Source organism: Ranitomeya imitator, chromosome 4 (assembly GCF_032444005.1).
Source record: "Ranitomeya imitator isolate aRanImi1 chromosome 4, aRanImi1.pri, whole genome shotgun sequence".
Classification (NCBI taxonomy): domain Eukaryota; kingdom Metazoa; phylum Chordata; class Amphibia; order Anura; family Dendrobatidae; genus Ranitomeya; species Ranitomeya imitator.
The window spans coordinates 192084787-192192158 of NC_091285.1; the positions used below are offsets into that span (position 1 = coordinate 192084787).

Here is a 107372-nt window from a genome sequence, read left to right on the forward strand (position 1 = left end):
GGAAAAGTTAATAAAGTTGTGTACTTATTGTACATAATTCCCACAAAATTATCGTTCAGTATAAAGATTATTTTGACTGGTGGTCTTTTTCATTGAAGTCCTCCACATTCTGGTCCTGACCAACCAAAGTCATTAGTAACATGGGGCTTGCAAGGGCATAGCGTCCCCTTTGCACAAGTCAACACACCCAGCCAGGACCTTCAAGTAACGTGCCAGGGCATAAGAGACAAGTACCTCACCCAAGGATACCTCCCCGTACCACTTCACAATATCATCTTTTTCAGCAGCACCCAGTGATTCAATTTTTTCTTATAACAGTGTCTGTCTGGGTTTTGGCATGGTTTCCATTACATTTTGATAGCTAGTTTGATAAAACTATTGAGACATTTTTGTTGCTGGTAGCTCTAATTCTATGTTACAGTGTTGCCATTTTATTTTTAGTTTAATATCGCAGAACTTATTAAAGGAAAATCCCTCATGTCTGGAGTTACGAAGTGTGAACTCTTGTCCATATGATAGCACTATGACAGGTTCACTTACAACATCCAACGCCTATCACTTCCCACTTTATTATATTATGACCGAGAATCAAGTATGATGACCTCAAACGAATCAAACTAACATGAAGAAAGAAGGATAATAAGAAAGTGGCAATACACAGGAAAGAAAGCCATGTAATTTTAGTTGGCAAGTTACCAGCTTAGAACCAAATTCTGATTATATTTTTGACTCCTGGTGCTAGTGTTTCCCAAAAATGTGGAATGTTCCTGATGGCTGCTATGAACATGTTGAAGGTAATCTTCCTTTAACTGTTCTTTACCTATGGAGTATGAATAGGGTGTAATTCAGTGCCTTAATGCTCTGTCTGTAGAGCAGATTAAGCAAACACAGCTAGACACAAAAGTTGGATTATTGGGAATCTCCACCAGAAACATAAGGATGAAAAATTTGTATGCCTAAACGAACTGGCGAAAAGCTTGAAGCTTTTCATTTAGAGTTTGTTAGAAATATATTTCTGCTCAATAAATACTTACCACCCTTAGTTTATAGATTGTGTTACAGAAACCATTATAGCCAAGAGCTGCATTCATAGTTTTGCAAACTGAAAACAACCACTATAACTTTTATGGCTCAGTAGCCGCTCTGTTTTGTATTCTGGAAAATGTAGCTTTTCTACCAGGCATAGTATAAATGTACAATAAACTGATGTATTATTTACTATTACCGTATTATAGGAACTTAAGTGTTTTGACATGGCTGCCAAATGTTTCCATTAGTAACAAACGTAATCTTGCCTTGCGCAGGCGTGTACTACGGAGGACAGAGAATGAACTTCAATCCAATATTGCGGCCAGCATGCAGCCAGCGGGTAAGGAAAGGGTGAATCAAACACCTGAAAACTCCACCCATATGACTAAAAACCGTTCCCGCCAAATTCAGGTGACATGTTCCCTTTAATTTTGTTTTTCTTAAGCCATTCACAGGTGGAATTGCTGGAGTGTTTTCGATCATTGTCCTGCAGCATAACCCAAGTTCGCTTCAGCTTGAGGTCACGAGCAGATTGCCGGACAATCTCCTTCAGGATTTTTTGGTAGACAGAATTCATGGTTCCATTTACTAAGTCTTCCAGGTCCTGAAGGAAGCAGAAAAACCCTAGACCATCACCGCCATATTTTACGGTTGGTATGATGTTCCTTTAGTGAAATGCTGTTACTTCTAAACCAGATGTAATAGGACATACAACTTCAAAAAAAGTTCAAATTTTCTCTCATCAGTCCACAGAATATTCTTTCAAAAGTTTTGGGGATTATCAAGATGTTTTGGAGATTATCAAGATGTTTTCTGGCAAAACTGAGATGAGCCTTTATGTTCTTATTGCTCAGCAGTGGTTTTCATCTTAGAACTCTGCCATGCAGGCCATTTTTGCCCAGTCTCTTTCTTTTAATGGAGACGTGAACACTGACCTTAACTGTAGCAAGTGAGGCCTGCAGTTCTTTGTATATTATTGTGGGCTCTTTTATGATCTGTTGGATGAGATGTCGCTGTGCTCTTGGGGCAATTTTGGTTGGGCGGCCACTCCGGGGAAGGTTCACCACTGTTCCATGTTTTTGCCATTTGTGGATAATGACAACTGTGGTTTGCTGGATTCCCAAAGCTTTAGAAATGGCTTTTTCACCTTTTCAAGCCTGATAGATCTCAATTACTTTCTCATTTTTTCCAAAATTTCTTTGGATCGTGGCAAGATAGCTTTTGAAGAGTTTTTGGTCTACTTTACTATGTGAGACAGGTCCTATTTAAGTGATTTCTAAATGGAGAACAGGTGTGGCAGTAATCAGGTTCTGAGTGGCTATGGAATTTGAACTCAGCTTCCCAAAGATGTTATAAACCACAGTTGATTTATGTTTTAAGGGGGGAGGAGGGGGGGAATCACTTTCACACAGCGCCCAGTAGGTTTGGATTTCTTTTTCCCTTAATAATAAAGACCATCAATTAAAAACTGCATTTTGCGTTATCTTTGTCTAATTACATTTGTTTGATCTGAAACATTTAAGTGAGACTAACATGCAAAAGAAAAGGAAATCAAAGGGGGCAAAGACTTTTTCACACAACTGCATGGATGTAGTTATCTAAATCTTTTTAGAAGGCGTACTTAGACTGGACTTCGGTGATTCACTTCTTGCCTTACTTTCCAAATACATATACGTGTCTATTTTTCTTCTGACTTTACTTATCATATATACTTGAGTATAAGCCGAGTTTTATAGCACATTCAGCTTATACTTGAGTAAAGGCTCAGAAGATGGAGGGGGAATGGCAGCGAGGAAACAAGCCCATCACAGGAGGCAGGAGCCTTCTGCTAAAGAGAAATGAATATTCACTGCGCTGGCATTTTTCCATAATAGTGCACTGTGTCAGAAGCAGTCGCTGGCTTTCTGCAGCTGCCGGGTGGTCACGTGTGCCTGCTCCTTAAGAAAAATGAATTTTCACTTCTCTCCACTCATGGGAGTGAGGTGAATATTCATTTCTCTTAAGTAGCGGGCACACGCAACAGCCTGGCAGCTGACGCTGTGTGCGTGCTACTTAATAGCAATACTCACTGCCCCCCACGCACATAGTTCCAGCGTGGAGTGCAGCGAGTATTCCCGCAGTTGTGCTCTGCTTGTCAGCAGCACATGACGCCCCTGCCATGCTCTGTTACAAGTATAAAGCAGCTGCTGGCACAAGACACAGCGAGGGAGCGCAGGGAAGGTATGTATAATGGTTTATTGTTTTTGTTTTTCAATGGGGGCCATGCATACCAGGACAGGGATGAAGAGCCCGTGCATATCAGGACAGAGATGAAGAGCCCATGCACATACAAGGATAGGGATGAGGAGCCCATGCACATACAAAGGTAGGGATGAGGAGCTCATGCATACCAGGTCGGGGATGAGGAGGCCGTGCATACCAGGATAGGGATGAGGGGACAATGTATACCAGCTTATAATCTAGTCAATAAGTTTTCCCAGTTTTTTGTGGTAAAATTAGGTGCATTGGCTTATACTCGAGTATATACAGTACCTAAATTGCTAATAGCAAGGCAAGTTCCCAGGTGTCCCCGTTTCTTTTTACTTACCTGTGATGTTTTAAACATCAATAAAACGTATTTTATATTTTGGCTTGCATTTGATGTTGGGTTTTTTTTGTCAATAGTACATGGTGTATACGAGCCTTTACACATATGGATTGTGGCCATAGATGAGTGTTGTAGGGGATTTAGCCCCTATAACAACCATACTAGCTCTATACGTGTTACTATTTCATTGCCTGGGCAAACAACTTTTAATTCATATACAAATGAGGAGGCTTCGGTGCACCCTAGGTGTGGCCAAGAGTTTAGTGAATATTTAAGCCTCCACATTTTCATATTGAGGCTATTCCTCCGCTTCTGCCCTTTTGGGTGTATTCGGGTAGAGAGTGTCATCAGAAGGCAACATCAGGAGAAAAATGCATGGCCACACACATGCCAGCCTCGTTCTGACAGCACTCATTCTGTGAAGCGAGCAGTGTCAATCAGAAGCAGAGGAATATGCAAAAGAGGAAGTGTGCACTAAAGTCTTGGGGTTGAGTCCCCTATAAACACTGTATAGCGCACTTGGGGGTTGCACACTCCATTTAAGGTTAAGTATTTTGGATATTTACTGCAATACAAGTAATTCTCTCTAATATGTTGCTAATAAAAGACCTGCTTTTATGCAAGCTTAGAATAAAGAAAACCAAAAAGAACAAACTAAAATTCCTAATCTTTCAGTAAACTACAACCAGTCATCAAAAATTATAATGGCATAACAGACTTCACCCAATCAAATAATTAACAAGTATTGTCTGCTCCTGCTGTAGAGAAGAAAACATTACATTTCAGAGTGTTTTCAGTTAGCATGTCCCTTATTTTAATCATTTGTGTATAGTTTTATTTTTTTTTTAATTTTCTAATTTTCAGCTGCTTTTTACAGTACCAGCAAAATCTAGGAGATTTCAAAATGCACAGTCATTGGTTTTTTTTTCTTCTTACTTTTGTCAAAGAGCTGCATCTTTGCAAACTGCAGCTGTCAATTTCAGTGTTTTTGCAGCATTTTTCAACCCATTGAAAGTAATGGGTGGTGCAAAAATACAGGCGTCAATTTTGCGTAGTTTTTGGTGACAAAACCTGATGAAGTTGAAGGAGATTATTTTTTATGCACTAAACTTTAAAATCAGCACAAAAGACAAATGTACCCTGTAAAAACGCAGTCATAAAAAAAAGCAGCAAAACCTGCATTTTGCAACCAGATTAATCTTTGCATAAAAAAAAAAATGCAGAAAAACACGCAACTTGTGAACAGTCTTAGGGCATGTGCACAAAAGTGAGTTTAATACAGAAATGTCAGCACTATTTCTTGGCAGGAAAAACACTCCATAAAACAGGTGCGTTTTTGGTACAGATTTTTCCCCACTCAGACTGGATGAAATCTGCAGCCAAAATGCTGAAAGAACTGTAGATCTAAATCTGCAAGTCAAAAATATGCTGAACGCAAATGTGTACTTAGCCTTAGACTAGAGGACAGCCTACACTTTTTGATAAAAATAAACCAAGTCCCTTATATGTTTGTATTTTGGCAGACATGTACCCTGTACATAGATTTCACACTATAGGAGTGCTGCTTAAGTCAGTATATTTTTTGCAATATGTATAACTGTATGGTGCATGCCATGAGGACGCTGGATAAAATAAACCATACAGAAGATTCTCAAACTACTCGTAGGCACACAGAGGGTACTGCATGATTGCATTTATAGAAATCTGTAGTTCATTTTTTCATCACCACAGCAGATCAGGTTTCCTTCCATTTGATAATAAAAAGGGTGAAAAGAACGTAATTAAAATTGTAGTTAAATATTCTGCAAATCGGAAAAGAAAATACCTGCAGACGCGAAGGGTCAGTGAATATTTGAATGCAAGGTGCTACCGCCCTCTAGTGGCAGCAGCAGGTTCTCGATCCATATTGAGACCAGAAGACAAGTTTTGTAAACTTTATTTTCATAAACAATTTGTACAGTAACATTGCACCGCGAATTCCTGACGCCGCTGCAGCAGTGTGACGTGTGGACGGTAGGGGACGTGACTTCTGCTCATTTCACAACTGTAACCTCTCGGATCACACATTCTGAAAATATTCACAATTTTTAGGGACACAAGACAAAAAAAAAAAACAAAAAAAAAAAAACAGCGTTTAACCAGACGACTGCTGCTAGAGAACTAGAAGGCTCCACCGAGCTAACGTTTTAGCAATCTGGGGCAATAGAATAAAACATTCACCATTCACATGTGAAGACTCTAGCGTGGCATATCAGCAGACAGTTCTTGCTAGAAAGCCCATAGAAATTTCCAGTATTATACCCCCATGTAATTTATGCGTGAATTCACTCCAAATGGCGCTCTTAACTCTTCAGTGTCCATACTCTTCAGTAGACAGGCTGCGCAGTAGAGGTAGGTGACACGGACCTTTCCATCCGTTTAATTACAGACTATGCATAGATATCAGGAAAAGCACAGGGCAGGAATGTAGATAGTCCTAGAAATCAGGTTGGTTGTAGTACACACTGATAACGCTTTAGGCAGCGTACTGGGCTGTGGAATCAAATGCCTATGATCTAATGAAATATCACATTTAAAGAGGATCCTATCTAACTAACTAGATCTATAAAACTTTCTCCATCGTTGAAGCCTGGCTAAAAATAAAGCAAATCGATGGAGATTCGAGACCACAATCTCCACTTTATTAGTGCTCAGATTCGGTCCAGTTCCAGTGAACACTAGCAAAATAAAGGTTTCCTCCCTGGAATGACGTTGTCTCCGTGTAGCTTAGAAGGAGGGAACCATACACGCGTGCAGAACATTTATCGAATGTCCAATAAACCTGGTCAGAAGTGCACATCGGTGGCAAGGAGTTACTGGATGTATGTGCTTTATGCCCAGACAGGGAAAAAAAAAAAAAACAGAATCTTGTCTCAGAACACACAGACTTAAAATAAGACATTAAGAGCATTACCAATGGCATGGGCAAGACCTGGGCATTCTAATCACCCTAGATATAAAAAATGGACGGCCACCAATTGAGCCAGCAGGCAGGCAGATCTGTTCTTGTGCGGTCCTCCAGTTTGGATCCTCCGTAGTGGGAATGCAGCAGGATGTAGGCCTCCTAATAAAACAATGGTCCATTAAGACTTTAGTGACAAACCCATACATTGGCATATACACTTAGTAGGATAACCTTCGTGTTCGTGGCTGTCAGGTGGGTGTATTGATCAAGGAGAGCGCACATTCAAATGTCATGGATTACAGGGGATAGGAATATTCACTGCAGTAGGGACTGTGGCTTTAAAGGTCATCTTAGAAAAAGGGTGGCAGCACGCTCGGCACAGCAGGCTTATAAGTCAGCCTATATCTCAGGAGACCTATTCCACGGCTCTCTTCAATGTGCTGGCATTTCCAATACTCTTATATTACACACAGCAAATACCTGCCTGGAACAAAATGATAAAACTAAGCAAAAATACCTTTAGTCAAATCTCCATGGACAGCCTTGGGTGCTGAATGATTCAGTAATGCAAACCATTAGGCTGCAACGGCTCCAGTGTTTTGACAATACAGGGAAAAGGTTGCCGGCACCACACACCATGAAGCAATCGTGTGCCAGGAAAGGTCCCCTGTGCTCCGCCACGTTGAGGCCTTCATCAGAAGTAGGTTGAAATGGTCAGCCAAGTCTTTTCTCTTGCTATATAGATATATATATACTATATTTATAAATATAAATCACTGTCACGCTGCCCTTTATCGTACATGCACTTATTTACACCATGGCTTCCAATGCCAGCCCCTCCGTACCCAGGGAGGGAAGGAAGCCCAGGCAGGAAGTGGGAAAGTAAGTCACAGAATATGGCATCGCTCCCCACACAGCAGAAGGGAAAATAAAAGAGGTATGACCACCTTTGTCCCAATAACTTGCCACAAAATACTATTGAGGGACGGGGCATTCCTGTGAACGTCCATTGCTGAGTCTCTGTGATGTTACAGTGCAGTCCCATAAGGCAGGCTCCAGTGTCCATAGTGGCCAGGCGGAGGGGCACACAGGGCAGTATGTCACCAGTTTGCCTTCACAGCTCTAATATCGCTAATTAGATTCTGAGCCAAGCAGATGCCAAAAATCTAGAAGGGAAAAACAAACAAGACATTAAAAATACAACATATGCGATATGTAAAGGGAATTGGTCAGCAGAATCAACCCTCCTCTAAGACATTTATATGGACATGTAGGTCATAGGAAGCTGAATAAAATGATACCTTGATACCTGCGATATCTGAGGTCTTATTCCAAAGAAATCCACATGTTTCTTATATGTAAATGAGCTGTTGAGGACTATGGGCCGGACACTGATCTGCATGAAAATCTGCCTCCAGAGATTATTGTGCATGAAAGAGGGAGTTACCGTGTGAGATGCAACTAACAGTACAGGAGAACTGAACTAGGTCTCAAAAATTAGCAACTGCAGGTCTCACAGCTCTGATGGAACCCTGTCTGCCTGTGAGATTAAAGCTGAGAGGAACCTGCAGCTGTGTCAGTTATAGTCACACACAGCTCTGCAGTGAGAGCAGGGGAGCAGAGCGGCCATTACACATCACACTGGTAACTCCCCCTTCTATTTATAATAATCTCTGGAGGCAGATTCTCTCTAGATCAGTGTGCTGCAATAGCTCATTTACATATATGAGAAAAGTGGGCGTCTCTGAACCAAGACATAACAAATGTAAAAGTATCATGCTATTCAGTTACATATGACCTAGATGCCCATATACACAGATTTAGAGGGTTGATCCTACTGACAGATTCCCTTTAATGCATCTTGTAAACAGGTACCATATATGATGACATCCTACATTGCCACATGTTTCCATCTGTGCATTTATCTTTTATCATTTTTGTCATTTTCATCTGGTGTACTTCTAAAGGACTTACTATAATGTTCTGCATACTGAGTGGTCGTAAATCTACTTTACCTAGGTCATTGTATGGGAAAAAGCTTTGATTAACAACATTTGATGAAAGCTTTCTAAAAAGGACTTTATTCATGGGCATGAATACTTAACCACAAAACACTTTGTTAAAATACATAAAAGTGTCCACTTTACAGCCATTAACTTGCATGAATTTATTTGCAGAATGCCATTCAGAGACGACAATGCTGGGTTTTAACAGTACATTGCCTCTTTTTCTTACTTTTCATGTAATGTTGTTTCCTCTGTGGTCTAGGGACGGAGTGCTGAGCTACTAACAGGAATAAAACAAAAGAACTAAATTCTGAGCACAAGGCTGGTGTCTGCACAATGAAGCTCCTGATCATAGTGGTAAAGGTATATTAGGGGTCATTAACCCTTAAGACTATACGACGTACCCATCAGTCCATAACATGTCACTTTATGCTCCGTGATGGATATGCAAGTAATGCTGATCGCATAGCACAGCTTCTGTACCGGTATGATCAGATTCAGGGGCCCCGACTGATCTACACAGCCCGGCTCCAGCTTTAGCTGCTCTGTTCTCTTCCATCTCCGCAGTTTAACCACCGATATGCCGCTGTCAATAGCAGCAATGGCGTGCAGCGTTTAACAGATGAAGAGCGTTCACGTGGTGCAGATGGGTTGCTATGGCAACCATTGGTCTCACAATCACCTTCAGGTCTGCCATAAGCTACAGCTCATCAGATATTTCCTGGAGCCGGCTGTGACAGGATGATGTAATGCACAAATAACGTTACGTTCATATATATATATATATCTATCTAATATATAATTGCCTAGAATATTACTTCCTGCAATTTGTGCCAACTTCCGTGGCTTTGTCCGGAGCTAATGTCCGGAGATTAATTGCCTAGAATACTACTTCCTGCAATTTGTGCCAACTTCCGTGGCAATGTCCGGAGCCAATGTCCGGAGCCAATGTCCGGAGCTAATGTCCGGAGCCAATGTCCGGAGCCAATGTCCGGAGCCAATGTCCGGAGCCAATGTCCGGAGCTAATGTCCGGAGCTAATGTCCGGAGCTAATGTCCGGAGCTAATGTCCGGAGCTAATGTCCGGAGCTAATGTCCGGAGCTAATGTCCGGAGCTAATGTCCGGAGCTAATGTCCGGAGCTAATGTCCGGAGCTAAGTGACGTCAACAGTGTCCAGTGTCTGATTGGTTGCCGCCTGCTGCGAGCAACCAATCAGAAACGTGCCGTACTGTGACACACTCCGCCCGCCATTTTGGTGTGATTTTTGAATTTTTACCTCACAGCAAGTTTCTACTGCGTGGAGGCGGGCCCAGTGACGTTGCTCTTCAAGCTCCTGCCGAATTTCGTCAAAAAAATGATAATACCATTTACCAAAACTATATATATTTAGTTGTGAACTTTTGTTTGGTGTTTTCTCCATATACTGCCTATTATTTTTGTTCTTTCTTACTATTATTTATTAATTGTATTATTCTTACATTTGAATAAATAAAGTATATATGGATTCTAGACTTCCGATATAGATAGATATATATAGATATAGATATATATATATATATATATATATATATATATATACATACATATATATATGTGTGTGTGTGTATGGATAGGTAGATATCACACACACAAGTTTGGACACACCTTCTCATTTAAAGATTTTTCTGTATTTTCATGACTATGAAAATTGTACATTCACACTGGAGGCATCAAAACTATGAATTAACACATGTGGAATTATATACAAAAAAAATTATAACAAAAAAAGTGCGAAACAACTGAGATTATGTCTTATATTCTAGATTCTTCAAAGTAGCCACCTTTTGCCTTGATGACTGCTTTGCACACTCTTGACATTCTCTTGATGAGCTTCAAGAGGTAGTCACCGGGAATGGTTTTCACTTCACAGGTATGCCCTGTCAGGTTTAATAAGTGGGATTTCTTGCTTTATAAATGGGTTTGGGACCATCAGTTGTGCTGAGCAGAAGTCTGGTGGATACACAGCTGATAGTCCTACTGAATAGACTGTTAGAATTTGTATTATGGCAAGAAAAAGCAGCTAAGTGAAGAAAAACGAGGGCCATCATTACTGTAAGAAATCAAAGTCAGTCAGTCCGAAAAATTGGGAAAACTTTGAAAGTGTCCACAAGTGCAATGGCAAAAACCATCAAGCGCTACAAAGAAACTGGCTCACATAAGGACTGCCCCAGGAAAGGAAAACCAAGAGTCACCTCTGCTTCTGAGGATAAGTTTATCCGAGTCACCAGCCTCTATCTATCTATACACCATTTTACCATTTTTTATTGCGGTTTTTTGTAACACATTATCCAGTATGGGGAAAATAAATACATTATCTATTACCTTATTTTTGTAGCTAGCAGAAATATAGTATAAATATAATTAAACCTTCCCCGGTGGTGTAAGGAAGTGAGGGGAGTGAATACTCATTTTAATGGGCTGGGGTAGAATGGGACAGTAATAACTCGGTTAGCTTTTCTGTGCGGCATGTGTATTATACATACAGTCCTGCTCATCGTTATTTGCAACCATGAAGTGTAAGGGTATGTGCACACGTTGTGGATTCTCTGCGGATCCGCAGCATTTTTTGCAGTGCAGAAACACTGTAGATCCGCAATTGATTTACAGTACAATGTAAATCAATGAGAAAAAAAAAATGTTGTGCACACTTTGCGGAAAATCCGCTGCGGAAACGCTGCGGTTTAAAAGAAGCAGCATGTCACTTTTTTGTGAATCTGCAGCGTTTTTGTACCCATTCCATTATAGAAAACCGCAGGGGTAAAAACCGCAGCAAATCCGCAAGAAAACCGCAGTAGAAATGCACAAAAAACGCTGCGGAACCGCAGGTGCGTTTTCTGCCAGGAGAGGCAGAATCCGCACCAGAAATTCCTAAGCCTAATCCGCAACGTTTGCACATAGCCTAAGTAATAATAATGGGGAATATCTCCTGAAAAAAATGAATCTAGTGAAACAGTTCTCTTGTATAGAGCAGTCGTGTTAAATACAAAACAGCAAATGATAAACAATAATTTAAAACTAAAAAACAATGGGAGGGAAAATACAAAAACCTAAAGCTTGCTGTGACACTGGTATTGGCACCCTTTACAATAAATTAGTATGGAAAAACATTTTTACCCTCCTGTGGTAAATCACAAATGAGAATCACTTGTGACATTAGCCAATGAATGATAACTTCAGTGTTTTAAAAAAAGCCACATGGAAGGGCCTGTTCTTTTGTCACAATGGTGAAGACAAAGGAGCTGTGTATCATGTAATCCCTTTAAAATTCTCTTTACTGAAAAACTATTATTATAAACTCCCCCCCCCCCCCAAGGCAAATAACTCCAAAGGGTACAAGGCCGTCTCCAAAGACCTTGGTTTCCTAGTTTCAACAGTGCACAATGTTAAGAAGTTTGCCAAGCATAGAACAGTGAAGAACCTCCCTAGGTATGGGGGGAAAGAGGAAAATTGGCAAGAGATATCTTGGAAGGTTGGTGTAAATGGTGTAAAAAAAGCACCTTGTCAAACATCCAAAGACATAACGTGGAACAGTCTGGGCTCCTGGTTTCCCAAGTACCATATGCTGCCCACTAAACCAAGCAAAACTTTATGGGCAAAAACCAACGAAGAAACCATTGCTGAAGAAGAGAAGGACTGATCTTAGCCAAAGAGTACCTTGAGTAACCACAATCCTTCTGAGAAAACGTCATGTGGACAGATGAAACAAAAATAGAGCCATTTGGCAATGGAAAGCAAGTTTGTTTACAAATGGCGCAGTGTAGCTTATAAGGAAAAATACACCCTACCAAAAGTTAACCATGGTGGAGGATCCATAATGCTTTTCTGCATCTGGTACTGGAGGCTTTGACTATCACAGGAATAGATTTTAGAACAAAATGTCCTACCCAGTGTAAGAAAACTTGGTGTGAGTCAAAAATCATGGGTCCTCCTGCAAGACAAGGACCCAAAGCACACATCCAAAAGTACAAAAGGAATGGTTTAAAAAGAAAAATGGACCGTTTTAAAACGGCCAGCAATGAGTCCTGACCTCAATTCCATTTAAAATCTTTGGGGTGAGCTGAAATCTGCCATTGGGAAAAAGAACCCTGTAAAAACTCAAGAGCTTGAATAAATGGCAAAGAAAGAGTGGGAGAAAATACCAGCTGAGAAATGCAAGAACCTTATAGATGGCTACAAAAAAATTTGAAGGCTGTCATTAATGCCAAAGGGTGTGCAACCAAGTATTAATTAGGGGTGTCTTTATTCGGTTTCTTCTTTGAAACTGGAACATGTTGTATTATTTTGGACCACTAATTAAAAAATCCTGAGAATACATCTGATACATTATCTATTTCTGAAGATACTGCACAGTCTATGAAAAAAAAATTAAATGGTAATAATAATTGTGAGCAGCACTGCATATAGCTTTACAACACAAACACATCTGCTACATCAAAACACTTAGACACTACCAGATAGGATCAGATGCCAAAAAAGTCCTTCTGCTAGTCAGCATCTAGATAATCTGTGCAGCTGTAAAGATGTGCAGGTCCTGGTAGCTTCCTTTCCTGCAGCGATCACACAGATCAGCGTCAGGCAGGAGGAGAGCAGTTTTCTCGGTGATCAGGAAAGGCTTTGGGTCCATTGTGACAGTTACTGGCTTTGTGGAGAAAGGGAGATACCTGTCACTGCGCATGTAGCAATCAGTGATGTGAAGCAGGAATGTTTTTGTGTTTCCAGCACACTCGGTGCTCAGAGGCTATGTACAGAGTTTAATGGGGCGGTTTTATGTGAGCAGTGCAGGTGGGAGGGTGCTCACCATACCCCTTTTTCCTGCAGGAGTATGAGGACCTGCAGTGATGTCATGATCACATGACTAATACATGTGATATATACCTGGACCTGTGGTTCAGTTTGTGTTGTGTCTTGGGAGAGGAAACACTCCCATGTAGCTCTAAGGAGGAGCTGAGGACAGTGTGTGGTGTCTGCAGGTTGAAACCTGCAGATAAAGGATTCCGCTGAATTTACTTTATTTTGTTTTTCCATTAAGCCAGGAAGGCTCTGTTTTTTTTGTTTTATGAAGCCTGCCTTTGTCTATGTGGACTTTAATAAACCAGCAGGTGTTTTACCTCCCAGTGTTCCTGCGTCTACCGGAGGAAGCAGCAGAGCGAGGCAACCCATCACACCAGGTTCTCCTCAATTTGAAGAAGCTGTCTCTAAACCACAAGCCATACATACTTAGTAAGACGAGTAAACCTTAAGGTACCTTCACACATAACGATATCGTTAACGATATCGTTACTTTTTGTGACGTAGCAACGATATCGTTAAGGATATCGTTATGTGTGACAGCGACCAACGATCAGGCCCCTGCTGGGAGATCGTTGGTCGCTGAACAAAGTCCAGAACTTTATTTCGTCGCTGGATCTCCCGTGGACATCGCTGGATCGGCGTGTGTGACACCGATCCAGCGATGTCTTCACTGGTAACCAGGGTAAACATCGGGTAACTAAGCGCAGGGCCGCGCTTAGTAACCCGATGTTTACCCTGGTTACCAGCGTAAAAGTAAAAAACAAAAACAGTACATACTTACCTACCGCTGTCAGTCCCCGGCGCTGTGCTCTGCACTCCTCCTGTACTTGCTGTGAGCGTCGGTCAGCCGGAAAGCAGAGCGGTGACGTCACCGCTCTGCTTTCCGGCCGCTGTGCTCACAGCCAGTGCAGGAGGAGTGCAGAGAAGCAGAGCGCCGGGGAAAGACAGTGGTAGGTAAGTATGTACTGTTTGTTTTTTTTTTACTTTTACGCTGGTAACCAGGGTAAACATCGGGTTACTAAGCGCGGCCCTGCGCTTAGTTACCTGATGTTTACCCTGGTTACCCGGGGACTTCGGGATCGTTGGTCGCTGGAGAGCTGTCTGTGTGACAGCTCTCCAGCGACGCTGCAGCGATCCGGATCGTTGTCTGGATCGCTGCAGCGTCGTTTAGTGTGAAGGTACCTTTAGGCTAGGGTCCCACGACCATTTTCTCTCATCTGAAAGAACTGGGACGATTATGCTAATCACACTGATCAGAGTAGGATCAGATTTTCTCAGATGAGAAGATGGGAAAAAAAGCGTCTCAATTTTCTCCATTCTGTCAGCATCAGACCGGTAACTTCCCTTCATGTAAAATAATCCATATGGTTGAACAGCTCATTTACATATAAGAAAAACATGGATTTCTCTGGAATAAGACATTGGATCACATATCAAGCCATTCAACTTTCTAAGACTTACATGCCCATACAGACTGCTTAGTAGAGTTTATCCTACTGACAGATGCCCTTTAACCCCTCCCCGTCATTCGCCGAATACATAAGACACTGCGTGAGCTGTGTTCCCGCAAACCACCGTATACAGTGGGGAAAATAAGCATTTGATACAGTGCAGATTTTGCATGTTTTTCCACCTACAAAGAATGGAGAGATCTGTAATTTTTTTTGTGCCGAGATCTCAATCTGCACATTTTCCACTTCCGGCGGCCATTTTCCCAAAGGTCACCACATTACAGCTATGGAAGTGCGGGAGCTCCAGGCTTTCACAAAATGTTGGCGGAGCCCCCGCACCGCCTAACCTGCCACACCAGCCTGGAATGGGAGTGTTGGCGAGCCCCCTGCACCAACAAGCACCGAAGAAACTGTCATATCAGCTTGGGATGGGATCATCGCCAGACCACCAAATACCTCCTGTGATCCCGCTCCTGATCACCCTTTTCCCCCCATAAAACCACCGTAAGCCACACTTTTGTATACTTCTGAAAAGAAGGACCCCGCTGAACAGAGGCCAAACAGAGTCCAGAGTAACTATTCTGCCTCATTATAGTGAATGGATCCCTTGGGGGTTTCATCTGTCATGTCATTCAGAGATTTAGATGTAAACCCCGATGTAAATGCTCAATGTAGAGCACAGGATAAATGTGAAGCCAAACGTTTTGTAAAATGTTCCCAATAAAAGATTCAACTCAATCCACAGAAAAGGTCCCCACTCACATCCATCATCTGTCAAAAGAAATATAGGGGTCTTCCACGTTGCTGGTAGTACAACTCTGGAAAAGCGCTATGCCCCCCTCCCCCACCCCCCATCGACCAAAAGAAATCCAGCACTACCAAAATCCAAATGCCCACCTCCCTTCTGAGCCCCAGTGTGCCTAAACCACATTTAGCTCCCACATGCTTGGCATTTCAGTAGCTATGAGAGCCCATGTAATTTACTGGTGCGTGTCTCCAGAAGCATGAGTCATTTGGGGGGGGATTCTGCTCTTCTAGCATTTAGGGGCTCTGATTATGGAGTCCACAAACTATTCTAGGCAAATCTGTGCTCCATGAGGCAAATGGGGCTCCATTCCTTCAGAGTCTCACCATGCAGCTAAGCAGTACTGTACAGCCACATATGTGGCATTTCTTCTTTCAGCAGAAATTGTAGGACAAATTTTGGTGCCATTTTTACCCATTTCCCAGTATGAAAAGGTAAAATCTGGGGCTAAAACAACATTTTGGTGGTAAGAGAATTAATCATTTTTTCTTCGCAGTCCAATGGTAAAAAAAATTCTGTGACACACCAGTGGTGTCAATATAATCACTGCACACCTAGATGAATTCACCGAGATGTAGTTTGTCAAATGCAACATGGCGTCCAGTAATGATTCCAGCAAATTTTGCATTCAAGACATCAAATGGCGCTCCTTCCCTTCCAAGCTGCTGTCACAGTGGTAAGAATTTGTAAATTTGGCCTGGTCAAAGGTGAAAACAGGTCTGGGGGTGAAAGGGTTTAAAGGGACTGTCAGCAGAGAATGACTGCTCAAAACAAATACAGGTGCCTGATGCAGCGTGATGTGGCCAAACATTTAACTACAGCTTCAATACCTGCTTGTTTTGCCACTGTTCCCCACCCACTCTGACAGCTCTGGCTTGAGAAGGGCAGAGATAGAGGGGAAACAATCAGATAGGACAGTGTAGTAAAATGACTGGCCACGTCATGGTGCACCGAGCACCTGTGTACTGCATTAGAACAGTTATTCTGGGCTTACCAAGTCCCTTTAAATGGCATCTGTCAGAAGGATCCAAAGGATACTGAAATCTGTCAACATCTGAAAGAGGGCAGTGTTATGTGGTGACTTATTTTCTTTAAAAGGGTTAAACACAAAAACCATAGTTTATGTATCTTATAATATTTCTCTTTACCATTATAGCGCACAAGAGAAACTGTGTAAATTGGACGAGGCTGATGGACAGACTGCTCAACATTTTGAACAGATCTGCTAAAAAAAAAAAAATTCTGCTTAAAAGTCATACCCACTTTATTTTAAATATCCATTTATAACATTTGTAGCCACTTGGAACAGCCCATTTTGTCCAGCAGAGGGCAGCAATACTCTACTACTGCAACTGGGAAAATGAAAGCCTTAGCAGCAATTGCCAAATACTGTATGTTTTTTTTAAAGAAAGGGTGAAATCAAAGTACAGCAGGGCAACTAGTACAATATTAAATCCCAGGTAACGTACTGAATCCAAGTCAGCAAAATGCAGGTTGTTTTCTCAGTGGGAACTCGGCAGGAAAAGGATAAGAAAACGGGAAAAGCACTAAACCAGTGCCACAGCAATTTCACCAACAGGACTGGTATTGGGCCCCTACTGATCATGGCTTATCCTAGAAATATATGCCTGATTAGGATAACCCCTGTAACATACAGACAGAAAAGCACAATGGCCCATCTTCCATATAGGGTTATAGTCTAAGTGGAAAGATGTGGAAATTAGGTTTAAGGTTTTTATGCCATTTCTGGATCTTCATTGTAATTTATAACATTGTTAAAGGAAATGACCATCTTTAAAAAAAAAATAAAAATAAAAATGAGGCAAAGGTGCTTTGCTTGCCTATTGTAGTTCCATCCACTCTAGTGCCCATGCTCTGCTGCTTCCCACCAGTCTTTATTGTGGAGACATCCCATTCACAGTAAGTGACCACTACAGCCAATTACTTGTGCCATCTACCTCAGCATGGTGGCTAAGGACACGGACTGGCTGCAATGAACAAGAACTGTTGATGACAGCTGCCATGGTCACGTCCTAACAAAGACTGGAGAAAGCAGCAAACCTGTAGAGCAGGAGCAGCCACAGCTTCAATCCGCATAACGAGGTGCTTTTTTCTTTTTATTTTAAAGCATTATTTACCACTCTTCCATTTTTCTTTGAAGATGGACAAGCTGTAATTGTCACGTATATTCAATATAGAATCCAGTGAGCGTACATACCTGCAACAAAGCAACTGCAACAAACACTCCGGCAACAACTATTAGGTTGTCTTGTAACCACTTCTCAAACTGACCCACACATCCTTTAGTATATATATAACTTTGTTGCTCCAGCTCCTGTTGTGAAGAAAACAATCAGGTATCAGGTGAGACTACAGCTATAAAATGCAAGACATTGAAAATGGCCAGTGATAGTTTTTTTTTTTAATACTTTTCTATTTTGAGGCATTTCTTATAAATATAGAAGGGTGGGCACACCTGAGAATTAAGGGGGCTTAAGCCCTGGCTGAATGTAGCAGTAATGAGCATGGACGACCCCCTACTCCTCTACACAATGTCAAATGAGGAGAACATAATTTTACCTCTATACAAGTCACTAGTTCGACCACACTTAGAATACTGTGCACAGTTCTGGTCTCCGGTGTATAAGAAAGACATAGCTGAACTGGAGCGGGTGCAGAGAAGAGCGACCAAGGTTATTAGAGGACTGGGGGGTCTGCAATACCAAGATAGGTTATTACACTTGGGGCTATTTAGTTTGGAAAAACGAAGACTAAGGGGTGATCTTATTTTAATGTATAAATATATGAGGGGACAGTACAAAGACCTTTCTGATGATCTTTTTAATCATAGACCTGAAACAGGGACAAGGGGGCATCCTCTGCGGTTGGAGGAAAAAAGGTTTAAGCATAATAACAGACGCGGATTCTTTACTGTAAGAGCAGTGAGACTATGGAACTCTCTGCCGTATGATGTTGTAATGAGTGATTCATTACTTAAATTTAAGAGGGGACTGGATACCTTTCTGGAAAAGTATAATGTTACAGGGTATATACACTAGATTCCTTGATAGGGCGTTGATCCAGGGAACTAGTCTGATTGCCGTATGTGGAGTCGGGAAGGAATTTTTTTCCCCAATGTGGAGCTTACTCTTTGCACATGGGGTTTTTTTGCCTTCCTCTGGATCAACATGTTAGGTTAGGCTATGGGTTGAACTAGATGGACATATAGTCTTCCTTCAACCTTAATAACTATGTAACTATGTAACTAAATAACACCACGAGAGATGGGATCCGCCCTTCAAGGACAGGAAACCTTCAGGATAAGAAGGGGCGAACCTTTCCCGCATCAGTTGGGTTACGGAGCACGAGAGGACCTCCAGTAGTTAATTACACAACATAATATACAATCTCTTCAACCTCACCTATCAAGTTAGACCCACCAACCAGAAAAGTGAAAACTGGAGAGAATATAAGGGTGCTGTCATGGGTTCTGAAAAAAAAACACATTACCAGGTAAGTAATTTTGTATATTTTGGTCACTCGTGACAGCACCATGAGAGAATTACGGAGAAGAAAAAAAAATGAATTTAGGGAGGGACCACAGCTTGTGGAACACTTCTTCTACCTGGCCCACATAGACCATCTTAAATCGCTTCTCTGATCCATCTTGCTAAAGTATCTTTTGATACTTTTCATCCCTTTCTATATCCCTGAAAGGAGATGAAGAGAGCCCTATCTTTTCTCCAAGGTTCTGCGACTGACAAATATTGCAATAGACACTTTTTGACAATGTATGTAATCGTTCTTCGTTAGGATTCTCAGGATCAGAACAAGAAGAATGGCAACACTATCGCGGCCTATTTAAATTTAGAAAATACTTTGGGGAGATAAGCTGGGTTTGGTTTCAAAACTACCCAATCCTCCAGAACATGGGGGATCCGTTGACAAGGCCTGGATGTCACTCACCCTGCAAGCCAACATCAATGCTACTAACAAGACTAGGGAGATTTATCTTAGCTGACAATGAATTTAAAGGTTTGAAGGGCGACTCTGTTAATGACGTCAGAACCAAAATTCAAATCCCAAGGGGGTACCCTTGATGTAGGGACAGGTCTGGACTTAGTACATGCTTTTATAAATGTTGAGACCTACTTGTTGCCTGCCAGGTCATAACTATACAGTGCACTTAGGGAAGTATTTGAACCTTAAAAAGGTACTGACCGAAAGACCCTATTCTAGCCCCTTCTGAAGGAACTTTAGGATAGTATTAAGCAGTACCTTCTGCCTAGGGTAGCCACTGTAGAGGACAGGAATTTTTTCCAGGTACTACAGTATATATTCCGGTGGTAACCAGTTTTCTACTACTGAGCAAAGTAGAAACAAAATGATAGGAAATCCCTTTACCTTCTAGCATCAACCTTTCAAGTTTCAGGATGTTAAATGTAATTCCGTCATTTGGGGATGGGGATGATGCACAGGAACTTGAGAGAGATGGTCCGAATCTTCCGGAAGAACCCAGGGATCGGTGATTGACATTGTCCCTAACCAAAAAGCAAGTTCTTCTTTGGCCAGAAGGGAGCTAAAAGAACAATCCCCACCTTGTCCTCCCTGATCTTCTTTAGAACTGATGGAATCAGACATACTGGAGGAAATGCAAGTCACATTGAAGTTCCATTTTACCGGGAAGGCATACCATTTGAGGACTCTCCTTCGAATTCAGGGAACATAATTTCTCTACTTTTCTGTTGTGTCTGGTTGTAAAAAGATCTATTTTTGGAAGACCCCATATGCTTATAATATGGTCGAACGCTGACCTCTTCAGTGACCACTCTTATTGCTGCAGCGGTTTGCAGCTCAATAAATCTGTCTTATAAATTTTCTTTTCCTCTGATATGCAGGGCTGATAATGAGAGGAATGTTCTTCTGTCAGTAGAAATATTTGCTTTGCAATTAACATCAGGGACCAGGAGCAAGTGCCTCCCTGGTGATCTAAGTAGCTACTATGACCTGGTTGTCCTAGAAATCCCTCACACCATAGAAGGAGCAGTAGTCTGTTTAGTGCATACTCTACTGCTAAGTTCCCACATATTTGGAGAGGCTAACTTCTCTTCCTCTGATCATGTCCCCTGGACCAGATGGTTGTCAAAATGAGCCACCCCCCATCCTCTAGGGCTGGCATCCGTGGTGACCACTCTGGAAATATTGCATATCCAGGGTAGACCCTCTGGAAATGACCCGATTCTCAACCACCAACAGAGAGTGCAAATTACCGCTTGGGAAAATGTAAGTTTGCCTTGTAGCCATCCTTGCAGGATAACTTTGTTTTCAAAGATGCTCCACTGCAACCCTCTTGTGTGGAGCTGAGCCCAGCTGACCAACAAAATACAGGAGGTGAGGGAACCTAGCAGGGACATAAGCCCTCCTGCGGGACTTGACCAGATTTTCTAACCCAGTAGAGAAAGGTTGACACTTGATAAATATCAATAACAAGTAGAAATGGTCTTTTTTTACAACAATGGCAGTATAAACAATATTTTTTAATTGAAACACCCTGGATTGGGCAAGGTCAACTTTTATCCAGAATGACGAGATTTGCTATCACTACTGAGACAAGGTTGACTATCTTTTCCACTTTTTCCTTTGGAAGACGACACTCTTGAAGATCGGAGTCTTTCATGAGACCTAGGAAGATCTGTGCCTTCAATGGCTCTAGTTTTGATTTTTTTTAAGATTTAAACACCATCCTAAGCTCATTAGGGAGATGCACACTACCTTCACCTGCCTCCGACAGTGACAAATCAAGCTTCCTACTCTCAGAAAGTTGTCCAGATATGGAATTATCAATAGGTCTCTTGCGTGAAGGTGAGCAGTAACTTCTGATATTTTTTGTAAAAAATTGAAGGGCTCTTGCTAGACCAAAGGGAAGGGCTCTGTACTGAAAATGCCTGACCACCCCTCTTATTATTGCCACCCTGAGGAATCGCTGATATCTACATGTTTCCGTACAATGTTTCGGTACAATGTAGTAGGAGTACTTTATTTAAAGGACTGCCACATAGCATCCTGGAAACAGCAATTTTACATTTGATTTTATTGATTCCATTTTGAACATTGCAATTTTTATGAATCTGTTCAGTGCCTTTAAATTGATTATTGTCCTAAAAGTATGGTATGGTTTCTATCAGAAAAAGAGTAGAACCTCTTCCTCCTTTCCTCTGGTGGGACTTTTGATAAGATTCCTTTTTCTATTAGATTTAAGACTTGTCTCTAGATCTCATAGCGGAGATGCCTGTGGGGACGATATGATTTGAAATGGGCGAACCTGAACAGTAACGTTCAGCGTCTGTACTGAATACCTACTGTTCAGGCACAGAAATCGAATACAGACTTTACCAGGAAGTCCATGTTACTGTTCGGGTTCGCCAGCACCCTTACACCCCCCCCGAACACCAGGTGTTTGTCGCGCTGTCATATGCATGATAGCGCCGCAAACACGTCCGCCATGACAGCGTCAGAAACACTGGATGTTTGGGCCCCCATTCAAGTGAACGGGGTCCGGGCTCGGGTACTGTTATAGTACCCAAACTTTTTTTCAAACTGTTTGGCTGAACATGTCGGACCCGAACATCCAAGGGCCCACCCATCTGTAGTTATGATGAATCTCTCTGGTGAGCACGTGTGAAACTCCAGTCTCAAGCCTGATCCTATTAGCCTGAGGATCCAGACACAGGAGAAAATCTTTTCCCAGGGCGGGAGGAAGAGAGCGGCTCCACCACATCTGGGAAATAGAGTCATTGACAGGGCTTTCTCTAGTTCTTTCGGTTTGGTCCTCCCATCTGTCCTGGTCCCAGGATGGTCTCTTCTGGCTAACCCGCTATCTCCAAAATGGCCGTTTAAAGAATGGAAAGGAAAATCTTGTAAACCCTTTTTGTTATCCCCTGCTTTTTCTAGGATATCATCCCAGACTTGATCGAATGAATATTCCCTCACATGGAAGAGAGCACAGCTTCACTTTTGCATGCACATTTTCCGGCCAACATTTCAACCAAACGACTCTGCGACGTATGTTAGATAATGCGGCTGCCGTGTCTGCTGAGGTGTCCGAAAAGAAGGCAGCTGCTTGATTCATTAATGGGAGACTAAAATGGGATCCCTTGCCACTTTGCCATTTAGTTGATCCTCCAGATCTCTTAACCAGACCGTCAGTGACCTAGCTGTACATGTCACCACTATGGCTGGTTTTAAGGCTCCTGCTGAAGACTCCGATGCTCCCTTAAATAAACTATCAGCTTTCCTATCTAAGGGTTCACTTTATAATACCATATTTTCAAAGGGAAGTGAAACCTTTGAGGCCTTTGAAATTGGCAAGTCCAGTTTAGGAGTTTTGTCCCAGGATGTTGTAGCTTCTTTCTGAAAGGAATATTTTCTTTAGAAAGATGAAGGGAAGGGACCTCTTTTCTCCGGTCTTCTCCGTTCTTTATCAATACGGTCCTGAACCCTCTCATTAATGAGGAAGGTCTTATATTTTTTTTCTGTTCAAGACCCCAGAACATTATGTCCTGAATAGATTTTCTGTTTTTTTTTAATCAACTAATGCCATTGTTGATCTTATCACCTTCACTATATTATCAATTTCCTCTAGAAAAAACAATATTGACTCCCCATGTCACTTTCAGATGAGGTGGACCTCGAAGACTCATACTGAAACTTTCCATATGACTTGGTGGAATTATCAGACAACAGAGAGGAAGTCCTGGCTTTTTTCATACTTTTAGATCTTACTTCGTCTGAGTGGGATAGTGACTTTGAGGAGAGTCAGAGGTAAAATTGGGGGATTCCTTAGAAATTATTTATTCAATGCAGAACTGACAATTTTGGGGGACAAGTCCTAGTCAATCCCTGTCCACAGACAGCACATTCTCTGTGGTTGGATTTTGAGGTGCATTATTTTTTTCTTTTTAGGAGTCTCCTGGTAACAGACAGAACAAAATAGAGATTTAAAAAAACAAAACCTCATTAACAGGTTGAACTTTCATGAAGATCACTCACCACTCAGAAGATATACAGGGTGCCGGATAAGGAGGCAGAATCACATCCAATAAAACTCCCATGGAGACAGCGTATTCCTCCATTCGGCTTGAGCTGTGCCAACTCTACCTGGAATCACCAGACTTTCATACTCTGCCAAAGAAACCCCCACTGCTGCCATATCGTCCTGAACGTGGTTGCTGGTGGACTTGCTTGTTCTGTCTTTGGGGCTGCTTCTGTCGCCGTGTATGGAGATGCTGCAGCTGATGCTCCTCATCCAACTGCTGCTGCATTTGCTGCATTGGACACTGCTCTTCAGACTGCTGTGTATCCATGTTGGAGCACAGGAGCCCAGCCTAGCCGACACGTTCCCTGCAGCTTACAGTACCATCCCCCGAAAGTACCATCTGGGTCAAGTGTCACCGATGCGAGTCATCAGGGCGCAACTTCATGGATCACGTCCTGTGCCTGCACAGACCAGAACATGCTGCCGGGCAACCATAAAGGTAACGGTGCTGATGCTCACACCCACCAGATGGAAAAAACTCCCCTGGGCCCAGAGTGGCGCTTCCGTGTCCATCGCGATGGCCACAGCAGAGACAGTGCCCTGCCAGAAAACTTACAGGCCCAGGTATGGGAACAATCCATTCTACCTTTTTTTTTTTCCGTTGCCGTAATAACAAGGGTCCTCCGTCAAGGATAGGAACCCAACTGATGGGGGGAGTGGTGTCGCCCCTTTTTATCATGAGGTTTCCCATCCTTGAAGAATAGATCCCCTCTCTTGTGGCGCTGTCATGGGTGACAGAAAAAAAAACCCACACTAACTTGGTGCAAATGGGTCATGTGTATTTCCTTCGGGTTTCTCTGGATTTCCACAAGACATTTTACACATGTAAACCTTTCACTATGGATGATTCCACCACACAAGTCTAAGTCTATTAGCTTGCAGACTGGTCAGATTTTGGGAAGAATGGAAGAGGAAGAGAGGACACATAATAGGTCAGAAAATCTTATTGCAGTTAACAATTGTGGTGCATGATGTATAGGAGGAAAAATATAGGGACAAAGCACAGAAGGAAGCACATGTTCAGGGGCTAACAGGGCGTACTTATCTGCCCCGTTGAGAGGAGAGCAAAGTCCTGCAAGTGTGCAGGCGCCGGAAAGGTCAGAGAGGCCCAGCGCCTGCACACTGCAGTACTTTGCTCTGCCCTCAACAGGGCAAATCAGTACGCGTGCGCAGGAGCGCGATGCCGGGGAGACTGTGTGGATGACGCAGGGACGTGTCATCCACACAAACCAAGAAGGACGACGGCATGACAAGAAGATGGGAAGCGCTGTACCAAGAAAAGCAACACCCATCAGAGAATGGAGAAAATATATTTTTCTTCTCTTGCAGGACGGGTTGGGAGCAGATATACAGCATTACAGAATGCTGTATATAAGCCCTGCAAGGTGTTGGTCAAACCTGGTGACAGGTTCCCTTTAAATCAATCGCTCAGCCCTACAGCACAATGTTCAGAAGCATTTTACAAGGATTAATGTACAGCTATGTTGTTGTCAAGTTATTACAAGCAGAGACATGTGAACAGCGCATATCATGTTCTACATATAATGTAAGCAAATTCTTCCGCACACAATTCAGAAATCAAAACGGGAAGGATTTGTAATGTCTTATGTAATTATCACGCCAGAGACACGACGGCATTGTAATGGCAGCCTTACCAGCTTTAGCCTCACGTCATACCCACATTGCGTGTTCGGAACATCCTCCTGTACAAAGGAAATACAACTTGATTTAGAAAACCTTCTAAAAAAAAAAAAAGTACATAAGGGGTCCAACAATTGGCAAAGAAATACTGAACAAAAAGTGCAACACAAAGAATGATGAAATATAATAAAACAAGTGTAGGTCGTGCTCACTAGCTGGGCTCTGGGTATGTACAATGCATATATATACCCTACGGTACCGGCTCAGAAACCAGCAAATCCCCGCAGCGCACAGTGCGTGCAATGGGAGGAGGGATTTATAAGTCTGCAAGACATATCCATTTGGACGGGACAACTCCATTAAAGTGCAAAGTGAATGAGCAGAATCTAAATCATATCAATTTGGCAGGAGCAGCCTTTACCTTCAAAGCAGCATCAATTCTTGCACAAACTCTGGGCTTTTGTAGGATTATATTCGTACGTAGGGGCACGATGTATGAGTAACAAATTATACCAACCAGGTGATAATCAGTATTTTCATATGAAGGTGAAACAGTCATTCTGAAACCAAAACTGGCTTGTAGGAGGCTTAAGACTGGGCGAAAACCAGCCAGCCTCTGCTACAAATAGGAGATTCACTCAAGATATCAGAAGGTGACCTAGCAGTGCAGTCAGCCCAGAACTGGCACCCATCTACTGTTTGGAAAAGTCTGTCCAGAAGTGGTCTTCATGGAAGAATTTTACTTTGACATGGAAAAAAAGTCCAAGTGACTCAATTATGCCCAATCATTGGATACAGAAAAATGGCAGCAGCTGCTCTGTATTAATGAGTCAACATGTGAAATATTTGGCAGAAAAGGAAGGCAGTTTGTTTATTGGAGGTCTAGAGAGGTACAATAATGAGTATCTGCAGGCAACAGTGAAGCATGGTGGAGGTTCCTTAAGGGTATGTGCACACGCTGAGGATTTTGCTGCGGATGTGCAGCGTTTCCGCAGTTGCAGGTCCGCAGCAGTTTCCCATGAGTTTACATTACAATGTAAACCTATGGGAAACAGAAAACGCTGTGCCCATGCTACGGAAAAAAACGCGCGGAAACGCAGCGGTTTACATTCCACAGCATGTCACTACTTTCTGCGGATTCCACAGCGGCTTTACACCTGCTCCAATAGAAAACCACAGGTGTAAAACAGCACTGAAATCTGCAGCAAAAACGCAGCGTTTTTACCCTGCAGATTTATCAATTTCGCTGCGGAAAAATCCGCAGAGGACCATTATACGTGTGCACATAGCTTCAAGTTTGGAGCTGCATTTCAGTAGAGAATTTGGTCAGGGATAATTGCGTCCTTAAAGGGGTATTCACATCTCCAAAATCCTATCCCAATATGTAGTAAAATATTAGCAAATACCTCTAATTAGAAATGTAGTATAGTTTTTCTGGTTCGCCATGTCTCTTTCCTCATATGCAGGCATTGCAGGACCTTAGGTATCCATGGTTACGACCACTAGCAATTAGCGGTCACTGTATCAGTAGTCATAACCATGGATACTTAAGGTCCTGCAATACCTGCAGATGAGGAAAGGCACAGTGAATCAGAAAAAGTATACTACATTTATAATTGCAGTTATTTGCTAATATTATACACCTACTTCATTTTGGGATAGGAACTTGGAGATAGGAACACACCTTTAATGCTGAAAAATAGAGGCAGACACTTATCCAACAAATACCATCTGGGAGGCGACTGACTGGCTCCAAATTTATTCTGCAGCAAGACAACTACCACAAACACATAGCCAATGTCAATAAGAACTACCTTCCGTGTAAAGATGAACAAGGAGACCTGGAAGGGATTAAATTCCCCCCACAGAGCCCTGGTCTCAGTATCTTTGGGTCTGTCTGGGATTACATAAAGAAAGAATGATTTTCACATGCGTACATTCACAAATGGTCTGTGGTTAGCTCTCCAAGATGTTTGGAAGAACCTGCTTTCCGAGTATTTTCAAAAATTGTGTACGAGTGTACCTAGACAAATTGATGCTGTTTAGCAGGCAAAGGGTGGTCACACCAAATATAGATTTGATTTGGATTTCTCATTTCTGCATTCACTTATAATTGATAAAAATAAACTAACATTTCTATTTTAGAAACCATTAAAGGGAAGCCGTCACCCCCTGGATGAGTTTAAGCTATTACTATGGGCATAGAGGTAATAGAATGGTTAAACCAGCCTTACCTGTATGCCTCAGGTTGAGAAAAGCAGCTTGAATGTTATATGTTAATTATTTCTTACAGGTTCCGGGGCGTGCTGTGCCTGGAAGAAATCCCTGCCTCCTCTCTTCATTATAATGGCACCCCCCTCCCATGCACTGACCTGTGACACGCAGTTGCGGCACTGTAATCTCACCACTTGCATGGTTATGTGAAACTTATCTGCCCTTCTATGGGCATAGTCTTCATCGATCTTCAGCGCAGGCGAGTCTCTGCTACTGCGCAGTGAGTTGCCAGCGCCTGCGCAGAAGATAAACACTCTGCCCATAGAAGGGCGGATAAGATTCACGTAACTGCCCTAGTGGACAGCACATGTGCGGGATTACAACGCCCCATCTGCGCGTCACATGGGAGGTGGGTGCCATTATAATGGAGAGGATGCAGGTATTTCTTCCAGGCACAGCACGCCCCGGAGCCTGGAAGAAATCATTAACATACAACATTAAAACGGCCTTTCTCAAGATCTACACCGCAGCTATGAGGCATACAGGTAAGGCTGGTTGAACCACCTATTACCTGTATGCCCATAGTAATAGCTCAAAATCATCCAGAGGGTGACAGATTCCCTTTAAAACTTTTTTACCATACCGTCCATGTAATGTGTATGGCCAGCCTAAGCGAAATGGACAAAACCTCATTTCATTACTAAAGGAAAAAGGTACAACCATCCTTTGCAAATATCTTGAAAGAGCCGTGCCAACAATACAGACCAAATAAAACCAAAAAAATAAAAAAACATACCGCAGGGTCTTTCACACAACAAGAGAACGGCACCCCACATCGCTCTCGACTTGGATTAGAATCTGTGCAATTGAAGTAAATGTTGAGGTTCCAATCATTGGGTCCATGAGCACCACAGCAAGACCACTATTTAATGAAGAGACAAATCATGTAAAAGTTGTCAATTAAAAGATGTTTTGGGATCCAAGTAAAATACATGCTTTTATTTCTAGTGCTATGTTTGGGTATCTGTCATTTTGGTGCGAATTCCACAAAGAAACATGTAACTAGTTTAACTGAATGCTGCAAAGCTAAAACAAAATCGCCACTCAAGACACATGGTTGTTCATGTCAACCTAACAAGTCGCAATAGTACTCAAACAATACATGTCAACCAGACTTACATATTCCTGAGCAAAGTCAATGAGGTTCTGCAGGTCTATATCATCTCGATATGCCTTAACATTGTTATTAATGAAGAAGTTTAGTTGATCTTTGATCCAGTCTTTAAATACGAAGGCCAAGATTCCTGCTGTAAGCTCAAGGAAAAAAATCAGCCCAAGGAAGACTGAGAACTGCAAGGAAGAAAAAGGACAAATTAAATTAATAAATTAAAAATTCTACTTTTAAAACAAGTATTAATTTATATTTCATAAATCCACACAACACATGAAAATCTGCAAGTTTGTCATACATTTTATCAGAGAAATTTGCTTCTTTCTCCTCCTGGGTTGACCTTTCACTCTCAATGGGTAAAAATCTGTTCAGAGAATACAGACTTTCCCATTACTAAGATAGGAGTTTATAATTGATGCTTTTAACCCCTTCACGACATGCGCCGTACTAGTACTGCGCATGCCGTGTCACCCCCTTTGATGTGGGCTCCGGCGGTGAGCCCACATCAAAGTCGCGACATGTCAGCTGTTTGGTACAGCTGACATGTGCGCGCAATAGCGGCGGGTGAAATCGCTATTCACCCGCCGCTATTAACCTGTTAAATGCCGCTGTCAAACACAGACAGCGGCATTTAACTACCGCATCCGGCCGGGTGGCCGGATATGACGTCATCGCCGACCCCCGTCACATGATCGGGGATCGGCGATGCATCAGGAAGGTAACCATAGAGGTCCTTGAGACCTCTATGGTTACTGATGCCGGCCTGCTGTGAGCGCCCCCCTGTGGTCGGCGCTCACAGCACAGCTGCATTTCAGCTACATAGCAGCGATCTGATGATCGCTGTTATGTAGCAGAGCCGATCAGGCTGTGCCAGCTTCTAGCCTCCCATGGAGGCTATTGAAGCATGGCACAAGTAAAAAAAAAATGTTTTTAAAAATATGAAAAAAATATAAAAAATATAAAAGTTTAAATCACCCCCCTTTCGCCCCATCCTAAATAAAACAATAAAAAAAAAAAATCAAACATACACATATTTGGTATCGCCGTGTTCAGAATCGCCCGATCTATCAATTAAAAAAAAGCATTAACCTGATCGCTAAACGGCGTAGCGAGAAAAAAAATCCGAAACGCCAGAATTACGTTTTTTTGGTCGCCACGACATTGCATTAAAATGCAATAACGGGCGATCAAAAGAACGTATCTGCGCAAAAATGGTATCATTAAAAACATCAGCTCAGCATGCAAAAAATAAGCCCTCACCCGACCCCAGATCACGAAAAATGGAGACGCTACGGGTAACGGAAAATGGCACTTTTTTTTTTTTTTTTTTTTAGCAAAGTTTGGAATTTTTTTTCACCACTTAGATAAAAAATAACCTAGACATGTTAGGCGTCTATGAACTCGTAATGACCTGGAGACTGATAATGGCAGGTTAGTTTTAGCATTTAGTGAACCTAGCAAAAAAGCCAAACAAAAAACAAGTGTGGGATTGCACTTTTTTTGCAATTTCACCGCACTTGGAATTTTTTTCCCGTTTTCTAGTAAAAGACATGGTAAAACCAATGGTGTCGTTCAAAAGTACAACTTGTCCCGCAAAAAATAAGCCCTCACATGGCCATATTGACGGAAAAATAAAAAAGTTATGGCTCACGGAAGGAGGGAAGTGAAAAACGAAAACGCAAAAATGAAAAAGGGCCGCGACTTGAAGGGGTTAAAATTCTATGGAGATGGGAAAAACTGGCGGCAGACAGACATCCTGCTGTAAGTTCTCCTAAAACCACAGTTATAGTTCTCCATAGAACTTTATAAGCACCAACTGTCATCTTGCTCAGTAATGGGAAATTTGGTGTTAAAAAAAAGAATTTTTATGATTATCAATTCAAGGGTAAAATCTAACGATCAGTTTTGGAGAAGAAAGAAGCAGATTTCTTTGAAGTTACAATGTTTTTTATCTTTACATGTACTGTTGATTTATGAACATAAAAGGACAGATACCCTTAACAATTGTGACGGTCGCTTAGTCTTTAGAGCTTGCAATTATTCTGGATAAATGCAATTTGAGTACACTGTGTGAAGGTACCTTTCTCAAGATATCCAGGATAAACCCAAGAAATATTAAAGTAACTAAAGACCCTTGAGTATGTTCAGCAGATAAGAGGTCACTGCCCATATCTGCAAAGATGACAGTAATCCACCGACGTGTTTAATAACACAACATGGAGGAAATAAGTCAATGAATGAATGGGCTATGGGTGTGGTAGACACATAGCAACTCCAACATAACAAAGATAGGCTACGTTCAGACTAGCGTTGTGCGCCGCTGCGTCGATTTTTGCCGAAAATCGGACGCAAGAAAAATGCAACTTGTTGCGTTTTCTTGGTCCGACGCTTGCGGCAAAAAAGACGCACGCGTCGCAAAACGCAACAAGCAAAAACGCATGCGTCCCCCATGTTAAACATAGGGGCGCATGACGCGTGCGTCACCGCTGCGTCGCCCGACGCGGCGCCGACGCAGACTAGCACAACGCTAGTCTGAACGTAGCCATAAACAGTCATAAAACCACTGGTATCAGAAAGAATGTGATTAAGGGTACTTTCACACTAGCGTTTTTTTAAATCCGTCACAATGCGTCTTTTTGCAGAAAAAACGCATCCTGCAAAAGTGCTTGCAGGATGCGTTTTTTCCCCATACACTTCTATTGACGACGCATTTGCGACGGATTTGCACAATTCGCATCCGTCTTGCGACGAATGCGTCGTGCTTTGGCGGACCGTCGGGAGAAAAAAACCCTACATGTAACGTTTTTTCCTCCCGACGGACCGCTTTTTCCGCCCCCACCTCCCCGCACCTTACAATGGGGCAGCGGATGCGCCAGAAAAATGCATCCGCTGCACCCATTGTGCAATGCAGCAAACGCTAGCGTCGGAATCTCTCCCCGACGCATTGCGACGGGGAGATTCCGACGCTAGTGTGAAAGAAGCCTACGTCATTTCCACATTCACCAGGTCAAACTTAGTAACATAGTTATTAAGGTTGAAGGAAGACTAACTCCATCTAGTCCAACCCATTGCCTAACCTAACATGCCCTAACATGTTGATCCAGAGGAAGGCAAAAAAAAAAACCATGTGGCCAAGAGTAAGCTCCACACTGGGGAAAAAAATTCCTTCCTGCCCTATCAAGGAATCTAGTGTATATACCCTGTAACATTATACTTTTCAAGAAAGGTATCCAGTCCCCTCTTAAATTTAAGTAATGAATCACTCATTACAAAATCATACGGCAGAGAGTTCCATAGTCTCACTGCTCTTACAGTAAAGAACCCGCGTCTGTTTTTATGCCTAAACCTTCTTTCCTCCAGACGTAGAGGATGCCCCCTTGTCCCTGTCTCAGGTCTATGATTAAAAAGATCAGAAAAGTCTTTGTACTGTCCCCTCATATATTTATACATTATAATAAGATCACCCCTTAGTCTTCGTTTTTCCAAACTAAATAGCCCCAAGTGTAATAACCTTGGTATTGCAGACCCCACAGACCTCTAATAACCTTGGTCGCTCTTCTCTGCACCCGCTCTAGTTCAGCTATGTCTTTCTTACACACCGGAGACCAGAACTGTGCACAGTATTCTAAGTGTGGTCGAATTAGTAACTTGTATAGAGGTAAAATTATGTTCTCCTCCTGAGCATCTATGCCTCTTTTAATGCATCCCATTATTTTATTTGCCTTAGTAGCAGCTGCCTGACACTGGCCACTGAATATGAGTTTGTCATCCACCCATACACCCAGGTCTTATTCATTGACGGTTTTGCCCAGAGTTTTAGAATTAAGCACATAATTATACATCTTATTACTTCTACCCAAGTGCGTGACCTTACATTTATCCCCATTAAAGCTCATTTGCCATTTATCAGCCCAAGCTTCTAGTTTACATAAATCATCCTGTAATATAAAATTGTCCTCCTCTGTATTGATTACCCTGCAGAGTTTAGTGTCATCTGCAAATATTGAAATTCCACTCTGTATGCCCCCTACAAGATCATTAATAAAGAAGAGGGCCCAATACTGACCCCTGTGGTACCCCACTGCTAACCGCTACCCAGTCCGAGTGTGCTCCATTAATAACCACCCTTTGTTTCCTATCCCTGAGCCAGCTCTCAACCCACTTACACATATTTTCCCCTATCCCCATTATTCTCATTTTATGTATCAACCTTTTGTGTGGCACCATATCAAAAGCTTTTGAAAAGTCCATATACACTACGTCCACTGCGTTCCCTAGGTCCAGTCCGGAACTTACCTCTTCATAGAAGCTGATCAGATTCGTTTTTGTCCCTTTTTTGAATATTGGCACCACATTTGCTATACGCCAGTCCTGTGGTACAGACCCTGTTATTATGGAGTCTTTAAAGATATATAAGGCTGGGAGCGTCACTCTGTCCGAAGCCTTTATAGACTGCGCAAGCGCCGGCGCAGTCTGGACCACACAGAGTGACGCAGCCCAGGAGATCGCGGTATACGTAAGCACTGAACGCACACAGCGATCTCCAACGGAGAAGCAGGGACGTGGCAGGAGGGTGAGTATAAGCTATATTCACCTGTCCCGTTCCAGCGCTGCGTGCCGCTCCATCTTTCGGGTCCTCTGCCTGTGACGTTCACAGTTCAGAGGGCGCGATGACGCGCTTAATGTGTGCCACCCTCTGACTGAACAGTCACAGCCAGAGGACCCGGAATACGGAGCAGCACGCAGCGCTGGATCAGGGCCAGGTAACTATAGCAAGTGTCGGGGCCTGAGCTAGCGGCGACTCCGGCACCTGACCCCCACAGCTCGCCGGTGTCCCCGCCTGCTCAGGCCCCCCAGCACTCAGCGCCGATAGGAATGGCGCTTTACATGTGAGGAGGGGTATACATAATGAAAACAAGTACAATAATCTTAAACAATACAAGTCATAACTGGTACAGGAGGAATGAGGACCCTGCCCATGAAGGCTCACAATCTACAAGGGATGGGTGAGAAAACAGTAGGTTAGGGTAGAGATGGTCATGCAGCGGTTTGGTCGATCGGTGGTAGCTGCAGGTTGTAGGCTTGTCTGAAGAGGTGGGTCTTCAGGTTCTTTTTGAAGGTTTCGATGGTAGGCGAGAGTCTGATGTGTTGTGGTAGAGGGTTCCAGAGTAGGGGCGATACGCGAGAGAAATCTTGTATACGATTGTGGGAAGAGGAGATAAGAGGGGAGTAGAGTAGGAGATCTTGTGAGGATCGGAGGTTGCGGGTAGGTAAGTACCGGGAGACGAGGTCACAGATGTATGGAGGAGACAGGTTGTGGATGGCTTTGTACGTCATGGTTAGGGTTTTGTAGTGGAGTCTCTGGGCAATGGGGAGCCAGTGAAGGGATTGACAGAGGGGAGAGGCCGGGGAATAGCGGGGGGACAGGTGGATTAGTCGGGCAGCACAGTTTAGAATAGATTGGAATATATATATCGCAGCATATACTATGGAGCATCTTATGGGGGCCATCAACATTTATGGAGCAGAGTACGGGGCATATACTATGGAGCATCTTATGGGGGCCATAAACCTTTATGGAGCAGTGTACGGGGCATATACTATGGAGCATCTTATGGGTGCCATAAACCTTTACGGAGCAGTGTACGGGGCATATACTATGGAGCATCTTATGGGGGCCATCAACCATAATGCAGCAGCATACGGGGCATATACTATGGAGCATCTTATGGGGGCCATCAACCATAATGGAGCAGCATATGAGGCATATACTATGGACCATCTTATGGGGGCCATCAACCATAATGGAGCAGCGTATGGGGCATATGGATGGGAGCAGCACATGACAGAACGGTGGCGCAGGATGGGAGCAGCACATGACAGAACGGGGGCGCAGGATGGGAGCAGCACATGACAATAGGGCAGCACATGACAGAACGGGGGTGCAGGATGGCAGCAGCACATGTCAGAATGGGGGCGCATGATGGGTGCAGCACATGTCAGAATGGGGGCGCAGGATGGGAGCAGCACATGTCAGAATGGGGGGCGCAGGATGGGTGCAGCACATGACAGGATGGGTGCGCAGGATGGAGCAGCACATGACAAGATGGGGGCGCAGGATGGAGCAGCTCATGACAGGATGGGGACGCAGGATGGAGCAGCACATACCAGGATGGAGGCCATATACCAATATAAATGCTCGCCACCCGGGCGTAGAACGGGTTCAATAGCTAGTTAAAAATAATTGTCTACCAATGACTGTACTTAATTCCTGCAGTACTCGGGGGTGGATCCCATCCGGGCCCGGAGATTTGACAATTTTAGTGATTTTTAGACGCTGACGTATTTCCTGCTGGGTTAAGCAGGTGACATTTAATGGGGATTTTTTGTCATCACTGATCATATTGTCTGCCATAGAATTTCCTTGTGTAAATACTGATGAAAAAAAGTCATTTAGCATATTGGCTTTTTCCTCATCCTCATCCACCATTTCACCCAGACTATTTTTAAGGGGGCCAACACTATCATTTTTTTAGTTTCTTACTACTTACGTAGTTAAAGAATATTTTAGGATTATTTTTACTCTCTCTGGCAATGAGTCTCTCTGTTTCAATCTTTGCCGCCTTGATTTCCTTTTTACATAATTTATTTAATTTTCTGTATTTATTTAATGCCTCCTCACTACCTACTTCCTTTAATTCTCTAAATGCTTTCTTTTTGTCACTTATTGCGCTCCTTACAGCTCTATTTAGCCATATTGGTTTCCTCTTATTTCTAGTATGTTTATTCCCATACGGTATATACTGTGCACAGGTCCTATCCAGGATGCTAATAAACGTCTTCCAAATTATTTGTGTATTTTTATGTCTCAGTTAATTGCACTAAGATCCTCTCTCATCCGTTGGAAATTTGCCCTCCTGAAGTTTATTGTCCTTGTAACCCCTCTACTACAAATCTTATTAAAGGGACTCTGTCACCTGAATTTGGCGGGACTGGTTTTGGGTCATATGGGCGGAGTTTTCGGGTGTTTGATTCACCCTTTTTTTACCCGCTGGCTGCATGCTGGCTGCAATATTGGATTGAAGTTCATTCTCTGTCCTCCATAGTACACGCCTGCGCAAAGCAATCTTGCACAGCGCAGGCGTGTACTATGGAGGACAGAGAATGAACTTCAATCCAATATTGCAGCCAGCGGGTAAGGAAAGGGTGAATCAAAGGTATGAAAGGTAATTGTCTCTCATAGTTGTCAAAAACCGATTACCTTTGCTGGAACTGCAGGTTTCTGTTCCCCAATCTATTTCAGGGTAGTTGAAGTCCCCCATAATAATGACTTCCCCTTGAGTCGCAGCTTCATCTATTTGCTTTATGAGGATATTCTCCGTTGCTTCCATTATTTTTGGAGACTTATAACAAACCCCTATCAGTAATTTATTATTTTTTCCCCCTCTTATCTCCACCCACAGGGATTCTACATTTTCATTAGATTCACCTATATTATCACGCAGGATGGGTTTTAAGGACGATTTTACATATAGACACACCCCACCCCCTCGCTTACCTGTACGGTCATTTCTGAACAGGCTATAGCCCTGCAAGTTAACAGCCCAGTCATGGCTCTCATCCAGCCATGTCTCAGATATCTCCACCATGTCATAATTATGCTCCAACAACATTAGTTCTAATTCGTCCATTTTGTTGGCGAGGCTTCTGGCATTAGTATACATGCACTTGATGTTCCTCTCTGTACCTCTACTCTTTCTTAAATTATTAACTGTTCTAACCCCACCCCCCATGCTACCGCCACCCCCAACTTCCTTATTTGTGCCCAGGTCTCTATCTGCACTATCTTCCCCTCCTATAAAATGAATACCCTCCCCCCCATTCCCTAGTTTAAACACTCCTCCAACCTTCTAGCCATTTTCTCCCCCAGCACAGCTGCACCTTCCCCATTGAGATGCAGCCCATCCCTAGCGTAGAACCTGTAGCCCAGTTCTGTAGGAACCCAAACCCCTCTTTCCTACACCAATTCTTGAGCCACTTATTAACCTCCCTAATCTCCCATTGCCTCTCTGGCGTGGCACAGGCAGTATTTCGGAGAATACCACGTTGGAGGTCCTTGCTTTCAGCTTGCGGCCTAATTCCCTGAACTTGGTGAATAAATCCCTGTGGTGACTGGAGGAAGGTGAACAACTCACTGAATGAATATCAGAAAAAGTATTGGAACAGCAACAAAGTCATTTAAAGGGAACCTGTCAGCAGGATTATGCACAGTAACAAGCAGAGTTAGGCCGTTATACTGGTTAAAATGATACCTGTAATGGATCTTATGATATCAGTGATTACTGGTGCATCTTCTGAATGGTGCACCAAAGGTATGGTAAGTTCAAGCACCACTATCTGAGGGTATTATCCACTTATTGACATGTCGGAAGATGTGTAGCAAAGGATATAGCCATATATATTTTTTTATATTCCTGAGCACCGTGCATTTCTTCTCCCTGATATTCATGCACAGAAAGCAGAATCATGAGATTTACTGGAAGCAGAGCTGCCGTAATACCAGGTAAATGTGTAAACTGATGTGACTTATTTCCATAGTTCCTGGTAAAATGTAACCACTATCAGTTATAGGTTTCATTCATGGATCTTTATGATATTATACACAAGTTACTGGCTTTAGAGGGGAGCATAATCTAAAAATATTTGGGCATTTTACACACGCTTTTCCATACAGAGCATGGACCTTCAATGTTCAATCAGCGTTTACCTTCAGGTTACTGGCAGAAAAATAAATCGCTGAATACATTTCTGAATGAAAATCTATTATCCGTTAAATGACATACGAATTTTAGAAGTGAGGTGTTCTCCCGTAGTGCCCCGATGCAGCCAGCGAACCCCAGCACAAACATAACAGCCCCGGTGACCATGAAGAGCCAGACCGGATCAAAGCCGCCCAGATCTGTGATGGAGGAGATGTTGGAAAGGACGCCCTGTGGAGAGAGGAGACAGATCAACAATTCTATTAAATGAACGCACACAGATGCCAAGAGACATTATTATTATGCTTTGCTTATATATCATATTTACAGCGCTGATAAAGCTCCAAAACTCACTCTTTAATCGCATGTTCACTTTAAAATACTAAAAAGTTGAAATCTACATAAGACTTAGAAATTTGTAAAAATATTATAATTCTTCTCTAAAATGGATTGCAATTTCCAGCTAAAGTGCCTTCACAACCAGGTTTAGTGTTCCCATTGTAGCACTAACTCAAAATCATTCTACGCAATTGTATACAGGGTACATGGCAAGTGCCAGGTTGGTCGGGGGGGGGGAGGAGGAATCTAGCGCAGAGACCCACATCAGTCATGAACAAGATGACCTCCAGGTCTCCTGTATAAATGGAGAGGTAGTTCAATGTTGTCTCCACTCACAGTTTATGGGACAAAGGGAGAGAGAGGAGTCATACACTATCTTTAGGAATCCCATAAGGCAGGGGTCCCCAACCCGTAGCTCGCGAGCCACATGTGGCTCGCCTGCTCCAGGCATGTGGCTCGCTGACGGTCACTGAAAAAAGTCCCCAAGGAGCTGCCCTGCCGGCTGTATTACCCGCCCCCCTGCCTGTAATACCCGCCCACCACCTGCTCCTGCTATGTGGGAAAGGAGCCGCCCCGCCGGCTGTATTACCCGCCCCCCTGCCTGTAATACCCGCCCACCACCTGCTCCTGCTATGTGGGAAAGGAGCCGCCCCGCCGGCTGTATTACCCGCCCCCCTGCCTGTAATACCCGCCCACCACCTGCTCCTGCTATGTGGGAAAGGAGCCGCCCCGCCGGCTGTATTACCCGCCCCCCTGCCTGTAATACCCGCCCACCACCTGCTCCTGCTATGTGGGAAAGGAGCCGCCCCGCCGGCTGTATTACCCGCCCCCCTGCCTGTAATACCCGCCCACCACCTGCTCCTGCTATGTGGGAAAGGAGCCGCCCCGCCGGCTGTATTACCCGCCCCCCTGCCTGTAATACCCGCCCACCACCTGCTCCTGCTATGTGGGAAAGGAGCTGCCCTGCCGGCTGTATTACCCGCCCCCCTGCCTGTAATACCCGCCCACCACCTGCTCCTGCTATGTGGGAAAGGAGCCGCCCCGCCGGCTGTATTACCCGCCCCCCTGCCTGTAATACCCGCCCCCCTGCCTGTAATACCCACCCGCCACCTGCTCCTGCTATGTGGGAAAGGAGCCGCCCCGCCGGCTGTATTACCCGCCCCCCTGCCTGTAATACCCACCCGCCACCTGCTCCTGCTCTGTGTGAAAGGAGCCGCCCCGCCGGCTGAATTACCCGCCCCCCTGCCTGTAATACCCGCCCACCACCTGCTCCTGCTATGTGTGAAAGGAGCCGCCCCGCCGGCTGAATTACCCGCCCCCCTGCCTGTAATACCCGCCCACCACCTGCTCCTGCTCTGTGGGAAAGGAGCCGCCCCGCCGGCTGTATTACCCGCCCCCCTGCCTGTAATACCCACCCGCCACCTGCTCCTGCTCTGTGGGAAAGGAGCCGCCCCGCCGGCTGTATTACCCGCCCCCCTGCCTGTAATACCCGCCCACCACCTGCTCCTGCTCTGTGGGAAAGGAGCCGCCCCGCCGGCTGTATTACCCGCCCCCCTGCCTGTAATACCCGCCCACCACCTGCTCCTGCTATGTGGGAAAGGAGCTGCCCTGCCGGCTGTATTACCCGCCCCCCTGCCTGTAATACCCGCCCACCACCTGCTCCTGCTATGTGTGAAAGGAGCCGCCCCGCCGGCTGTATTACCCGCCCCCCTGCCTGTAATACCCGCCCACCACCTGCTCCTGCTATGTGTGAAAGGAGCCGCCCCGCCGGCTGTATTACCCGCCCCCCTGCCTGTAATACCCGCCCACCACCTGCTCCTGCTATGTGTGAAAGGAGCCGCCCCGCCGGCTGTATTACCCGCCCCCTGCCTGTAATACCCGCCCACCACCTGCTCCTGCTCTGTGTGAAAGGAGCCGCCCCGCCGGCTGTATTACCCGCCCCCCTGCCTGTAATACCCGCCCACCACCTGCTCCTGCTCTGTGTGAAAGGAGCCGCCCCGCCGGCTGTATTACCCGCCCCCCTGCCTGTAATACCCGCCCGCCACCTGCTCCTGCTCTGTGTGAAAGGAGCCGCCCCGCCGGCTGTATTACCCGCCCCCCTGCCTGTAATACCCACCCGCCACCTGCTCCTGCTCTGTGTGAAAGGAGCCGCCCCGGCGGCTGTATTACCCGCCCCCCTGCCTGTAATACCCGCCCACCACCTGCTCCTGCTATGTGTGAAAGGAGCCGCCCTGCCGGCTGTATTACCCGCCCCCCTGCCTGTAATACCCACCCGCCACCTGCTCCTGCTTTGTGTGAAAGGAGCCGCCCCGCCGGCTGTATTACCCGCCCCCCTGCCTGTAATACCCGCCCACCACCTGCTCCTGCTCTGTGTGAAAGGAGCCGCCCCGCCGGCTGTATTACCCGCCCCCCTGCCTGTAATACCCACCCGCCACCTGCTCCTGCTCTGTGTGAAAGGAGCCGCCCCGGCGGCTGTATTACCCGCCCCCCTGCCTGTAATACCCGCCCACCACCTGCTCCTGCTATGTGTGAAAGGAGCCGCCCTGCCGGCTGTATTACCCGCCCCCCTGCCTGTAATACCCGCCCACCACCTGCTCCTGCTATGTGGGAAAGGAGCCGCCCCGCCGGCTGTATTACCCGCCCCCCTGCCTGTAATACCCGCCCACCACCTGCTCCTGCTATGTGTGAAAGGAGCCGCCCCGGCGGCTGTATTACCCGCCCCCCTGCCTGTAATACCCGCCCACCACCTGCTCCTGCTATGTGGGAAAGGAGCCGCCCCGCCGGCTGTATTACCCGCCCCCCTGCCTGTAATACCCGCCCACCACCTGCTCCTGCTATGTGGGAAAGGAGCCGCCCCGCCGGCTGTATTACCCGCCCCCCTGCCTGTAATACCCGCCCACCACCTGCTCCTGCTATGTGGGAAAGGAGCCGCCCCGCCGGCTGTATTACCCGCCCCCCTGCCTGTAATACCCGCCCACCACCTGCTCCTGCTATGTGGGAAAGGAGCTGCCCTGCCGGCTGTATTACCCGCCCCCCTGCCTGTAATACCCGCCCACCACCTGCTCCTGCTATGTGGGAAAGGAGCCGCCCCGCCGGCTGTATTACCCGCCCCCCTGCCTGTAATACCCGCCCCCCTGCCTGTAATACCCACCCGCCACCTGCTCCTGCTATGTGGGAAAGGAGCCGCCCCGCCGGCTGTATTACCCGCCCCCCTGCCTGTAATACCCACCCGCCACCTGCTCCTGCTCTGTGTGAAAGGAGCCGCCCCGCCGGCTGAATTACCCGCCCCCCTGCCTGTAATACCCGCCCACCACCTGCTCCTGCTATGTGTGAAAGGAGCCGCCCCGCCGGCTGAATTACCCGCCCCCCTGCCTGTAATACCCGCCCACCACCTGCTCCTGCTCTGTGGGAAAGGAGCCGCCCCGCCGGCTGTATTACCCGCCCCCCTGCCTGTAATACCCACCCGCCACCTGCTCCTGCTCTGTGGGAAAGGAGCCGCCCCGCCGGCTGTATTACCCGCCCCCCTGCCTGTAATACCCGCCCACCACCTGCTCCTGCTCTGTGGGAAAGGAGCCGCCCCGCCGGCTGTATTACCCGCCCCCCTGCCTGTAATACCCGCCCACCACCTGCTCCTGCTATGTGGGAAAGGAGCTGCCCTGCCGGCTGTATTACCCGCCCCCCTGCCTGTAATACCCGCCCACCACCTGCTCCTGCTATGTGTGAAAGGAGCCGCCCCGCCGGCTGTATTACCCGCCCCCCTGCCTGTAATACCCGCCCACCACCTGCTCCTGCTATGTGTGAAAGGAGCCGCCCCGCCGGCTGTATTACCCGCCCCCCTGCCTGTAATACCCGCCCACCACCTGCTCCTGCTATGTGTGAAAGGAGCCGCCCCGCCGGCTGTATTACCCGCCCCCTGCCTGTAATACCCGCCCACCACCTGCTCCTGCTCTGTGTGAAAGGAGCCGCCCCGCCGGCTGTATTACCCGCCCCCCTGCCTGTAATACCCGCCCACCACCTGCTCCTGCTCTGTGTGAAAGGAGCCGCCCCGCCGGCTGTATTACCCGCCCCCCTGCCTGTAATACCCGCCCGCCACCTGCTCCTGCTCTGTGTGAAAGGAGCCGCCCCGCCGGCTGTATTACCCGCCCCCCTGCCTGTAATACCCACCCGCCACCTGCTCCTGCTCTGTGTGAAAGGAGCCGCCCCGGCGGCTGTATTACCCGCCCCCCTGCCTGTAATACCCGCCCACCACCTGCTCCTGCTATGTGTGAAAGGAGCCGCCCTGCCGGCTGTATTACCCGCCCCCCTGCCTGTAATACCCACCCGCCACCTGCTCCTGCTTTGTGTGAAAGGAGCCGCCCCGCCGGCTGTATTACCCGCCCCCCTGCCTGTAATACCCGCCCACCACCTGCTCCTGCTCTGTGTGAAAGGAGCCGCCCCGCCGGCTGTATTACCCGCCCCCCTGCCTGTAATACCCACCCGCCACCTGCTCCTGCTCTGTGTGAAAGGAGCCGCCCCGCCGGCTGTATTACCCGCCCCCCTGCCTGTAATACCCGCCCACCACCTGCTCCTGCTATGTGTGAAAGGAGCCGCCCTGCCGGCTGTATTACCCGCCCCCCTGCCTGTAATACCCACCCGCCACCTGCTCCTGCTCTGTGTGAAAGGAGCCGCCCCGCCGGCTGTATTACCCGCCCCCCTGCCTGTAATACCCGCCCACCACCTGCTCCTGCTCTGTGTGAAAGGAGCCGCCCCGCCGGCTGTATTACCCGCCCCCCTGCCTGTAATACCCACCCGCCACCTGCTCCTGCTCTGTGTGAAAGGAGCCGCCCCGCCGGCTGTATTACCCGCCCCCCTGCCTGTAATACCCGCCCACCACCTGCTCCTGCTATGTGTGAAAGGAGCCGCCCTGCCGGCTGTATTACCCGCCCCCCTGCCTGTAATACCCACCCGCCACCTGCTCCTGCTCTGTGTGAAAGGAGCCGCCCCGCCGGCTGTATTACCCGCCCCCCTGCCTGTAATACCCGCCCACCACCTGCTCCTGCTCTGTGTGAAAGGAGCCGCCCCGCCGGCTGTATTACCCGCCCCCCTGCCTGTAATACCCACCCGCCACCTGCTCCTGCTCTGTGTGAAAGGAGCCGCCCCGCCGGCTGTATTACCCGCCCCCCTGCCTGTAATACCCACCCGCCACCTGCTCCTGCTCTGTGTGAAAGGAGCCGCCCCGCCGGCTGTATTACCCGCCCCCCTGCCTGTAATACCCACCCGCCACCTGCTCCTGCTCTGTGTGAAAGGAGCCGCCCCGCCGGCTGTATTACCCGCCCCCCTGCCTGTAATACCCACCCGCCACCTGCTCCTGCTCTGTGTGAAAGGAGCCGCCCCGCCGCTTGCAATACCTGCCCCGTAATTTGCCGCTCCTCCAGCGTCAGCGACCGCATTCACTCCTGCGCAGTGGAGCGGGTCACTGTGATCTGTTAAAGTCGCACAAAGTCTCGCGAGACTTCACAAATCTCGCAAGACTTTGGTTACTGCGGCTTCTATAGAGCACAGTGAGCCGCGCCTCTGCGCAGGAGTGAATGCGGTCGCTGATTGCGGAATCCGGATAGAAGGGCAGGCTAGTCCAAGCACTTAGCATAAGTATATATAAGCGTCCTAACAAGCATTTTAAAGATAACCTGTCACCCCCCATTACCTATTGGTAAAAGAGCCACCTTCAGCAGCACTAAGGCTGCATTCTCTGAAGGTGGCTCTTATGTTTTTTTTTTATCACAAGTAATGCAGAAATAGGGCTGTTTTCCACTTGCGAGATACACGTCCGTGTCTCGCATGTGGAAACGAAGCTCTGGCACCGGCACTCCAGAGGGGAGCGTGCGGCCGCATAGCAACACATGGAGCCGCACGCTCCCCTCTGGAGTGCCAGCGCCAGAGCTTCGTTTCCACATGTGAGACACGGACGTGTATCTCGCAAGTGGAAAACAGCCCATACAAATATAATTGCGTGCCATACCTGTATTGAGTCAGGGAGGTATGTTTTCTCCCCCTGACTCAAGCGCCTCGCTGCCATCCATCATCCCCCTCATTCCCCCGGGCGCCGCCTTTATCTGCATTGTGGCTCTCGACCAACTTTCATAGCAGAATGTGGCTCTCAAGGTAAGAAAGGTTGGGGACCCCTGCCATAAGGCATGATCAGCCACCGCTCCATTCACAAAGGAGACTCTGGAGACCTCATTCTTGTGCTCAGTGAGGTCCAGCACATCAGAATAGCCAAGTGTGAATTATGAGAAGAACCAATGTCGGTACGCTCACATGTCCAGCAATCAACAGAACGGATCCAGCAGCAATCAGTCAACAAAAAAGTTGCACAAATTTTTGTCCAGCTAAAAAAACGGATTTCAACTGGATCTTGTTCAATTTAGGGGTAAACATCAGTATTTAGTGAAGACAGAATGTCACATTAACACACATAGAAGTGATTGGGTTGCATTGGGACAAATACAGGACAAAAAAATCCAAGTTCGATTTGTTTTTTTTTTTTTATTATTTTGCAACTTGCTTGCTGCAGTAGTGTAAGTTTCACAATACAAAACCATTAACTTCTATAGCACTACAGAATATAGCCCCAGCATTACAACCTTTTTTTTTTTCAAACATTGGTTTAAAGTGTAAACGTCGTTGCAGAAGGGACGTCTGCTTGCCTCAAGTTTCTCTTACTTTCCACTCCACTGAACACAGATTTTACCAGTAAATGTTCAGTCCAGGAGGAAAAGGCAGCACATTTTTCCAAGAGGATGTTTTACAAAGTTGTTTATTTTGATAAATATTATTGACCAATGAACTAAGAATTGAAACAATGGTTATTCTTCAAGGGAGAGTTCACATATTTTGAACAAACAGTGCTTTTTTTCCCCCATTTGTAGAAAATGATTTTCACACCACTGAGTTAAAAGATGCTTTCCGACCCAGATGTGTGAACTCGCCCTTATTATCCATGGCAAACTGACTCCACATAAATGCAGCCAGCATAAAGCACACACCCTGTACTGTGTATACAGACAACTTCAATATGCCGAGAATATTAAAAACAAATACTCCGTATTTATATTGTACATGGAAAACTAATTAATGAGATGAAGATTTACATACAGGAGAACCAACACCCAGTGCTGTTCAGTGCCAGAGCGACACTTCACATCCAGACAACGATACGCAGGTTTGGAAAGATCACTTTTGCAGTTTCATACTTTTGATCACATTGTTCCCGTCCGTCCCTTACTTTCTATCCCAATAAAACGTGAAAGAACGGAAACTGAAGGCAGGAAATCCTCCAGAGAATCCACATGTATTTACTTTACGTTCACTGGGAACCCTGTATGTGTGGTATCCTGGAATTAATTGCATCACAAAGCAATGTTATTCTAACCTGAATGCCCAGATATCCGACACAATGAATCTGTAATAAAGTTCATGCAGCCAGGTTTCACATCTACAACGCAGAGTTAAAGACGTTGTCCCCTACTTGGACAACTTCTCATACCCCGCGCTTGGCCCCCATAAAAAAATAAAGCTTATACTCCCCTCCCGCATTAACGCCGTACGCGCGGTGTCAGCACTCAGTCTCCCGGGGCTACCGTGCTGTTGTTGTGATACGTGACACCGGTGCCCAATCAGTGTTGGCCATCCTGTCCCCGCCTCCTGTTGAATCGAGCAGGAACAGGAAGTCTGAGGTGAGCTGCAGCAGGACTTCCTCTTCATGTTCAATATGTCTTAAGGCAGGGGCTGGGATGCCAGCGCCGATTGGGCGCCCACGTCACAACAACTGCATGTGAGCCTCGAGGCCGCAAGGGTCCATACCACAGGAACGGCGCTAGCACGGGCGGCGAGTATAGGCTTTATTTTTTTACTAGATGGAGGCCCGATGCGATCACATCGGGAGGGCGGTAATGTCCCGATGGGGGCAGGCATGCGGCGCTGTTGTTGCCTAATGGCATCCTGTGATAATCTAATGACTTTTGCATCAGGGGACTCATGTGCTTGACGTCTACGCTTATATGCATTGCTTTTGCCCCAGCGATGCTGTTGCTCTTCAAGAGTCTCATTTGCCCGTGGTTGTCCTTGATGTTGTGCCTTTGCTGCTTTCCTTTAATTGTCATTGCCGTACTTTTTAGGAGGAGCCATGTTGGCGTTGATATTTGCTTTTTAAAGGGGTTTTCCCACGAACAAAAGTTCATTTTAAAAATTGTCTGTGTCTGACCGTGTACAGAACATACCACAGCTCCCGGGCAGGGGAGGAAGCAAAGGACAATACTGACATGACAGCAGGAGATCGCAGAGGATACATTTTGTGAGGTTAAATATATATATATTTTTAAAACAGTCAGTGAAATATTTTACCTCAAAAATGAATCTTACTGCGATCCCCTGCTGTAATGTCAGTATTGTCTTTTGCTTCCTCCCCTGCCAAGGAGATGTGGTATGCTCCGTACACAGTCAGACAATTTTTAAAATGAACTTTAGTTTGTGGGAAAACCCCTTTAATGTGACCGGCTTCCTCTGCCTGTAGACACGTCGCGCATCTGCCACCGGGATCAGCCCAATGATTCACTGCACCTGTGCGGAATTCACGCAGGCGCAGTAAATCAGACTGCCGCCATCTTTGTGCAGACAGATAGCAGCGGTCACATTAAAACTGTGCATGCACTCCTTCTGTATAAAGATGGTGAGTCATTTGGCTGATCCCGGCAGTGGCGTGTTCACGACGGTGTTTCGCTGGTGGTACCACACAAGAGGCTGTGTGTGTGTGAGAGTGTGTGTGAGTGAGTGAGTGAGTGAGAGAGAGACAGAGAGAGTGAGAGTGTGGTGCGAAGGTGTTCCGCTGGTGGTACCACGCAATAGGTTGGTACCAGCAGCAGTTTCCATATTGAGACACCCATCACTTGGGTGTCCCAATATGGCAGTCGGTGAACTTCCTCAGCTTGGAATTCTGGGATACAGTGACATCTGGACAGAACGGGAAATGAAAACATTACAAGGCAATTATATAAATAGATGTGGGGCCAAACATTCTGATCAAGAAGGTGTTGTGTTAGTAGTGGACAACCCCTTTAAGAACAAGTACCGCCAGAAAGCATAGCAATAAATCTCAGGCATCACCTTGCACACAGTATGTTGCTAATGTGATGAGCTGGCTGGAGGGATGAATTAATGGTTTCACCACTCGCTTCTCCAATCTATGAAATAATATGAGGATGTGGTTAATTGCTGCTGCTGCTGGAATCTCCTTTAATCAGATAATCCACAAATAACTGTGGAAGATGCATTCAAACTACACTTTGTTATGCGGGAAAAAATATAAAACTGTAATAATTCCCCTCTGAACTAAATAACAGGATCTGGAATCTGATGAAACCAGAAGCGATAAGGAGCCATGGGGTCCATAGTATTTATAGAGAGCAGTGGAATGTGGTTTCCGTCTGTGTAAGATCTGCAGTCTCTCATCAGCAGAAAGCCTCAGTGTACATGGTGCTGTATACAGAGAGTCCCGCCAGTGCTGTATTATGGACCAGCAGTACAGCATGAAATCAGGAGGCACCCAGAGGTAACGCACTGCCAATCATGAGCGCCACGTGACTGGCACACATACACAGAGCTGCAGTGTGGATCTGTGCCGCGAGGGTCCCAAAAGTCAAGGATCTGTAAATTGTTAGAAATACTTCCCCAAAGGCTGAATGAATTTATAGAAGAAAGCACAAGGTGTGGACATGGTATAATATGTATGTGCTCTAAATGCTGACGGACATCATAAAATGATAAAAGTACCATAGCAACAAACTGCAGGAAGATTAATTACTGAAAAGTGCAGAAAAATAATGGCATTTGAAAAACACAAAACATGTATGAAGGTGTGAATTGATGAAAACTAAAAAAAAAAATGTTAAAGTGCTGTCACATCTTGCTTTATCAGGGCAGTGCCCTCCTGGATGGCAGCTTACTGTGGCCCTAATCGATATGCCCTGACAGCATCAGAGTAGCGCAGTGACACTGAAGCTGGCAGGCTCAGTCCATCTGGCTAGCCTCAAGGTACCGTCACACTAGACGATATCGCTAGCGATCCGTGACGTTGCAGCGTCCTCGCTAGCGATATCGTCCAGTGTGACAGGCAGCAGCGATCAGAATCCTGCTGTGCTGTCGCTGGTCGGGGAAGAAAGTCCAGAACTTTATTTCGTCGCTGGACTCCCCGCAGACATCGCTGAATCGGCGTGTGTGACACCGATCCAGCGATGTCTTCGCTGGTAACCAGGGTAAACATCGGGTAACTAAGCGCAGGGCCGCGCTTAGTAACCCGATGTTTACCCTGGTTACCATCCTAAAAGTAAAAAAAACAAACACTACATACTTACCTACCGCTGTCTGTCCTCCAGCGCTGTGCTCTGCTCTCCTCCTGTACTGGCTGCGAGCGTCGGTCAGCCGGAAAGCAGAGCGGTGACGTCACCGCTCTGCTTTCCGGCCGCTGTGCTCACACAGACAGTACAGGAGGAGTGCAGAGCACAGCGCTGGAGGACAGACGGCTGTAGGTAAGTATGTAGTGTTTGTTTTTTTTACTTTTAGGATGGTAACCAGGGTAAACATCGGGTTACTAAGCGCGGCCCTGCGCTTAGTTACCCGATGTTTACCCTGGTTACCGGCATCGTTGGTCGCTGGAGAGCGGTCTGTGTGACAGCTCTCCAGCGACCAAACAGCGACGCTGCAGCGATCCGGATCGTTGTCGGTATCACTGCAGCGTCGCTAAGTGTGACGGTACCTTTAGAGCAGCGCTTGTAGTTCTATTAAAAAGTGCTACTCTTCTTATCTAGTACAAAGGCCACCACTGAAGAAACTGCAGAAGTGGCTGGTAACCTTGGCAACAAGCTGTAAACTTTATTCAAAATTCCACTGTTCTGGAGAATGAATAATAAGTTAAATTCAATGATTATTTTTACAACCACTTTGCAATATTAACCATTTATCATAATGCAACAATTGTTTCAAAAAGGGAACCGGTCATGAGATTCATGCTGTCTGAATTACGGCCCCCTGGACTGGAATGTCTCTCCATACATACATACATACATACATACAGGATCCAGGTGTGTGGCACTCCCACAGTGGAGAAGGTGAAAATTGGGAGTCTTGACAAGAAGTAGCTCGCAGCGGATACACACAGCGAGTGTTCCATTGATGCAGTTTATGGTCCTTGTAGCACAAATCTTATGTCAGGTTCGCTTTAATAGCGGAAAGTATAAATTACCTTCTCTGCCCATGCCCATAAGCCGATGGCCAGGAAAGTGGCTCCCAACAGCTGCAGGGGAAAAAAAGGATAAAGAACATTAGTCATAAGGTATTTATGGACAAGTTACAAACAAATACCATATATAAACACTTTTTTATCTGGATTTTTTATTCATAGCCCCCATTTCACAGCAGTCTAACAATTAACATTTTACCTTCCCTTTATCGCACAGGTTTGAAAAGGTTATTGCCCGCTTACTCGGGGAATAATGAATAGCATAGTAAACCACGACCTTTAGTGAACAAAAGGCCATAGTTCTTACACAGAAAATTATTCAGCAAAGCACAAAGAATTCACTCCCACAACACTATCACATTCTCAGGATCTAGAGGTTTTTTTTTTTTTTTTAACCCAAGGAAAACAGAGCTAGCAGTGAACACATTGTATGTATCTTATCAGTGTGGCACAGAAATGGTTACACATGGGTGTTCAGAGCCTATACTAGTGTAAACTGTTCTCCTGATTGGCATTTTCCTTCCTTTCCTGCAATGTAAATTCAACAAGTTTCCCCGCCCCGGTCCCAACAGTTTAAGTTCATGTAGGGACACTAAATATAGCTAAGGGGCATTTGGCGTATAAGGCTTCTTTCGCACTTCCGTTTTTACAATCTGCACAGGATCCGTCGAAATGTTGCATCCTGTGCAGATTGTAAAAAACGGGTGCACTGGGCCGGTTTTTCTGACGGATCTGTCGAGGCTATGTGCACCTGTTGTGTATGCATCTTCGCACCGGTTTTCCGCTGGGAAAACGCATACACAACACATCCCATGTTAAAAAAAAAAAAATAAATAAAATAAAAAAAAAAAATAAAAAATCCCAATATTCTCACCTTCCGGCATCCCAAGCAGCGTTACCGATGCTCCAAGCAGCTGCCGTTCCCAGTAATGCCTTGCGTTACAATGATCTCTGATGACATAGCGGTCAGACCGCGACTTCATTGGGTTATTTCGCAAGGCATTACTGGGAACGGCAGCTGCCGGGAGCATCACGACCACCGGTAACGCTGCGCGGGACGCCAGAAGGTGAGAATATTGCGATTTTTTTTAAAATTATATCTTGTTACTATTGATGCTGCATTGTTTCCGCCCGACGGACAGTAATTTTCCGATGGATCCACTGCACAACGGATGAAACGGATGGCCATCCATCACAATCCTTCGCCAATACAAATCTATGGGAAAAAACAGGATCCACCAGAAAAATTTGCTGGATCCGTTTTTTTTAAAAAAATCTACGGATTTCGACGGGAGCTCAAAGACAGAAGTGTGAAAGAGGCCTTAGGCTACATTCACATGTCCAGAAATGACCCGCTAGAAAAAAGCTGTGCTGACATACCTTTTATTCACCAACTGATCTCTGCCGAAACCAATTAACATTGGAGTCAATGAGCAACGCATTCGTTACTGCTGCATGTGTTGTCAGCTATTTCGAACGGATCCGGCAACAAAAATGTCTATGGCTCAAGGTGAACAGAGATGGGCAGAACCCTGGAAGTTAGGGTCCGGCCGAACAGGTTAAAGGGAACCTATCACCTTCCCTGGCGTTTTTAACTAAAAGAGCCACCTTGTACAGCACTAATGCTGCATTCTGACAAGGTGGCTCTTTTAGTTCGGGTCCCTGGCACTGCTGCAATAATCGCTTTTGAAATTTGTCCCTCATACCTGTGAAATCGCCAGGGGGGCAGGTCTTTCCCCCCTAATCCAGACGCCTCACAGCTGTCACTCAGGGCCTCTGCGTGCCGGGTGCCTCCTTGTCTTCCTTCATTAGCGTCCGCAGCGCCTGCGCTATTTTTTTTTTTTCGGGCATGTGCAGTTGCGCTGCCCATCGAACTTACAGCACAGGCGCCAGGGACGCTAATGAAGGAAGAGGAGGCGGCACCCGGCGTACAGAGGCCATGAGTGACGAATGTGAGGCGTCTGTATTAGGGGGAAAAGACCTGCCCCTCTGGCAATTTCACAGGTAGGTATGGAGGGACACATTTCAAAAGCGATTATTGCAGCAGTGCCAGGGACCTGAACTAAAAGAGCCACCTTGTCAGAATGCAGCATTAGTGCTGTACAAGGTGGCACTTTGGTTACAAACCCCTGGGGGGGAGGGGAGGCAGGGGTTTGAGGGGGTGACAGGTTCCCTTTAAAAAAAAAAAAGAAAAAATTGTGTTCAGGTACCAGAACAGTACTTGAATGGGGAGTGCAAATATCCAGTTTTTGTCACGCTGCCATGTGCATGACAGCGCGGCAAATACTGCTTCTCATCGGCGGCAACATCACTGCCATGCTCCACTTACGAGCATAAATCAGTTACTGGCATCAGAACAGGATGCTGCGAGGGAGCGCAGGCAAGGTGAGTAGAATGGTTTATGGGTTTTTTAATGTTTTTTCTGATGCGAGGCAGTACCTAATGGGATGGGGATGAGGGAGGCCGCGCCTACCGGGATGGGGATGAGGGAGGCCACGCCTACCAGGCTTATACACGAGTCAACAAGTTTTCCCAGTTTTTTGTGGTAAATTAGGTGCATCGGCTTATATTTGGGTCAGCTTCTACTCAAGTATATACGGTAAATAAGAATAAGCCAATGTAATAACTATTATTCATTGCTGGCAATATAAACTATTGAGCTGAATAATGCAGCTGTTCCAAAGTGTTAGATAAAAAAACGACTTCCTTCCCATAAAGGAAGCCACAGCCACAAATCACAAGTACACACATGAGCCAATTGATATGGACAGGAAAAGCCTGTCTTTTTAGAAAACACTTGCCACCAATGGCCAGTTAAAAGTTTCCAGGAACTTTTGATCAAGATCAATGCCTTATGTACAAATGTTTAGTAACCTATTTAAAAAAAAAAAAAAACACTCCTCACAAAGTTTTTATCCTCTTAATATATTGCAGTCATCATATTATATAGCACTGTGTACGTTGTAGATCTACAAAGCTAATTATTCTATTTTCTCGGCTCTATGTAAAAACAGGAATTCTCTTGTCCCTACATTTATCAATCCCCTCTTCAACTCCTGACCCAGATGCTCAGCCCCTCCCATTGACTTATGACTTCTACAGGGAAACTTGACCTCCTGTTTCCGCATAGATTATTTTATAATCACGTGATGCCATAGACCTAATGGAAAACAGAAGAATTAGCAGGGTAGAAAGGCAAAAAGAGCAATTGCAAGTACACAGTGCTATATACGGTAATATGATGACTGCAATATATTAAGAATAAACATTTTGATGGGAGTGCTTCTTTAAACATTTGTCGACTGATCGTATCTCTTCTGCGTGGGCCTAAAAATTATCCCTGGGCAGCACCACATCCCCCTGTGCAAACAAATATGCTGTCAATACCAATTGATCACATCAATGATTGTGCTCAGAGCCCGATGAGCAAAGCACCACCCATAGATTTCCTAAAACGTCTATAGGTGTTCTTTGTTTGCTCCCCCTATACTTCAGATGCTATTTCTACCATCTCTCCCTTACCAAGGAGTGCTCATTCTACAGAGTAACAGGATGTCACAAACTAATCCGTCAGTTGAACCCTTCCATAATGGCATTATTCTAATGTGTATGGAGCTTAAGGCACATTAGACAGACTGATTAATCAGGAAAGGGCATTATCAGTCTTATTAAACAGGATGGCACCGCTAATAAAAAAAAAAAAGAAAAACGCTCATTGCTTGGATGATTTTTAAGCACCCATGATATTCTAGGCACGTAGATGAAGCAACTAATCTGTGCAGCTAACATTTTGGCTAGCCTGTTATAACAGACCATAAACCCGCCAATTAGAAAGCATGATGACTAGTACACCTGCAGCCAGTTAGTCCTCCATATTAAGGAGCTCTGTATAACCTGTCCCCACCACTGATTGGTAGCTCTCTGTGTACACTGTGCATAGGCAGAAAGCTGCAAATCAGTGGTGTAGACAGGGTTGTAAAGAGCTCACCATTCAGAGAACTGGTAGATGTGCAGCAGATAAAGGGATTTAATAGAAATTGCTGCAAGCAGCTCCGCAAGTTATACCCTGCCCTTGGATAGGGTAGCAACAACCTGATGACAGACCCCCTTAATGACAGCAACCGAGCAATATAAACCATAGGATTCTAAAAAAAAAAAAAAATAGTAAAACATGAGAACAAAGTTTGTAAAGAGAATATACATAGGTCTAATCTCCCGACTACAGGTATGTGTAGTCAGTATGATCAGTATGACTAGAAACCTACCCACTTCCTAATATTTATGGGGGAACTTACTACCCTGATGCCCCAGATCATCATCCATCGCTAGAACACCGGCCATCTCTCCGCACAGCGACGTACCATTTGATGAGTGCAGGCTCTGGTTGCAGCGGAGGCCCCTACACATTTCCCGTCTACATACATGCACAGACAATATACAGAAGATGATGATAGAGCATCTGCAGCACTTCAGCAGCTGTTACACTGTACTGGGGGCCTGAAGGCGGCAGGGGGGAACGGGAGGGGGAGGAGGGGCACAGCACACAAGCTACACAGGCCCACCAGGGAGAGTGGGGAAAGGTTTCCCACAGCGATTGAGCTGGTTGCCATGGAAACAAATGTCCTCCCATGCAGTAACCACAGAGACCCCTTGTATTTCCTGCAAAATGGTGGTAGTTGTGTGCTACACCTAGAACAGCTCCAGATTACAGCCAGCAGGTCACCATTTCGGTTTGGACACTATTCTCTATTGCAGTGCTTCAGGAACTGAACTGAGATAAATGACAAAACTTGTTTATTTTGATGTGCACTATTGATTCAGGAAAGAAATCAAGACGAAGCCCCCGTACATATTTGGTGGCTGAATGATGCTTCTGCCAATAGCCATCTTGGCCATCTCTCCCATATATTGGAGTTCGCATTCAGCCGAGTGCTCCTCTTGTTGCCAGAGACACTTCTTACCTACCTGGCCAGTAACCCCATATGCACACCTAGCGATATAGGAGAGTGCGGCCAAAATGAGTCTAAAGTGAATGTAGGGCCTTAGTCCTTATCTACAGGAGTGATATACTGCACTGAAGGGCCTGGTCCAGCATAGAAGGAGTCCAGGTCAAGATCTTTCCACTCGGATTCATACAGTGGCTTCCTGAGCTCAGGTGTGGGCAAGGATCCAGGGAGAAGCACTTGAGATCAGGATTGTAATACAAATATATTACCAGGTTGCAGAATAGCAGCTTTGATGGGAAAAAAAAAGAGCAGCTAACAATATTTAAGAAATAAAGAAGCTCCTCAGAAACAGTAATGTCCACATGCACTCATGTTATCTGAACTAAAAATAGGATAAACACACAGGTAGACATTCCTCTGACCTGAGCAAATACTCCATAGTTCCCCTGTAAACCACACACGGCATACAGTCCAGCTAGCGGCTCGGAGGTCCTGGACACATTACCATCATGTCTGGTCCAAACAGCACGGCGGCTTTCATCTTCAGCAGGTCATTTTTTCCCATCTTTGGGATATTCGGTAATCCCTACTAGGAGAGATCATTGCTCTGTAAGGCCTCATTCACACAAGTGTTCTAACTGGGGTTTCTACAGACAGAATATGTACCCATTATAGTTTTTGGGGCTGTTCAGATAACTTTTTTTTTGTAACCCGTATGTACAAGGTGGGAAAAAAATAAATAAATAAATAGCTGCAACATGTCTGACTGCAGTGTACAGTCCATGTGATGTCATTGATTAACCCCTCAAGGACAGAGCCATTTTGTAGGTTAATGACCAGTCCTATTTTTTCTATCTGACCACGATCACTTGACGTGGTTAAAAACTCTGGAACGCTTCAATAGATCCCGGTGACTGTGAGACTGTTTTCGTGTGACATATTGTACATCACGACAGCGGTGAAGGTGTTAGAAACGACTTTTACAATTTTACAAACATTTAATTCTTATGCCCTTAAATCACAGAGATATGTCACACAAAATAGTTAATAAATAACATTTCCCACGTGTCTACTTTACATCAGCACAAAACTATATTTTGTTAGGAAGTTAGAAGGGTTAAAAGTTGACCAGCGATTTTTCCAAAATCTTTACATTTTTAGGGACCACCTCACATTTGAAGTGACTTGGGGGGCTTATAGGACAGAAAATAAATCAAAAGTGGCACCATTCTAAAAGCTGCACCCCTCAAAACCACATTCAATTGAACACTTAGGCTACTTTCACACTAGCGTCGGCCCGTCGCAGTGCGTCAGGCCGACGTACCGACGCATCCTGTGACAACGCAGCACAACGGGGGCAGCGGATGCATTATTACAACGCATCCGCTGCCCCATTGTGAGTTGCGGGGAGGAGGGGGCTGAGTTCCGGCCGCACATGCGCGGTCGGAAATGGCGGACACGACGCACAAAAAAAAGTTACATGTAACGTTTTTTGTTCTGACGGTCTGCCACAACACGACGCAACCGTCGCACGACGGTTGCGACGTGTGGCAATGCGTCGCTAATGTTAGTCTATGGGGAAAAAACCGCATCCTGCAGTCAACTTTGCAGGATGCGTTTTTCACCAAAACGACGCATTGCGACGTGCGTCGTATGACGCTAGTGTGAAAGTAGCCTTAGTCTCTTCACAGGAACTAATGCATTGTGAGGGAAAAATTTAACATTTTACTTTATTTTTATTTTATTTTTTCCACAAAACTTACTTTTGCCAGATATTTTTTATTTTCACCAAGGGTAACAGGAGAAAATGGACCCCAAAATTTGTTGCACAATTGCTCCCGAGTGCGCCAATTCCCTACATACAAAGTCGGATGCCATGTCACGTTTGGAGAGCCCCTGATGTGCCTAGACGGTGGAAACCCCCCTCAAGTGACCCCATTTTGAAAACTAGACCCAGTCAAGGAATGTATCTAGATGTGTATTGAGCACCTTGAACCCCCAGCTGCGTCACAGAAATATATAACGTAGAGCCGTGAAAAAAAAAAAAAAAATCATTTTTCAGACAAATGTTCATTTAGCCCACATTTTCTTATTTTCACAAGGGTAACAGTTGAGATAATGCAGAGTACAACTTTATGTGCAATTTTGTCTGTGTACAGTACAGCCCCAAAAATCCATAAATCACTAATGGACCCTCCAGGGCGACCTATAGTGTCAGGGGTGGATTCAGTATTTAGTAGAATAGGAATATTCCTAGACATAATCCTCAACCCCATTGCTAAAAACTCTAAGAAATCAGTGGTGTTTTTGATGTATGATTTAAACAAACAAGAATCAATACAATTAGGCCGGCTTCACACTCAGCGTATGAAAATACGGTCCGTATATTACGGCCGTAATACGCTGAAATGTCCCGAAAATAGTGGTCCGTAGCTCCTCCGTAGGCAGGGTGTGTCAGCGTTTTTTGCGCATGGCATCCTCCGTAAGTAATCCGTATGGCATCCGTACTGCGTGGTTTTCTCGCAGGCTTGCAAAACCAACATACCGCTATAGAAATGATCCATGTGTCCCAAAAAGAAAAAAAAAAAAAAAAAAAAAAAAAATTATATATATATATATATATATATATGTCAGTAGACACAGCCTGGGAGCTTTCTAGGTAAGTTCCCACCATCTATGAACATCCAGCAGAGGGCGCCTCACCGCAAATGAAGCTAAATATAGCTCATTGATCTATATTTAGCCTCATTCCCCAGGGTTTTGCAGCAAGGAGCAGCCTGCATTAGCAAAGCTCCTTGCTGCAAAATGTTTTAACCCCTTCAGAAGGATTTACATCGTTGGACATTACAGATCTGCGGAGGGTAAGTATATTGTTGGTTTATTATGTTTTTTCTTTCACAGAACGAGGGTCTTCAGTGACTGGATTGGGCGTAGAATAAAATACTCCAACAACCATTGTTTTTATTTCATTAAAATAATTTTAAATAATGTTTGTGTTTTATTTAACCCTTTACTACAATTGGATTAATAATGGATAGGTGTCATAATTGACGCCTCTCCATTATTAATTAGGCTTAATGTCACCTTACAATAGCAAGGTGGCATTAACCCTTCATTACCCCATATCCCACCGCTACACGGGAATGCGAAGAGAGTGGCCAAGTGCCAGAATAGGCGCATCTTCCAGATGTGCCTTTTCTGGGGTGGCTGGGGGCAGATATTTTTAGCCAGGGGGGGGCCAATAACCATGGACCCTCTCCAGGCTATTAATATCTGCCCTCAGTCACTGGCTTTACTACTCTGGCGGAGAAAATTGCGCGGGAGCCCACGCCAATTTTTTCCGCCATTTAACCCTTTATTTTAAGAGCTAGAACGGCCAAATTTTGCAGATACACTCTACTGACATTAGTAGTGTGGAATCTGCAAAATAAATGGAGAGAAGACATGGTTTACTGTATGTAAACCATGTCTCAAATCATGTCGGGTTCTAGGAAGGAGAAAGAAAAAGCCGGTAATTGAATTACCGGCTTTCAAGCTGTATAGCGCTGGAATAAATATTAATATATATACATATATGTGTCTCACTGGCATACACACATATACCCCTATTCTATGTGTACACATTTATTCTACTGTAAGCTGTCAGTGTGATTTTACTGTACACCGCACTGAATTGCCGGCTTTTCTCTCTAACAGCGCTGCGTATTTCTCGCAAGTCACACTGCTTGTCCGTGTGTAATCCGTATTTTTCACGCTTCCATAGACTATCATTGGCGTATTTCTTGCGCAGTACGGTGACAAACGCAGCATGCTGCGATTTTGTACGGCCGTAGAAAGCCGTATAATACTGATCAGTAAAATACGGCAGATAGGAGCAGAGGCATAGAGAATAATTGTGCCGTATTATTTGCGAGTTTTACGGACGTAGTTTCTGCGCTCTTACGTCCGTAAAACTCGCAAGTGTGAAGCCGGCCTTAGAAGGGGAAGTGATCTTTGCCTCATTTGATGTCATTTCACTCTATACATCGATTGAACATAGTTCTGGAATACGATCAGAGGAAAAAAAAACTGAATACAATTGAGATCATCTGTGGAGGGTAAAACATTTTTGATAAAATTATTGGAAATAATTTTAAGGCGGAGCTACTAATTATTTGGAAATACTTTTTACTCACAACAACATGGTACAGCAATGGGGGACAATATGGCCCCAGCATATGCAAATCTGGTCATGAGTGTCCTGGAGGAGGACCTCGTCTATGTATCCCACCACTTCCGACATGCACTGGTGTGGTGGAGGTACATAGACGATGTCTTCCTCCTATGGACGGGCACAGAGAGAGAACTAGAGGATTTTCATCAGTACTTGAATGAAATAGATGAGACCATTAAGTTTACATTGATATTTTGTAAGTCTAACATACAATTCTTAGAGGTTTCCATCAGACAGACTAATGGGCAATTGACAACCACTTTATATGTTAAGGAGACTGATAAAAATAACCTCCTAACCTATGATAGCCAGCTCCCCCGCAGTATGATGAGGTCAATACCCATCAGCCAATTACTAAGGGTTTGTAGGATTGTAAAGGAGGAAAGGGAGGTAGAGGGTGTCGTAGATACCGTAAGTGATGAAATTTCTTGATAGGGGGTACCCAAAGGAACTATTAAATACGGCCAAACATATAGTCCTAAAGAAATATAGAAAAAGCAGTAAAAGAAAAACACTGACTAGAATACCGTGCGTGATGACATACACAGAGGAAAGCGGTGACATAGCAGAGATCATTAGAAAACATTGGGGGATGTTGAGCAATTGTTTACCAGGTATTAAAGAATTTAGGGAACCCCCATTGTTCTCATATTGTAGGGGCAGGAACATTAGAGACCATGTAGTAAAATGAGATATTGGCCCATTTAAAAATACCTGCCAGACTACAATAACTGGGGTGGGTAAAAAAGGCTGTTTTCCGTGCCTTTCCTGCGTGATAAAAGGTTCCCATTTCAAACACCCAAATACAGATAAGGAATATACAATCAAACAATATTTAACATGTAATTCTGACCATGTGATATATTTATTGGAATGCCCCTGCAAACTATGGTATGTAGGCGAAACAACTTGCGCATTAAAAATATGTATGAATAACCATCGACATTCAATTAGGAAAAAAAAAAAAGATTAGACCTTCCGGTTTCAAAACATTTCACAGAACAGAAACCTACAGAAAGAGACCTTAGATTTAGGATAATAGATAGGATCCCTATACAAAGGAGAGGGGGAGATAGAATATCTCTCCTGAAAAGACAAGAACTTAGATGGATCTAGGAGTTAAATACTTTAAAACCGAAGGGACTTAATGTGGATTTCAAAATTCATCCCAATATGCATTAGTCCCCCAGGGGTGCTCTTAGGACTCAGATGTATATGGACTCCGGTTTAAACCTTGGGGAATGATGTATAAATTAACTTTGTTATTGTGCTCTAATTTTAATATTTTATTTTCTTGATTATTTCAGTGATATCGTCACTTCTACCAATTTTCAGCCTGCCGGAAGATGGGGCACAACCACATTGAGGATGGAAGATCGATTTATCAAAAAATCCTTTTCTGCTTTGTTAGAATTAGTTTAATATAATTATGAAATTTTCAGTATAATAATATGCCGTTTATGAGGCTGTCGGCCAGTGACAATAATTTAGTCCAATAATAAAATATGGTGCATAGTAAAAAAAAAAAAAAAAAAAAAGTCAGTTGTATTTGAGAATTTGTTGTGTAAAAAAACTAGATACTAGGTAAGAGATATGCCCAGTTGTATGTATTCTCTAATAGTGATGTTGTGGCCTGATTGGGCTACACATCAATGTGGAGGTACATTGGCAACTGGAGACAACCTGAGTAAGGTGCCGTCCGGTATGTCAGAGTGGATGTTAGTATCTATGATCAAAGAAATGTACAGCTGATCTATTACATTAATATATATCTAATAAAGGATGGCCGTTCAGTCCAATGCAATAGAAAATAAATTGAGAGCATTGATATAATCTCTGTGCTAAAGAAAAGTACTGTAGCCACATCCAAGATGGTGGAATGATGCCGATAAGAGAATAGTGCGCATGCGCAAGAAGATGAGAGCCACACTCTTGTTGTGATTGGCTGACAGCCTATGACATGGCAGAATGATGTTATGACATGCGCAGTGCATACAATAGAACGCCAGGAATGGCAGACACAGCGTCCTCCATGTGGTTTAACCTAATCCCAGCAGGGTAAGAGATATAAATGATTATAAACACAGTTGCACATGATATTTCACAAAAAGGAATCATAATTGTGTGTTATTAATGAGAGGTACAACTGTGAGAATCAATATATGAACTAGTACTTTAGCACATTGCACTTTAAATATATGGGTTGAAATTCATGGAGGGAAAAATGGTAACAAAATTCTCATTGGGGTCTGTTACAAACCCCCAAATATAACAGAAAGCATGGAAAGTCTACTTCTAAAGCAGATAGATGAAGCTGCAACCCATAATGAGGTCCTGGTTATGGGGGACTTTAACTACCCGGATATTAACTGGGAAACAGAAACCTGTGAAACCCATAAAGGCAACAGGTTTCTGCTAATAACCAAGAAAAATTATCTTTCACAATTGGTGCAGAATCCAACCAGAGGAGCAGCACTTTTAGACCTAATACTATCTAATAGACCTGACAGAATAACAAATCTGCAGGTGGTTGGGCATTTAGGAAATAGCGACCACAATATTGTGCAGTTTCACCTGTCTTTCACTAGGGGGACTTGTCAGGGAGTCACAAAAACATTGAACTTTAGGAAGGCAAAGTTTGAACAGCTTAGAGATGCCCTTAATCTGGTAGACTGGGACAATATCCTCAGAAATAAGAATACAGATAATAAATGGGAAATGTTTAAGAACATCCTAAATAGGCAGTGTAAGCGGTTTATACCTTGTGGGAATAAAAGGACTAGAAATAGGAAAAACCCAATGTGGCTAAACAAAGAAGTAAGGCAGGCAATTAACAGTAAAAAGAAAGCATTTGCACTACTAAAGCAGGATGGCACCACTGAAGCTCTAAAAAACTATAGGGAGAAAAATACTTTATCTAAAAAACTAATTAAAGCTGCCAAAAAGGAAACAGAGAAGCACATTGCTAAGGAGAGTAAAACTAATCCCAAACTGTTCTTCAACTATATCAATAGTAAAAGAATAAAAACTGAAAATGTAGGCCCCTTAAAAAATAGTGAGGAAAGAATGGTTGTAGATGACGAGGAAAAAGCTAACATATTAAACACCTTCTTCTCCACGGTATTCACGGTGGAAAATGAAATGCTAGGTGAAATCCCAAGAAACAATGAAAACCCTATATTAAGAGTCACCAATCTAACCCAAGAAGAGGTGCGAAACCGGCTAAATAAGATTAAAATAGATAAATCTCCAGGTCCGGATGGCATACACCCACGAGTACTAAGAGAACTAAGTAATGTAATAGATAAACCATTATTTCTTATTTTTAGTGACTCTATAGCGACAGGGTCTGTTCCGCAGGACTGGCGCATAGCAAATGTGGTGCCAATATTCAAAAAGGGCTCTAAAAGTGAACCTGGAAATTATAGGCCAGTAAGTCTAACCTCTATTGTTGGTAAAATATTTGAAGGGTTTCTGAGGGATGTTATTCTGGATTATCTCAATGAGAATAACTGTTTAACTCCATATCAGCATGGGTTTATGAGAAATCGCTCCTGTCAAACCAATCTAATCAGTTTTTATGAAGAGGTAAGCTATAGACTGGACCACGGTGAGTCATTGGACGTGGTATATCTCGATTTTTCCAAAGCGTTTGATACCGTGCCGCACAAGAGGTTGGTACACAAAATGAGAATGCTTGGTCTGGGGGAAAATGTGTGTAAATGGGTTAGTAACTGGCTTAGTGATAGAAAGCAGAGGGTGGTTATAAATGGTATAGTCTCTAACTGGGTCGCTGTGACCAGTGGGGTACCGCAGGGGTCAGTATTGGGACCTGTTCTCTTCAACATATTCATTAATGATCTGGTAGAAGGTTTACACAGTAAAATATCGATATTTGCAGATGATACAAAACTATGTAAAGCAGTTAATACAAGAGAAGATAGTATTCTGCTACAGATGGATCTGGATAAGTTGGAAACTTGGGCTGAAAGGTGGCAGATGAGGTTTAACAATGATAAATGTAAGGTTATACACATGGGAAGAGGGAATCAATATCACCATTACACACTGAACGGGAAACCACTGGGTAAATCTGACAGGGAGAAGGACTTGGGGATCCTAGTTAATGATAAACTTACCTGGAGCAGCCAGTGCCAGGCAGCAGCTGCCAAGGCAAACAGGATCATGGGGTGCATTAAAAGAGGTCTGGATACACATGATGAGAGCATTATACTGCCTCTGTACAAATCCCTAGTTAGACCGCACATGGAGTACTGTGTCCAGTTTTGGGCACCGGTGCTCAGGAAGGATATAATGGAACTAGAGAGAGTACAAAGGAGGGCAACAAAATTAATAAAGGGGATGGGAGAACTACAATACCCAGATAGATTAGCGAAATTAGGATTATTTAGTCTAGAAAAAAGACGACTGAGGGGCGATCTAATAACCATGTATAAGTATATAAGGGGACAATACAAAAATCTCGCTGAGGATCTGTTTATACCAAGGAAGGTGACGGGCACAAGGGGGCATTCTTTGCGTCTGGAGGAGAGAAGGTTTTTCCACCAACATAGAAGAGGATTCTTTACTGTTAGGGCAGTGAGAATCTGGAATTGCTTGCCTGAGGAGGTGGTGATGGCGAACTCAGTCGAGGGGTTCAAGAGAGGCCTGGATGTCTTCCTGGAGCAGAACAATATTGTATCATACAATTATTAGGTTCTGTAGAAGGACGTAGATCTGGGGATTTATTATGATGGAATATAGGCTGAACTGGATGGACAAATGTCTTTTTTCGGCCTTACTAACTATGTTACTATGTTACTATGTTAAGGGATTGCACTGAGGATTTTTAGATATGACGGGTTTTGAGAAATTATTATTTTTTTTTTTGACATGGCATTAAGTTATACTGTAACTGGTAGAAGACACACCTCTTGTGCGCCTGGCATGTTGAATATCTCTTCATTCTAAAGGTACCGTCACACTTAGCGACGCTGCAGCGATACCGACAACGATCCGGATCGCTGCAGCGTCGCTATTTGGTTGCTGGAGAGCTGTCACACAGACCGCTCTCCAGCGACCAACGATGCCGGTAACCAGGGTAAACATCGGGTAACTAAGCGCAGGGCCGCGCTTAGTAACCCGATGTTTACCCTGGTTACCATCCTAAAAGTAAAAAAAAAAAAACAGTACATACTTACCTACAGCCGTCTGTCCTCCAGCGCTGTGCTCTGCACTCCTCCTGTACTGGCTGTGAGCACAGCGGCCGGAAAGCAGAGCGGTGACGTCACCGCTGTGCTTTCCGGCTGACCGACGCTCACAGCCAGTACAGGAGGAGTGCAGAGCACAGCGCTGGAGGACAGACGGCTGTAGGTAAGTATGTAGTGTTTGTTTTTTTTTACTTTTAGGATGGTAACCAGGGTAAACATCGGGTTACTAAGCGCGGCCCTGCGCTTAGTTACCTGATGTTTACCCTGGTTACCAGTGAAGATATCGCTGAATCGGTGTCACACACGCCGATTCAGCGATGTCTGCGGGGAGTCCAGCGACCAAATAAAGTTCTGGACTTTCTTCCCCGACCAGCGACAGCACAGCAGGGGCCTGATCGCTGCTGCCTGTCACACTGGACGATATCGCTAGCGAGGACGCTGCAACGTCACGGATCGCTAGCGATATCGTCTAGTGTGACGGTACCTTAAGGATAAGTGGCGTTCCCTGGAGTCAGACTAAACTTTTCCAGAAGTGATGGCATTTCACAGCAATACGCCATGACTTGTTATTGCAGAAATAAGTGACGGCATATAAGCTCAGCGGAAAATGTCAAATCCACTGAACTGGCCATGTTACACTGTGGAGATTCTCTACAATGTGTTCATAAGATTTCTCAAATTCTGCATATGTGCCCCAGTACACAACAGTGGGGGTAGGCACCCTAATGTGAAACGTTTCACATTAGGGTGTCTACCCCCACTGTCAGGCAGGATTCTTTCCCATAGGGATATTGTCAGACTTTTCTAGGGTTCCTTATTTAGGGAATTCTAGGGATTTGTGAGGGTCGAGTCGACGCGGAGTGGGGGCGCCTACCGCAGTAAATTAGGGTGCCAACCCCCACTGGCAGGTAGGATCCAGCATAGTGACTCCCTAGGACCTAACAGGTACACAACTTGTTTAATTTAATTTATTATTACTTGTGTCATGATTAGAGATTTTTTAACTATTGTTAAATAAAGGTTATATTTTAGGGATCCTTGTTGCTTAGGTGTTTTAACCCGATGTTTACCCTGGTTACCAGTGAAGACCTCGCTGGATCGGCGTCACACACGCCGATTCAGCGATGTCAGCGGGTGATCCAGCGACTAAATAAAGTCCTGGACTTTCCCCAGCGACCAACGATCTCCCAGCAGGGGCCTGATCGTTGGTCGCTGTCACGCACAACGATTTCGTTAACGATATCGTTGCTACGTCACAAAAAGCAACAATATCGTTAACGATATCGTTATGTGTGACGGTACCTTAACGCATCGGGTATTCTAGAATATGTATGTATGTATGTATGTATGTATGTATGTATGTATGTATGTATGTATGTATAGCAGCCACGTAGTATATAGCAGACACGGAGTATAATACACAGCCCACGCACTATTATAACACAGCCCACGCACTATTATAACACAGCCCACGCACTATACAACACAGCCCACGCACTATACAACACAGCCCACGCACTATACAACACAGCCCACGCACTATACAACACAGCCCACGCACTATACAACACAGCCCACGCACTATACAACACAGCCCACGCACTATACAACACAGCCCACGCACTATACAACACAGCCCACGCACTATACAACACAGCCCACGCACTATACAACACAGCCCACGCACTATACAACACAGCCCACGCACTATACAACACAGCCCACGCACTATACAACACAGCCCACGCACTATACAACACAGCCCACGCACTATACAACACAGCCCACGCACTATACAACACAGCCCACGCACTATACAACACAGCCCACGCACTATACAACACAGCCCACGCACTATACAACACAGCCCACGCACTATACAACACAGCCCACGCACTATACAACACAGCCCACGCACTATACAACACAGCCCACGCACTATACAACACAGCCCACGCACTATACAACACAGCCCACGCACTATACAACACAGCCCACGCACTATACAACACAGCCCACGCACTATACAACACAGCCCACGCACTATACAACACAGCCCACGCACTATATAACACAGCCCACGTACTATATAACACAGCCCACGTACTATATAACACAGCCCACGCACTATATAACTCTGGCCACGTAGTATATAACAGCCCACGCACTATTATAACACAGCCCACGCACTATATAACACAGCCCACGCACTATATAACACTGGCCACGTAGCATATAACAGCCATGCAGTATATAACACAGCCCACGTAGTATATAGCAGTGTGGGCACCATATCCTCGTAAAAAAAAAAAATTAAAATAAAAAAAGTTATATACTCACCCACCGACGTCCAGCGGAGCTGTCCCAATGCGCGCGCTGCTGTCAGCTTCCGTTCTCAGCGATGCATTGTGAAATTACCCAGATGACTTAGCGGTCTCGGGAGACCGCTAAGTCTTCTGGGTAATTTTGCAATGCACCTCTGGGAACGGAAGCTGGCAGCAGCAGCACGCGCATCGGTGGACAACAGTTGAGAATAACAGGTTTTTTTTTATTATTTTTAACATTAGATCTTTTTACTAATGATGCTGCATAGGCACCATCAATAGTAAAAAGTTGGTCACACAGGGTTAAAGGGAACCTGTCACCTGAATTTGGTGGGCCCTTTTTTCGGTCCGATGGGCGGTGTTTTTGGGTCTTTTATTCACCCCTTCCTTTCCCGCTGGCTGCACGCGCAGTATGCTTTGCCCAACTGCGGGCAAAGCCGAAGAGCATCAGTGCGCATGCGCCGGCGCACTGTGTATTTCGCTGTGTTCCGGGACATAGTGCGCCGTCGCATGCGCACTAATGCTTTTCGGTTTTGCCCGCAGTTGGGCAAAGCATACTGCGCATGCGCAAGGCAAGATTGCCTTGCGGACGCGTGTTCTACGGAGGAAAGCGAATCAACTTCAAGACAATATTGCGGCTAGCGTGCGGCAAGCGGGGAAAGGAAGCGGTGACAGGTTCCCTTTAATAGCAGCGTTAACGGAGTGCGTTACACCACGGAATAACGCGGTCCGTAAACGCTGCCATTAACCCTGTGTGAGCGCTCACTGGAGGGGAGTATGGAGCGGGCGCCGGGCACTGACTGGACGGAAGTAGGGATGGACTAATTCTCGGTCGGACTGTACCCATCACTGATTGGTGGCGGCCGCAACCAATCAGCGATGTGGGATTTCCGTTACAGACGGAAGTGCCCCTTAGACAATTATTTAAACTCCTGTCCACAGACTCAAATCAGTCAGACTCTAACCTCTACAACATGGGCAAGACCAAAGAGCTTTCTAAGGATGTCAGGGACAAGATCATAGACCTGCACAAAGCTGGAATGAGCTATAAAATCATAAGTAAGATGCTGGGTGAAAAGGAGACAACTGTTGGTGGAATAGTAAGAAAATGGAAGAAATACAACTGACTCAATATTGATCTGGGCACCATGAAAAATCTCACCTCGTGGGGTATCCTTAATCTAAGGAAGGTGAGAGATCAGCCTAAAACTACACGGGGGAATTTGTTATTGATCGCAAGGCAGCTGGGACCACAGTCACCAAGAAAACCACAGGAAACACATTACGCCATAAAGGTTTAAAATCCATCTGACATTTGCCAATGCACACCTGGATGATTCTGTTAGTGATTGGGAGAAGGTGCTGTGGTCAGATGAGACAAAAATTGATGTCTTTGGCATTAACTCAACTTGCTGTGCTTGGAGGAAGAGTTATGCTGCCTATGACCTAAAAAACACCGTTCCCACTGTCAAGCATGAAGGTGGAAACATTATGTTTTGGAAGTGTTTCTCTGCTAAAGGCACAGGACTACTTCACCGCATCAATCGGAGAATGGATGGAGCCATATACCGTAAAATCCTTAGTGACAACCTCCTTCACTCTGCCAGGAGATTAAAAATGGGTTGTGGCTGGGTCTTCCAGCAAGACAATAACCCAAAACATACAGCCAATGCAACAAAGGAGTGGCTCAAAAAGCAGCACATTAAGGTCATGGAGTGGCCTCGCCTGTCTCCAGACCTTAATCCCATAGAAAACTTATGGAGGGAGTTGAAGTTCCGAGTTGCCAAGCAACAGCCTCAATATCTTAATGATTTAGAGATGATTTGCAAAGAGGAGTGGACCAAAATTCCTCCTGACATGAGCACAAACATCAACTACAAAAACGTCTGACTGCTGTGCTTGCCAACAAGGGTTTTGTCACCAAGTATTAAGTCTTGTTTGTCAGAGGGATCAAGTACTTTCTCACTGCAAAAAGCAAATATAGTTTATACCAGGGGTGTCAAACTGCATTCCTCGAGGGCTGCAAACAGGTCATGTTTTCAGGATTTCCTTGTACTGCACAGGTGATAATTTAATCACCTACACACATAATGATTGCAGCACCTTGTGCAATGCTAAGGAAATCTTGAAAACATGCATGGTTTGCGGCCCTCGAGGAATGCAGTTTGACACCCCTGGTTTATACAATATGATTTTCTGGATTTTATTTTTGATATCATTAAAATTCTAGACTTCATGTCTTTGACAGTGGGCAAACTTACAAAATCAGCAAGGGATCAAAATTATTTCCTTCACTGTATATACGTGTGCATTATACACACAGTTCTAGATGTAGGCCCTCAGAAATAAGTGGCATGGTTTTAGATCTGATGATCGTGGAGGCCAGCACAAAGTTGCGTTGTGCGTTGTGTTGCACATGGCTGATCTAGTGTTTCATTCAGGTATTTATGAACATACAAAAAAGAAATGTGGAGATGCACCATCCCGCAAATAGAGGAAGATCTACCAAACAATCTTTGGCATAAACCATTCCTTTAACATGTGCTGGAAGGAGCAGCCATTGCCTATTTCCTTAGCAAAAAAGGGATCACGAGCTTTGCTCTTTGCACAAAACAGATCTCCAGAGATCTCGGTGCCGAGATCTTCATCGTCGCATGTGCCGCCCCAGGCAGCCATTTTCTCGAAGGCCACCACATAGTAAGCCATGTAAGTGCGGGGGCTCTTGGCTTTCACAAAATGTCAACAGAGCCCCCGCACGACCAAACCACCCAGCGGCGCACATCCGAACACCCCTTCAAGCCCAGCCTGCGGCAACGCTCCACTCATGCCTCCTCCAGCAGCGACCCTGGGACCCCGCTTCACCACAGCCACCACCCCCAGTAAGCAATAAGACGCATAGATTATAAGATGCACCAACATTTTATTAAAACATTTTTTTTCCTATTTTTCTCCTCAAAACTTTGGGTGCGTCTTAAAAGACGCTGCGTCTTATAATCCAAAAAATACGGTATACACTCTGGAAATAAAATGTCAAGGAATAAAAAGAAACTATTACTGATGAACAAAGGTACAAAGTTTAATAAGACAAAAACAAAGGGCATTCAAAAATTTTAAAGATGAGAATACTGAAATAGCATTTCAGGAGTATAAAGATTTAAAGAGACGACATAAAAAAGAAATTAAGCTGGCAAAGTTATCCACAGAGAAAAATCACCAACGGCATTAAAGGGAACCTGTCACCCCGTTTTTTGAGATTGAGCTATAAATACTGTTAAATAGGGCCTGCGCTGTGTGTTCCTATAGTGTATGTAGTGTACCCCGATTCCCCATGTATGCTGAGAAATAGCTTACCAAAGTCGCCGTTTTCGCCTGTCAATCAGGCTGGTCAGGTCGGGAGGGCGTGGTGACATCGCTGGTTCTTCCTCAGCTTTACGTTGGTGGCGTAGTGGCGTAGTGGTGAAGACACAGCGCGCGATCTGCGCTGTCATCCCTTTCGTCGGTGGGGGCGGCCATCTTCCTGGGGCCGCGCGTGCGCAGATCGAGTGCTCTGCTGCACGGGGCTTCAGGAAAATGGCCGCGGGATGCTGCGCGTGCGCATTAGAGATCGCGGCGGCCATTTTCCCAAAGCCGAGATGCAAACTCGGCTTTGGGAAAATGGCCGCCGCGATCTCTAATGCGCACGCGCGGCATCCCGCGGCCATTTTCCTGAAGCCCCGTGCAGCAGAGCACTCGATCTGCGCACGCGCGGCCCCAGGAAGATGGCCGCCCCCACCGACGAAAGGGATGACAGCGCAGATCGCGCGCTGTGTCTTCACCACTACGCCACCAACGTAAAGCTGAGGAAGAACCAGCGATGTCACCACGCCCTCCCGACCTGACCAGCCTGATTGACAGGCGAAAACGGCGACTTTGGTAAGCTATTTCTCAGCATACATGGGGAATCGGGGTACACTACATACACTATAGGAACACACAGCGCAGGCCCTATTTAACAGTATTTATAGCTCAATCTCAAAAAACGGGGTGACAGGTTCCCTTTAAAATAAGTCCCAACATTTTTTTTTATAAACAAATCAATGCCAAAAAGAAAAAAAAATGGATGGTATCGGCCCCTTAAAAGATGACAATAACATAACTCTCTCATCCCCAAGACCCATATAATGCTGCATAAATAATTATGGCCCCATAAGATGCTCCATAGAAAATGTGCCCCATATAATGCTGCATAATGGTTGATTATGGCCCCATCAGATGCTCCATAGAAACATGGACCATATGCTGCTGCTGCGATAAAAAAAAAAAAAAATAATAATATGACATACTCGCCTCTTGTCCTAAGCAGGCCCCCGGAACTAGCTATATTCACCTGTCCCCATTCCACCGCTGCGCGCTCCTCCATCTTCCGCATCCTCTGACCGCACTAACCACGTCATCGCGCCCTCTTGACCTGAACGTCACAGAGGACGCAGAAGATGGAGCAGCGAGCTGCGGTGGAACGGGGAGAGGTGAATATCGGAGTGATCACCCTCCCCCGTTATACTCACCTGCTCCCGACGCGGTCCCTGCTTCTCACTGACAGATGGTCTCCGGGAGCCGGCAGCTTCTTCCTATGTTCAGCGGTCACATTATTATTATTTATTGTTATAGCGCCATTTATTCCATGGCGCTTTACATTGTACCGCTCATTACAGTAATGAATATGAAGCTCCACTCCTATGGGAGTGGAGTCGCGTCCATATTCTTTACTGTAATGAGCGGTACGTCGTGAACGCTGAGCACAGGAAGAAGCTGCCGGCGCCGAAGAAGCAGGGACATGCAGAGACATGCTGGGAGCAGGTGAGTATGGACAGCTGCCGCTCCCCCATCAACCAGGAAGCTCCGGCGATGACCCGCTGGTGGTACGTCACTTGGGTATTCCAATATGGTGGTCGTCGTACTTCCGATGCAGCGCGATGGATTGTGGGATTCGAGGATGTCCAGACGGATGTGAATGAAAGACAATTTATGGCAATTATATAAATAGATGAGCTGCAGAGATATATTATAGATAATAATACAGTAACTGACAACCAGCATGGATTCATGAAACATAGGTCATATCTAACCAACATGTTGGGTTTCTATGAGGAGTTTAGTGCAAATCTGGATGTAGGTAATGAGACTGCTGTGAGTTATCTGGATTTTGCAAAGACATTTCATACTGTACCACATAACAGCCTTATACTGAAGCGCCATACGCAGGGACTAGGGGAAATTACCGTATTTTTTGGACTATAAGACGCACTTTTCCCCAAAAACATGAGAGGAAAATGGGGGGTGCGTCTTATAGTGCGAACGCAAGCTTACCGGGGGAGGGGGGGTTGCGGCAGAGGTGTGGCGATGCTGCGGCGGTGCACAGTGCACCTAAGCAGGGTCCCTTCTTCAGGATGCTGGCGCCAGAAGTGTGGTGACGCCGCAGCCCGGTGGTCCACGGTGAGTCATGAACACGATGGAAGGCAAGCTGAGAACCACTGGTGAATGAGCTGCTGCGAGCACAGCCTTAGTGACCAATGGTGAAGTCATCAAGGTTACTTTTTTTCTTTTCTTTTTTTTTTTTAAATTGAATGGCTGCGGGTGTCCAGTGGTGCTGTCCAGCAATATTTTGTGAAAGCCCAGAGCCCCAGCACTGTTTACTACGCGGTGGACTCAGGGGAAAATGGTTGCTGGGGCAGCACATGCACAGATGGAGATGTTGGTGCATGTTGGTCCATCTGCGCCGCATCCGCGGCCATTTTCCTGGAGACATCACGTAGAGGCAGGTGCGGATGGAGATCTCGGCTTTCCTCCATCTGCGCCTGCACCGAGTTAGAAGCCGGACCACGGAAGAAGAATGGCAGCCACCATTATGCCGCCGCCGCAGGGCCACCCCTTGCCGCCATTCTACCAGCACAGGACCACCGCTTGCCGCCATACCACCACCACACACACACCGCAGGACCACTGCAACACCACCAGCTCCAGGCCCGCAGCATTGACTCCTCAGTAAGAACAGTTGGAGCAGTCAAGACTGTGGAATGCCCTACCAAAAGAGGTAGTAATGGCAGGCACTAACAGCTTCTAAAAAGGGCTGGATGATTTCCTTGATACACAGAACATTGCTGGTTATACACTGCATGCAGAATTATTAGCCAAGTTGTTTTTGGATCACATGATACTTTTTATACATGTTGTCCTACTCCAAGCTGTTCAGGCTTGAGAGCCAACTACCAATTAAGTAAATCAGGTGATGTGCATCTCTGTAATGAGGAGGGGTGTTGTCTAATGACATCAAAACCCTATAGAAGGTGTGCTTAATTATTAGGCAACTTCCTTTCCTTTGGCAAAATGGGTCAGAAGAAAGATTTGACGGGCTCTGAAAAGTCCAAAATTGTGAGATGTCTTGCAGAGGGATGCAGCAGTGTTGAAATTGCCAAACGTTTGAAGCGTGATCACCGAACAATCAAGCGTTTCATGGCAAATAGCCAACAGGGTCGCAAGAAGCGTGTTGGGCAAAAAAGGCACAAAATAACTGCCCATAAATTGATGAAAATCAAGCGTGAAGCTGCCAAGATGCCATTTGCCACCAGTTTTGCCATATTTCAGAGCTGCAACGTTACTGGAGTAACAAAAAGCACAAGGTGTGCGATACTCAGGGACATGGCCAAGGTAAAGAAGGCTGAAAACGACCACCTTTGAACAAGAAACATAAGATAAGGCTACTTTCACACTAGCGTCGTACAACGCACGTCGCAATGCGTCGTTTTGCAAAAAAAAAACGCATCCTGCAAAGTTGTTTGCATGATGCGTTTTTTCTCCATAGGCTTGTATTAGCGACGCATTGCCACACGTCGCAACCGTCGTGCGACAGTTGCCTCGTTGTGGCGGACCGTCGGCACCAAAAAACGTTGCTTGTAACTTTTTTTGGTGCGTTGTGTCCGCCATTTCCGACTGTGCATGCGCGGCCGGAACTCCGCCCCCTCCTCCCCGCAACTCACAATGGGGCAGCGGATGCGTTGTAAAACTGCATCCGCTGCCCCCATTGTGCTGCGCTTTCACAGCATGCGTCGGTACGTCGCCACGACGCATTGCGTCATGCGACGCTAGTGTGAAAGTAGCCTAAAACGTCAAGACTGGGCCAAGAAATATCTTAAGACTGACTTTTCAAAGATTTTATGGACTGATTAAATGAGAGTGACTCTCGATCGGCCAGAGGCTGGATCAGTAAAGGGCAGAGAGCTCCACTCCGACTCAAACGCCAGCAAGGTGGAGGTGGGGTACTGGTACGGGCTGGTATCAAAGATGAACTTGTGGGACCTTTTCGGGTTGAGGATGGAGTTAAGCTCAACTCCCAGACCTACTGCCAGTTTCTGGAAAACAACTTCTTCAAGCAGGGGTACAGGAAGAAGTCGGTATCATTCAAGAAAAACATGATTTTCATGCAGGACAATGCTCCATCACATGCCTCCAACTACTTCACAGCGTGATAGGCCAGTAAAGGGCTCAAAGAAGAAAAAATAATGACATGGCCCCCTTGTTCACCTGATCTTGAACCCCATAGAGAACCTGTGGTCCCTCATAAAATGTGAGATCTACAGGGAGGGAAAACAGTCCACCTCTCGGAACAGTGTCTGGGAGGTTGTGGTGGCTGCTGCACGCAATGTTGATCGTAAACAGATCAAGCAACTGACAGAATCTATGGATGGAAGGCTGTCGAGTGTCATCATAAAGAAAGGTGGCTATATTGGTCAGTAATTTTTTTTGTTTTGTGTTTGCCTGTCAGAAAGGTTTATGTCTAAATTTTGTGCAGTTATATTGGTTTACCTGGTGAAAATAAAAACCAAATATATTCGCATCTCACTTGTTTAAGTTGCCTAATAATTCTGCACAGTAATAGTTACCTGCACAAACAGGAATCCTCCTAAGATAGCCAAATCTAAAAAAAAAAAAAAACCACTAACTTCCAAAAATATTAAGCTTTGATATTTATGAGTCTTGAGGCATAGTTATTAAGGTTGAAGGAAGACTATAAGTCCATCTAGTTCAACCTATAGCCTAACCTAACATGCCCTAACATGTTGATCTAGAGGAAGGCAAAAAAACCCACGTGGCAAAGCGTAAGCTCCACATTGGGGAAAAAAATTCCTTCCAGGCTCCACATACGGCATTCAGACTAGTTCCCTGGATCAACGCCCTATCGAGGAATCTAGTATATATACCCTGTAACATTATACTTTTCCAGAAAGGTATCCAATCCCCTCTTAAATTTAAGTAATGAATCACTCATTACAACATCATACGGCAGAGAGTTCCATAGTCTCACTGCTCTTACAGTAAAGAATCCATGTCTGTTATTATGCTTAAACCTTTTTTCCTCCAAACGCAGAGGATGCCCCCTTGTCCCTGTTTCAGGTCTATGATTAAAAAGATCATCAGAAAGGTTTTTGTACTGTCCCCTCATATATTTATACATTAACATAAGATCACCCCTTAGTCTTCATTTTTCCAAACTAAATAGCCCCAAGTGTAATAACCTATCTTGGTATTGCAGACCCCACAGACCTCTAATAACCTTGGTCGCTCTTCTCTGCACCCGCTCCAGTTCAGCTATGTCTTTCTTATACACCAGAGACCAGAACTGTGCACAGTATTCTAAGTGTGGTCGAACTAGTGAGTTGAATAGAGGTAACATTATGTTCTCCTCATGAGCATATATGCCTCTTTTAATGCATCCCATTATTTTACTTGCCTTTGTAGCAGCTGCCTGACACTGGCCACTGAACATGAGTTTGTCATCCACCCATACACCCAGGTCTTTTTCATTGACGGTTTTGCCCAGAGTTTTAGAATTAAGCACATAATTATACATCTTATTACTTCTACCCAAGGGCATGACCTTACATTTATCCCCATTAAAGCTCATTTGCCATTTATCAGCCCAAGCTTCTAGTTTACATAAATCCTGTAATATAAAATTGTCCTCCTCTGTATTGATTACCCTGCAGAGTTTAGTGTCATCTGCAAATATTGAAATTCTACTCTGAATGCCCCCTACAAGGTCATTAATAAATGTGTTAAAAAGAAGAGGGCCCAATACTGACCCCTGTGGTACCCCACTGCTAACCGCTACCCAGTCCGAGTGTGCTCCATTAATAACCACCCTTTGTTTCCTATCCCTGAGCCAGCTCTCAACCCACTTACACATATTTTCCTCTATCCCCATTATTCTCATTTTATGTATCAACCTTTTGTGTGGCACCGTATCAAAAGCTTTTGAAAAGTCCATATACACTACATCCACTGGGTTCCCTTGGTCCAATCCGGAACTTACCTCTTCATAGAAACTGATCAAATTAGTCTGACATGAACGGTCCCTAGTAAACCCGTGCTGATACTGGGTCATGAGGTTATTCCTCTTCAGATACTCCAGTATAGCATCCTTAAGGCTATGTGCACACGTTGCGGTTATTACCGCGGAACCGCGGTGATTTTGCAGCTGCGGGTCCACAGCAGTTTCCATTGCGTTTACAGTAACCTGTAAACCCTATGGAAACCGCAAACCGCTGTGCACATGCTGCGGGAAAAACCGCGCAGAAACGCAGCGGTTTATAACCCGCAGCATGTCACTTCTTTGTGCAGAATCGCAGCGATTCTGCACCCATAGAAATGCATTGATCCGCTTACTTCCCGCATGGGGCTGTGCACACCATGCGGGAAGTAAGCGGATAATGTGCGGGTTATACCCGGGGTGGAGGAGAGGAGACTCTCCTCCAGGCCCTGGGAACCATATTTGAGTTAAAAAAAAGAATTAAAATAAAAAATAATGATATACTCACCCTCGGAAGTCCCAGCGCTGCACGCGGCCGTCCGGTCTCAGGTTTGCTATGCGGCCAGGACCTGCGGTGACGTCGCGGTCACATGACCGTGACGTCACGAAGGTCGTTCTCGCACAGCATCTTTGGAACCGGACCGCCACCTGCAGCGCCGAGGAGATCGGGACGTCAGAGGGTGAGTATATCATGATTTTTTTTTTTTTTTAACATTACTATTGATGCTGCATATTGCTGCATATGCAGCATTAATAGTAGGGGTAAAATCCCGCAGCGGAACCCACAGGACAAAACGTGATAAATCTGCAGGGATAACCGCAGCGGGTTTGCCCTGCAAATTTATGAAATCCGCTGCGGGAAAACCCGCAGGGACCCGACGCAACGTGTGAACATGGCCTTAGAATGCCCTCCAGGATTTTACCCACAGTAGAGGTTAAGCTTACTGGCCTATAATTTCCGAGTTCAGTTTTTATCCCCTTTTTGAATATTGGCACCACATTTGCTATACGCCAGTCCTGTAGTACAGACCCTGTTATTATGGAGTCTTTAAAGATTAAAAATAATGGTCTATCAATGACTGTACTTAATTCCTGCGGTACTCGAGGGTGTATCCCATCCGGGCCCGGAGATTAGTCAATTTTAGTGATTTTTAGATGCCGCCGCACTTCCTGCTGGGTTAAGCAGGTGACATTTAATTGGGAATTTTTATCACTAGTCATTTTGTCTGCCATGGGATTTTCTTGTGTAAAAACTGATGAAAAAAAGTCATTTAGCATATTGGCTTTTTCCTCATCCTCATCCACTATTTCACCCAGACTATTTTTAAGGGGGCCAACAATATCATTTTTTAGTTTCTTACTATTTACGTAGTTAAAGAATATTTTGGGATTATTTTTACTCTCTCTGGCAATGAGCCTCTGTCTCAATCTCTGCTGCCTTGATTTGCTTTTTACAGAATTTATTTAATTTTTTGTATTTATTTAATGCCTCCTCACTACCTACTTCAATTCTCTAAATGCTTTTTGTCACTTATTGCGCCCCTTACAGCTCTATTTAGCCATATTGGTTTCCTCCTATTTCTAGTATGTTTATTCCCATACGGTATATACTGTGCACAGGTCCTATCCAGGATGCTAATAAATGTCTCCCATTTTCTTTGTGTATTTTTATGTCTCAGGATATAATCCCAGTTAATTGCACCAAGATCCTCTCTCATCCATTGGAAATTTGCCCTCCTGAAGTTTAGTGTCCTTGTAACCCCTCTATTACACATCTTTTTAAAGGTTGTTGTTGATCAATGATAAAAATAATCCTCTAAAATGCAACTTGCCTAATAATTCTGCACGCAGTGTAGTTACATTAGTGACAAATGTACAATTGGTGGAGAAAGGTTGAACTTGAGGGACCTAGGTCCTTTTTCAACCTACCTATGTAACTTTTGCACAATCTATCTATATAATCGTCTAAGGGGTATTTTCGTCTGTTTGTCTGTAACGAAATCCCGCGTCGCTGATTGGACGCGGACTGCCGGCTGCAACCAATCAGCGACAGGCTTAGTCCGGACGCGAATTGGTCCCTCCCTACTCCCCTCCAGTCAGCACTTGTGTGACGCCCCATCCCGGACCAACTTTTTACTATTGAGGCTGCCTATGCAGCCTCAATAGTAAAAAGATATAATGTTAATAATTTAAAAAATAAAAAATTGTGCTACTCTCACCTTCCGACGTCCACCGATGCGCGCATCGGGACAGCTTCGGTGGACGACGGAGGGTGAGTATATAACTATATTTTATTTAAAAAAAATTTTAACAGGGATATGGTGCCCACACTGCTATATACTACGTGGGCTGTGTCATATACTGCATGGGCTGTGCTATATATACATTACGTGACTGCTATATACTACGTGGCTGTGTTGCATGGGCAGCGTCGTATACTGCGTGGGCAGCGTCGTATACTGTGTGGGCTGTGCTATATACTGCGAGGGCTGTGCTATATACTACGTGGCTGTGCTATATACTACGTGGCTGTGCTATATACTACGTGGCTGTGCTACGCACTACATACATACATATTCTAGAATACCCGATGCGTTAGAATCGGGCCACCCTCTAGTCCTTCATAAATGTGAGTTTTTATAACAATTTTACACGTCTGAGGATAGACCAGGACAGGGGGTGTGCACAGGCCCTTTCCCAGCACTTGATACAGGTAGTGAGGCCTCAGGAAACACATTCCATGAGATCTATCACTCCGGCAAATCATACAGGTGTTCCGAGAAGAAACGACGGTTCTCCACAGAGTGAGGATTACAGTGTAATAGATCTTATGGCCTGCAGCACTTATTTCACTATCTGGGTATGTAACAGAAGTATTTGTAAAAAGATGGTGGTCAGATCCAGCTCAGGTCTTGTTCCCATTCATATTACGTTAAAGGAGTTTTTAAAAGTTGTCAGCAAGCGGCTTTTTAGAATAAAGAAATAACTATTCCTAACAAAAAATTTTGCAGCAGCTCTTGCACCAGTGGTCCTCACCCGTCCTGCAGTGATGACAATCAGCCCATCATTCAAGTGACCACTGCAGCCAATTACTTGACATCAGAGCTTGACATTGTATGTTCAGCATGTGCACTCTGATCCCAGTAATAGACTGCAGCAATGACAAGATAGATGAACGGAAGGCCAACACTAACAGCAAGGACCAAAGTAGTGACCGAGAAGGGATGAGGGAAACGAAGGCTTACTTTGTTCCCTCCTAGCGATGAGCGTAAGTATCCATTACTCCAGTTTGCCGAGGGTGCTCGGGCATGCACTGAGTAGTGCAGGTGCTCCAGTGAGATGTTCGCATTCCCCATTCATTGTAACCATGTCTGTAATGATGAGTGTAGTGAAATATGTATACAGTTGTGGCCAAAAGTATTGACACCCCTGCAATTCTATCAGATAATACTCAGTTTCTTCCTGAAAATGATTGCAAACACAAATTCTTTGGTATTATCTTCATTTAATTTGTCTTAAATGAGAAAAAAAAAAAAACACAAAAAGAATTGTCCTAAAGCCAAATTGGATATAATTCCACACCAAACAAAAAAAAAAGGGGTGGACAAAAGTATTGGCACAGTTCAAAAAATGTGATGCTTCCCTAATTTGTGTAATTAACAGCACCTGTAACTTACCTGTGGCACCTAACAAGTGTTGGCAATAACTAAATCACACTTGCAGCCAGATGACATGGATTAAAGTTGACTCAACCTCTGTCCTGTGTCCTTGTGTGTACCACATTGAGCATGGAGAAAAGAAAGAAGACCAAAGAACTGTCTGAGGACTTGAGAAACCAAATTGTGAGGAAGCATGAGCAATCTCAAGGCTACAAGTCCATCTCCAAAGACCTGAATGTTCCTGTGTCTACCGTGCGCAGTGTCATCAAGAGGTTTAAAGCCCATGGCACTGTGGCTAACCTCCCTAGATGTGGACGGAAAAGAAAAATTGACAAGAGATTTCAACGCAAGATTGTGCGGATGTTGGATAAAGAACCTCAACTAACATCCAAACAAGTTCAAGCTGCCCTGCAGTCCGAGGGTACAACAGTGTCAACCCGTACGATCAGTCAGCATCTGAATGAAAAGGGACTGTATGGTAGGAGACCCAGGAAGACCCCACTTCTTACCCCGAGACATAAAAAAAGCCAGGTTGGAGTTTGCTAAAACTTACCTGAAAAAGCCTAAAACGTTTTGGAAGAATGTTCTCTGGTCAGATGAGACAAAAGTAGAGCTTTTTGGGCAAAGGCATCAACATAGAATTTACAGGAGAAAAAAAGAGGCATTCAAAGAAAAGAACACGGTCCTACAGTCAAACATGGCGGAGGTTCCCTGATGTTTTGGGGTTGCTTTGCTGCCTCTGGCACTGGACTGCTTGACCGTGTGCATGGCATTATGAAGTCTGAAGACTACCAACAAATTTTGCAGCATAATGTAGGGCCCAGTGCGAGAAAGCTGGGTATCCCTCAGAGGTCATGGGTCTTCCAGCAGGACAATGACCCAAAACACACTTCAAAAAGCACTAGAAAATGGTTTGAGAGAAAGCACTGGAGACTTCTATGGTGGCCAGCAATGAGTCCAGACCTGAATCCCATAGAACACCTGTGGAGAGATCTAAAAATGGCAGTTTGGAGAAGGCACCCTTCAAATATCAGGGACCTGGAGCAGTTTGCCAAAGAAGAATAGTCTAAAATTCCAAAAGAGCATTGTAAGAAACTCATTGATGGTTACCGGAAGTAGTTGGTCGCAGTTATTTTGGCTAAAGGGTGTGCAACCAAGTATTAGGCTGAAATTGCCGATACTTTTGTCTGGCCCATTTGTGGAGTTTTGTGTGAAATGATCAATGTTTTGCTTTTTGCTTCATTCTCTTGTGTTTTTTCATTTAAGACAAATTAAATTAAGATAATACCAAAGAATTTGTGACTGCAATCATTTTCAGGAAGAAACTGAGTATTATCTGACAGAATTGCAGGAGAGTCAATACTTTTGGCCACAACTGTAAATATATATGTGTGCAGTGAACTATGTATAGGTTTATTGTGTGAAAGGAATCAATCATGCCAACGCTGATGGCCTCTCTCGCCAAGGTGGGGCGAAACCAGATACGTGCTCAGGTGCTGACCTGTAAGTCAACCCCCATGCACGTTCATAAGGAGGGAGGTGTAGTGAAATATCTATAAATATATATGTGTGCAGTGAACTATGTATAGGTTTCTTGTGTGACTAGTAATAATTTAACATCTGTCCTGAAGGCAGCAGGTCTCACCCAGATGTTAATATGTATTTTCCCGAGACAGCAGACTTCTGTCTCCAATCTCGCCAGGGGGCCTAGCTAGGACCAGGAAAGAGGAAGCGCTTCACACCTTCGGCTCTCTGGAAGAGAGATGTCAATTACAGCCTGACGCTATCTATCTGTGGGAAGCTTTACACAAAGGATTTCAGAGAAAATAATATATTCATTAGGGGCACGGCCGTGGTCCAATCAAAAACAAGCAATTAGAATATCAACTTGAGGGCTGGTCTAGAAATCTGACCTCCAGGGTGACTATAAATTAGGCTTGTATACAATCAAAATTGTTCATATGTTAGGGCAGCCTGGGAAGCTGATGTGTTCCAGTCCATATCCACCCCCCTCAGTGAGCAGAAGCAGACTACAAGTTAGCTGTTTCTGTAAGTCTTCTCCTGTTTATTTTATACTGTTTTGCATAGTTGTATGTCTTTTTATTACCATATTTTTATACCTTTTTCTTTACTGTAAGCACTGAACATTTTTGTATTAAAGCATAATACTTTAACAGTTGAACCCTGTATGTTCTAAAGAATCCATAGCCTAAGGTGTGTGAGCCATATGAGTGGTAGACAGTATTAGTAACATTTCCGGGACTCATCGCCCATGTATTTGGTGAGTGGTGGCAGCGTGTATGAGCGGGTGTGTGGCCTGGGTCGGTGTGCGATTTATGCTCCCATTACAGCATAGGACAGAGAGGGGAGATCGATTAACCCTTGCAGGCGCAACCTCAAGTCGCGTGCTGAGAGTGGGTACGTGACAAATTGGTAGCAGCACGGAGAGGGATCTGTGACAATGAGACTGCTAAAAAGTCATTTGTACAGGATAAGAAGTGAGAGTGTAATATTAGTATATCACCTAAACGTGATGTCTGATGTATGCAGAGATAGATTACAAAAAGATGGACATAATTTTCAGATAATCTGGTGTAGACTGTTCATAAGAGCACAATTTATGGAATACGACATTTCGAGAAATAGCTGAGATCATAGTAGCTTGCAAAACAATATTCAGAAAGAAATGATCTTCAGGGATATATGCATCAAAAAAGTCCCTACGATTTATTCTCCAGTTTTTGTAAACAAGTGGAATCAGATATTGATCAACAAGAGGGTGGCTCGATTCTAACGCATCGGGTATTCTAGAATATGCATGTCAACATAGTATATTGCCCAGCCACGTAGTATATTGCACAGCCACGTACTATATACAGCACAGAGCCACGTAGTATACAGACTTAAAATTAAAAACAAACATATACTCACCCTCCGTTGAAGTCCTGGCCCTGTGTGCGGTGCACGCGGCAGCTTCCGGTCCCAGGGTTGGTATGGGCGCAGGACCTGTGATGACGTCATGGTCACATGACCGTGACGTCATGGCAGGTCCTTGTCGCATGCCATCCTTGCCACCGGAACCTGCCGCTTGCATGGAGTGGTCACCGGAGCATCGCGAGGAGCGGGAAAGGCGCCGGAAGGCGAGTATATGATGATTTTTTATTTTTTAATTATTTTTAACATTAGATCTTTTTACTATTGAGGCTGCATAGGCAGCATCAATAGTAAAAAAGTTGGTCACACAGGGTTAATAGCAGCGTTAATGGAGTGCGTTACACCGTGGCATAACGCGGTCCATTAGCGCTGCCATTAACCCTGTGTGTGCGCTGACTGGAGGGGAGTATGGAACAGGAACTGACTGCGGGGAGCAAGGAGCGGCCATCTTGCCACCAGTATGCACCCGACGCTGATTGGTCGTGGCAATGGTCGTGGCAATGGTCGTGGGCGTTTTGCCATGACCAATCAGCGACTTGGATTCCATGATAGACAGAGGCCGTGACCAATGAATATCCGTGACAGAAGGACAGACAGAAAGACGGAAATGACCCTTAGACAATTATATAGTAGATTGTTCATTAAATTTACACTGTGTTCCAAATTATTATGCAAATTGGACTTAAGTGTCAAAGATTTAATTGTTTTGTTTTTCAAATAAACTCATGGATGGTATTGTGTCTCAGGGCTCAATGGATCACTGAAATCAATCTTAAACACATGTGATAATTAGTTTTCCAGGTGATTCTAATTAAAGGAAAACTACTTAAAAATGATGTTCCACATTATTAAGCAGGCTACAGATTTCAAGCAATATGGGAAATAAAAAGGATCTCTCTGCTGCTGAAAAGTATTAAATAGTGCAATGCCTTGGACGAGGTATGAAAAAATTAGATATTTCACGAAAACATAAGAGTGATCATCATACTGTGAAGAGATTTGTGACTGAAACAAAGCACAGACAGAGTTCATGCAGATAAAGGCATAATTTCGAAGGTTTCTGCTGGACAAATTAATTGGATTAAGACAGCAGCTGCCAAAATCCCATTACAAAGCAGCAAACAGTTATTTGAAGCTGCTGGTGCCTCTGGAGTCCCTCGAACCTCATGGTGTAAGATCCTTCAAAGACTTGCTGTTGTGCATAAACCTACTATTCGGCCACCCCTAAACAGTGTTCACAAGCAGAAACGGTTGCAGTGGGCCCAGCCATACATGAAAACTAATTTTCAAACAGTCTTGTTTACTGATGAGTGTTGAGCAACCCTGGATGGTCCAGATGGGTGGAGTAGTGGATGGTTGGTGGATGGCCACCATGTCCCAACAAGGCTGTGACGTCAGCAAGGAGGTGGAGGAGTCATGATTTGGGGCCGGAATCATGGGGAAACAGCTGGTAGGGCGCTTTAAGGTTCCTGAAGGTGTGAAAATGACCTCTGCAAAGTAAATAGAGTTTCTGACTGACAACTTTCTTCTATGGTCTAAAAAGCAGAAACATGCCTTCAGGAGCAAAATCATCTTCATGCATGACAATGCACCATCTCATGCTGCAAAGAATACCTCTGAGTCATTGGCTGCTATGGGCACAAAATGAGAAACTCATGGTGTGGCCTCCATCTTGCCCTGACCCTATAGAGAACCTTTGGAGTATCATCAAGCACAAGATCTATGAGGGTGGGAGGCAGTTCACATCAAAACAGCGGCTCTGGGAGGCTATTCTGACTTCATGCAAAGAAATACGAGCAGAAACTCTCCAAAAACTCACAAGTTCAATGGATGCAAGAATTGTGAAGGTGATATCAAAGAAGGGTTCCTACTGTATGTTAACATGTAACTTGGCCTGTTAAGATGTTTTTGAGTTAAATAGCTTTTTTGTTCAGTGAATGTGACCTCCTAATGCTGCAAATTCCACAAATGAGCATTTTCAGTTCTTTAAAACATATCAAATGTTTAGAAATTCTACTGTGCTTAATAATTTGGAACAGTGCATTTTGAGTTTTTAATTATTTTGGAGATTATACTGTTATCATTGGGAGGTTTCTTCAATAAAATACGATGTATAATCTAACGGGTGATGACTTTTATTAGACTGTGTCATTTGCACCGACCATTTAGGAAAATCCGAGAAAAATATAATTTGCATAATAATTTGGAACACAGTGTAATGTGAATTATAGTCAAACATGAAAAAATAAATTTTCTGAAATCCAAATGGAGATCGCAAAAAAAAGTCATTGGCTCAACATAAAACACATAAATCACGTAAGCTTTACCTCATCGTGTATGGACTCAAACGCCAAGCTTAGCCATTCGAACATTTAATTGAATAGTGAGGAATATATCACCACCCTGACATATTATAGGAAAAACAAATGCTACAAACCAAAAAAAAAAAACACAAGGAGGTGCAGTGGTTGCACACATAGGAAACACCTTGGGCAGCCTCACCACAAGAGAAAATTGCAAATGTGATCAACGGATTTTACACCCAGACAGCTTGAAATGTTATCCAGACAAAAATGTTATTTATTTTCAACTGTATTAGATGTCAATAGAGTCATGAGAAATCTTACTAGGAGACATTGTAGAATCAAGACCAAATGACATCTTACAATAATTCTATTTTTTTTTTTTAATAGATGTGAAAATGTATAACTTTCAATATCTGGTATGGAAACAAATGAATTGTACATCATTGGGTTCTTGTTTTCTTTACATTTTACACAGCTTCCAATTAGGTTGTAAAATTGGTGATGAATTTAACCCCTTCACCCTGAAGCCTGTTTTCACCTTCCTGACCAGGCAAAGCTTTACAATTCTGACCACTGTCACTTTATGAGGTTATAACTCTGGAACGCTTCAATGGATCCCGCTGATTCGGAGACTGTTTTCTAGTGACAAATTGTACTTCATGTTAGTGGTAACATGTGTTCTATATGACTTGCATTTATGTGGGAAAATTGCAACATTTTGAAATTTCCAAACGTTTAATTCTTATGCCCTTAATTCCTTCCCGACATGCGTCATACATGTATTTTGTATATGCATATATACTAGCACCATTCGTGGGCATTGCAGTAGGGTGTCAGTTCTTATACAGAGCTGACGCCCGCAGTTGATTGCGCCAGTGCTCAGCGGGAACACAGCTCCCATAGCGCCGTATATATGTGGCTCATGAGGGGAAGAAGTTAAACTGTAGTTTATTTTACACAAATTAGGTTGTTCCAAATTAAAATGGATTTTAATCCTAAATGTCCATTTAATGTAATAGAGTATATTAAAACAAAAACCTCACAGGCACAAAAAGAGGACTTAAGCTATGTGCACATGATGCGGATTTTGCTGCGGATCCGCAGCAGTTTCCCATGAGTTTACAGTACAATGTAAACCTATGGGAAACCAAAAATGCTGTGCCCATGCTGCGGAAAAAGCCGTGCGGAAACGCAGCGGATTATTTTCCGCAGCATGTCAATTCTTTGTGCGGAACCCACAGCAGTTTTACACCTGCTCCAATAGAAAACTGCAGATGGAAAACGGCAGCGGAATCCACAGTAGAATCCGCAATAAATCCGCATCAAAAACCGCAGATTTATCAAATCTGCTGCGGAAAAATCAGCAGTGGTCCATTCCACGTGTGCACATACCCTTAAAAATCCTCCAAAAATTTGGGAAAAAAGAGTCACAGAGAAAAAAAAAAGCAGAGATTACCTGCTCAGGCAGCCATTGAAAGTGGCTGTTTCATCGGTATTGCTGCACCTGTGTGTTTCTGGGTCCGCTGCACCCTGCCAGTGCATTTGTTTTGGAGGCCTGGGCTGGTAATCATCTCTAATATAGTATTTTACAAAAGAGATTAGATGATTTAGGCTATGTTCCCACTTTTTATTTGCTGCTATTTTTATGCAAATTTTAAAGCTGCGTTTTACAGTACAAGCAAAAGCTATGAGAGTTCAGAAATCTCATGCACATGCATTTTTTTTTTCCTTGACTGAATTGGAAAACGGCTGCGTTTTTGAAAACTGCAGCATGTCACTTTCAGCATTCTTTCACCCAAAGAAAGCTATGAGTAATTGCAAAAACACAGCAAAAATTCAGTTATCAAGTATTGCTGTGTTTTGGTGCAAAAACCTAATGAAACTGAAATGTGTGAACATAGACTTAAAAAAGTCCTTCCTGTTCCCCCCTCTACTCTCTTTGCTTTATTTTTACCCACATCTTTTCTGACATTTGAGATGCCCCAGTGCATGACACCATCAACAGTCAGAGGCTGCAGCAGCAAAACCTTTTTATAAGCAGCTTTTTTACTGCCAAGAGAGATTTTGCCTAAAAAAAAAAAAAAAGTGACCTCTGTTTCAGGGGCTGGGCTAGTTTCAGCTCTACTGAACATGCGCTGGTTGTCAATTCTAGCACATGCTCAGTATGAGCTTCTTTGTCACTGCGATATTACTTCCAATGCACAGTGACAGTGCGCTCCTGCACAGCTCTAATGAGAAGTAACAAGACAGCAAGAGAGCGCAGTGTCAGTGCAAAATGTAACTAGAAAACGTGATGACATTCCAGAGCGGTGCTAGTCTCCACTTACCCCTGCTCGTTGCATTCTCCCCTTACAATACACACTGACAGTGCACTTTTATTGGCCCACTGATCTACTATATAATTGTCTAAGGGGTACTTCCGTCTGTGTTTTTTGTCTGTCTGTAACGGAAATCCCGCGTCGCTGATTGGTCTCGCCAGCTGCCTGCCGCAACCAATTAGAGACAGGCACAGTCAGGCCGAGAATTAGTCTCTCCCTACTTCCATCCAGTCAGTGCCAGGCACCCGCTCCATACTTCCGTCCAGTCACCGCTCACACAGGGTTAATGCCAGCGTTAACGGACTGCATTATGCCGCGGGTAACGAACTCCGTTAACGCTGCTATTAACCCTGTATGTCCCCAACATTTTTTACTATTGATGATGCCTATGCAGCATCAATAGTAAAAAGATCTAATGTTAAATAAAAAAACAAAAAACCTGCTATTCTCACCTTCCGTCGTCCGACGATGCGCGCGCGGCTGCCGCCAGCTTCCATTCCTAGAGATGGATTGGGAAATTACCCAGAAGACTTAGCGGTCTCGAGAGACCGCAAAGTCATCTGGATAATTTCGCAATGCATCCTGGGAATGAAAGATGGCGGCAGCCGCGCGCGCATTGGCACAGCTTCGCTGGACACTGGAGGGTGAGTATACAACTATTTTTTTTATTTTTATTACTTTTTTTTTAACAGGGATATGGTGCACACACTGCTAAATACTGTGTGGCCTGTGTTCTATACTGCATGGCCTGTGTTCTATACTGCGTGGCCTATATTAACGCATCGGGTATTCTACAATATGTATGTATATATATAGCAGCCACATAGTATATAGCACAGGCCACATAGTACTCCTATATACTACGTGGCCTGTGCTATATACTATGTGGCTGCTATATACATACATATTCTAGAATACCCAATGCGTTAGAATCGGGCCACCATCTAGTCTATATATATAATTGCCTAAGGATTTTTCCGTCTGTCTGTCCTGGAAATCCCACGTCTCTGGTCGAGGCCGCCAGGCCTCGACCAATCAGCAACGGGCACAGTATCGACGTAGAAATCCCGCGTCTCTGATTGGTCGAGGCCGCCAGGCCTCGACCAATCAGCAACGGGCACAGCGACGATGATGTCATAAAGGACGTAGACATCTCACGTTTCTGATTCAGCGACGGGCACAGTATCGACGTAGATGTCATAATGGTTGCCATGGCGACGATTATGTCATAAAGGTTGCCTCGACCAATCAGCGACGGGCACAGTGTGCCGCGAATTCTGGAATCATCATTGTCCATATACTACGGGGACATGCATATTCTAGAATACCCGATGCGTTAGAAATCGGGCCACAATCTAGTATACAATAAATGCCTACAATAGGACAAATCATTACACATATACCTCAATTCTCATAAAAAAAAAGTGATACACATATATAGAAGACCGCTGGTAGGGAAGTATAGAGCGCAGTCACAGAAATGGGGAGTTACCATAGAAACCATGTCCATATCAGAAACTACACACGGAGCAATATCTTCCACAAATGTTCCTTAAGGGTCGGAGACCATTTTCGGCTTTTAGTTGAGATGAATCTCTGCTGCACGTTATCAGAGCACGTTTGCTCATCACTAATGATGTCACATACATCCACAATTTTACTTTTTTACCCCATAAAACAGCTGCCCCAGTGTATGCCCAATGTTCAGTCTTCAGCCTAACTACTAAAACTCCCACCTCCTGGAAGCAAGAACGACGGTATAAAAAGATCACCAACACCTGCAAAATTAGCCATTTTTGGCATCTTCTGACACTGTTTTTACCAGATGTAGCACTGTCCTAACCCAATAGTATAGTTTGACTAGAGTGCTTGAAAGGTTAGTCAGACCAAAGTACAGTAGCTCTGGCCCCGGGCTCACATTTTACAGCTGAATAAATTACATGGCACATAAATCACACAAATTAAACAAGACGCCTTTGACAAGACCTTCAAGGTCTTCAAGGACATATCACATGCATCCATGGCATAAAGGTGGTCACAGATTTGTGTCATCAGATTGTCTGGATCATACAAGAGCAACAAACGCTCGACAAGTGTATTCAGAATGAGAAAGCAGAGACCGGGTGGAAACCATAGGGATCATTAATAGGGATGAGCGAATAACTTCGGATAACTCCTTATAGCGCTTCCCGAATAGCTGCATCGGGAACCCGGATACCTGGAGCGCTCCCGATAATCAGGGTTCCAGCACAGTGGCGGCGTGACAGTCACAGCACATGCATGGAGAGCCCAACACACAGGCTTGTTGTACCCGTGCTGGTGATTGGGCAGGTGACCAGATCTGTCCATCTGCCTCCTCCAATTGAAAAGCAGCTTTCCTATGTGAGGGGTTTTGCAATTGGAGGAGGCAGATGTGGAGATCGGTCACATTCTCGCTATACTAACAAGGCCAGAAGAACACATAGACCGTATACATGCCAAAATCTGTATTAAAGACCAAAAAAAATCTAAAAAAATATTTCACATAGGCCACTGGGGCTTCTTTATACTCTAACTTCCCAATATTTCAAGAAATAATATGTCCATATCTACAAAGGTTGGACCCCTACCCTACCTTTATTTTATTGAAGTGTCTAATGAGCATGTGCAAAAGTCATTGTGAAGTGAGGGGTGAAGGGTCAGCTGTGATATCGACTATTGCGTATACCCAAAACGTTTTAACACACAGTAATAACGGACATGTAGGGTGAAAATCGCACGTACAGTTTTCTGTCTTCTTGTGAAGGCATCCTGTGTACAGCAGTCAGGATGAACTCGAAATCAAACAGTCCCACCGAACAAAAGCAGGAAAAACCGGAGAGGAAACCAAAAAGGTGCAAAGCAATGGAAAAAGTCGACTTTATGATCTGTGTATAAATCAGTGACGTCCGTCTGCAATGGTAGCAGTTGGGGGGCTGCTGCAGACAAGACATGGCATTTACAGCATTATTACAATTTGGTGTTCATGTGGGGAGAAGTTTTTTTTGCATGTGTATTTTCGCTTTCAGATGCAAATTTCTGGCTAAATTCAGACGAGGCACTATGGGAAGATTATTCTGACAGAACAGGAGATATTATAAAACATGACGCAGAAATTTGGTCTAAACTGATGGGACACAGACACTTAACGTTAATGGCTCATTTCTTCTAGAACACAATTGTTATGTGGCTAATGTGTCATTAAAAAAGCCATGAATTTTAACAAAAGAAGTCTTATAGTCTAGCGGATTGGAAAGATCTATTGTTTTTTGTCATATTTTCCATGTCTTTAGTGTGGAGAGTATATCTGTAAAAGATTTAGCTTGATTTGCAATATTAACATTATAGCCCCCATTTTAGGGAGGATCTCCGGTGGGCTTGGTGTTTGGACAGAACGGTGCATAACGGAGGATTTTGTCGGCCTTAAGGCTTGTTTTCACTTGTGAGGAACACGTCCATGTCTCGCATGTGGAAACGAAGCTCTGGTGCCGGCACTCCGGAGCGGAGCGTGCAGCTCCATGTGTTTCTATGCGGCCGCACGCTCCACTCCACAGTGCCGGCGCCAGAGCTTCGTTTCCACATGCGAGACACGGTTGTATATCTCGAAAGTAAAAACAAGCCATTATGTGTAGTGTCTTCTTAGCTTTTGGGTTTACTTGCCCAATAGATGGTGGTTTTGAGGGGGGGGGGTGTATTTTAACCCCTTCATGACCGGAGCTTTTTTGGTTTTGCGTTTTCATTTTTCGCTCCCCTCCTTCCCAGAGCCATAACTTTTTTTTATTTTCCCATCAATATGGCCATGTGAGGGCTTGTTTTTCTTGCGGGACGAGTTGTACTTTTGAACGACACCATGGGTTTTACCATGTCCATGTACTAAAAAAAACGGGGAAAAAATTCCAAGTGAGGTGAAATTGCAGAAAAAGTGCAATCCCACACTTGTTTTTTCTTTGGCTTTTTTTCTAGGTTCACTAAATGCTATAACTGACCTGACATTATTATTCTCCAGGTCAGTACGAGTTCATAGACACCTAACATGTCTAGGTTCTTTTATCTAAGTGCTGAAAACAAAATTCCAAACTTTACTTTTTTTAAAAAAAAAATAAAATATTGCGCCATTTTCCAAGACCCGTAGCGTCTCCATTTTCGGGTTGGATGAAGGCTTATGTTTTGTGTGCCGAGCTGACGTTTTTAATGATACCACTTTTGTGCAGATACACAAAATGCAATGTTGCGGCGACCAAAAAAAAACATAATTCTGGCGTTTCAATTTTTTCTCTCGCTACGCCGTTTAGCAATCAGGTTAATCTTTTTTTTTTTATTGATAGATCGGGCGATTCTGAACACGGCGATACCAAATATGTGTAGGTTTGATTTTATTTTTATTGTTTTATTTTGAACGGGGCGAAAGGGGGTGATTTGAACTTATGGTCTTTTTTTTTTTTTTTTTTTTTTTTTTTTCATTTTTTCAAAAATATTTTTTTTTACCTTCGCCATGCTTCAATAGCCTCCATGGGAGACAAAAAGCTGCCACAACTTGATCAACTCTGCTACATAGAGGTGATGCTCAGTCATGAAACCCTAAAGGGAATCTGTCTCCAGGTTTTTGCCACCTAATCTGAGAACAGCATAGTGCAGAGACGGAGACCCTGATTCCAGTTATGTGTTAGTTCCTTGGCTGCTTAGTGTAGTTTTGCTAAAATCACGGTTTTATTAGTAAGAGATGATAACTTAAAGACTAATAAGTCTGCTACCAGGTAGGCATATTCATGAACTCTGTACTGCCCAACCCCATCACTGATTGTACACCGTACATGGACAGAAGTCTGCCAATCAGTGGTGTGGACGGGGTAATACAGAGCTCAGCATTCAGGGAAGTGGTAGATCTGCAGCAGATAAAGCAGCAATTTATGGTTTCATGACATGACTAAACAAACCTGTGGGAAAGCCCCAACATTGGTTTCTTAGTAGCACATTCGGTCATCATGATTTTTCGAATACGTAAAAGCAGACTGTTTTGCATCAAAGCTTCTGCTATCCATTCCAATCCCGGACAGCACAGACCGCACACTGATGCTGCCCATGGGCTGTTGGGTGTTCATGGACCCATATAGAATGAGCCATTTTAATCTGTGGCTCGGATCAGAAATAGACAGGTTTCTAACATTTTGCCACCAATAAATGAGTAAAAAGACACATGAACAGCCCAACAGAACACATCCCCATTACGGTGTGTGATGAAAGTCACTCACAGACATTTGAATGGGCATAACACAATTTTATCAGAGTTTTTAAAAGCATTTTGGGAAATATAAATATATTAAATTTCAAGCAATAACACAAATTAAAAAAACTGATAAGTTTTTAAAAAACACCACTGATCAAAGGAAAAAAAAAAAAAAACACCAGGAGAATGTCACAAATCAAAACTTAATTTTATGTAGTATATTTTGTACTATACAATGCTAGCCACAGATTTTATAGGGTATGTGCACACGGTCAGTAAACGCTGCGTACTTGTGCAGCGTCCAGATGTTACAGCATTGTGGATGGGATTTCAAGAAACCCCATGTCCACTATGCGTGCACCGGGACCAGTGGCTTCCCTGCGGAGACGGACATGCGGCGCGTCTTTCCAGACTGCAGAATGTCTATTTATCTTGCAGAGACCATATGAAAACTGTATGGGGACTGCATAATCATTAACAATCGTTTGTTCCCCAAACGGTTTATTTCAACTTGGGTAAAGGGCGCTGACTGACTGGTTCCATCATCGTTCTGCGTTCATGAAAAGCAGAAAAACCATTTAGGCAGACTTTTAGAAAGTCCTCTGTTTACCGAGAGCCGACTGTATAGTATGGCTTCATTTCACTCCGATATGACTGAACAGATACACTGCATGTGGTATCATTACCCAACCATTCAAAACGGGAATGCTAGGTAGTAAAACGACTTTCCCAACACAAAGAAATCAGGTCTGGGACTGGCATTCTTACTGGTAACAGGGGCGACATTACCATGGAAGCAGGTGGCGAATGGGGAGGGGGATGGAGAATTACAATTAAATCCTCATTCTTCACACAGCTTAACTTCTACATTCAGATCCCTTTACCAGTGTTCTGCAGAAACAACAGGCTAAACATCCTCATCATCTCACCAGGAGCGGACATGTCAACTCACCAGGTCAACGTGTGTTATCACCATTAGTGACAGCCACATAAGCTGCTCCAGCACAGGTGCACAAAAAACAGCAGAAAAATAGACCACCTGCACTTTGCATGCCAGTCTTAATATAGGCACCAAGGGTGTGAGATATGTCTAAATCATTATGAGGCACCCATCACTTATTGAATTAGGCGCATCTTACAACTGGGGGCCACCTCTGCCAGATAGTTTACGCCAGTCTTGGACTGAAGCAAAATTCTGGTGTAAATTGTGACGAATTTGCCAGGCTCTGGCCGAGCTCTGCCCACTTTGGCATAGCTGGCAGATTCAGTTTGCATTGACTAGGGCATCCATGTCAGATAGGTTGGCACTCAGATTCATACCGCAGATATGAGGCAAATCTGCACAAGTTTAGTCCCATTCATTGGCGATATGGCAGCTTTTCTGTGCAAATTCCATAAAAGATGGCAAAGTGTGTCACATAGATGTTATTTTTACAGAGCAGCAGAGAATCTGTTTTACGATGCATGTGAACGTGTTACAAGAAGGTTTTTTCACATGCACTGGATACAGATTGTTAGTGGGTTTGACGAGGGTTACAAATCTTCATCAAATTCTGAAGATATCAAATGGGCGATTACAAAGTACAGCAGTAAATTGAAGGACCTGCCGTGCGACCAAGTCAAAATTCAACAGCTTCATAGGCATATACAGTCACGGCCAAAAGGGTTGGCACCCTGCTAATAATGTGCAAAAAGCCCTTTACATAGTAAGATCGTACCTGCTCATTTAGTTTTAGGGGTGTGCGTCGTTTCATTCAGTCACGTTGGTGCCACCATGAACTTTGAAGGATGTTCCCGGGGGTTGCGCTGATGTCACTGAAATCAGCTTTGAAAAATCCCACGATTGTACAGTATCACAGAGCTGCGCTTGCGCATGGTCGATTGGGGAGACGCACATGCGCCGTAATGTGTGTAGCCGAAATCGCTATGAAGGAAACCGTTCATCGATGAACACGCGCAGCTTCACGATACACTACGCAAGCGTGGGATTATACAAAACGGATGTGAGTGACACTGGCACACTAACCGCACTGGGTACAGTTTACATGCTAAAAAGGACATGACAGGTTCCCTTTAAGGCTTCTTTCACACTTCAGTTGTTTAGCGTCAGTCTGCTCCGACATCTCGACGGATCCGTCAAAATTGTTGAGAAAACTGTTCTAACGGATCCGTTTTTTTGACGCATCCGTGTATCTGGGAAAAGTGTCTACTTTTAGGAGCATGCTCAATTGAAAAAGCGGATTGGGCGACAGATCCGCCAAACGACGGTCGCGACGGATCTCCCATAGGCGGCCATTCCAGGAAATGGCAGACGCGACGGATCCGTCGCAAACCGCCATTTCGGCGCAGACAAAAAAACATTGCAATGTCCGTCAATGTCTAGACGACGTCCGCCAAATTTTGACGGATCCGTCACATGGCGGATGGAATGGACGACCATCCGCCACAATCCGTCGCTAAAGCAAGTCTATGGGAAAATAGCAGATCCACCAAAAAAAAATGGCGGATCCGCTATTGTACGAAAATGGCGGTTTCAAACTGACGCCAAAAGACTGAAGTGTGAAAGAGGCCTAAGATATAAGCCCTACTCCAACTATATGCCCCAGCTACAGATAATGCTGGTGTATGAGAGGGAAAACTGGAGATCTGCCCAGAGACCCCACTCTTAGGGCCCCCAGCACTTCTATTGCGAGGTTAGGAGGAGACAGGTTTTTATGCACCGTATGACAATCAAAATTTATTAGCATCTTCTCTTTTTTTTTTTTTTTTGGGGGGGGGGGGGGGGGGGAGGGTCAAGAATAAATGTAAATTGATTTCTAGATATTGGAAACCTCCATTTATTTTTATATTATCACCATCTCCAATAGTTATATACTTGGGTCCTCACTAGGGTCATAAATCTTGTTTCCAGCGCAGATAGTTTTTTCTTTATCATATTAAATGTAAATTGATGTTCATGGAAAGAAAAGATATCCCCTGAAAATAAACACTCATGTTTCGGAGCGAAAAAAATAATAATACAAGACCCCATCTTATTTTCAGAGAGACACGGTATATTAAACCCACCCGTCACCTACAGTATAAGCAGCCAGTGTTTGTGCTGTGGAAATATACAACTGTGCCCCAGTCCTCCTGTTTGGGGGTTGGCGATGTGTGTGTTCATAGACCAATAGCATAGAATATCATAGGGACACAGGTGTGAGGAATAAGGAAAAAAATTATAAATTTACAATGAATGTCTCCAACCTATACCTTTAGCTGCTGAAGAACTAAAACACCAAGCAAGTCTTGTCAATAGTACACTGGGAAGTTAGTGTTGCACATACCCTGAAGGTACTGCGGTAATATGTCCGACCATGGAGTACAAAGGGCCGAGAAGGGAAAAGGATTGGATTCAGGTCCAAAAACGGAGGAACAGCAGGAGAGTATCTGGCTTCCATGGAAATCATACATCCTGTAACACTATTCTCATGCCAGCAAAACATCTGTGTGTGGAGCAGTGCCTCATAACATCTGTCTGCAAGGGACCTAAGGGGTTTCCTGGGGATAAGAAACGAGACCCTCCATATAGGCACAGCAGCACAAAAGCCCATTAACAGGTGAGGCGGGGAGCCCATCCCCTAGCTCACTTTAGGATCGGTGGAGTTCTAGGAGGTGCCCTGCAATTATAAAGGGGCCGCAGCGTGCTGTAGGGTAGCATGCATTGTATGTGAACGAGGCAGTGGTGGAAGCAACCTGCAGTCAGATGGCCGAGGAGCCCCTACATAAGAGCCAAATCGGTCCCGCAGTCCCTTGTTTACCAAGATAAGTGCAAGACCCAGAGGTGAGACCCCCCTCCCCAATAATCACGATTATCAGATGGGAAACCATGCAGCAATCTCTCTAGTAATAAAAGCACGAGACAGGAGCAGCCAGGCACAGCAGCCACCGAGGCCATGTACAAGGGGTCTGTACAAGGGGTCTTCACTTTCATGGTGCAATAGAGAAGGTGTCATGTGTAAGTGCCACAGCACAGCACACTCCTGTGTTCACTGCAATCCAGAGAAATCTAAACCTGCCAAACACACACAGGCAGGACACTTAGCGGGGTCCCGCATAGAAGCCAGCCTTGTATGGTCCACCATCACATATTGCAGCTGGAGCCAGATTAGTCTGTCACCTCACAGTACCCCTAAGAGGAAACTTCCTGCTCTGTATAGGTGGCTCCTGCAAATGCCCAATAAGCTTAAAAATAGTCCCTCACTGTTCCGCTTCTTAAGGTATCGTCACACATAACGATATTGTTGCTTTTTGTGATGTAGCAACGATATCGTTAACGAAATCGTTAAGCGTGACAGCGACCAACGATCAGGCCCCTGCTGGGAGATCATTGGTCGCTGGGGAATGATCAGGACTTTATTTCATCGCTGGATCACCCGCTGTCATCGCTGAATCGGCGTGTGACGCCGATTCAGTGAGGTCTTCACTGGTAACCAGGGTAAACATCGGGTTACTAAGCGCAGGGCCGCGCTTAGTAACCCGATGTTTACCCTGGTTACCACAGTAAAAGTTAAAAAAAAAAACACTACATACTTACATTCCTGTCGCGTCCCTCAGCGTCAGCTTCCCTGCGTCCCCCAGTGTCAGCGCCGGCCGGCCGTAAAGCAGAGCACAGCAGTGACGTCACCGCTCTGCTTTACGGCCAGCGCTTACACAGTCAGTGCAGGGAAGCTGAGGCTGGGGGATGCGACAGGAATGTAAGTATGTAGTGTTTTTTTTTTTTACTTTTACAATGGTAACCAGGGTAAACATTGGGTTACTAAGCGTGGCCCTGCGCTTAGTAACCCGATGTTTACCCTGGTTACCCGGGGACTTCGGCATCGTTGGTCGCTGGAGAGCTGTCTGTGTGACAGCTCTCCAGCGACCACACAACGACTTTCCAACGATCACGGCCAGGTCGTATCGCTGGTCGTGATCGTTGGTAAATCGTTAAGTGTAACGGTACCTTTAGAGCATGCACTAATGTGGAAATGTCACCCAGAAGAGTCCAGATCACTACAGACGTCTTCCCTCCATGGTTTATGTACTGTGCCACACAAAGATCAGATGACACTTGGGTACAGTAACATAAGAAAGAGGACAATACACAGCAATGGCATTTAGGCTATGTGCACACGTTCAGGTTTTCTTGCAGAAATTTTCCTGACAAAAACCGGACATTTCTGCTAGAAATCCGCATGCAGTTTTTTTGCATTTTCTCATGCGTTTTTTACGCGTTTTTTCCCAAATGCATAGAATAGCGGGAAAAATGCAGAAAATCCGCAAAATTAATGAACATGCTGCTTTTTTTTACTGCGATGCATTTTTTTGTGCAGAAAAAAACGCATCATGTGCACAAAAATTGCAGAATGCATTCTAAATGATAGGATGCATATGTCTGCGGTTTCTAATGCGGTTTTATCGTGTTTTTATAGCGAAAAAACCTGAACGTGTGCACATACCCATACCCTCGTAACACAGGCCCCCCTCACCCCATTGCACCCGCCGCTCCCATCACCGTCACACAGGGACCCCTCACCCCAGTGCACCCACCGCTCCCACCACACAGGGACCCCTCACCCCAGTGCGCCCATTGCTCCCATCACACAGGGACCCCTCACCCCAGTGCACCCACCTCTCCCCAGTGCGCCCACCTCTCCCACCACACAGGGACCCCTCACCCCAGTGCGCCCACCTCTCCCATCACACAGGGACCCCTCACCCCAGTGCGCCCACCTCTCCCATCACACAGGGACCCCTCACCCCAGTGCGCCCACCTCTCCCATCACACAGGGACCCCTCACCCCAGTGCACCCACCTCTCCCATCACACAGGGACCCCTCACCCCAGTGCGCCCACCTCTCCCATCACACAGGGACCCCTCACCCCAGTGCGCCCACCTCTCCCATCACACAGGGACCCCTCACCCCAGTGCGCCCACCTCTCCCATCACACAGGGACCCCTCACCCCAGTGCGCCCACCTCTCCCATCACACAGGGACCCCTCACCCCAGTGCGCCCACCTCTCCCCAGTGCACCCACCTCTCCCATCACACAGGGACCCCTCACCCCAGTGCACCCACCGCTCCCATCACACAGGGACCCCTCACCCCAGTGCACCCACCGCTCCCATCACACAGGGACCCCTCACCCCAGTGCACCCACCTCTCCCATCACACAGGGACCCCTCACCCCAGTGCACCCACCTCTCCCATCACACAGGGACCCCTCACCCCAGTGCACCCACCTCTCCCATCACACAGGGACCCCTCACCCCAGTGCACCCACCTCTCCCATCACACAGGGACCCCTCACCCCAGTGCGCCCACCGCTCCCACCACACAGGGACCCCTCACCCCAGTGCGCCCATCGCTCCCACCACACAGGGACCCCTCACCCCAGTGCGCCCACCTCTCCCATCACACAGGGACCCCTCACCCCAGTGCGCCCACCTCTCCCATCACACAGGGACCCCTCACCCCAGTGCGCCCACCTCTCCCATCACACAGGGACCCCTCACCCCAGTGCGCCCACCTCTCCCATCACACAGGGACCCCTCACCCCAGTGCGCCCACCTCTCCCCAGTGCGCCCACCTCTCCCATCACACAGGGACCCCTCACCCCAGTGCGCCCACCTCTCCCCAGTGCACCCACCTCTCCCATCACACAGGGACCCCTCACCCCAGTGCACCCACCTCTCCCATCACACAGGGACCCCTCACCCCAGTGCACCCACCGCTCCCATCACACAGGGACCCCTCACCCCAGTGCACCCACCTCTCCCATCACACAGGGACCCCTCACCCCAGTGCACCCACCTCTCCCATCACACAGGGACCCCTCACCCCAGTGCACCCACCTCTCCCATCACACAGGGACCCCTCACCCCAGTGCACCCACCTCTCCCATCACACAGGGACCCCTCACCCCAGTGCGCCCACCGCTCCCACCACACAGGGACCCCTCACCCCAGTGCGCCCATCGCTCCCACCACACAGGGACCCCTCACCCCAGTGCGCCCACCTCTCCCCAGTGCACCCACCGCTCCCACCACACAGGGACCCCTCACCCCAGTGCGCCCATTGCTCCCATCACACAGGGACCCCTCACCCCAGTGCACCCACCTCTCCCCAGTGCGCCCACCTCTCCCACCACACAGGGACCCCTCACCCCAGTGCGCCCACCTCTCCCATCACACAGGGACCCCTCACCCCAGTGCGCCCACCTCTCCCATCACACAGGGACCCCTCACCCCAGTGCGCCCACCTCTCCCATCACACAGGGACCCCTCACCCCAGTGCACCCACCTCTCCCATCACACAGGGACCCCTCACCCCAGTGCGCCCACCTCTCCCATCACACAGGGACCCCTCACCCCAGTGCGCCCACCTCTCCCATCACACAGGGACCCCTCACCCCAGTGCGCCCACCTCTCCCATCACACAGGGACCCCTCACCCCAGTGCGCCCACCTCTCCCATCACACAGGGACCCCTCACCCCAGTGCGCCCACCTCTCCCCAGTGCACCCACCTCTCCCATCACACAGGGACCCCTCACCCCAGTGCACCCACCGCTCCCATCACACAGGGACCCCTCACCCCAGTGCACCCACCGCTCCCATCACACAGGGACCCCTCACCCCAGTGCACCCACCTCTCCCATCACACAGGGACCCCTCACCCCAGTGCACCCACCTCTCCCATCACACAGGGACCCCTCACCCCAGTGCACCCACCTCTCCCATCACACAGGGACCCCTCACCCCAGTGCACCCACCTCTCCCATCACACAGGGACCCCTCACCCCAGTGCGCCCACCGCTCCCACCACACAGGGACCCCTCACCCCAGTGCGCCCATCGCTCCCACCACACAGGGACCCCTCACCCCAGTGCGCCCACCTCTCCCATCACACAGGGACCCCTCACCCCAGTGCGCCCACCTCTCCCATCACACAGGGACCCCTCACCCCAGTGCGCCCACCTCTCCCATCACACAGGGACCCCTCACCCCAGTGCGCCCACCTCTCCCATCACACAGGGACCCCTCACCCCAGTGCGCCCACCTCTCCCCAGTGCGCCCACCTCTCCCATCACACAGGGACCCCTCACCCCAGTGCGCCCACCTCTCCCCAGTGCACCCACCTCTCCCATCACACAGGGACCCCTCACCCCAGTGCACCCACCTCTCCCATCACACAGGGACCCCTCACCCCAGTGCACCCACCGCTCCCATCACACAGGGACCCCTCACCCCAGTGCACCCACCTCTCCCATCACACAGGGACCCCTCACCCCAGTGCACCCACCTCTCCCATCACACAGGGACCCCTCACCCCAGTGCACCCACCTCTCCCATCACACAGGGACCCCTCACCCCAGTGCACCCACCTCTCCCATCACACAGGGACCCCTCACCCCAGTGCGCCCACCGCTCCCACCACACAGGGACCCCTCACCCCAGTGCGCCCATCGCTCCCACCACACAGGGACCCCTCACCCCAGTGCGCCCACCTCTCCCCAGTGCACCCACCGCTCCCACCACACAGGGACCCCTCACCCCAGTGCGCCCATCGCTCCCACCACACAGGGACCCCTCACCCCAGTGCGCCCATCGCTCCCACCACACAGGGACCCCTCACCCCAGTGCACCCACCTCTCCCATCACACAGGGACCCCTCACCCCAGTGCACCCACCTCTCCCATCACACAGGGACCCCTCACCCCAGTGCACCCACCGCTCCCATCACACAGGGACCCCTCACCCCAGTGCACCCACCTCTCCCATCACACAGGGACCCCTCACCCCAGTGCACCCACCTCTCCCATCACACAGGGACCCCTCACCCCAGTGCACCCACCTCTCCCATCACACAGGGACCCCTCACCCCAGTGCACCCACCTCTCCCATCACACAGGGACCCCTCACCCCAGTGCGCCCACCGCTCCCACCACACAGGGACCCCTCACCCCAGTGCGCCCATCGCTCCCACCACACAGGGACCCCTCACCCCAGTGCGCCCACCTCTCCCATCACACAGGGACCCCTCACCCCAGTGCGCCCACCTCTCCCATCACACAGGGACCCCTCACCCCAGTGCGCCCACCTCTCCCATCACACAGGGACCCCTCACCCCAGTGCGCCCACCTCTCCCATCACACAGGGACCCCTCACCCCAGTGCGCCCACCTCTCCCCAGTGCGCCCACCTCTCCCATCACACAGGGACCCCTCACCCCAGTGCGCCCACCTCTCCCCAGTGCACCCACCTCTCCCATCACACAGGGACCCCTCACCCCAGTGCACCCACCTCTCCCATCACACAGGGACCCCTCACCCCAGTGCACCCACCGCTCCCATCACACAGGGACCCCTCACCCCAGTGCACCCACCTCTCCCATCACACAGGGACCCCTCACCCCAGTGCACCCACCTCTCCCATCACACAGGGACCCCTCACCCCAGTGCACCCACCTCTCCCATCACACAGGGACCCCTCACCCCAGTGCACCCACCTCTCCCATCACACAGGGACCCCTCACCCCAGTGCGCCCACCGCTCCCACCACACAGGGACCCCTCACCCCAGTGCGCCCATCGCTCCCACCACACAGGGACCCCTCACCCCAGTGCGCCCACCTCTCCCCAGTGCACCCACCGCTCCCACCACACAGGGACCCCTCACCCCAGTGCGCCCATCGCTCCCACCACACAGGGACCCCTCACCCCAGTGCGCCCATCGCTCCCACCACACAGGGACCCCTCACCCCAGTGCGCCCATCGCTCCCACCACACAGGGACCCCTCACCCCAGAGCGCCCATCGCTCCCACCACACAGGGACCCCTCACCCCAGAGCGCCCATCGCTCCCACCACACAGGGACCCCTCACCCCAGTGCACCCACCTCTCCCATCACACAGGGACCCCTCACCCCAGTGCACCCATCGCTCCCACCACACAGGGACCCCTCACCCCAGTGCGCCCACCTCTCCCACCATAACATGGGCTGCCCCACACACTGGGTCCTGTCACGAGGAGCAGTGCTGTGCCTCCCTCCGGATCGATTTACGGCTGGCCGGCCGCCCACACACCGGAGCGGTAACCCCTTCCCCGCCAGCTCTCGCAGCACTGGCCCCGGCGGCGCTGACAGACAATGGGCAGAGGCCGGCGCCGCTCGGGACCCAGCACTCCCTCCGGGGCGGCTCCGGGAAGCCTCGGGACACTCACCCAGAACACGATGTTGAAGCCGAACAGGAAATACTTGACGCAGCAGCTCACTTCGGGTCCCTTGAAATGCTGGTGTTTGCCAGACATGGCTTGTACCGCCGCGCGGGGTCACACACGGGGAGCGCTAGTCACGACTGCAGGGGCGGCTGGCAGTGCTGCGGGGAAGGCGGAATGGCGGCCGAGGGCTTCGCGCTGTCATCGGGAGGCTGCACGGAGCGCAGGGCAGCGGGCTATTGTTCCAGCGCTTCCTGGAGTCCCGGGCACGGGAGAGAGTCCATGTCTGCTCCTCGTCCTGCTGCTGGCTGGCTGCGGTGATCGCACGGCTCCTCCCACACAGGGCGGGGCTCTCATTGTTGTGTTGAGCAGCGCCACCTCGTGATAAGGACGTGCTATGACAGCGCTGTATGTCACCTGCACACGGAGCGCGATCCTCCAATCACATTCCTGCCCTAGTGGTGGATTGGGCGCAATATGGGGCTGCCTGAGGCCATGGCCTCCTCTGCAGCACTGAGCTGAAAAGTAGCCCAGCCTGTGAAGAGCCCCAGTAGGGCCTCATACAGACGGTGCTTTGTGATGGGCTGTGTGTTAGTTTTATCTTCAATATTAAAGGGAACCTGTCACCCCCAAAATCGATGGCCAGGTAAGCCCACCAGCATCAGGGGCTTATCTACAGCATTCTGGAATGCCCCCGATGTTACCTGAAAGATGAGAAAAAGAGGTTAGATTATACTCACCCAGGGGTGGTCCGATCCGTTCCGGGGCCTCCCATCTTCTTATGATGACGTCCTCTTCTTGTCTTCACGCTGCGGCTCCGCTGCAGGCGGACTTTGACCTGTTGAGGGCAGAACAAAGTACAGCAGTGCGCAGGCGCTGGGAAAGGTCAGAGAGGCCCCCTCAACAGGGCAAAGTCCGCCTGCAGCGGAGCCGCAGCGTGAAGACAAGAAGAGGACGTCATCATAAGAAGATGGGAGGCCCCGGACCAGACCGCCCCTGGGTGAGTATAATCTAACCTCTTTTTCTCATCTTTCAGGTAACATCGGGGGCATTCCAGATTGCTGTAGATAAGCCCCTGATGACAGTGGGCTTAGCACACCCTCGATTTTGGGGGTGACAGGTTCCCTTTAACCCCTTCACGACCTTGCCCTTTTCAGTTTTTGCGTTCTCGTTTTTCGCTCCCCTCCTTCCCAGAGCCATAACGTTTTTATTTTTCAGTCAATATGGCCATGTGAGGGCTTATTTTTTGCAGGACAAGTTGTACTTTTAAAAAAAATTCCAAGTACGGTGAAATTGCAATCCCACATTTGTTTTTGTTTGGCTTTTTTTGCTAGGTTCACTAAATGCTAAAACTGGCCTGCCATTATGATTCTCCAGGTCATTACGAGTTCACAGACACCAAACATGTCTAGGTTACGTTTTATTTAAGTGGTGAAAAAAAATTCCAAACTTCGCTTAAAAAAAAAATTGCGCCATTTTCTGATACCCGTAGCGTCTCCATTTTTCGTGATCAGGGGTCGGGTGAGGGCTTATTTTTTGCGTGCCGAGCTGGTGTTTTTAATGATACCATTTTGGTGCAGATACATTCTTTTGATCGCCCGTTATTACATTTTAATGCAATGTCACGGCAACCAAAAAAAACAATTCTGCCGTTTCGAATTTTTTTTCTCACTAGGCCGTTTAGCGATCAGGTTAATTATTTATTTTTTTTTTTTCTTGATCGGGCGATTCTGAATGCGGCGTTACCAAATATGTGTAGGCTTTATTTTTTTTAATTTTATTTTGAATAGGGCGAGGGGGGTGATTTAAACTTTTTTTTACTTTTGCCATGCTTCAATAGCCTCATCATCAGGCCGGGATCACACATGCAAGAAACACGTCCGAGTCTCGCATGTGAAATCCAAGCTCTGGCGCCGGCTCTTGGGAGCGGAGCGGGCGGCCGCATAGCAATACATGGAGCTGCCCGCTCCGCTCTGGAGTGCCGCCGCCAGAGCTTGGATTTCACATGCGAGACTCGGACGTGTTTCTCGCATGTGTGAGCCCGGCCTCATAGCGATAATCAGAACGCTGCTATGTAGCTGAATTGCAGGCTTGCTATGAGCACCGACCACAGGGTGGCGCTCACAGCAAGCCAGCATCAGCAACCATAGAGGTTGCTATGCCGATGCATCACTGAGCCCCAATCATGTGACGGGGTTTGGTGATGCATTCATTTCAGCCGCAAGCATCTGCCAGCATTTGACAGCGGCATTTAACTAGTTAATAGCGGCGGGTTAATCGCAATTTCACTCACCACTATTGTGGGCACATGTCAGCTGTTCAAAACAGCTGACATGTCCCGGCTTTGAGGTGGGCTCAGCCCCGGAGCCCACATCAAAGCAGGGTATCCAACCTCCGCTGTAAGGGTATGTGCACACGTCTGGATTTTTAGCGTTTTTTTGCGGAATTTCCTGATAAAAACGCTATAACATCGCTAAAAAAAAAAGCAAATATTATGCATCCTATCATTTAGAATGCATTCTGCATTTTTTGTGCATATGTTTGCGTTTTTTTCCACAAAAAAAAAAAACGAGCATGTTCATTATTTTTGCGGATTTCCCATTAAATTGGAGTGTCCAGAAAAAAAAAAAGCAAAAAATCCGCAAAAATGCAGTGACAAAAACGCGCAAAAAACTCATGCGGATTTCTGGCAGAAATCTCCAGATTTTGTCAGGAAAAAATCCGGACGTGTGCACATACCCTAATAGTACGGCGGAGGTCGGTAAGGGGTTAATATATAATATATCCATCAGTAATTTTCTCATTCTCCCCCACCAAAAAAAAAATATATATATATTGTAAAGCTTCCCTCCCCTCCCCCCCCCCCCCCATTACACTTCTACGGTAAAATAACATGAGGGCACCGACGCTGCAGACATAGCAGCTCATTCCTCAGTGGTTTCCAGCCTGAACAGTCGCATGTAGGGTTGAAAACTATTTGTCACATACATGGATTACTGTATGGTATAGAACATTAGACAGATGAAAGATAGGGTTGTTTTTATTTATTACAGGAGGCCAGGGCTTCAATGGAAGAGGTGTTCAAATACTCCCCTATGTTTTCTTACAGGAGAGGAAGGCTTCAGTAGAATGGATGTAAGGGCCCCTTTCCACTTGTGTGAGAAAAAAACGGTCCGATTTACGGACCGAAAAAACGGATGTAACGTGTGCGATTGTCATGCGAGTGTCATGCAATTTTTTAATCACATCATCCGTTTTTACATCCGTATGCAATCCGTTTTTTTTCTCTGCAACTATTTTTATACAGTCATTTACAGGACTATTTACAGTGTTCTGTGCCACAGAATGGTAAGGTATCCGTAAAAAACGGATGGAATACGGATGGTCCGTATTCCATGCGTTTTTTTTCTCGCACCCATTGACTTGCATTGGTGAGTCTCGTCCGAGAATCTCAGCAATACGCAGCATGCTGCGATTTTTTTCTCAGCCAACACAGATTTTTCTCAGTCCGATTTCGGGTGGGAAAAAAAAAAAAAAAAAAAAAAAAAAAAAAAAATCGCAAATGGAATGTCACCTATTGAAAAACATTGGTCCGAGTGCAATCCGATTTTTTATCGGATTGCACTCGTCCGTTTTTCTCACAAGTGGAAAGGGGCCCTAAGAGGGAGTATGTTTTGTTTTTATTTCAAATAAAGGACTTTATTCTGGGAGTGTGTTTATTTACCATACAACTATAGGATTAGTAATGGAGAGGAGTCTAAAGGCCCCGTCACACATAGCGACGCTTGAGCGATTCCGACAACGATACGACCTGTCAGGGATCGTTGCTGCGTCGCTATGTGGTCGCTGGTGAGATGTCACACAGTGCGATCTCACCAACGACGCAGCAGTGATGCGGTGACCTGTAGCGACCTGTACAACGATGCTATTTCATGACGATTCAATGGGACGTCCTGTCAGCGAGGTCGTTGGTAAGGTGTCAAACACAGCGATGTGTGCTACCCAGCGGGACCTCAACGATCAAAAAATGGCCCAGGCCATTCCGACACGACCAGCGATCTCACAGCAGGGGCCTGGTCGCTGCTACGTGTCACACATAGCGAGATCGCTACTGAGGTCGCTGTTGCGTCACAAAACTTGTGACTCAGCAGCGATCTCGCTAGCGATCTCGCTATGTGTGACGGGGGCTTAAGGCTATGTGCACACGTTGCGGATTAGGCTTAGAAATTTCTGGTGGGGATTCTGCCTCTCCTGGCAGAAAACGCACCTGCGGATTTGGTGTGTTTTTTTGTGCGGTTCCGCAGCGTTTTGTGCTTTTTTTTTTCTTGCGGACTTGCTGTGTTTTTTACCCCTGCGGTTTTCTACAATGGAATGGGTACAAAAAAGCTGCAGATCACAAAAAAAAAAAAAAAAAAAAAAAAAAAGTAGTGACATGCTACTTCTTTTAAACCGCAGCGTTTCCGCAGCGGATTTTCCGCAAAGTGTGCACAGCATTTTTTTTCTCATTGATTTACATTGTACTGTAAATCAATTGCGGATCTGCACCTCAAAAAACGCTGCGTATCCGCAAAGTGTGCACATAGCCTTATAGATGCCTCTCCATTACCTGCCCGTGGGCTTGATAACCAAACACAGAAAGGCGACATCAACCCCACAAATATTGAACCCCAATTGCCCCAGCCACAGGGCAAGTGGGAAGAGTCAGCCAAAGCGCGAGAATGGGCAGGTCAAATGTGTTTGTTTTTTTTGTTTTTTTTCCCCCAGAGGCAGCTGCAGGCTGCCATTTTTAGGCTGGGCATGAGGGGAGGGCAAAATGCATGGTCCCTTACCAGCCTGAGAATACCAGCCCCCAGCTGTTTGCTTTAGCTTGGCTGGTTGTCAAACCTGAGGGGAAAACCACACCATATATTTATTTTTTAATTAAAAAAAAAAAAAAAAAAAAATGGTATGGGGGACCTCTCTTTTCTTAATAACCACCCTTGATGCCTGCATCTGTCAGTTTTGCCTGGTTATCAAAAAAAAAAATACAGTGCACATGCCTGACCACCACTCCATTCGTTTTCCATCAGGTCCTCTGGGGGAAGCCATGCTCATTAGCGTATATTCACATCTGCTGCAGAAATCTCAGTACTTTTTCCATACGATTTATGCAATCCCCATTCAGAGGAACACGCCTGTCTAGAGAGTTCTACTAACATTTAGGAGAACAGTTTTAGGACATTTAAGAAGGATGACAAGTTACAGGAGAGAAGGAGGGCGGCAGCCACTGCAACTCGCAGGTCACCACTATGGAGCACTTATCCCCAATAGGATCCAGAGTCATTGCACTTGTTCATTCTTTCTTCGTGGTGCTGTCTTTAAAGTGGTGTGCCCAGAAAACTTGAAAAGGAGTCAACTGCTGCGCATTTCACCTATTGCATAGGGTAAAGTCTGCAGCATAAAGTCGACAGCCTGTGGCTTTCATATCTGCAGCACTGGTAACAGTTATACTATGAGTTT

The 107372-nt window shown here is 45.8% G+C and overlaps 1 protein-coding gene across 1 annotated transcript; it reads right to left on the reverse strand.

The window, feature by feature from the left end:
- Window positions 1–5536: 5536 nt before the first annotated feature.
- Window positions 5537–102206, reverse strand: TSPAN17 (tetraspanin 17). Its single transcript, XM_069764186.1, has 8 exons — window positions 101880–102206; window positions 49147–49197; window positions 37617–37763; window positions 28782–28952; window positions 28399–28524; window positions 25403–25450; window positions 17871–17987; window positions 5537–7726 (listed from the first exon to the last, which is right to left on the reverse strand). Exons 1-8 carry the CDS (start codon window positions 101964–101966, stop codon window positions 7661–7663), a joined length of 813 nt encoding a protein of 270 aa, XP_069620287.1. The 5' UTR covers window positions 101967–102206; the 3' UTR covers window positions 5537–7660.
- Between the last annotated feature and the right edge of the window lie 5166 nt (window positions 102207–107372).

What these genes read in the sequence shown, in the direction of transcription:
- TSPAN17 (XM_069764186.1), bottom strand. Translation starts at nt 101,966, where the DNA reads ATGTCTGGCAAACACCAGCATTTCAAGGGACCCGAAGTGAGCTGCTGC. An exon ending in GCTTCAACATCGTGTTCTGG is followed by an intron (nt 49,198 to 101,879) that starts GTGAGTGTCCCG and finishes TTTCCCCTGCAG; the next exon opens with CTGTTGGGAGCCACTTTCCT. An exon ending in TTGCAGTTGCTTTGTTGCAG is followed by an intron (nt 7,727 to 17,870) that starts GTATGTACGCTC and finishes TTTCCCTTCTAG; the next exon opens with ATTTTTGGCATCTGCTTGGC.